The 144179-nt window shown below is 38.8% G+C and overlaps 1 protein-coding gene across 3 annotated transcripts; it reads left to right on the top strand.

The window, feature by feature from the left end:
* Positions 1-23713: 23713 nt before the first annotated feature.
* Positions 23714-128766, top strand: TINAG (tubulointerstitial nephritis antigen). Of its 3 annotated transcripts, none has more exons than XM_061397817.1 (11): positions 23714-23940; positions 36350-36413; positions 37030-37119; positions 46416-46530; positions 61301-61424; positions 65388-65541; positions 68403-68583; positions 70626-70671; positions 74342-74465; positions 110931-110976; positions 128122-128766. In XM_061397817.1, the coding sequence occupies exons 1-11, from the start codon at positions 23811-23813 to the stop codon at positions 128254-128256; spliced, it is 1209 nt and encodes a 402-aa protein (XP_061253801.1). In that variant the 5' UTR covers positions 23714-23810; the 3' UTR covers positions 128257-128766. The 3 variants fall into 3 exon arrangements, with proteins under 3 accessions (XP_061253801.1, XP_061253800.1, XP_061253799.1); XM_061397816.1 differs by having other exon boundaries at positions 23714-24165; positions 65391-65541; XM_061397815.1 differs by having other exon boundaries at positions 23714-24165.
* The last annotated feature ends 15413 nt before the right edge of the window (positions 128767-144179 follow it).

Here is a 144179-nt window from a genome sequence, read left to right as displayed (position 1 = left end):
CGGGCTTGAAGTCTCTGCACTCCTTGGCTTCAAGTGTCCAAGTCTGTGGGCCCGGTGAGGGCAGAAACCGGTCCCCGTCCCTCAACCTGGACGGCCCCGAGCTGACCCCTCCCAACCCCTTATGTACCTGCCTCTCTCTGCTCAGTTAACGCCACCAAGGCCGCCCCAGCCTGTCAGCCCGTCGGTTGCTCAGCCAGTCTCTTACCTGGGTCACAGTCTGTCCGGCCAGACCTCGGAGCCCTCCTACGTGGACTCTGGTCAGCTGATGCAAAAAGTGTTTGTTTTTTTTTCAATATATATATTTATTTTATTTTTTAACTTTACAATATTGTATTGGTTTTGCCATATATCAGCATGAATCCACCACAGGTATAGACATGTTCCCCTTCCTGAACCCTCCTCCCTCCTCCCTCCCCTAGGGGAGACTTTTGATCACAGTTTTGATTTCAGTGCTTGTGACTGGTCTGTAATTAACTTCTATTTCTTCCTGGCTCAGTTTTGGAAGGTTGAACTTTTCTATTAATCTGTCCATTTCTTCTAGGCTGTCCATTTTATTGGCATATACTTGTTCATAGTAGTGTTTTATGACCCTTTATATTTCTGCATTGTCTTTTGTAACCTCTCATTTTTCATTTATAATTTTGTTGATTTGAGTCTTCTCTCTTTTCTCTTGGTGAGTCTGGGTAATGGTTTGTCAATTTTGTTTATCTTCTTAAAGAACAAGCTTTTAGTTTCACTGATCTTTTGCTACTGTTTTCTTCATTTCTTTTTCGCTTATTTCTGCTCAGATCTTTATGATTTCTTTTCTTCTACTAACTTTGGGGATTTCTTTTGTTCATCTATTTCCAGTTGCTTTAGGTGGAAGATTAGCTTGTCAATTCAATAATTTTCTTGCTGTCTTCTTTCTTGAGGTAGGATTGTATTGATATAAACCTCCCTCTTAGAACTGCTTTTGCTATATCCCATTGCCTTACAAATAGCTGTGAAAAGAAGAGAAGCAAAAAAACAAAGAGAAAAGGAAAGATATACCCATTTGAATGCAGAGTTCCAAAGAATAGCAAGGAGAGATAAAAAAACCTTCCTCAGTGATCAGTGCAAGGAAATAGAGGAAAACAATAGAATGGGAAAGACTAGAGATCTCTTCAAGAAAATTAGAGATACCAAGGGAACATTTCATGCAAAGATGTGTTCAATAAAGGATAGAAATGGTATAAACCTAACAGAAGTAGAAGATATTAAGAAGAGGTGGCAAGAATACACTGTACAAAAAAGATCTTCACAGCCCAGATAACTGCGACGGTGTGATCACTCACCTAGACCTAGACATCCTGGAATGAGAAGTCAAGTGGGCCTTAGGAAGCATCCCTACAAACAAAGCTAGTGGAGGTGATGGAATTCCAGTTGAGCTATTTCAAATCCTAAAAGATGATGCTGGGAAAGTGCTGCACTCAATATGTCAGCAAATTTGGAAAACTCAGCAGTAGCCACAGGACTGGAAAAAGTCAGTTTTCATTCCAGTCCCAAAGAAAGGCAATGCCAAACAATGCTCAAACTACCACACAATTGCACTTACCTCACATGCTGGTAAAGTAATGCTCAAAATTCTCCAAGCCAGGCTTCAGCAATACGTGAACTGTGAACTTCCAGATGTTCAAGCTGGTTTTAGAAAAGGCAGAGGAACCAGAGATCAATTGCCAACATCCATTGGATCATTGAAAAAGCCAGAGAGTTCCAGAAAAACATCTGCTTTATTAACTATGCCAAAGCCTTTGACTGTGTGGATCACAACAAACTGTGGAAAATTCTTCAAGAGATGGGAATACCAGACCACCTGATCTGCCTCCTGAGAAATCTGTATGCAGGTCAGGAAGCAACAGTTAGAACTGGACATGGAACAACAGACTGGTTCCAAATAAGAAAAGGAGTATGTCAAGGCTGTATGTTGTCACCCTGCTTATTTAACTTATATGCAGACTACATCATGAGAAACTCTGGGCTGGATGAAGTACAAACTGGAATCAAAATTTCCAGGAGAAATATCAATAACCTCAGATATGCAGATGACACCACCCTTATGGCAGAAAGTGAAGAACTAAAGAGCCTCTTGATGAAAGTGAAAGAGGAGAGTGAAAAAGTTGGCTTATGGCTCAACATTCAGAAAACAAAGATCATGGCATCCAGTCCCATCACTTCATGGCAAAAAGATGGGGGAAACAGTGGAAACAGTGTCAGACTTTATTTTTTTTTGGGGGGGGGGTGCCAAAATCACTGCAGATGGTGACTGCAGCCGTGAAATTAAAAGATGTTTACTCCTTGGAAGAAAAGTTATGACCAACCTAGACAGCATATTAAAAAGCAGAGACAGTACTTTGCCAACAAAGGTCCATCTAGTTAAGGCTATGGTTTTTCCAGTAGTCATGTATGGATGTGAGAGCTGGACTATAAAGAAGGCTGAGCACCGAAGTATTGATGCTTTTGAACTGTGGTATTAGAGAAGACTCTTGAGAGTCCCTTGGACTTCAAGGAGATCCAACAAGTCCATTCTTAAGGAAATCAGTCCTGAATATTCATTGGAAAGACTGATGTTGAAGCTGAAACTTCAATACTTTGGCCACCTGATATGAAGAGCTGACTCATTTGAAAACACCCTGATGATGTGAAAGATTGAAGATGGGAGGAGAAGGGAATGACAGAGGATGATATGGTTGGATGGCATCACTGACTCAATGGGCATGAGTTTGAGTAAACTCTGGCTGTTGGTGATGGACAGGGAGGCCTGGCTTGCTGCGGTCCATGGGGTCTCAGAGTCAGACATGACTGAGTGACTGAACTGAACTGAACTGATAAATTTTGAGTAATCATGTATTCATTGTCATTTGTTTCTAGTTATATTTTGAATGACAAACCTAGAAAGTGTATTAAAAATCAAAGACATCACTTTGCCAACAAAGGTACATGGTCAAGGCCATGGTCTTTCCAGTAGTCATGTATAAGTGTGAGAACTGGACCATAAAGAAGACAGACCACCAAAGAATTGATGCTTTCAAATTGTGCTGGAGAAGACTTTTGAGAGTCCCTTGGACAGCAAGGAGATCAAACCAGTCAATCTTAAAGGAAATCAACCCTGAATACTCATCAGAAGGACTGATGCTGAAGCTGAAGCTCCAATACTTTGGCCACTTTTGTGAAGAGCTAATTCACTGGAAAAGACCCTGATGCAGGGAAAGATGGAAGGCAATAGGCAAAGAGGGCAGTGGAGGGTGAGATGGTTGGAAGGCATCACTGATTCAATGGACGTGAACTTGGGCAAACCCTGGGAGATGGTGAGGATAGGGAGGCCTGGCATCCTACAGTCCATGGGGGCACAAAAAGTCAGACACATTTTGGTGACTGAACAACAACAACAATTTTTTGATTTCCTCTTTGATTTCTTCAGTAATCTATTGGCTATTTAAAAGCATTCTGTTTAGTCTCCATGTATTTGTGTGTTTTTCTTTTTTACGGGTTTTTGTTTCCTGTAATTGATATCTAGCCTCATAGCATTATCAGAAAAGGTGCTTGAAAAATTTCAATTTTATTAAATTTACCAAAGCTTGATTTTTGACCCAAGATGTAATCTATCCTGGAGAATGTTCCTTGTGATCTTGAGAAGAAAGTGTAGTTTTCTGCATTTGAGTGAAGATACTAACTAGGTCCATCTGATCTAATGTGTCATTTAAGGCTTGTGTTTCCTTGTTAATTTTCTGTCCTACTGATCCATCCATTGGTGTAAGTGGGGTGTTAAAGTCCTCTACTATTATTGTGCTATTATTGATTTTCCCTTTCATGTCTGTTAGAGTTTGCCATATGTATTGACATGTTCCCATGTTGCTGCATAAATATTTACAGTTGTTATGCCTTCTTGGGTTGATATCTTGATCATTTTGTAGTGTCCTTCCTTTTCTCTTTAAAATCCTTTATTTTAAGATCTGTCTGATATGAGAATCGCTTCTTCAGGTTTCTTTTGATTTCCATGGGATATCTTTTTCCATCCTTTGACTTTCAATCTGTATGCAGGTCTATGTCTGAAGTGGGTTTCTTATAGGTAGTGTATATAGGTCTTGTTTTTGTATCCTTTTAGCCAGTCTGTTTATTTTGGTTGGAGTACTTAATCCATTTACATTTAAAGTAATTATTAATATATATGTTCCTATTGGCATTTTCGTAATTGTTTTGGGTTTGTTTTGGTAGGTCTTTTTCTTCTCTTGTGTTTCTTACCTATAGAAATCCTTTTAGCATTTGTCATGAAGCTGGTTTGATGGTGATGAATTCTCTTAACTTTTGATTCTCTGTAAAGTTTTTCTTTTTATGTCTCCATTAATTTTGAGTGAGATCCTTGCTGGGTAATCTTGGTGGTAGATTTTTCCCTTTCATTGCTTTAACTATATCTCACTGCTCCCTTCTGGCCTGGAGAGTTTCCACTGAAAGATCAGCTTATAAGGTTTCCCTTGTATTTTGCTTGTTGCTTTTAATATTTTTTATTTGTGTTCAATTTCTGTTAGTTTGATTAATATGTGTCTCAGTGTGTTTCTCCTTGGGTTTAACTCATATGAGACTCTGCACTTCTTGGACTTGATTGACTATTTCTTTTTCTACATTAAGAAATTTTTCAACTATAATCTCTTCAAAATTTTTCTGTACTTTTATTGTGTTCTTCTTTTAGGCCACTATAACTCAAATGTAGGTACATTTACTATTGTCCTAGAGGTCTCTGAGACTATCCTTAATTCTTTTTATTCTTTGTTCTTTATTCAACTCTTCAGCAGTTATTTCCACCATTCTACCTTCCACCTCACTTATTCATTGTTCTGCCTCAGTTATTCTGCTATTGAATCTTTCTACAGTATTTTTAATTTCAGTAATTGTGTTCTTTGTCACTGTTTGCTTTCTCTTTATCTCTTGTAGGTCCTTGTTAAGTGTGTTAAATTAGCCTTGCCTTTTCTCTATTCTATTTTCAAATTTTTGGATCATATTTACTATCTTTACTCTGAATTATTTCTTGGGCAGTTCGCCTCTTTTCTCTTTATTTATTTGGTCTTGTGGGTGTTTACCTTGTTCCTTCATTCACAAAATATTTCTCTATCTTTTCATTCTGTCAAGTTTTTCATGGATCTACATATTCCTTTCCAGTGGTCAGAGATTCCAGCCAGTACTCACCTGGTTCTCAGCAAGATCCTCTGCACCTGAAGATGTATTTTTCATGCATCTGTGGAGAGAGATGTACTCCATGCCCACCTATTCCTTCACCACTTTGACTCCTCTTTAAATGAGAGATATCTGAAAGGACGTGTCCAGTGTACAGTTAAAATGTGGTAAGGGATTTGAGGCAAAATCAAGGCTGGGAATATAGATTTAAAAAGACATCATAGCCAATAAGTGAAGCAATGTGAGAAATGAGATTCCTAAATATTCTGATGTTTATATTAAGAAAAGAACCCTAGACAACACATTAAAAAGCAGAGACATTACTTTTTCCACAAAGGTCCATACAGTCAAAGTTGTGGCTTTTCCAGTGGTCATGTATGGATGTCAAAGTTGGACCATAAAGAAAGTTGAGTGTCAAAGAATTGACACTAAAGTTAAGTAGGTCTTAGGAAGCATCACTATGAACAAAGATAATGGAGGTGATGGAATTCCAGTTGAGCTGTTTCAAATCCTAAAAGATGATGCTGTGAAAGAGCTACACTCAATATGCCAAATTTTGAAAATAGCTTTGAATTTCCAAATTCCAGCAAATTTGGAAAACACAGCAGTGGCCACAGGGCTGGAAAATGTCAGTTTTACTTCCAATCCCAAAGAAAGGCAATGCCAAGGGATGTTCAAACTACTGCACAATTGCATTCATCTTACACACTAGCAAAGTAATGCTCAAAATTCTCCAAGTTAGACTTCAATAGTACTTGAATTGAGAACTTCCAAATGTTCAAGTTGGACGTAGAAAAGGCAGAGGAACTGGAAATCAAATTGCCAATATTTGTTGGATCACAGAAAGAAACAAAAGAATTCCAGAAAAATATTTCTTTCTACTTCAGTTCAGTTCAGTCGCTCAGTCGTGTCCAACTCTTTGCGACCCCATGAATTGCAGCACGCCAGGCCTCCCTGTCCATCACCAACTCCTGGAGTTCACTCAGACTCACGTCCATCGAGTCAGTGATGCTATCCAGCCATAGCCAAAAGGTGGCCAAAGTACTGGAGTTTCAGCTTCAGCATCATTCCCTCCAAAGAAATCCCAGGGCTGATCTCCTTCAGAGTGGACTGGTTGGATCTCCTTGCAGTCCAAGGGACTCTCAAGAGTCTTCTCCAACACCACAGTTCAAAAGCATCAATTCTTCGGCACTCAGCCTTCTTCACAGTCCAACTCTCACATCCATACATGACCACGGGAAAAACCATAGCCTTGACTAGACGGACTATAATAAAGCCTTTGATAGTGTGGATCACAACAAACTGTGGAAAATTCTTAAATAGATGGGAATACCAGACCACCTGATCTGCCTCCTGAGAAATCTGTATGCAGGTCAAGAAGCAACGGTTAGAACTGGACATAAAAGGGACTGGTTCCAAATCAGGAAAGGAATATACCAAGGCTGTATATTGTCACTCTGCTTATTTAACTTATATGCAGGGTATGTCATGCAAACTACCAGACTGATGAAGCACAAGCTGGAATCAAGATTGCCGGGAGAAAGATCAATACCTCAGATATGCAGATGACACCACCCCTATGGCAGAAAACAAATAGGAACTTGAAGAGCCTCTTGATGAAATTGAAAGAGAGAGTGAAAAAGTTGGCTTAAAAATTCAACATTTAAAAAATTAAGATCATGGCATCTGGTCCATCACTTTATGGCAAATAAATGGGGAAACAATGGAAACTGTGACAGACTGTATTTTCTTGCACTCCAAAATCACTGCAGAGGGTGACTGCAGCCATGAAATTAAAAGATGCTTACTCCTTGGAAGAAAAGCTAAGACAAACCTAGACAGCATATTAAAAAGCAGAGACATTACTTTGCTGACAAAGGTCTGTCTAATCAAAGCTATGGTTTTTCCATTAGTCATGTATAGATGTGAGAGTTGGAATCTAAAGAAAGCTGAGTGCCAAAGAATTGATGCTTTTGAACTGTGGTGTTGGAGAAGACTCTTGAGAGTCCCTTGGACTGCAAGGATATCAAACCAGTCAATCCTAGGGGAAATTAGTCCTGAATACTGATTGGAAGGACTGATGCTGAAGCTGAAGCTCCAATACTTTGGCCACCTGATATGAAGAACTGACTCTTGGAAAAGATCCTGATGCTGGGCAAGATTGACAGCAGGAGAAGAAGGGGATGACAGAGGATGGGATGGTTGAATGGAACACCGACTTGATGGATATGAGTTTGAGCAAGCTCTGGGAGTTGCTGAAAGACAGGGAAGTACGCTGTTCTGCAGTCCATGGGATCACAGTGTCAGACACAACTGAATAACTGCACTGATCTGAAATATTCCGATCTAATTGAGCATATCATTTTCCAAAATGGTCTCCTTTTTATTTTTGTCCTTTAGAGAAAGCAATAGAATTCCATAAAACTTTATTCTTTACTTTTAAAATTGCATAAGTCAATCTTAGTATCACCATATAATATAAAGCTTTTCAATATCACCATAGAGTATAAAGCTATTTTCGTTTTTACACTTCTTCAAGATGCTGTAGACATCAGTGTGCCCTGTTTGAATGTTTATTGAAGAACCAACTTCCACCTCAAAGAAGGGCAGGAAAAACAAACAATTGCTATTAGAAATCTGCAACCAGTTTTTACCTAAGTGATGTTCAAACTAGGAGTTATTTTGAAAAATTATGTAAAAGGAACCTTTGTAACAAAAGTACCAATATATTATTGTGGACAGCTATGGAATAATCTGAATATCATTTAGACACAAAGCTAAGAGAGCTATTTTGTAATGCAAATTTTACAAGATTGAAGTACTTTGTAATGCTGAAGATTTTGTTGTTTTCAGGGATAAAATATAAGAAAGAATCTGATATGAATTCATTGGCTATGATACCGTGCAGAACCCTGTGGGGCTCCTGGGCATTGAAACCTTTCTGTGTCCTTAATTTCTTAGTTACAGGAAATATGCTTTATTCAGCCCCTCTGACCTTTCCTGAATTCCAAGGAGCAAGTTCAAATAGTTGCTAATTAGGGAAAAGAGAGGATGCAGAGACAAGGGAGGAGCAATGAAGAAGACAACAGTGCAGCCTTGGAGCAGAATCCTTGTTCCTCCTCAAATGATGCACACAACAGGATCTTTGAGCTGTTTTGCAGACACTGAAAGCCCCGTCAGGTGGAAGAGGTTAACTCTGTGCTGGGCACAAGCATGTAGACCCCAGGCTGGTTGGAACCAGAAGGTTGATGATGCTGACGCCCACTTATCCTCACCACCAATCAATCAAAAGAATGTCCACGTGCTGATCATGCCCTCCTCTTTGAACCCTTACTATAAAACCCCTTATTATCCCCTCTTAGTTGGGACACAGCATTTTGACAGCATATTAGCCTGCTGTGGCCCCCTTTGTCTGGCAAAGCAATAAAACCATTCTTTTCTACTTCACTCAAACTCTGTCTCCAAGATTTCATTCAGTGTTGGGGTGCAGAGGCTGGATATGGTTTCAGATAGTCATTAGACGCCTAGACTGACTCTGAATCAAGCAGCAAAAATGTGTGGACATGAGATTTGCACCATATTGCAGGAGAGGCAGAAATATAGAAGTGGGTTTGACTTGGCTGATGGTCTACACTGTCAGTGTCCTTCACACAGACAGCCTGCTTGGGAGGAAATATGCTGAACTGGTCTACTTATTGTCATTGCACTTTGAAACTGATTTGCAGAAGGATTAAGTTATTTCTAAAAAATGCACCAAAATATGAGGGCTTAATATCAAAACCAAAATTTGGTCCTCCTTCACTCCAGACCCCATACTTTCTCTTCTTGAACACAGTATTTTGAATGAAGTCATTTTAGTTGTACAGATGGGTTATTTATATCCCTCGGTATTGTGTAAGGGTGGGGGGCTTCCCAGGTGGCTCTAGTGGTAAATAGCCTGCCTGCCAATGCAGGAGATGGGTATCGCAACCCACTCCAGTATTCTTGCCTGGAGACTCCCATAGATGGAAGAGCCTGGCAGGCTATAGTCCATAGGGTTGCAAAGAGTCAGAAATGACTGAAGCAACTTAGGATGCACACATTGTGTAAGGATTGCGTTCTTCTATCTTTGTTCCTCCTTAGTGTTTTGAAACATCTCAAATAGTCATTTGTCTCCAATCTCCCTTTTGTTTATAATAATGGAAATGCATTCCTTCTCTCTCCTGGTTTTTACTAGAAAAGCTGTTCAAAATGACTCAGCTTTCCCAATCAGCTGTGGTTCCTGCCTAATGCTGGGGAAGTGAAGGACCCACTGCATACATTCCTTTAAAACACACCAAGAGGTGTCTATTTCTGATGAGAAACAAGGAACCTTGTCCTGTCTGGAACCCTCACCGCCCCCCGCCCCCCCCCCCCCCTGTCAATCTACACACAACCATCTCAGCCAGTGTTTTATCTCATTCGCCTCATTGTGTTCTGATTGAACATCAACATTTTCAAAGGTGTCACACACTGCCTCTGTGAGTAAATGGGAGGTGAATACCCTGGGGATCTTTGCTCATGCATGAAAACTCTCTTTTATTCTACCAGAAGGAGAAACTCAACTAAGGAAGAAACCCTCAAGAGATTAGAATTTAAGGCTAGACAATTTAAGGTCCGCCTAAGGCATTTTTTTACTCTTGCCTGGAAAGTCCCATGGACGCAGGAGCCTGGTAGGCTGTAGTCTATGGGGTCGCTAAGAGTCGGACACGACTGAGAGACTTCACTTTCACTTTTCACTTTCATGCATTGGAGAAGGAAATGGCAACCCACTCCAGTGTTCTTGCCTGGAGAATCCCAGGGACGGGGGAGCCTGGTGGGCTGCAGTCCATGGGGTCGCACAGAGTCAGACATGACTGAAGCAACTTAGCAGCAGCAGCAGCAAAGTATTTTTTTAAATTCAAAGGTGAATGATAGGAAAAGGAGAAGCAGAGAAAGAGCATGATCTAGAGAGGAAACAAATATATATTAAGTGGCTATTATATATATGGTATAGAAGCTTTTTTAAAACTGAAGTATAGTTGATTTACAATGTTGTGTTAATTTCTGCTGTATAGCAAAGTGATTAGTTATACATATGTATATACACATTCTTTCTTCATATTCTTTTCCATTACGGTTTATCATAGGACACTGAATATAGTTCTCTGTGCTGTTCTCCTTTCTACGTGTAATAGTTTGCATCTACTAACCCCGATTCCCAGTCCATCCCTTCCCCATTTCCTTTTCTCTCTCCTTGGCAACTTTGGGTCTGTTTTCTTTATCCTTGAGTCTGTTTCATAGACAGCTTGATTTGTATCATATTTTAGATTCCACGTATAACTGATATTATACGGTATTTGTCTTTCTCTTTCTGACTGACTCCACTTAGTGTGATCATCTCCAGTTGCATCCATGTTGCTGCAAATGGCATTTCACAGAAGCTTTTCCATTCATAAATGTTCAATTCACAGACTCTCATTTTGTGAATGAAATTGTGCTGCAATTAAAAGCACCTACCACCAATAGACACACTTAGATCATTTTCGGTTATTATGTTTTGTGAGTCATAGACAGGAAGTCTGCTGTGCATGGGTTAGTCTCTCATTATCATGAACACCCCCATTCTGGTAGATGAGTGCAAAATAAGTGCGAAAATGAAAAGACATGATGGGATGAAAAGTAGATACAATGTTTATAAATTAAAAGTGATAAAGAAATGGATGAGTATTACAGAAGAGTATGGAGTGACTCATTTTTCAATGAATCCAGAGCACATATTGCAAATCACGAAACACTTGAAGGAAGGCCCTGGGTCTGTACCACTAAAATTAACAGACAAGAGATAAGAAAAAGTGACTGAAGAAATGAAACCGCTTTTGAGTGTGAGATTCCAGCAATTGTTTTTGAGTTTGAACATGTTCATACCATACCAATGAAATAATCATTTCTTGAGACAAGATCTGCAGATTGTTTACTTTTTGTTGTTGTTCAGTAGCTAAGTCGTGTCCAGGTTGGTTAATTTTATGTTTTTATAAATTTGACTTTCCCAGTGACTCTATTCTGCAGCCAGTGTGAACCCCTGGGTTAGGATGTCAGAAGGGAGGCAATGGGTTTGTAAATAAAAAGGCTTTAAAAAATTGGGTGTGCTGGTTTTATACATTTAGGATGATTGTCTCAAGCTGGTGGAGATTCGACAGACTCAAAGCTTTTTCAAAGTTTCCAAATTAAAACTAGTGACGAGGCAGTAAGTGTTACTGCCATATTCTAGGAAATCCACTTTCACTTGTGGAGAGATCATTGAGAAAGTGGCCTTATTCACACATTTCATATTAGTGAAACAATCAGGTTTTGAAAAATATTTCTAAATAAGTGCATATCAGCAAAGAGGATAAGATTATGTTTAGTTTTAAGTCATTTTAAGGAAATGCATTAGGACCACAAGCTAAAAGAATGGGTCCCCTTTGGATTTTAAACACACTGGCTTAAGATCAACCTTTTGTAAACTAATCCTTTGCAAGGAAAAGAGCTTCTGCCTGTTTCTAGTACTTTCCCATAGATTATTTTATTTAATCCTCAAAACAACTCTGTAAGATTGGTATTATGTTTCCAATTTTGATATGTGAGTTAACCAAATCCATAAGAATATAAAACAGCTTGATTCATGTCATGTGGCTGGTAAGGGATTTCAATCGACTCTTGTCTTGAGAAAAAAAAACAAAGCTAAGAATCATTCTGATACACAGTGATGTCTCTCATAAAACATATGCCTGAGGAATATTTGGAATTTTCATATAGTTTGTGAAAAATGATTTTAAAATGTTCGGTATAGCCCATGAGGTTCTAAAATGAATTTCCTTACAAACACATTTAGACTATTCAGTATTCATGCCAATGTCTTGCTCCAGCTCTGGCTGATGATGGGCAAAGCTATTCATATTCATGGTTCTTAGTATATGTTGGTGACTTGCAAATATATACTTAAGCAAAGATGGAAGTTAGTTTCTTATTAGACACCCCTATCTGGATAACACATCAGAAAAATCAAATAATAGGTTCCAAACTGAGCTAATTTTTGCTCAGAGGTCTTCTTCTGTAGCTGATGCTACTCACTAGTTCTAAGTGTGAGAAATCCGGAACTCACCCTGGCAGGCCCCTATTCCTTTGCCTTCACATCCAATAAGACAGTTTATAAGTATTACTTCCTTCATATCGCTCTTATTTAGCTCTGTTTCAGAACCACCTTTCAAGGCCAGGTTCTCATTAGCCTTGCCAAGACTCCTGCAATAGTTTCCTGGTCCCCAACCTCATCTGATCCCTGCTCTGTTCTGCCAGTGTGGTGATCTACAGCGAGTGCCATCCCCACCATTTCCTTGTCTTGTTGTGAATTTGGACTAGCTTCCCATTCCAAGAATCCGCTACAAATGTCAGGTACGGCCATGGTCAACCGAAAGTCTTCCCCAAAGAGGTTTTGGAAGGATCTTGGTATTCACAGAAATTAAGGAAAAGCCGACTGACTGAGGATCGTGGTCCTTCTGGTCAGTTGTGAGGGTGTTAGTATCTGAGTAACTCATGCCAGTGACCCCACTGAATGAGGGGCTCAGTTTGTGTCCCATGAGACCTCTAGGAAGTGGTAGGATGAAGACCTGGGGTGGTCACTTAGACCAGGAGTCCATGGCCTGGAGGAAGAGCAGATACCCAAAGGAAAGTGTGTGATGCTACTTAAAAAATTTTGAGCGTGAGCGAAAATATATAACAACTGACTCACATTCCTTTTCCTTTTTAAAATGAAGTCTATACTTGGTGTGTCCTTGTCGTTTAAGGTACAAAATTATCTGAACCTTATCAGTTTTTCAAATATGTCACCTATTATATTCTGCTTCTCAGTCTAGAATTCCATCTGTTTTACATGGCAAGTATCCTACTTACTCTTTATTATTAAAGTATGATTGATTTAAAATGTGTTAATTTCTGCCCTCGTGGCTCAGAGGTTAAAACATCTGTCCGCAATGCAGGAGACCTGGGTTTGATCCCTGGGTTGGGAAGATCCCCTGGAGAAGGAAACGGCAACCCACTCCAGTACTCTTGCCTGGAGAATCCCATGGAGGGAAGAGCCTGGTAGGCTACAGTGCACAGGGTCGTAAAGAGTCGGCCACGAGTGAGCTACTTCACTTTACTTTTCTTCAACTTCTGCTGTACTGCATAGTGATTCAGTTATACACATATATACATTCTTTTTTATATTTTATTACATTATGGTATATCCCAGAATATAGTTTCCTGTGCTACACAGTAGAACTTTGTTGTTTATCCATTCCATATATAACAGTTTGCATCTACTAACCCCACGTTTCCAATCCATTTTTACAACTCAACTGAAGTGTCATTTCCACAGTAATATTTTTCCTAATTTCAGCAGGACGGTTGGCCACTGTGTGTGCTCACTAGACCCTCTGAATGCCCCTGTAATAACTCTAATCAAGGCTCCTTGTGATGCTTTCTTGACAAGCTGGTTTCTCTGGCTAAACTGGGTTATTCTGTAAGAATTAAGATTAAGTTTTATTAATCTATGCCTCCTCCAAATGTGCCTGGATTATGTTGTTGTTGTTTAGTCACTCAGTCATGTCTGACTGTTTGCAACCCCATGCACTGTAGCCCACCAGGCTCCTCTGTCCGTGGAATTTTCCAGGCAAGAGTACTGGAGTGGGTTGCCATTCCCTTCTCCAGGGGATCACCCAACCCAGAGATCAAACCCAGGTCTCCTGCATTGCAGGTGGAATCTTTAGCCACATATACATAAATGTCTGGCGTATGTATGTATGTATATACGTATGCATACATATATATATTGGAGAAGGCAATGGCACCCCACTCCAGTGCTCTTGCCTGGAAAATCCCATGGACGGAGGAGCCTGGTAGGCTACAGTCCATGGGGTCGCTAAGGGTCGGATATGACTGAGTGACTTCACTTTCACTTTTCACTTTCATGCATTGGAGAAGGAAATGGCAACCCACTCCAGTGTTCTTGCCTGGAGAATCCCAGGGACAGGGAGCCTGGTGGGCTGCCGTCTATGGGGTTGCACAGTCAGACACGACTGAAGTGACTTAGCAGTATATATATATATATGGAGAGAGAGTAGAACGCTCTTATTTTCCTTCCAGGCCCAAATTGGATGCATCCTCTCAGCCCATTAGAGTCTGCTTAGATGATTATTGGTCTAAACCAAATACTCTCTTGAGGCTATCTTCATCTGGAAATGCATGCTACATAAATAGGTGTGGGTACAATTCTATGTTGGAAAAGTTCTAAAAAATGTAATGAGATGTGGAAATTGCCATTTCAAAAAAATTAAAAAACAAAACAAAACAGAGGAAAAGTAAAACCAAAGTACCTATTTAATTATTGTGAGAGGTGAGAAGGTTTTGAGGCAAACTGCTTCTTGATTGGACCTGGGCCCAGCATCCAGTTGGGGAGCTATTATATGATCCTCTTTTCCATTTCATGGATCTACTAAGTTTTGACTTTTTTTTTTCAAGTTTCTTAACCATGTACAATTGCAAGTCTGCACCATAAACTTCCACAGAGGAGTAGCTTTCACTTGAGTGTTTTCACAATTACGTGTGTATGTGTGCTCAGTCACTTCAGTTGTGTCTGACTCTGTGACCCTATCAACTATAGCCAGCCAGGTTCCCAATCCATGGGATTCTGCAGACAAGAATACTGGAGTGGAATCCCATGCCCTCCTCCAGGGGATCTTCCTGAACCAGGGATCAGACCCATGTACATAAACAGACATATATTGGAGTTATAATGTATAAAATCTTGCAGGCCTCCTTAGCAACCTAATCCAAACATAACTACACATTGTAGGCAGAGGTTTTATGTCTCACTGAAAATTTTTATTCTAAAATTTGAGAAAATCCATTGGAGTAGAAATAAGAAGAATGTAGCCTCAAACTATTGCCGATGGCCCAGTGTGTGAAGACGAGCACATCCCTTTTCCTCAAACCAATCCCCACTCTGACATCCTCACTGGTCCATCCCACCACATCATTAGATCATCCTGGACCTCTCATGCAGGTGAGGGGACCAGGTCCCAGGCCCTCAGAGCTGACTTGGTAATTCTTAACTCACCTCACGGAAGAGCACTTGCTCCTGCAGGACATTTTGGCAGCCTCCATAATTTGAAGACAGAAATCTCTAATGGTGGAAATTAAGCCAATAAAATAAACTGTTTTAGGCAAGTCCGCCTTCCTGTTCTCTCTCTTTCTCTCTCTCTCCCCCTATATTTGCATATTTAAATATATCTAAATCTTCCAATTGTAGTACTACTCCCTTATCCACAGGGCATGCATTTGAAAAGCCCCAGTGAATGCCTGAAATCTTGGCTACTACCAACCGTATATGAATAACACTATGTTTTTTTCCTATACATACATGCCTATGGTAAAGTTTCATTTATAAGTTGGGCACAGTAAGAGAATATCTGAATTACCAGCATCACTACTCTAGTGCTTCGGGTCATGAGCATTAAGTAAGATAAGAGTTCCTTGAACATAAGGGCTGGGATGCCCCAACAGTCAATCTGATGACGGAGATGGCCAATAAGTGATGACAGGTGGGTAGCACGCACAGCACGGCACACCAGACAGAGGGCTGATTAGTGTATTGGGTGGGATGAAGCCAGACAGTGTGGGCTTTCATTACTCTGTTCAGAACGGTGTGTGATTTTTAAAAGGAGTGAGATAGTGCCATTTGCGGAGATGAGGATGAACCTAGAGACTGTCAAACAGACAAGTAAGTCAAAAAGAGAAAAACAAATATTGTGTAACACCACTTATAGATGTGGAATCTAGAAAAATGATAGAGATGAACTAACTTGCAAAGCAGAAACAGAAACGCAGAAGAAGAGAACAAAAATACGGATACCAAGGGGGGAAGAGGGAGTTGGATGCACTGGGAGATTGGGACTGACACATATATGTTATTATGTATAAAATACATAACTAAATGAGAACCTACTGGATAGCAGGGAACTCTCTTCAATGTTCTGTGGTGACCTAAATGGGAAGGAAATCCAAAAAAGAGGGGCTGTATATATGTATTTCTGATCCACTTTGCTGCACAGCAAGAAGCTAATAAAGCATTATAAAGCAACTAGACTCCAATAAAAATTAACAACTTAAAAAAATTGCTTACTCATGGAATTTTCCACTTAATTTTTTCAAACAGCACTTGATCATGGGGAACTGAAACCACAGAAGGGGAAACTGAATCAGATGATGATTGGATAAGCGTGGCTAAAATTTCTGGTGTCATCAATCTTCACACATCTAGCTAAGATCTAGTGTTAAGAAACATATTTGATTAACTTAATTCTTTCCAAGAAAACATCTAGAGATTCTGATTCTCTTCATTGTTCTTGTGTAATGATGGTAGGAAAAATCACAAGAAGAGGGAATGCAGTGCTTTTCTTTTCGTCTGAAATGAAGCACGTCCAAGGAGAATGGTCATGTAGAAAGAGAGGGTGGCGCGGCAGGCTCTGATCTTCCTGGTTATGCATATCCTACATCCGATTTATTGAAAAGCTACTCCAATATTTATGTATTACTGTTACTGGTTATTATCTCAAAGAAGTCATTTATTGGAAATTCATCTGATCAACATTCATGTAAACCCAAATTGCAAGTAAACATGATCGTTTCATTTTCTTTTTCTGACTTCTTCTTGGTTGTTTTAAAATGTTTGTAATGTGTCAATCAAGGTTCACAAACAGCATCATTACTGACAATTTTGGCCAGGTAATTCTTTGTTGTGAGCTCTGTCCTGTGCACTCTAGGAAGCCCTGCAGTATCCCTAGCCACCATTCACTAGATCCTTGTGGTCTGGACAAACAAAACAGTCTGTGACCTAAAAAATAAAGTCTCTGGACATGGCTAAATTTCTGTTGGAAGGTAAAGTCATCCCTTGTTGAAAACTGCTAGTCTAAAGGAATTTATTAGTTGTAGAATTTGTGTCCAATATGTCACTTTCAATATGAAGTTTCTTTACAGGAATATTTGAAAGCTTTAGTTAATTTCTAGACCATAAATTGATTGAAGTGAGATAGTATAATTAATAGATACACTTGAACTGCAATATTTAACCATGTGCTGGAAACAAATAAGTTAGGGCACCACTTTCAATCCCTCCCAACCGCAGGGTTCCCACTCCTACCTCAGGGTGAAAGCGATGTGTATGTGGGTATCAGAGATAACCCCTCAAAGAACAAGGAGAGGGACTTATACATACACTCGTTCATGCATTCTTTGAAGACTGCTCCTGGGTTTCAGAGAAGGTGTTTATTCTCAGCTCTCTTGGATTGGGGTGGGGAAGTGCTGGAGAAGGGGAGGATTCTGGTCAGTAAATCATAGTGTTGCAATTTCAGCCAGCTTGTCCTAAGATGGTGAGCTGTGCAGATGGTAATATGTGTAGAGTGCCAGTAGTATCTGCTGCAATCCTACTCATGGACTGAAGTCACTGAAGGAGAAAGGGTTTGAAGATGTATGGGCACTAAAAGATAAGTGAAGGACGAAGAGAAATGGTGGCAGATTTAAGCATCATACGTGGAAGGATTGCTTGGGGACAGGATGACACCTCATCTTCTGAGTCTGAAAAGAAGATGGGAAGGATGGCTACAGATGGACATGGGTTTATGTGTTTGATGACAGGAAGGCATAGGACTGACATTTACCATCTTTGTCTCCTTGGTAACCTCTGAGAGAACATCTTCCCTGGAAAGTGATGATCTCTGAGAAGTTAAGAAATCAATAGCTATGAAGGGAACAAGTTAAAGACATGTGAGCAGCATCTAAAAGCTTAGCTGAGACAAAAATCTGAAAATTTGTGGTGGCACCAAGACTGTGGTGGGTCATCTCCAATAGTACCTAAGAGACATCGTACAAGCATAGAAAATGAAAAGGGTAGGACTCATATATTTTTGAAATAAATGTTTATTGAGTGCCCAATAAGTGTCAAGAACTAAAGGCTGAAGATAAAACAGGCAACAGACAAATTAGACAAAATTCTATGATTTTACAGGGCTTTCTAGAGGAGAAATATAGAAAGCAAATAATTGATGAATACAATTATAGTGTATTAGGGTGAGCTGGGGTTGGAGACGGGGTGTCATTTTAGATAGCAAATGTGGACCAGGACTCTCAGAGAAGGTGTCATTTGAAGAAAGACTTAAAAGAGGTGAGAAATGAAGTCTTGGGGATTCAGGGAAGCATGGTTCAAGGAGAAGAAAGAGCAAGTGCCAGGGTTCTAAGATAGGAGAATGTGCAGCATGGTGAATAAGAGCAAAGTTAGTGTGATGGCCGGACCAATATGAGCCAGGGTAAACTGGTTAAATTGAGGCCAGAGAGATACCAAAACTGGAGGTCTACATTGTATAAGATCTTTGTAGTCTATGGCTTTTAAGTTGGTTTAATGCTAAGAATAAAGAGGAAAGATTATTTGAGAGGACCGGGGAGGAAAAGGATTGAGGATATTATAAAAACATATTTTAAATGACCATAGAAAAGGAGAGGAAGTGAGTCCAAGATGATGTCCAAGAAGAAGATGAATTGGGGGCCTGATGAAAAACGGGATGAGAAGCAGGGGAGAATGAAGTTCAGTTCAGTTCAGTTCAGTCACTCAGTCATGCCCAACTCTTTGTGACCCTATGGACTGCAGCACGCCAGGCTTCCCTGTCCATCACCAAGTCCCGGAGCTTACTCAAACTGATATTCATCGAGTCAGTGCTGCCATCCAACCATCTCATTCTCTGACATCTGCTTCTCAGTGAAAGTGCAGGATTTGAAGGACAAGAGAGTTCTTAGGTGGAGAATATACTTTTGAATGATAATTAACACTTATTTAGCATGAATGCTAATAAGTTGTAAAGAATGTGCATAAGCTGTAAAGAACAATATTGCATAGAAACCTGGAATGTTAGGTCCCTGAATCAATACAAACTGGAAGTAGTCAGACAGGAGATGGCAAGGGTGAACGTCGACATTTTAGGAATCAGTGAACTAAAATGGACTGGAACAGGTGAATTTAACTCAGATGACCATTATATCTACTACTGTGGGCAGGAATCCCTTAGAAGAAATGGAGTAGCCATCAGAGTCAACAAAAGAGTCCAAAATGCAGTACTTGGATGCAATCTCAAAAACGACAGAATGATCTCTGTTTGTTTCCAAGCAAACCATTCAATATCACAGAAATCCAAGTCTATGTCCCAACCACTAATGTCGAAGAAGCTGAAGCTGAATGGTTCTATGAAGACCTAGAAGACCTTATAGAATTAACACCCCAAAAAAGATGTCCTTTTTGTTATAGGGGACTGAAATACAAAAGTAGAAAGTCAAGATACACCTGGAGTAACAGGCAAGTTTGGCCTTGGAGTACAAAATGAAGCAGGGCAAAATGTTATAGAGTTTTGCCAAGAGAACGCACTGGTCATAGAAAAACCCTCTTCCAACAACACAAGAGATGACTCTAACACATGGACATTACCAGAGGGTCAACACTGAAATCAGATTGATTATATTCTTTGCAGCCAAAGATGGAGAAGCTCTATACAGTCAGCAAAAACAAGACTGGAAGCTGACTGTGGCTCAGATCATGAACTCCTTATTGCCAAATTCAGACTTAAATTGAAGAAAGTGGGGGAACCACTAGACCATTCAGGTACCTAAATCAAATCCCTTATGATTATACAATGGAAGTGAGAAATAGATTTAACGGACTAGATCTGATAGACAGAGTACCTGATGAACTATGGACGGAGGTTTGTCACATTGAACAGGAGACAGGGATCAAGACCATCCCAAGAAAAGGGAATGCAAAAGCTTAAATGGTTGTCTGAGGAGGCGTTACAAATAGCTGAGAAGTGAAAGGCAAAGGAGAAAAGGAAAAGATATACCCATCTGAATGCAGAGTTCCAAAGAATAGCAAGGAGAGATAAGAAAGCCCTTCTAAGCGAACAATGCAAAGAAATAGATGAAAACAATAGACTGGGAAAGACTAGGGATCTCTTCAAGAAAATTAGAGATACCAAGGGAACATTTCATGCAAAGATGGGCTCAATAAAGGACAGAAATGGTATGGACCTAACAGAAGTAGAATATATTAAGAAGAGGTGACAAGAATACACAGAAGAATTATACAAAGAATATCTTAATGACCCAGATAACCACGATGGTGTGATCATTCACCTAGAGCCAGACATCCTGGAGTGTGAAGTCAAGTGGGTCTTAGGAAGCATCACTATGAGAAAAGCTAGTGGAGGTGATGAAACTCCAGCTGAGCTATTTCAAGTCCTAAAAGATGATGCTGTGAAAGTACTGCTCACAATATGCCAGCAAATTTGGAAAACTCAGCAGTGCCCAGAGGACTGGAAAGGGTTAGTTTTCATTCCAATCCCAAAGAAAGGCAATGCCAAATAATGTTCAAACTACTGCACAATTGCACTCATTTCACATGCTAGCAAAGTAGTGTGCCAATTTTTCCAAGCAAAGCTTCCATAGTATGTGAACTGAGAACTTCCAGATGTTCAAGCTGGTTTTAGAAAAGGCAGAAGAACCAGAGATCAAATTGCCAACATCCACTGGTTCATCGAAAAAGCAAGAGAGTTCAAGAAAAGCATCTACTTCTGCTTTATTGACTATGCCAAAGCCTTTGGCTGTGTGGATCACAATCAACTGTGGAAAATTCTTCAAGAGATGGGATTACCAGACCATCTGACCTGTCACCTGAATAATCTATATGCAGGTCAAGAAGCAACAGTTAGAACTGTACATGGAACAACAGACTGGTTCCAAATTGGGAAAGGAGTAGGTCAAGGCTGTATATTGTCACCCTGCTTATTTAACTCATATGCAGAGTACATCATGTGAAATGCTGGATTGGATGAAACACAAGCTGAAATCAAGATTTTTGGGAGAAACATCAATAACCTCAGACATGCAGGTGACACCACCTTTATGGCAAAAAAATGAGGAGGAACTGAAAAGCCTCTTGATGCAAGTGAAAGAAGAGGGTGAAAAAGTTGGCTTAAAACTCAACATTCAGAAAACTAAGATCATGGCATCTGGTCCCATCATCACTTCATGGAAAATAGATGGGGAAACAGTGGAAAGAGTGACAGACTTTATTTTCTTGGGCTCCAAAATCACTGCAGATGGTGATTGCAGCCAGGAAATTAAAAGATGCTTACTCCTTGGAAGGCAAGTTATGACCAACCTAGACAGCATATTAAAAAGCAGTGACATTAGTTTGTCAACAAAAATCTGTCTAGTCAAAGCTATGGTTTTTCCAGTGGTCATGTACGGATGTGAGAGTTGGACTATAAAGAAAAGTGAAAGTGAAAGTGAAGTCGCTCAGTCATGTCTGACTCTTTGCGATCCCATGGACTGTAGCCTACCAGGCTCCTTCCTCCACGGGATTCTCCAGGCAAGAGTACTGGAGTGGGTTGCCATTTCCTTCTCCAGGGGATCTTCCCAACCCAGGGATCGAACCCAGGTCTCCCGCATTCCAGGCAGATGCTTTAACCTCTGAGCCACCAGGGAGGCCCCTAATAAAGAAAGCTGAGCACCAAAGAATTGATGCTTTTGAACTGTGGTGTTGGAGAAGACTCTTGAGAATTCCTTTGACAGCAAGGAGATCAAACTAGTCAATTCTAAACGAAATAAGTCCTGAATATGTATTGGGAGAACTGCTGAAGCTGAAACTCCTATACTTTGGCAACCTGTTATGAAGGACTGACTCATTGGAAAAGACCCTGATGCTGGGAAAGATTGAAGGTGGGAGGAGAAGGGGACGACAGAGGGTGAGATGGTTTGATGGCATCACTGACTCTATGGACATGGGTTTGAGCAGTCTTCGACAGTTGGTGATGGACAGCGAAGGCTGGCATGCTGCAGTCCATGGGGTTGCAGAGTCGGACACAACTGAGTGACTGAACTATTGATGTGCTAAGGACCTTTATGTATTATCTCATTTAAATTTTGCAGCCACCTGATATGGGAATAAATTTTATTATCTAAATGTTGCAGCTGATGAAATTGAAGCATAGAGAGACTAATCCTCTTTCTTAAAGATGTGTTGCTAATCATTGGTGAAACTAGAATTTGATTTCCATAAGTCTTTCTGGCTCCTGTTCTTGACAAGTTCACTGTACAGGGCTAAATGCTGTGGAGGATTCAGGTGTGATGATATGGACTCAGGTCAATGAGAATCGAGGTTAGAGACAATTGAATGGGGCTGGAAATGGCACTTTGCAGTACTTCAGTGACTCAGTGGGTGGCAAGGAATCAGAGGCAGCAGAATTAAGATCGCACAGGTAGGATTATGGATATCGACACCAAGATGATACTAAACTAAAATAACAAAAGATAAAGACTTGCACTAGTTTACAGCCTGAAAAAAAGGTGCCAAAGGAAGGGAAACAATGAAGATAAAATTATGAGTTAAATAATTTACAAAGCAAAGTTGGGGAATACGTTTGATATGTTGGAGTTATGAATTAACTTTGGAGAGAAAGACTCTTATTTTATAGGAAAATAACTGAGGACCAGAGAAGCAAATCATGAACCCAAGATCATAAAGCTAATTAAATAGTAGCTCAGGGACAAGGGTCCAGGTTTTCTGATCTTCAGGACAAGTCCTTTCCACGAGGCAACCCAGATGCTCTTTGTGAATCATTGTCTGCTGGTTATTTGTCTCTAATCCAAAGGAAGATATTATAGTTAATCAGTAAATACAGGATGGCAAAACCCACAGCCTTATAGAAACATGAAAGATATCTTGACCTTTGAGTTTCCTTCACATCTCTTCTCTTCCCCCTCCCCAACAGCTCCTTAGCTCAGATCACTGACTCTTCTTGACTATAAACTGCCTTTCAGATATTGCAGACCCCTGCATTGATGTCAAGCAGAAACTCAGGAAGAGAAAACTAAGGTCACCTTCAGGGAATTTCTAGCTAAATTAGGCTCTACTGAGTTTTGAAATCAAAATGCTTCTGGTAGGTGAATGCTGTATGGATGCGCTATCAAGCCCGTGTGTGACTGGGCATTAGTTATTGATATGACAGAGCCGAGCAGGCAATCTCAGGAGAGTCTGGATTTTAGAGGCAGTGCAAGTAGGTGAGATGAATAATTGTGTTTTTGACTTTTGAATTTCCTACACCTTGCCAGTAGTCATTGCAGCCAAAATTTGGGCCATGTGTATTCCAGAGAGGTTTTTGATTTAAGAATCTAGGTTATTTTGAAGGCAAGCAATATTCAATGTATCATCTACACCTAAGATTTTATGTATTTATTTTTATGGCAATGGGTGTTTCTCCTGTAATATGAAATATAAAATTTTAACATTGGAGGAATGACAATGGTCTATTGCTAACATGCACATTATCTTTGGCAAGCACTGAAATTCTTGATTAATGTTTAACTACAAGAAATACACTCAGTTCAACTAAAGGATCAGTTTCAGGATTCACGCTGAGTTGTCTTGATGATTAGAGCTTAGGCTCCAAGGAGAAGCCCCAGGGGCAAGGGGATCGAACATACCAACCAGTGGGAGCCTTGCTGACCTCTGGAGAATGTGCGCCGGATATAAGATCTTAATCCTTGCTTATCTCACCACAGAAATTTGGATGGAGAGACAGTATTTATCACAACGAGAAGTGGACCCAGGAGCTGAGTTCACTAGGAATCACACCATTTCGGAAGGTACTCGATTCAAAAGAGCCGTTTTCGAAGGGCAGTACTGTAGAAGGTTTGGTTGCTGTGCAGACAGAGATGATGGCTGCGTGACTCAGTTCTATGAGGCGGACGCGCTGTGTTACTGTGATAAATTCTGTGAAAGGGAAAATTCTGATTGCTGCCCTGATTACAAGTCATTTTGCCGTGAAGAAAAGGGCTGGCCTCCTCGCACAAAGCCTTGGTCCCCAGAAGGTAGGATTCGGGAATGTGTTCCAGCATTGCCCTAGTTCATAACATGGTCTAACTGTCTTTCTCTTTCCTTCCTTCCTTCCTCCATCTCTCTTCTTCCATCTTTCCTTCCTTCCCTCCCTACCTCTTTCTCTCTCTCCTTTCTTTCCACCCTTCCTTTCTTAAGTTGAAATGAAAAATGAATACTTTGATCACCAGGTTAAATTTCTTTGGATTGTTAACATGCTTTGATTCAGATGCCGGCACGTGCCTCAGCCTAGCACCTTCGGCAAAGTCCTGGTGTGACGGCCACGAAGGCTGATTTCCGTTCTGCTTTGAATAGCCACTCACCTTATAAAAAGTTACTTAAAATTCTTTCTTTGTAAAACATCTTGACAAAAAGCAACCTCTCGTGCTTTTTTGAGTGTAACCTCAGAAAATCACATCAAAGTCACAAGATTGATCCTCTGCAGATGTATGTAACATTTTACTTATTGTCTCATGAGTGGCATTAGAACCTGTGTTACAGCAATGCCATTTAAACCAATGCAGGAGCGTAATAAAGGTGGCCACCCTCCCTGCCTAAGTAATACCAAAGAGATTCTCCCTGTATGTTTTTGTTCATTCTGCCAATCAGGGATTTTAAACCGTGAAAAACAAAACAGTGCTTCATACAGAGTAGTTGTAAAAGTCTAAGACTGAGTGAATAAATATAAATATTGGGTTGGCCAAAAAGTTAATTTGGGTTTTTCTGTTACATTCTATAGAGCAACCTGAATGAATATTTTGGTCAACTCAATAATTCATAAGGAGGATGGTGTTATTTACTCTATTGGTTTAATTATAGTAGAATGACTGTAGGTTCTGAGCAATCAATATATCTAAAGTTTGCAAAAAACGCAAAACAAAACTCTCCTGCTCCACTTTATATGAGGCAAAATTCAGGTTTCCTCAAAACTCTGTCGCATAATTATAAGTAGGTGATGGTGAGTGGAAATTACGATTAGAAGACAGTGCAGGACAAATTAGGATTTGTATCCTTACAGCAAAATCCAGATGCTGACTTTTGCTTTCATTTTCAATAGCGCCATCTTGTTTGTAAAACACACACATGCTACGTTAAAATTTCCACAGCATGGTCATTCCTGCTAGACCTTTGCCTTTCCCAGCAAACAGCAATTAAATAGTCTATCAGAAATGGGAGAGCTTGTCATTCATTGAAAAATATTCATTGACCGCCTCCACCATGCCAGACATTGCACTTTTGCTGGGGCAACCATGGGGAAGCGGCTCAGACGGTAAAGCGTCTGTCTGCAATGCAGGAGACCCGGGTTCGATCCCTGGGTTGGGAAGATCCCCCGGAGAAGGAAATGGGAGCCCACTCCAGTGTTCTTGCCTGGAAAATCCCATGGATCGCAGAGCCTGGTAGGCTACTGTCCATGGGGTCGCAAAGAGTCGGACACGACTGAGCGACTTCACTTTCACTTTCACTTTATCCTTATGGGAGTGATAGTCAAGTTTTGTGTGTGTGTGTGTGGGGGGGGGGGGGGGGGATGCGTGGTGTAAGATATTTAACAAATTCACTGTACAGTTGCAAATTGTGTTAAATTCTCAGAAGGAAACATTTCGGTGCTGTGGGAAAGCCTATCAGAATATAATGTCAACATAGAAAGCAGTATACAGTATTAGCTTGGGGAGTGAGGGGTGTGGTCACCTGAGGAGCTGACAGAACCGAGTCTGGGCGCCAGGAGCTTGGTGTGCACTAGGTGCTGGACGGAGGCCACCGTTTCTGGAGAGTCACGGCTGGCGGAGGGTTGAAGGTAACATAAGAAGGGGTTTGAGAGGAGTAGAGGGCAGATTTCGCTGGGACTTATAGGCTATATCAAGAATTTTAGATTTTATCCTATTATGAGAACTCATTGAAAGGTGTCAGGTATGAGCAGGGTCGGCTTCACGAATGCTGAGGGTGAGTATTATGTATTAGCTGCAGCGCTTTTGATGTGCTAAAGCATACTTGAGCTTTCCTTATTTGAGCCCTGTAGCCCATTTAGATGGAGAAGGCAATGGCACCCCACTCCAGTGCTCTTGCCTGGAAAACCCCATGGATGGCGGAGCCTGGTGGGCAGCAGTCCACAGGGTCGCGAAGTCGGACATGACTGAGCAACTTCACTTTCACTTTTCACTTTCATGCTTTGGAGAAGGAAATGGCAACACACTCCAGTGTTCTTGCCTGGAGAATCCCAGGGACCGGGGAGCCTGGTGGGCTGCTGTCTATGGGGTGGCAAAGAGTCGGACAGGACTGAAGTGACTTAGCAGCAGTAATAGCAGCAGTAGCAGCAGCAGCAGCAACAGCCCATTTAGAAAAGAAACTGCTACTTCATCTGTGTCCGTTTTTGCTTGAAAGCTAAGACTCTGCTAAGACTTTAATTTAGGGTTATGTTTTAGGTAGAACTTATGTTCCCGGTATAGCTTTTATTCCATTCATGATGGAGGGAAGCAATTTATTATTTTATTTAGAGGCAAAAGGTTCACATCATAACTGTACTCATGAGGTAATTATTTTCTTTTGTTTTTTCTTTCTTATGAAAGTAGCTTGTTGAAAGAAAATAACACTACACAATATTGAAAAAGATACAAAATTATATGAAATAAATAGACAATGGCATACTATTTGTAGTAATTTTTTGCATATATGAAGTGACTTTCCTCTGAGATACTAGAGACAAAATCACTGATTTATTAAATGTTTTTCAGTTATTTAACTGCAAGATATGGTCTAATTTTTTATACTGTAATTATTTTCAACCTGGGACTTAAAAATGTATTATCTTAAGGTTTAAAAACAATATGTCAAATAAGTAAATAATGTCCCTTTTAAAAAAAGTTTATTTATTTTAGTTGGAGGCTAATTACTTTACAATACTGTAGTGGTTTTTGCCATACACTGACATGAATTAGCCACGGGTGTACATGTGTTCCCCGTCCTGAACCCCCCTCCCACCTCCCTCCCCCTCCCATCCCTCTGGGTCATCCCAGTGCACCAGCCCTGAGCACCCTGTATCATGCATCGAACCTGGACTGGTGATTCGTTTCACATATGATAATATACATGTTTTAATGCTATTCTCTCAGATCATCCCACCCTTGCCCTCTCCCACAGAGTCCAAAAGACTGTTCTATACATCTGTGTCTCTTGCTGTCTCGCATATAAGGTCATCATTACCATCTTTCTAAATTCCATATATATACATTACTATACTGTATTGGTGTTTTTCTTTCTGGCTTACTTCACTCTGTATAATAGGCTCCAGTTTCATCCACCTCATTAGAACTGATTCAAATGTATTCTTTTTAATGGTTGAGTAATATTCCACTGTGTATATGTACCACAGCTTTCTTTATCCATTCGTCTGCTGATGGACATCTAGGTTGCTTCCATGTCCTAAACCACTTGTAAAAGAATGAAACTAGAACACTTTCTAACACCATACACAAAAATAAACTCAAAATGGATTAAAGATCTAAATGTAAGACCAGAAACTATAAAACTCCTAGACGAAAACATAGGCAAAACACTCTCTGACATAAATCACAGCAGAATCCTCTATGACCCACCTCCCAGAATATTGGAAATAAAAGCAAAAATAAACAAATGTGACCTAATTAAACTTAAAAGCTTTTGTACAATGAAGGAAACTATAAGCAAAGTGAAAAGACAGCCTTCAGAATGGGAGAAAATAATAGCAAATGAAGCAACTGACAAAGAACTAATCTCAAAAATATATAAGCAACTCCCGAAGCTCAATTCCAGAAAAATAAACGACCCAATCAAAGAATGGCCCAAAGAACTAAACAGACATTTCTCCAAAGAAGACATACAGATGGCAAACAAACACATGAAGAGATGCTCAACATCACTCATTATCAGAGAAATGCAAATCAAAACCACAATGAGGTACCATCTCACGCTGGTCAGAATGGCTGTTATCCAAAAGTCTACAAACAGTAATTGCTGGAGAGGGTGTGGAGAAAAGGGTACCCTCTTACACTGTTGGTGGGAATGCAAACTAGTACAGCCACTATGGAGAACAGTGTGGAGATTCCTTAAAAAACTGGAAATAGAACTGCCGTATGACCCAGTAATCCCACTGCTGGGCATACACACCGAGGAAACCAGAAGTGAAAGAGACATGTGTACCTCAATGTTCATTGCAGCACTGTTTATAATGTCCCTTTTGTATAAATTGGAAGTTGGACATATAGTTACTTCCAGTCATTGGGGAATTTCAAAGGTCAGATACAGAAAAAAAGTGATAGAGTTTGAAATGCAACCAGACTGGATTTTCCAGACAAAATCTCTAGTGTGGCAGATCTTAAGGAAGAGTCTAGAGAACCATCTGCTGTGAACAGACATAAGCTAATTTGATTATACACAACTTCTATGTTCACACTGGTTAAAAAAAAAGGGATGTAAATCACTGACATTTGAATTGAATCAGAGTTATTTACCCTTTCACAACCTCCTTAACTACATTACAATGAAGATAAATCACATTCCAAATTCTGCTGTGCATACTGATAATTACAAAAATATACATTGGTACGGAGACCTACACTAGTCTATACACCTGTGTAAGCTTCATGAAATCTCAGGTCCCCATCCTGTTAGATGTTGCCATATTTACCATGCTTGAAAAATTTATTGGCATTTTCCCATATCTGATAATATTACAGATTATCAGGTTATAATAAATCCTCATACCCAGTGGCTGGACAGATGTTTTGGAGATTAATCCTAGGGTATCAGGTTTAAGCATGAAGTCTTTTGATTTTAAAAGATACAAAAAAACTGGGGAGTATGAGTGAGATATGATTTTTAACTATTTAAACTAATCTATATAAATTGAATATTGTTAAGTAATGAGTTGATTGCTTATATCCATTATGCTGATTAACAAGTCACTAATTTTACCAATGAAAGCCCATGTCTGGCACTCATTATGCTATACTCTAGTGTTCATTAAAAGATGGATAGTGGAACCCCTTGTAGGAGCTGCCCTTGAGTCTGGACTTTCAGGATAAATTATATTGACCACCCATGGGATGCAGACTCCTGATTAAAGCAGGCAGTTGCCTTCCCTGAAGTGATGTTGGGACCAACACATAGTAGAACACATTATGATGGAGTATTTTAAAATAAATTATATTATACTGTCATTTTTTCTTTTCTTTCTTTCTTTTTTAACTTTACAATATTGTATTGGTTTTGCCATATATCAAAATGAATCCACCACAGGTATACATGTGTTCCCCATCCTGAACCCTCCTCCCTCCTCCCTCCCCATACCCTCCCTCTGGGTCATCCCAGTGCACCAGGCCCGAGCTTCCTGTATCGTGCATCGAACCTGGGCTGGCGACTCGTTTCATATATGATATTATACATGTTTCAATGCCATTCTCCCAAATCATCCCACCCTCTCCCTCTCCCAGAGTCCAAAAGACTGTTCTATACATCAGTGTCTCTTTTGCTGTCTTGTACACAGGGTTATTGTTACCATCTTTCTAAATTCCATATATATGCGTTAGTATACTGTATTGGTGTTTTTCTTTTTGGCTTACTTCACTCTGTATAATAGGCTCCAGTTTCATCCACCTCATTAGAACTGATTCAAATGTATTCTTTTTAATGGCTGAGTAATACTCCATTGTGTGTATGTACCACAGCTTTCTTTATCCATTCGTCTGCTGATGGACATCTAGGTTGCTTCCATGTCCTGGCTATTATAAACAGTGCTGCAATGAACATTGGGGTACACGTGTCTCTTTCAATTCTGGTTTCCTCAGTGTGTATGCCCAGCAGTGGGATTGCTGGATCATAAGGCATACTGTCATTTTTTCTAAAATCAAGAGACTTATTTAACTTTCCAAAAATCTGATTTACCTAATTCTTTTAATAATGGCTATTAATGTTGCAAAACTCATTTGGTTTCGACAGTCACAGCTATGCATCTATCTACTTATTTATTTATTTATATCAAGGTGTAACCAGTTTGATTACTTCACACTGAAGGCTTTTATATGCTTTTCACTGAGAAAATAAAGACACCAGGAATTCTTTCACCTCTCATCATAATTTTCAACTTACTGCCATCTTGGTTACTGTTTCCATGAAGTAGATTCCTCTTCTTGAGCTCTGAATCCCATCATCTCTTGTCTTTTCTTGTCTTGTAAGATCTCCACCCTTACAATTGTCCCTTCCTCCATCCCTCCCCTCTCCTTTTCTCTTCTTTCCTCTCTCCCTTTTTCTCCCTCTTTCTCTCCTAAACCATCATTTCCCTCCTTCTTTTCTGGATCAATCAATTTACAAAGTTATTGATTTATGAAAGTATTTTTGTAGCTCCCAACTTTTCTTTAACTCCTCAATTTCTACTACCTTTAAATCATCAATCATATTTTCAAATTAACATTTTAAAAGAAATATCTTTTTATTTAAAACTAGTAGAATCCAAAACAGGATACAAACATTGCTTGGGAGATGGCGCTAGACATCAAAGATTAATTTCTAATCCTGACTCTGTTTCCACGACGAAGTGATACCTAGCATGGGACCCATACAGTTTATTCCTTAGAGTGATACAGGATAATTCATCTTTTCACTGCTGGTGAGCGTAAATTGGTGAAATCATTAAAAAAAAAAAAAAAAGATGATATGAATTAAATGCCTTAAAGATGTCCAAATCTCAATTTTGACCCAGAACTTCCACTTCTTGGAACTTTTCCTGAGGAAATAACTAAGAAAGTGAGCAAATGTCATTTACAAGACATTCTCTTGCAGGACGCTGGTGGGTAGTTGTAGCTCCCAACTTTGAAAGAGCCCACCCTCATCTCCATGTCCTTAACCAGTTTTATCTTATTTCCTCCTTTCCTTTAATGGCAAAATATCTGAAAGAAACATTTCACTTCCTTACTTCTAAACCTCTCATTAGCTTATTCCTACAAGACCTTGTTCCCTGCTACTTTACCGAGCTCTATCTTGGCAGGGTTATTGAAGGCTTCCATGTTTTCAAGTGCAGTATTCAGGTGTCCATTCTCTTTCATTTTATTTTTTGGCTGTGCTATTCAGCATGTGGAATCTTAGTTCCCCTACCAGGGATCAAACCTGCCTCCTCTGCATTGGAAGTGCAGAGTCTTAACCACCGGACCACCAGGGAAATCCCAGATCTCCATTCTTTTCTTGACCCCCTCAGCCGTACTCTATGTAGGTGACTGTTTCTGCTTCTGTGGAATATGTCTGTTGCTTTCCAGGACTCCACCATGCCCTGAATTCCCCTCTTCTTCCCAGGTCACTTATTCCCAGTTTGTTTTTCTGAATGTCTGTTGGTTACAGTGTTTGAGCTCAGTCCTAGATGTCTTTCTCTTACCTACAAACACTCTCTCAAGGAGACTGTTATTTATTCTCAAAAACCTAAAGATAAGTACTTTACTGGCTCTGAAATTCATGTTCCAGCCTTGCCTTGACTTTGGACTTCCATTCCTACTCTACTTGATGTTCTCCATTAGGATGTCTAACTTAGATTTGATCATAGTCTAAAATATGTAAGGCAGAAGCTTGATTTCTCACTACAAACCTGTTCCTTATTTCAATAATAGCATCACTGCTTCTCTATCCCTAAAGCAAAAATCTTAGTGAGACTTCTGTGACCCTTGTTTTTCCTGATTCTCCAATAGTTAATCCTATTTGCTTTGGCTCCAAATTAAGTTAATCCAGTTCTTTCCACCCTTATCTGTATCAGGCAAATCCTTCATTCCTCTGGGAATACCACTCCAGGCAGCAGACTTGGAGAGGTGAGAACACAGTTTATGGAAGAGACACTTTGGATAAGGTCTTACAAGTCCCTATAAGAGGTTCAGTTTTAATCTAAATTTAATACAGAAAAACATGAGGCTTTTAAGCAGAGAGTGACATAACACAGATCTTAAGAGAGCTCTCTAAATGCTGTTCAGGGGATGAAGGATACACTGGAGTCAGGCAGGAGCAGAGGAAGGGGGTGAACTGAATTTCTGTATTAGTATAAAAGCTGATGCTTCACTTTGTCAGTACTTTGGCCAGGCTCAGATGAACAAATAATGGTTTTTGTTTAAGAAGCCACCTCTCAAGTGAGATTGTAGCAAACATTGTTTCTGATAGTCAATTCTGACTTGACATTAAGGAAGGAAGACGAAGAAATGGAACTTTTGATAACACTAGACATAGTACTAATGATCTTGGGCAGGCCTGGGGATAGCATTCTCTTGGCTTCAAAATTAGTAGCTGGGGAACAGGTCAGAGAAGGGACAGCCTCCTCCAATTAGAACCTTTGTAACTTCTGGTCCCTTTATCTATAAAACTGGTACATTGGACAAGAAACATTTAAGCTGTATGAATAAAAACCAGCTTTCACATATACATATGTATACGTACATACATACAACATCAGTTCAGTTCAGTAGCTCAGTCATGTCTGACTCTTTGCAACCCTATGGACCGCAGCATGCCAGGCCTCCCTGTCTGTCACTAACTGCCGGAGTTTACTCAAACTCATGTCCCTTGAGTCAGTGATGCCATCCAACCATTTCATCTGCTGTCATCTCCTTCTCTTCCCACCTTTAATCTTTCCCATCATCAGGGGCTTTTCAAATGAGTCAGTTCTCACATCAGGTCACCAAAGTATTGGAGTTTCAGCTTCAACATCAGTCCTTCCAATGAATACCCAGGACTGATCTCCTTTAGGATTGACTGGTTGGATCTCTTTGCAGTCCAGGGGACTCTCAAGAGTCTTCTCCAACACCACAGTTTAAAAGCATCAATTCTTTGGCACTCAGCTTTCTTTATAGTCCAACTCTCACATCCATACATGACCACTGGAAAAACCATAGCTTTGATCAGACAGACCTTTGTTGGCAAAGTAATGTCTCTGCTTTTTAATATGCTGTCTAGGTTGGTCATAACTTTTCTTCCAAGCAGCAAGTGTCTTTTAATTTCATGGCTGCAATCACCATCTGCAGTGATTTTGGAGTCCCCCAAAATAAAGTCTGCCACTGTTTCCATTGCTTACCTATCTATTTGTCATAAAGTAATGGGACCAGATGCCATGATCTTAGTTTTCTGAATGTTTTAAGCCAACTTTTTCACTCTCCTCTTTCATTTTCATCAAGAGGCTCTTTAGTTCTTCTTCACTTTCTGCCATAAGGGTGGTGTCATTTGCATGTCTGAGGTTATGGATATTTCTCTCTGCAATCTTAATTCCAGCTTGTACTTCATCCAGCCCAGCACTCTGCATATATGTTAAATAAGCAGGGTGACAATATACAGCCTTGACGTACTCCTTTCCTGATTTGTTCCATGTCCAGGTCTAACTGTTGCTTCTTGACCTGCATACAGATTTCTGAAGAGGCAGGTCAGTTGGTCTGGTATTCCCATCTCTTCCAGAATTTTCCACAGTTTGTTGTGATCCACACAGTCAAAGGCTTTGACATAGTCAATAAAGCAGAAGTAGATGTTTTTCTGGACGTCTCTTGGTTTTTTGATGGTCCAGTGGATGTTGGCAATTTGATCTCTGGTTCCTCTGCTTTTTCTAAATCCAGCTTTAACATCTGGAAGTTCATGGTTCACGTACTGTTGAAGCCTGGCTTGGAGAATTTTGAACATTACATTGCTAGCGTGTGAGATGAGTAAAATTGTGTGATAGTTTGAGCATTCTTTGGCATAATACATACATACATATATATGTGTGTGTATGTGAGAAAATGTTTGCTTCTGGGATTTTTGGTGCCCACCTCCCTTCTACCCCTCAGGTTTCAAACACTGTGAGATATATATATGCATATAGGGCTTCCCAGGTGGTGCAGTGGTAAAGAATTCACCTGTAATGCAGGAAACACGAGAGACATGGGTTTGATCCCTGGGTTGGGGAGAGTCCCTGGTGTAGGAAATGGCAACCTACTCTAGTATTCTTACCTCAAAGATTCCATGGACAGGGGAGCCTGGCAGGCTACAGTCCATGGGGTCCCAGTCAGACATGACTGAGCCACTGAGCACACACACACACACAGACACACATACACACACACACATGTACATATACATACATATTGAATCATTTGCTGTTTAGCAGAAATTAACATAACACTGTAAATCAACTATACTCCAGTAAAATAAATTTTAAAAATCATCCCCCCCCCCACTTTCATCCACCCTTTAGAACTAGTCAGTGGAGTACTTTCCTTGACTTTGAATGACACTTGAATTGTTGCTTGAATTTTTACTGTTGCTTGCCTAGGTAATGAAAAGTTCTAGGATCTTTCTAAATTGCAAACATAGAAATTTATTTACAAAAAGTGTTTAATCCTGGGTAGTAATTAAAACTCTGAACTTAATTTAAAGTTGAGTCATTTTCCTCCCCTGTGGGCCACTAAAGAAGTGTTTTCCTTCTCTCTTCCTGTGATGGTGGAATACACGGAAAAGAGATGGATAGATGCAAATACAAGGATATTCAAAATTCATTAAGCAAAACGTTGAACTGTGAGAACACGGTGCTTGCTGAAAAAAACAGCTGTAAATGTTCCCTGAGAAACAACTTTTTGAAAAATTGGAAGGTAGCTAACCTGAAATTGGCTTTTGTGACATTATGGCTTGTAGTTAAACCAGGACCCTTGAAATGATTTTTAAATATGTAGATTTACTCCTATTACTATATACGGTAAAAAGTTAGAATTCCTAGAGGGGTGGGATGGGGTGAGAGGTGGGAGGGAGCTTCTAGAGGGAAGGAACATAGGTATACCTCTGGCTGATTCATGTTGATGTATGACATAAACCAACACAATATTGTAAAGCAATTATCCTCCAATTAAAAATAAATATATTTTTTTTAAAAGTTAGAATTCATTTTATTTAACTAGGGGCCATTGATGTGATCTCTCAATGTTACGTTTCCATCAAAAAAGTTTTCATGTGACACAGGAGTGAATTATGTTACTTTTGCTAATTCAGTAATTTGTGTAAGTTATATTTACAAAGAGATTTAGTTTCTAGCTAGTGCACTATTTTACCATATCTTTCTGATTGGTTTTCATGCAATAATAATTCACCATTGATCTCTTTGGAGTAGTTTCTATAATCTGGTAAAACAGCAAAAAGTTTCAGTTAATGTGACTTCACTGGTGGCTCAGACCATAAGAACCTTCCTGCAATGTGGAAGACCCAGGTTCAATCCTTGGACTGGGAAGATCCCCTGAAGAAGGGAATGGCTACCCACTCCAGTATTCTTGCCTGGAGAAATCCACGGACAGAATATCCTGGAGTGCTGCCGTCCATGGGGATGCAAAGAGTTGGACAGAACTGACCAACTAACACTTTCCCTTTTTAGTTAATAGTTGAGGAACGTTTAGATTTAGAACACAAAAGGGCTGCAATCTTATAAACTTTCCTCTGGATTCACATCCTCGAGAAAAAATAGAGTTTCTCTTTGTAAGGTGAATTCGCTGAAACAGCTTCATATTTTGGTCCAAAACCTTGTTCCTTCCTCTAATCATATGCAACTATTTATATCCACATGAGACTTGATTAGATTTTAAGATGAGAAATGCTATTAATTATTTCAAACACTATTTTACTGCTTACCTATTTCTTTAAACACATTAATTATTTTTTGAGTGTGTTTAGTGATTAATACCTCAGTAATCCAGTTTTTAATGCTTTACAAATCCTCTCACTTGGGACAAATACACAGTGCAAGGATAGAAGCTCCTGGAACAAATCCAGAAAAATTGGATAAATCAGATCAGATCAGATCAGTCGCTCAGTTGTGTCCGACTCCTTGCAACCCCATGAATCACAGCACTCCAGGCCTCCCTGTCCATCACCAACTCCCTGAGTTCACTCAGACTCACGTCCATCGAGTCAGTGATGCCATCCAGCCATCTCATCCTCTGTCGTCCCCTTCTCCTCCTGCCCCCAATCCCTCCCAGCATCAGAGTCTTTTCCAATGAGTCAACTCTTTGCATGAGGTGGCCAAACACTGACAAAAACCCCATGTAGATTTCTGTCTGACTGGCACCAAATATTTTTGCATATTTGAGAACACTAAACACAATTTTAGAGTACTTGTTATGTGAATGCATTTTATTAACCAATTTAGAATTTTGATTTGTTTACATGTTGTGTTGACAGGTTGCCACAGAGATGGTCAACATTATGAAGAAGGATCAGTAATTAAAGAAAACTGCAATTCCTGGTAATGAATTTAAGTGGCCCAGAACTGAATTCTGCTGTGTATGTTTTCTTCAAGTAAAAGGAATATCTGTGAAACAAAACATATGTTTAAATACAGATACACAGAATCATAAGATAGCACATATCAGTAGTCTTTATGAACATATTTAATTTTAATAGATGTGCCAAATCTACACATGAATATTTCTTTTAATATTTCCATTAAGCATATCTATTAATTACAAACATTCTGATATACTATAGACAAATCAAATCGTGTTTCCTTGAGCACAGTGACTAAATATATTATAATCAGACTGCCTTAAAATGATTATCCTGCAGAGAATTTCCAATTACATATACTGAATCTGCTGTCTTCATTGTTGTCTATTTTCAAACTTCAATGACTGAGTGGTCATTTCATTCATTAACTGCCTGGAGTAGAAGATATTGCGTTGTAGCGTAATTAATGAATGTGTTGTGATTTGTTTTTGTCAAGAATTAATAGTCATTAATCAAAACATTAACATTAATCAAAAATATATTTTATGCCTTAACAAGGTGCAACTCTGGGTACTAATTTTGTAAATGTACTCCTAAAAGGCCCAGTCACTTTCATAATGCTTGTATTTTTACAGCACATGCTCAGGACAGCAGTGGAAATGTTCCCAGCATGTATGCCTTGTTCAACCAGGATTAATTGAACATGTCAATAAAGGAGACTATGGGTGAGAAAAATTTTGCTTTCTGGGATTTTTGGTGCCCACCTCCCTGTTACCCCTCATGTTTCAAACAATGTAATTCCTATCACTTACCTGCAAAAAAAGATCATTCTTAAAAAAAAAAAAAAAAGAGTGTGAGAGAAATGGAGAGGGAGATAGAAAGACATGTGAAATTGGAATACACAGAGGTAAACTTCAAATAACTAAACATTAAAATGTACAAAGGAGAAATATGGAGCATGGTCTTAAATTATTCGGGAAGGAGCACTGTCATGGTATGAGTGAGGTGTGTAGGAGGAAATTTAGTTTAAATAAGTAGTCAGACAGAATCAGGAAGTAGCAAACTGATTCGTTCATGTTTATTTTCTTTCCTTCCACATTTGCCCTGACCTAGCCAATCACACTTTCACTTTTCACTTTCATGCATTGGAGAAGGAAATGGCAACCCACTCCAGTGTTCTAGCCTGGAGAATCTCAGGGACGGGGGAGCCTGGTGGGCTGCCGTCTATGGGGTCGCACAGAGTTGGACACGACTAAAGCGACTTAGTAGCAGCAGCAGCCAATCACAAGCTCAAGCTATCCTGTGCAGAATCTTACCTTAAGAGAGTATTATTTTACCTTGAGGATTCCCCAAAAGACCAGTCCATCTAGACAGTTTCACTGAGATAACTGATATCTAGCCAATTTCACTCATAGTTGAGTCAAAAGGTCAGGCCATTTTACTTTGCTAATAAACAAAAACTTGGGCTGATTGACACTTAAAATAACTGTTTGATGCTCTGATAGATTAGCAAAGTCACTTTGCCACTTCATAGAAGGAATAAGGAGAAGATGCCAACACTGGCTTTTTTTACAGAACTGAAAGGAAGAGGGATGGTGGGATGGTTTCTGCCTCAGGATTTCTCTACCCTTGATAACATTTTCCACCTTCAGGAAAAGATTTCACTTGAAAAGATCTATTGTCTAGCAACTATAAAAGTGAAGTCATCCTCAAATGAATTTTTAAAAAGTAAAAATATCATTTCTCTCCACACTTAAGCTGTATGTTTCCCAGCACAATGGAGCACTAATTTTCAACGTACCTTGAGTATTTTCTTGGAAGACGTGAAAGCCAGAAGTCACATTTGTTGATGTTAATATTCTCAAACCATTTTAAACTCCTCTGTGTGTGTGTTTCACCAATATTTTAGGTGATAATATGATGACATTTTAAGTATTTCTAGGGAAAATCAATTCTTTTCCGTGGCTAAGTGATATTTAAATTATTAAAAGAACATGAGAATATGTGTCATCATGAGAGATTATCTGAATCAGGTTCCTAAAAGGATTCAAATGCTTGACCTAGCAAGCACACAGTTTCAGGAAGCCAAGATAAGCAACCAACCTTTCTGCTGTCACAGAACCCAAGAGAAACCACCGCTTAAAGCAATGTGGAGAGAAAGTCATGTAAGAGTCTAGATCTGTTGGGAATGCTGTCTCCCTTGGGAGGAAGCATTTTCCCATCATTCATTTACTGTTGAGAGTACTCTAGGACCATATCAGAGGCATGGGCTTTACCTTTTAGTAGCAAACATAGATGACTCAAAAAAAAAAAAAAAAGGCAAAATAAAATTGCAGGAAAAGAAGATACACACAGACAAAAGGGAAAAAAGAGGTGTATCACCAATCGCCCTGCTTGTGGCGCCAATTGTCTCGCTGTATCCCACTGTGCACACTGTTCGTTGAACCTAGGGTAGGCAAGGCACAAGCTAAGAGGCTGGAAAGAGACTCGAGGAGCCCTAGGAACTTCAGACACGTTTATTCTCTCCTGGTGGGCACAGCAGCCATAACACAGCCCCTCTCTTGGCTGGCTCAGCGGATGTACTGCAGTTCTCTCCTCTTGTGACTGACCCAATGGACACAGCCGTGAGGCAGCAGTAACTTCCCCTACTTTATGGGTGGAGTTCACATATATGCATACCACACACGACTCGTGACCAACTGAGTACCTCATGACGCACATGTGCAGTGCTATAAATGATTTCAGCTGTTACACAGTCATTATTTACAAAATGTGGGGCAAGAGAGCCTGGACACGCCATCTTGGCCAATTTGCTCTCTCCCCACACTCCACCCCTTCAGGGTCTCTCGCTCACATTCTGTGTGCCATCCATCTGTGCTATTCCCTTGGCCAGTAACACTGACCCTTGGATTTACATCTTGCAACAGCAGTAGCTACAACAGCAGTTACATCCCCAATACATAGCAAAACCGAACACCAGGTATCACTCGGGACTCCTGTTCCAGTCCTTGCCCTCATGGTGCTAGAAGAGTCACCCACTGCACGTGGAGTGCCTTTATCTTTCATGGCCAAGTCCAGTTCACTGTCTGTCCTTGTGAGATTGTAGGAAAGCCTCCACAGGGGCAACTCCCTTCCTGCAGAATTTTTATTAAGGACACACAAAACCCCCGACAGGCACCAGGCCCACCCCACAAGGAAGGGGTGTTTTGTGGTCCCTGTTCACAGTTCACCCACATGATTACACTTTTCTAAATCTGAGGACACGGCCTTTACAGTACCCTCCCCATAAATTAGCCCACATTTGCATCTGCATAACCCAGTTGGGACCCCTGCTAGCTCGGGCCACCTGTGGGCTCTTGGCACTTTCAAAATGGCGTCCTGCATGCCGTCTCTCTACTTCTCTCAGTGAAGTGAGGTGAAGTCGCTCAGTTGTGTCCGACTCTTTGCAACCCCATGGACTGTAGCCTGTAGGCTCCTCCGTGCTTGGGATTCTCCAGGCAAGTACACTGGAGTGGGGTTGCCATTTCCTTCTCCAGGGCTTCTCTCAGTAAGGACCTGCAAAACCTCTCAGGTGCGGGGCCCACCCCTGTGTTCCAATGTCACAAAAGCCATGCTTCCAAGTGTTTCCTGTGCGTTTGCTGAAACTGCTTACCCAAGTTGACCAACTCCACCTGAGTATATGTCGTGAACTCAGTCACACTGGGGTCCCTTGACGAAGCCCCACTCCTTGGCCTTAGGCTGCTCATGCTTCACTTTCTGCTGCACAACGGGCCTCACTGCCAAGCGGGGACCCACGGGCTCATAACGTTCATCCTCACTGTCACTTACCGCCTCGCTGTCAGAGATGCTGGGTTCTTTAGGGCCACAGGGTTCTCGCTCTAACACCAATATATGCTGCTCTAGTTCTTCCAAGAGTCTCTGCACATTGCACACCGGCATGGCATCACAGAGAGCACTATCAATATTCGCCTTCAGGGCAGTCAGGAAAACCCACCCCACGGTGCCAGGCAGTTCGTGCTGCCTTGTTGGGCAAATGAGAACTCATTGCCTGTAACGCCTTTTCAATACTATCCAGTGAACCATCCGCCACTTCCCAGTCTTCCAACTGGAGCCCATGTCAAGAGAACAGAGGCCACCAGTACCATATGCTATCTGGTGGCCACTGGCTTCCTCCATCTAGTGGAGCCTCAGGCTCCCCTACCTGCTGGATATCCTGCCAACTATGCCAATTGTATTGCTGATCATCCTGTTTGTGGCACCAATTGTCTTGCTGTATCCCACTGTGGACACTGTTCTTTGAACCCAGGGGAGGCAAGCTGTGAGCTAAGAGGCTGGAAGGAGACTTGAGGGGCCACAGGAACTGGAGGCACATTTATTCTCTGCTGGCTGGCACAGCAGCTCTAATACAGCCTCTCTCTTGGCTGGTTCGGAAGCCATAGCAGCATTCTCTCTTGGCTGATGCAGCAGCCATACAATTCTCTCCTCTCGTGACTGATCCAACAGACACAGCCATGACATCACAGTAAAACCCCGACTTTATGGGTGGAGCTCACATATATATGTACTGCACACAACCTGTGACCAAGTGAGTACCTCGTGACATGTGCAGTGCTATAAATGATCTCTGCTGTTACATACTCATTGTTTACAAAACATGGGGAGAGGGAGCCTGAACACACCATCTTGGCCAATTTGCTCTCTGCCCACAAGAGTTAAGTAAAAGAGATGAGTGATGAAGAAAAGGACTAACACTAAAATTATTTACCAGGGAAGAAAAGACAGAGTGTAGAAAGTCCTTGAATTTAAAAAAAAGTTCTAATTCTCAGATATTTACTGTTTCTGATGTTCAAGTTGCTTTCATTGTGTGAAAATGAAATCATTTTATATCATTCAATGTCTATTTTAGGCTCTTGTAAAAATAACCTACATGGAAATACATGCAGCCTTTGCTTTAAAGCATTTATTCCTGTCATCTTGGTAGAATTTAGATCCAAGCCTTTATTCATTCTGCATAATCTACTTTGGTGCTTACGTGTTCCTTGTACTATGTTTTCGTGCAATTAATATTAACAAAACATGTGTTTCCCTTTTGGCACTGCTGAGGATACAAATAAATAATGTCTTGGAGGAATTTACAATCCAGCTGAGGAGCCCACATGCCATAGCTTTGTAGAAGGGTTTCTAATGATAGGGCTGTTATAAATCCTAAATTCGTAGCACAAGTGACCACCAGCAAGGTAGTGGAACGAGGGGAGAAAGAGACAGTCTCAGTTATCTGATGTTATGTAACAAAATCACTTCGGAATTTAGTAGCTTAAAACCACAAGCTTTATTTATTTATTAAAAGTTCTCTTTATTTTGGCTGCACCTTGCAGCAAGTGGGATCTTTTTTTAAAAATTAGTTTATTTTTTATTGAAGGATAATTGCTTTACAGAATTTTACTGTTTTCTGTCAAATCTTAACATGAATCAGCCATAGGTATACATACATCTCCTCCCTTTTGAAACTTCCTCCCATCTCCTTCCCCATCCCACCCCTCTAGGTTGATACGGTAACATGGAAACTTACCTTACATTACTGTATGTAAAATAGATAGCCAATGGGAATTTGCTGTATGGCTCAGGAAACTCAAACAGATGCACAAGCTTTATTTATTTATTTTATTTTTTTATTAAATTAATTAATTTATTTTAATTGGAGGCTCATTACTTTACAATATTGTAGTGGTTTTGCCATACATTGACAGGGAAGCAACCTAGATGTCCATTGGCAGATGAATGGATAAGAAAACTGTGGTTCATATACATAATGGAATATTATTCAGCTATTAAAAAGAATGCATTTGAATCAATTCTAATGAATTGTATGAAGCCTATCATACAGAGTGAAGTAAGTTAGAAAGAAAAACACCACTACAGTATATTATATATACTGTATACACATATATATGGAATTTAGAAATATGGTAACAATGACCCTATATGCTAGATAGCAAAAGAGACACAGATGTAAAGAACAGATTTTTGGACTCTGTGGGAGAAGGCGAGGGTGGGATGATTTGAGAGAATAGCATTGAAACATGTAAACTATCATAAGTGAAATAGATCACCAGTCCAGGTTTGATGCATGAGACAGCGTGCTCAGGGCCAGAGCACTGGGATGACCCTGAGGGATGGGGTAGGGAGGGAGGTGGGAGAGGGGTTCAGGGTGGGGAACACATGTACACCCATGGCTTTATTTTTATGTTCACATCAGCAATACAGGATGGGCTTAGCTGAGGCTCTTTTCCTGATCTTTCCTTGGGTTACTCATGTGTCCACAGACATCTGGAGCCTTAGCCGGGCTGTACTGTCTAGGTGGCCTCACTCCCACGGCTGGTGGTTGGTGCTGGTTGTTGGGGGCCCACATGTCTCCAGGAGGACAGCCTTGGCTTCTTCATATAATGACAGTGTTCAAGCAGGACATGAGTGGAGGCTAGAAATGGCCCCTTCGGAGGCTGAGGCTTGAAATTTTCAAGCAGTTTCACTGCTTTCTACTGAGCAGAGCAAGTCACCAGGCCAGCTCACTTTCAACAGTTGGAGAAATGAACTCCATTTCTTAATGGGAAGAAGTGGAGAAGAATTTGTGCCCATTTTTAATCTATGGTATCCCTAAACCTGATTTTTTATTATGAACTCAATGTCTAGTCTATTGAATAAGTTGGTCCTGATTTCTCAATGATGTGTCAAATCAAAAATACCCCAAACTAAAAAGATTAGCCCTTGACTTATCCTTGGTTACTGGCAGCTCCCTCTACCTTGTCAACTAAGCCAGAATATCCAAAGTTAGTTTCAGGCTTTTCCCCTCTTCACTCTCAGCCACTAGGCTCTTATTTTTCTCACAAAGCTTATTTTAGAAATTCGTTTCCTATATTTCTATGCTATATTCTAGTGCATTTCTTGATCAAGCCTAGTTTGAAGTGATCTGAGTTTTCTTTTGTTTCCAGCCTAATGAAACCTCAAACCAATCCTTTACACTCTCATGGCTATCCTTCTAAAACAAAGCTTTGCTTCTGTCACCCTTGTTCTTGAAAACTCTTCAATGACACTTCATTGATTTAGAATATAATTACGCTCCTCTGCATAAATGACAATTTGGCCCAAATGCTTTACCGCCTCATCATTTACACTCTTTCCAGCCTGTCTTTCTGGTCTCTGTCATAGTTTAAGCATTACATATCTCCTCTTCGCTAAATGTGCTTCCCAATTTCAAATATGCTTTGCTCCAGAGTTGCCTTTGTTTAGAATAAATTCTATCTTCCCCCACATCTGGCTACCTAACTCATTCTCATTCTTCTAGGATGAGCGCTGAAAAGTCACTGTCTGTAAAAAATTGTTCTAACTGCTTCAGGCAGAGTTATGTTTCAATTCTCTACTCTGATCAGGGTTTGACCTACTGCTAATAAATAACACAAACTGAAGTCATTTCTCTCTTTGTCATTTTTTAGGGTATGAGATTTTTGACGGTTGAAAAGTTTATTTATTTCTATGTTCCCAGTATTTATTGGAGAATATGATTGATAAATTAAGAAGATTCAGTAAATGCTAACTTGGAAAGTGATGACAGACATAGAAAACAGATTTGTGATCGCCAAGCAGGAGGCGGGGTAGGGGACAGATAGATTGGGAGTTTGGAGTTAGTAGATGCAAACTGTTACATATAGAATGGATAACAACAAAGTTCTACTGTGTAGCACAGGGAAATATATTCAATATCCTGGAATAAACCATAATAGAAATTTATTTTTTTTTAGAAAATATATGTGTAAAAATATTTTAAATATTTCTTCAATATTTAAATTTCTTTTTAAAGAAAGATATATAATATACAGAGTTCCCTGGAGGTTCAGCGGTAAAGAATCTGCCTGCCAATGCAGGAAATGAGGGTTTGATTCCTGGGTTGGGAAGATAACCTGGAAAAGGAAATGGCCACCCCCTCCAGTACTATTGCTGGGAAATCCCAAGGGCAGAGGAGCCTGGTGGCTACAGTCCATGGGGTCACAAAAGAATCAGACACGACTTAGTGACTAAACAACACACACACACACACACACACACGTGTTTGTGTGCGCCTATACATATACTTAAATGTATAGAAACAGTACCTACTCTCATTCTGTCTGATAAACTCTAATATTTCCTGTTGTTTTCCCCATATTCTATCTTTTAAAATTGATCCCTGTTTACTAAATTGAATGGTTAATTAAAAGACCCACAAATATCTCATTGTCTGAAGACTACTAGTGTAGAGCACCAAAAACATACTTTACTGACATCATGATTTTGCCTAAGGCTGGTCCTGGTAGTCTCTTAAATAAAGCCTGCAGTATCTAATATATTCAGAAATTTCCTTATTGAAATTCCTTGGATGATGGACATTATATTTAAAAATTGTGTCTTAAAGTTACTTAAGGTTTTATGAACTAACAGATCTTATAAAAGAAAAGCAATAACTTGTCAGGCATATTATTGAAGATTAAGTTGTATCTTGAATCATTCCTTAGACCCTTTCCCATTATAAACAATTTTGGTAATAAACACAATAGGATAAAGTTTAGTTTTGACTTAAGTACTGAAAATATATTGTCCTTAAGTTGTAGCTAATTCAAACAACATTGATTAAATTATTTTCATCTTTTTCTGATTAAATTAATCAAAATTGATTAAATTACTTTTCATCTTTTTTCATGTGTCATCTCCTATCATCTCTTAAGGAATTTTCTTCAAATATCAACATAAGATTTTGAAAACAAAGCTTCCTTCTCTATGTAAGGCATGAAATATGTTTCTAGAAAATTATGTGCTTTTTTGTTATCTAATTTTACATCAATTGAATTCATATTATTGTTAATAATGACTAAGATTATTGGGCACTTAACACAAATTAACTCATTTATATGTAATCAGATCAGATCAGATCAGATCAGTCGCTCAGTCGTGTCCGACTCTTTTCGACCCCATGAATTGCAGCACACCAGGCCTCCCTGTCCATCACCAACACCCGGAGTTCACTCAGACTCACGTCCATCGAGTCAGTGATGCCATCCAGCCATCTCATCCTCTGTCATCCCCTTCTCCTCCTTCCCCCAATCCCTCCCAGCATCAGAGTCTTTTCCAATGAGTCAACTCTTAGCATAAGGTGGCCAAAGTACTGGAGTTTCAGCTTTCACGTCATTCCTTCCAAAGAAATCCCAGGGCTGATCTCCTTCAGAATGGACTGGTTGGATCTTCTTGCAGTCCAAGGGACTCTCAAGAGTCTTCTCCAACACCACAGTTCAAAAGCATCAATTATTTGGCGCTCAGCTTTCTTCACAGTCCAACTCTCACATCCATACATGACCACAGGAAAAACCATAGCCTTGACTAGACGGACCTTTGTTGGCAAAGTAATGTCTCTGCTTTTGAATATGCTATCTAGGTTGGTCATAACTTTCCTTCCAAGGAGTAAGCGTCTTTTAATTTCATGGCTGCAATATTTAAATATTTCAATAAAATTAATTAGCATTGCTGTAATCTTTTTAACTGTAACTATTTTGTCTTTAATTTTTCATGGATACTTCTTTTTATACAGTCAACTTCTTTTCACATCTAAATTATAAATAAAACATTACCTTATTTAACCTTTAAACACATTCCTGAACATTCAAGCTTCTTTCTAAAATGCATTTAATGATTTTTAAAAGAAACTACCTATATTGGCCTTTTACTAAAATCACTTCACTGTAAGTAGCGATTCCATATTCTTAAATTTAGTCTGTGTTGATACAACCTTAGTTTCCTCAAATGAGGTATTTAAATCATTGACATAGACCTAATTTAAGAAGAGTGATATGCTTCCATATTAGAGTGATCAATAATGCATCATTAATATAACAAATACCTAGGTTTCAGTAATGGTTCCAATTTTGTCACATGAACCTATATTGATGAAAGTGACATCATATAACCTGTACCTATTTTTTTTCTTTCATTTGTAAGGCAGATGGACAGCCCAGAACTATAGCCAGTTCTGGGGAATGACATTAGAGGAGGGTTTCAAATACCGCCTTGGCACCTTACCACCCAGCCCCTTGCTTCTGAGCATGAATGAAGTGACCGTAAGTATTTGCTCAGTCTGATTCATGTATATGTGTGTTTATATAAGTGTGTTCATAGGTGCATTTAAAGCAATTTTTAAAATTAACTTTTATTGGAGTATAGTTGGCTTACAATATTGTGTTAGTTTCTACTGCTACTGCTACTGCTAAGTCACTTCAGTCGTGTCCGACTCTGTGCGACCCCAGAGACAGCAGCCCACCAGGCTCCCGGGACTCTCAGGCAAGAACACTGGAGTGGGTTGCCATTTCCTTCTCCAATGCATGAAAGTGAAAAGTGAAAGTGAAGTCGCTCAGTCGTGTCCGACTCCTAGTGACCCCGTGGACCACAACCCACCAGGCTCCTCTGTCCATGGGATTTTCCAGGCAAGAGTACTGGAGTGGGTGCCATTGCCTTCTCCGGTGTTAGTTTCTACTATACAGCAAAGTGAATCAGCTGTAATTATACATATGCTCAGGCATTCAGAGGTGTCTGACTTTTTGTGACCCTTTGGACTGTAGCCCACCAGGCTCCACTGTCCATGAGATTTTTCAGGCGAGAGGATTGGAGTTGAGAACATTGAAATGTGTTGCCATTTCCTCTTCCAGGGAAACTTCCTGGCCCAGAGATCAAATCCACGTCTCCTGTGTCTCCTGTGTTGCAGGTGAATTCTTTACCACTGAGACACGGGGGAAGCCCACATTTACATATATCCCCTCTTTTTGGATTTCCTTCCCGTTTAGGTCACACAGAGCATTGAGTGGAGTTCACTCTGCTATACAGTAGGTTCTCATCAGTTCTCTGTCCACACATAGTATCAATAGTGCATACGTCAGTCTCCATCTCCCAATTCCTCCGGTTCAACCCCCTTTCCCCTCTTGGTGTCCATACGTTTGTTTTCTATGTCTCTGTCTCTATTTCTGCTTCGCAAATAAAATCATTTAAAATAACTGAAAGAGTGAGTTTTGAGCATTCTGAGATAATTTTGTCATTAAAAAACAAACACCTTTCTCCAAAATGGTCGTTACTGCCCTCAAAATTTTCATGTGGACTTTGAAAGTTCACTAATATCAATGAGATATAGTCTCTTCAAGAATGGTTGTGTGTCCATTTACACTGCTAATCATTTCAGAGAAATTCATGTTTCTGATAACTGAGTTTCCAGTGACTCAGTGCTTAAGCAAATCATTATTTGTCCTCATTTATCTTTTTTTAAGTAAACTTAGTTATTTTGTGAATTCATCAAAACAGAGTTTTGTTGGCTCCCTTGGACTCTCCATTACGAAATTAAAAAAATAAATGCCAGTAACTGCAGATGAGTATGCTTTGATGATTAATAAAGTTTATCTTCAAAAATCCTCACATTTTTCATTTAAAGAACACCTTCAAACTTTGCCTGACAACCTGGCAAACTCCTTCATGAAATTGCCACGTTTCCTAACACCTTCGTGCTCTGTACTGCTGACTTAGTTTTCCCTTTCGTTACTGAGAGGTGTTATCTTCTGATCGTCGGCGTCTTATATAAAAAGACTTCTGCATCTCTAGTTATCACAGACCTCTAACTTAGAGCTGCAGCTTTACTACCCCACGTGCGGACCTCTCAGTTGAGATGCTGATTATATTCAAGGCCTGTTACAAATGCCCAGGGCATTTGTACTTCTTTTTTAAGATTCCACATATAAGTGATATTATAGGATATTTTTCTTTCTCTGTCTGACTTACTTCAAAAACAAACTTATGCTTACCAAAAGGGAAAGCTGGAAAGGAGGGATAAATTAGGAGTTTGGAATTAGCATATACACATTGTATGCCTGTATGGTCCGATTCTTTGCCACCCATATCTCTTGCGTCTAGCACTATCAGGCTGATTCTTTACCACGGAGCTCCCTGGGAAGCCCTTGTATATAAAATAGATAATCAAAAAAGAGAGCTGTATATCTCGGGGCTTTCCTGGTGGCTCACATAGTAAGGAATCTGTCTGCAATGCAGGAGATTCAGGTACAGTACCTGGGTCAGGAAGATACCCTGAAGAAGGAAATGATAATCCACTCCAGTATTCTTGCCTGGAGCATTTCATGGACAGAGGAGCCTGGAGGGCTGCAGTCCATGAGGTTTCAAAGAGTCAGATATGACTGAGGGACTAACATAACACACCCCCTATATCTCAGGGAACTCTACTCAGTATTCTGTAATAAACTTCATGGAAAAAGGATCTGAAAAAGGATGAATATTTGCATATAGACAAACTGAATCACTTTGCTGTATACCTAAAACAAACACAACATTGAAAATCAATCATGCTCCAATATAAAATAAAAATTAAATTTAAAAAAAGCCCAAAGAACAAATGTCCAGGCTGCTAAAGAACTGGCACTTCACTCTGCAATGAAGATGTCAGTTGCTGGCTGTCTGGAAGCTCTCAGCATTTGAGAGCAAGCAGTGCTGCTGTTTGCTGTTGGATGAGTTGTAAATCCACAAGTTTCTCATTAAATGTTTAATGTGCTTTGCTTTCGAAAGATGTAATCCCCTGAGTTATTATTCCAATTCACATTCCGGTAGCAGACGCTGCTAAATTATAACTAGTATGCGAAAAGACCACAATAGCTGCCATGGACTGAGGAGTTGTGTGCCAAGCACTCTTATTAGCTCTTGCATACATTATCTCATCTCATTCTTGGCTTGATGTAGTGGGTACTGTGATTATCTGTGTTTTAAAAACAAGAACACTGAGAAAGAGAGAGGCTAAGTCACACTGAAGTAGAGAGAAGCCACCTAGAATTATTTAGATGGCAGGGCCAGAACTATACTATTATAATTTTTTTATTCTAGTAGAATTGCTTTACAATGTGTTACCTTCTGCTGTACGACAACATGAATCAGCTATATGTACCCATTTATTCTTTCCCTCTTGAGCCTCCCTCCCCTTCCCATCTCACCCCTCTAGGTCATCACAGCACTGGGCAGAGTTCACTGTGTGTACAAGAAGCAGTGTTCCACTATTTTATACATGTTAGTGTATATATTGGAGAAGGCAATGACACCCCACTCCAGTACTCTTGCCTGGAAAATCCCATGGATGGAGGAGCCTGGTGGGCTGCAGTTCATGGGGTCGCTAGAGTCGGACATGACTGAGCGACTTCCCTTTCACTTTTCACTTTCATGCATTGGAGAAGGAAATGGCAACCCACTCCAGAGTTCTTGCCTGGAGAATCCCAGGGACGGGGGAGCCTGGTGGGCTGCCGTCTGTGGGGTTGCACAGAGTCAGACACGACTGAAGAGAATTAGCAGCAGCAGCAGTGTATATATGTTAATGCTAGTCTCTAAGCTCATCTCAGCCACTCCCCACTCTACTATGTTCACAATTGCATCCTCTATGTATTTATCTCTGTTCTTGCACTGCAGAAGGTTCGGCTGTGGCATTTTTCTAGATTCCATAATGTATACATTAATATGCGATATCTTCCTCTTCCTGATTTACCTCACTCTGTATGACAGACTCTAGTTTCATCCACATCACTATGAATGACCCAATTTTGTTCCTTTTTATATCTGTTAATACTCCGTTGTGTATATACATGTACCATATCTTCTTTATCCATTTATCTGTTGATAGACATCTAAGTTGTTCCATATCATGGGCAGAGCCAGGACTTTAAAAGATCTGTCCCCCAAATGGTACTGAGTGTTCCTGTAGAATCAGCTAACTTTGACCCATTCAGGTTCAAAATAGCAAAATGGCTTTTAATCTTGGAACCAGATATCTTTCTGAAATGATCAGCTTAGATATATTTCTAAGCAGCAAATGTAATTCATTGACTACTCCTACTTCTGGTTCATTGATGGCACTAAAGCCTTTGACTGTGTGGATCACAACGAACTGTGAAAAATTCTTAAAGAGATGGGAATACCAGATCACCTTACCTGCCTCCTGAGAAATCTGTATGCAGGTCAAGAAGCAACAGTTAGTACCAGACATGGAACAAGGGACTGGTTCAATATTGGGAAGGGAGTACATCAAGGCTGTATATTGTCACCCTGCTTATTTAACTTATATGCTGAGTACATGATGCCAAATGCTGGGCTGGATGAAGCACAAACTGGAATCAAGATTTTCCAGAGAAATATCAATAACCTCAGATATGCAGATGATGCCATCCTTATGGCAGAAAATGAAGAGGAACTAAAGAGCCTCTTGATGAAAGTGAAAGAGAAGAGTGAAAAAGCTGTCTTAAAACTTAACATTCAGAAAACTAATATCATGGCATCTGGTCCCATCACTTCATGGCAAATAGATGGGGAAAAAATGGAAACAGTGATAGACTTTATTTTCTTAGGCTCCAAAATCACTGCAGATGTTGACTACAGGCATGAAATTTAAAAGACGCTTGCTCCTTGGAAGAAAAGCTATGGCAAACCTAGACAGTGTGCTGAAAAGCTGAGATATTATTTTATCTACAAGGATCCCTTTAGTTAAAGCTATGGTTTTTCCAATAGTCATGTATGCATGTGAGAGTTGGACCATAAAGAAAGCTGAAAACCAAAGAATTGATTTTTTTTTAACTGTGGCATTGGAGAAGACTCTTGAGAGTCCCTTAGACTTTAAGGAGATCAAGCCAGTCAAGCCTAAAGGAAATCAATCCTGAATATTCTTTGGAAGGACTGATGTTGAAACTCCAATACTTTGGTCACTGATGAGAAGAGCCAACTCATTAGAAAAGATCCTGATGCTAGGAAAGATTGAAGGCAGGAGGAGAAGGGGATGACAGGATGAGACGGTTGGGTGGCATCACTGATTCAATGAATATGAGTTAGAGCAAGCTCCAGGAGATGGTGATGGACAGGGATGCCTGGCATGCTGCAGTTCATGGAATCACAAAGAGTCGGACACAACTGACTGACTGAACAGCTACAATAGATATATTTTTGGATTTTTTTCTACAATCAGTAAATTATAACATCTTTAGAGGTTATCATAACTTTGAGTGACTTAATTATATGATCAGTTGGTAAAGAGATACTTTTTCTTGTTTTTTTTTTTTTCTTTTTCATTTTTGTCCTTATCTGGATAAAAAGAGACAGAATTGTTTGGGAAAATAAGAAATTCATCCCCTTTATAAGGAATATTTTTCCCTTGCTTCTAGTGAGGGCCCACTAAGCCAAGTATTCATTTAGGTGTAATATACATTTTCTCTGAATTCTTTCTAACATATCTTATGAAGCTCTATTTTCTTGCAACTTGGAGTATTTTATATTCTAGGAGAAATGAAGTACATTTCTTTCCCAGGTTGCCACAGTTTATAGCATAGAAAAAGGAAATCTAATTCTAAATCACTTATTGGCTCCTGGGGATTTGTTTGCATAAAAGTCACTAAAGCGATATTTAAATGAAAAACGATTAGTGCTTCGGGAGAATTTAAATTACCTAGCACTATGAATTAATGTAATAAAGTTGCCAAGTAGTTCCAGGAAGGCAATAAGGAAAATTTGGCTGATCTGTAAGAGTTCTGTTGCCCACTTATGATACACAGCAAGGAAATAGCTTCCCATTTCTAAGGTAAAGTAGCTTGAAGGCTGAAGTCTCTTCAAAAAATTTCTGAGTGTTGAAATTGCCTTGGTATCTGGTCAAATAGTAGAACATCAGAAACATAACAAGTACTTCAGTGAATAACATGGGATCAAATGAACTGAGTTAAACTGGTTGCTATAGGAAGAGCTTTAAAAATAGGTTAATTCTTAGCCTGGTGACTACATATAACACAAAATACCCCCAGTTATCAAATGGACTCTGAATATAGTAGAAATGAATTATTTTCTGTGTGTTTGCTTCTGGATAACTGCCCCCCTAACACATTTTTTAAATACAATTTTCAACATAGGATGGTGTTACATACTAACTGTACTAACTGGATAGGCAGTTACCAACAGTTGGGATAGTTTTTCTGAGAACCCTGCATCACCAGCCCAAGACAGGTCCTTTTCCTTGAGCACATTACCTGAATGAGAACTGAGATTTATCATATTCTTTATCTTGAGTGGGAAAGGTGATCTGTGAGTCATTCCTGGTTCGTGGAAAAGCTCTTATCTTCTCTAGCTGGCTTCCTGGCTTCATGGCTTGTTTGAAGCCATTGTTCCCATAATATGTCTTCCTAGCTAAGTTAGTGGCTTATCAACAGGTCTTCTACAAAGAGTTCCATGATCATATAAATACGAAAAAAAAACAAAACAAAACTGGTTAATCTATATGAATTCAGTTCAGTTTAGTTGAGTTCAGTCGCTCAGTCGTGTCTGACTCTTTGTGACCCCATGAATCGCAGCACGCCAGGCCTCCCTGTCTATTGCCAACTCCCGGAGTTCACCCAAATACATGTTCATCGAGTCGGTAATGCTATCCAGTTATTTCATTCTCTGTTGTCCCCTTCTCCTCCTGCCCCCAATCCCTCCCAGCATCAGAGTCTTTTCCAATGAGTCAACTCTTCGCATGAGGTGGCTGAAGTACTGGAGTTTCAGCTTCAGCATCAGTCCTTCCAATGAACACCCAGGACTGATCTGCTTTAGGACTGGTTGGATCTCCTTGCAGTCCAAGGGACTCTCAAGAGTCTTCTCCAACACCACAGCTCAAAAGCATCAATTCTTAGGCACTCAGCTTTCTTCATAGTCCAACTCTCACATCCATACATGACCACTGGAAAAACCATAGCCTTGACTAGACAGACCTTTGTTGGTAAACTAATGTCTCTGCTTTTTAGTATGCTATCTAGGTTGGTCGCAACTTTCCTTCCAAGGAGTAAGCGTTTTTTAATTTCATGGCTGCAATCACCATCTGCAGTGATTTTGGAGCCCCCCAAAATATGAATTAATTCAACCCAAATGAATTTTTGTAGGCTGTGATGTGTAACAATGAGGAATAGAATATACTGATCATGGGAGGTTAGAAAGAGTCTAGCTTAAAGATTTTGGTAGCTCTTCCTGGATGACAGTCCTAAGGGTGAGCAGACAAAAGGAAACAAAAACTGATTGTTTTCCCTGGTACAAGCAGACTGACTGAGAGGAAGTGAGAGAGGGGAAAGAAAGAGGGCAAGAGGGTCCTGACTAGACCATGCGGATCCTTGTTTTGTAGGAAGACTCATTTCCACCCACTTTAGAATTACGTCTAGTGTCAAGTCAAATGACATCGGCTGGTCAACCTTTGCCTAACTTTTTCTTTAAAGGTGCTTTCTTGAGATTGTTCAAAATAATGCCTTGATTGGACAACCCTGTTCCAAATTGTTTTCCTCTAAATTAGATTAACCAACAATTCTCTGTCAGCCCATTGGAACTTCGTGTGCTGTCTTGATAAATTCACAGTGAGACTGATGGGGAGCTGGTCTTTAGAAGACCATAGGTCCCTGAAAATTTAAACTCTACCACTTAAGACTTTTTTCTCTTTATGGTAGAAAAACAAGTTAGAAACTGTTAAAAACACAGTTAAAACAGGTTAGAAAACACAGAAACTTATTTCAATATTTCTCGACATATGTGCCATTAGTCATCAATCCTGCAAGGTTTGGAATAAAAGTGTCCTATATGTGGTCAAATATATTTGTGAAATGGTGTATCTTTCTTCCAAAGAGTCACACTATTCATTAATATCCTGAACTCTTCCTTCATTGACTTTTTTTTTACCCCATGTTTCCTGAACTCATGACATCATAGAACCTTTTCTCCTTTGCTTATAATGATGGTTAATATTCCACAGGATTTATATTCCACAGAACACACTTAATGAAGTGAAGTCGGTCAGTCGTGTCCAACTCTTTGCGACCCCATGGACTGTAGCCTATCAGGCTCCTCCGTCCACGGATTTTCCAGGCAAGAGTACTGGAGTGGCTTGCCATTTCGTTCTCCAGGGGATCTTCCTGACCCAGAAATCTAACCCGGGTCTCCCACATTGCAGGCAGATGCTTTACCATCTGGTAAAGTGTAAAGGCACCAGGGAAGCCCACAGAACACACTTAGGAGATGCTAAAGTATTGAAAGAAAAGTACTGGAGGGAGCAGAAATACATTCAGGGATAAAACAAAGGTTTCTAAGTGTCTCAGAAAGAAAATAATTATTATGATTGTAGGCAAAGTTGGCATGCAACTTTGGGAGTTAGTGATGGACAGGGAAGCCTGGCATGCTTCTGTCCATGGGGTTGCAAAGAGTCAGACAGGACTGAGCGACTGAACTGAAAACTGAGGTCCTTTGAAGCCAACAGAAGCAGCACAATTGAGGTCTGTTGATAGGTACATGTAGGCAGTGCGTTTAGTCACATGGCTGTGTTTCATATGCCCTGATGGACATGAGCTCTGCATGCTGTGTGCTTGGGTCTTATTTAGTCTGGCTTAAATGGTTATAGCAGAAGTACCCAGCTCATAGGCCTGTGAGAAGTCCGTGAAATGATGAATAAGAAGTACTTACCACACAGTTATAATAGATTGAGCATAATCTATTATGCTCATATAATAGTTAGGCATAACAGAAATGTTATTATATAATATATAAATTTGCTCTTTCTTCCTTTCATTGACCTTGGGAGAATAGCAGATTTCTGAAACAGGCAAATTCTGTAAGAGCTAAATAATGAAAGGCTTCATTATTTAGAGCATTTTATTTCATAAATAGAGTGTTGTTCTGGATTTATTGGCCCTGATGGACTTTATGTATTTCTGGTGAACCTGAAAATTCTACTCTGCTCCTAAATCAAATCAAATCAAATCGTGTCAAGTCTAATCTAATCAAATGAACAGCTCTGTACCTGATTGTTTTTCAGTCATCAAGTTCAAGTGCATTGAATTTGAGAGATAACTTTAAGAGGCTTCCCTGAGTTATGTCCTATTATAAATATTGCAAATATTTTGAATAAAAGATACTGTTTTCAAACAGAGATGGGGAAAGTCAGAGTTCATTTCTCTACTTGGCTTAGTTAAAAATATAATTTTAATAGCTTTGTTATTCATTCCCTGGAAGAACAATGAGGTTAACTAATTTATCGCAAATAAGACTCACCTCTTAGTTGGAGCTATTTGGAAATTATTAAAACACTACTAAAGCTGGTATAACATTTAAAACCTGTAGCTAAGGAGTTCATATGCCACAACTCAGACCCGATACAGCCAAATAAATAAACAGTAATAAACATTTAAAGCCTGTAACTTTACTACATTATATGGTATCAGGTTGATGTATATAAACATGTTCTAAATTTGGGGGATAACCTCATTGTTTACTAGTACATCTTTTCTCAGACATTCAATACGCATGATATTAGTGTGTCTAAGTTGGCATCACCAACAAATAAAAAACGGCGTCTTTTTCTTTTGTTTGTTGGAAGTTAAAGTAAAATAACATTTTATATGTTATATAACTTTTAAAACCACTGATCATTGAGGTGAGAAAGAAAAAATTACTTCATTACCTGGATCATCATTATCTAGATAAAACATAGTATTTGATTGAGTAAATCTGTTTCTCTAGGAGGAAGTTGCTTATTATTTTCTGAAATGTATTTTAGTGTGGGTAAATACTGAGCGATGAGGTACCTTTGGGAAATATCAGGGTGACTATTCCCAAGGTCTTTTTTACCTCTCATCATGTTGTTGTTTAGTCACCCAATTGTGTCCAGTTCTTTGTGACCCCATGAACTGCAAACACACCAGACTTCACTGTCCTTCACACTCTCCCAGAGCTTGCTCAAATTCACATTCATTGATTAGGTGACGCCATCCAAACATCTCATCCTCTGTTGCCCCCTTCTCCTCCTGCCCTCAATTTTTCCCAGCATCAGGGTCTTTTCTAGTGAGTCAGCTCTTCACAACAGGGAGCCAAAGTATTGGAGCTTCAGCTTCAGCATCAGTCCTTCTAATGAATATTCAGGGTTGATTTCCTTTAGGATTGACTGGTTGATCTCCTTGTTGTCCAAGGGACTCTCAAGAGTCTTTTCTAGCACCACAGTTTGAAAACATCAATTCTTCGGCACTCAGCCTTCTTTATAGTCCAACTTTCCCATCCTTACTGGAACCACAGCTTTGACTATACAGCCCTTTGTCAGCAGAGTGATGTCTCTGCTTTTTAATAGGCTATCTAGGTTTGTCATAGCATACAGTAGGTGTCAGTGATGTGGCGCCATGACAGGCAGGTGTCATGGTGGACTCTAAGTGCGCACTTCCCTCAGTTCATCCCAGCATCTCCTCCACTCTGTGGGTGAAGAACCAGGGGCAGAATTGGATGTCTCTGCAACAAGCATTTTGAAATTCGAAGAGCATCAAGCATTTCCTTATGTTTCCTCCAGGCTCTCTCTTGTCTTTCTCTCTCTCCTCAAAACAGAATCACAAACCCTTCAGCAAACTTGAGGAAATGCACACTGTCCTCACTCCTCATTCGGCTGAACTTGTGGCAGAACGAATGTGTTATCAGTCTGTTTCTGGGTTTTCGGTTTATTTTCTTTACTAGTCGAAGCCTGACGTGTAGCACTGTGATGTAATTGAATCAACATCGTGGGGCTGAATTGATCACCACAGGACATATCTTTGAGAGAGAAATGTGAAAATTTACTTTTCCCCTTTTCTGGGAACAAAAATTGGTGGCTGTTAAAAAGTAGATTCCTGAGGTGATTCCTGAGGTGTGCTGATATAATAAATACCTGCTCTTTGGCTGTTGCCGAAATATGGCCTCTGTTCACTGGTGCTGAATAGAAACTCAGAGAGAGAGTTTTGTGTGAGACAGAAAAGAATAACTTTATTGCTTTGCCAGGCAAGAGAGCCACAGCGGGCTAGTGCCCTCAAGACTGTGTTTCTGACCTGGAGAGGGTAGTGAGTTTTATAGCAATGGGTCAAAGAGGGCATCATGAGCTTGTGGATGTTCTTCTGACTGGTTGGTGGTGAGGCAAGTGGGAGTCCACATCATTAACCTTCTGGTTGGAAGCGGTCTGGAGTCTAAGTCCTTGAAGGCAGCATATAGTTAACTTCTCCCACCTGGTGGGGGTTTCAGCGTCTGCAAAACAGCTCAAAAGACATGACTTGAATATTTATCTAGAGTCCTTGAGGAATAACTAAAGGAGGCCTTGGACTTTGTTTAATGGCTAAAGTATTATTATTTTGTCTTACTTTACTGTTTTCTTTTCTTTTCGCATTTTCTCATTCCTTTAATTAAACTCATTCTTTAACTAAAGTTTTCTGAAGACATGGAGAAGGAAATGGCAACTCATTCCAGTATTCTTGCCTGGAGAATCCCATGGACAGAGAACCCTGGCGGGCTACAGTCTATGGGGTCACAAGTCGCACACAACTGAGTGACTTTCACTTCACATCTAAAGACAAAAGGCAGGTGGAGGACATGGGTGGGGGTCTGTTTCCAGATGATCTTGTAGGGTCCTTCTGGGTTACATGGACTCCCCAAATTAGAAACTGTCTGTCTATATGATGATTCTTCCTCAAGTGAGTTCCATGAAACTAGTCCTCTGATCTACTTCACAGCAAAAATGATGTGAAATCAAATGAAATAGAGTAGAATATGTTGCATTGGGTCATGCATATTGAGAATCACAAATATTATTTTTGTTTCTTACAGCCTCTCAGCACTTAGGTAGTTTATAAAAAATATTGCAGTGAGGACAAAAAAGACTAATTTTTAAAGCCAGTGTTTCTTAGAACTGTTTGATTAATCAGCTGCTCCTCTTGTAATTATCTATTACAATTTCTCAGAACTAGTGTTCTGAGAAAGTCATCTTAAGAGAGAGCAGTTCATCAATTTCCAGAGGTACGTTTTCTTTATTATCACACCTCTGAAGCTGGGATGCTTCTTACATTTGACAATGTCCTGGGTTCAAGCAAAAAAAAAAGATAAAAGGATAAATGCTGCTGCTGCTGCTAAGTCGCTTCAGTCGTGTTCGACTCTGTGCGACCCCATAGACAGAAGCCCACCAGGCTCCCCCATCCCTGGGATTCTCCAGGCAAGAACACTGGAGTGGGTTGCCATTTCCTTCTCCAATGCATGAAAGTGAAAAGTGAAAGTGAAGTCGCTCAGTCGTGTCTGACTCCTAGCGACCCCATGGACTGCAGCCCACCAGGCTCCTCCGCCCATGGGATTTTCCAGGCAAGAGTACTAGAGTGGGGTGCCACTGTCTTCTCTGAAAAGTATAAATAAAAAGGGGTAAAATTCCATGGGACAGAACTTAGTAATGTGGCCACACCTGGGAGCCAAGGGAGACCAGGAAATATAGTCATTTTTCTGAGCCTGCAGGTACTGAACTAAAATTGCTATCACTCAAACTTATAAATGGAAGGAAAGCCTACTCAGAGCAGGAGCCCTGAGGGACTAGCACCACCTTCTGTGGTGTGGTCACTGATTAATGATATTTACAAGAAACTAGTTCCATATAAAAAACCAAAACTGGCCAAGTAACAAAGCAAAACTCTTTCAGATTTCAAGCATGGAGGCAAATATTATTGAAGATGAAAAATTCACTTTGCCATTATCACCTGGAAGTTAGCCCTTTTGTCTCCAATATTAAGTAGCTTAGAAGAAATTTCTTGGTATGCACGGTCACTGAACTTAGTCAGAAGAGAATAATATTTTCTGTTGACTTCTTCTGATTCTTGGCTCACTCATTATCCACATTTAAGTGGGAATAAGTGCAACTAGGAGATGAAGGGGTGATTCACCGAGCGGATACTGTGCAAACATGGGCTCTTAGTAACACTGTCCAGAAGGTCCAGAATTTGATTAGTTAGTTCTCAATCTGCTCTGTGACTGGGTTTCCATTACTTTTAGAGATTTTGATTCTATTAAATGCAACAATTCTTGTAAAATATTCTCCAGCATTCACCCATGCTTTTAATTCTTACATTTTTTCACAGGATATTTAATCTCTAATCAAAATTGAAATATTAAGGTGGGAGACTGTTCAAGTTTGACTAATCTTAATCTGAAAACAGAATGTGGCTGAAATTTTTCAACATTACAATGAAAGTAAAATGCCATCTGTAATAGTGTAAAACTTTTTAAAATTAAATTTTTGTGTCTTTAGGTCACTGTCATTTTGGAATTTCTGTCTCTGTCAGCTGATCCTCTTGAGTTTTTTGCTTTATTAAGTTATCCTTTGACCAAGGAAAAAAAATCATTTAATGAAGTCAGACTTCATTACCAACTCCTAAAAGCTGTTATTCTGTGGTGTTTACTTTTAATAGCTCTTGAAAACATTCTTACTTTATAGAAGAATGCAATAATCATGGAGTAATGAGATGTAAAATTTTCCCTGTGTTTATTATATCAGATTGTCTGGCATCATAAAGTAAATAAAATTTCAAGGCAATACACGCTTCTTGGGTCTCAAGTCCTAAGGGCTTATTTTAAAGAAAAGCAATATTAAATAATTGGTAAAAAGTCTTGTAAGATCTGACAGGTGAGCTTCATGAATTGATCTGACTTAGTGATAGATACTGTAAATATGTTTTAATAAATATGATATTTTGCCTGTTTATCACCTTTTCTTATGGAGAAGGATTATACATTAATATACTTTTATTTTTAAACAGTAAATCATAAAAAAATAAATAAATGCTATTATTATAACAATGTGCCTGTGGGGAGGAAATGATTTTCTTAAAGTTGTGCAATCTATCAGATAGATGTGTATTTCTTCATTATTATCAGATATTCACTGCATGTCTCCCATGTACAAAGTTCTCTGGCCAACTTTGGAGCTGCTGCTGCTGCTGCTGCTAAGTCGCTCCAGTCGTGTCCGACTCTGTGCGACCCCATAGATGGCAGCCCACCAGGCTCCCCCGTCCCTGGGATTCTCCAGGCAACAACACTGGAGTGGGTTGCTATTTCCTTCTCCAATGCATGAAAGTGAAAAGTGCAAGTGAAGTCGCTTAGTTGTGTCCGACTCTTTGCGACCCCATGGACTGCAGCCCACCAGGCTCCTCCATCCATGGGATTTTCCAGGCAAGGGTACTGCAGTGGGGTGCCATTGCCTTCTCCCAACTTTGGAAAGTGGATGTCAAATTCTGAATAGCTCAACCCTGCAAAAATGTGTTATACCTTTATTACTTCCACAGAGCAGGAGGGAAATAGCCCAGCTCCATTATTAAATTAGAATTCTAAAGTGATAAATTGCAATAACAATGATAATCTAGCTATTTTTCTGGAACATGGGGCAGCTTAGTATTATAAATTCCTAAAAGCACACTGATTAACCAATAATGAAGGTATGAGTAATGTATAAGGTAGGTGTATTTCTGTCCCAGGTAGAAAGACTTTGAGACCGTGTCTATGTCTCTGAAACTATCTACTCAGAGAAGCAAATTTATTCTGCTCCAACTCCAAGATTCTGCAGTGTGGCCAATCTGATGACATAAGAATCTAAAACCACCCAGATTTCTAGGATTTCTATGGCACTGCTCTTCGAGTTTTCATGCAGACACTCTACCACAATCTACTTGAGAATTTGACACTTTTATCCCATCACCTAAATAGCAGCATGTAAGGATAACAAAAAGCAGTGGCCAAAATTATTGCATTATATAGTAACTGAGAAAACACATTCTATGTATTCTTTCAATTTTGTACTATGTTATGATTCCTCACATTGAATTGCTATTTTTAAACATAGAGTGAAAGAGATATGTTACATAAATCATACATTTAAGAAATGTCATTCAGAACAGTTGAATGTACAAAATAAACATTATAACAGGGCATGGGGATTTCTTATAATGGTTATTGGGATAAATTGGAAAAACTCTGACATATTTGCTTCTTTTTCTTCTTTAGGCTTCTTTAACTAAAACTACTGATCTTCCAGAATTCTTTATTGCATCTTACAAATGGCCTGGATGGACCCATGGCCCTTTGGATCAAAAAAATTGTGCTGCATCCTGGGCTTTTTCCACTGCAAGTAATAAAGTCATTTTAATTACTTCCTTACAAATTCTTCCTTTTACTCTAGACACTGGGATAGTAATTAAAAGGGTTTTTAATTTAGAACATTTAAATATTATCACTTGGTCAATAAAATAAAATCTTACTTTGACCAGAGAAAGCAGCCTGAAGATGAAATAAAAACCCATTTTTACTCTGAAATTGGTCTTTATCATCACAGACTAGTTTTAAATAGAGAGTAGATCAAAAGAGCAACAGAGAAAAGTTGCCAAAATTTGTTTGTTCTTTGAGAGTTAAGGCCAGATCATAAGAACAGTATAAGATTCCTCTTTACCCATAGTACTATCTGCAATCCTAATATGTATGCTATACATATATATTGTATGTATAAAATAATTCTTATATTCTTTTCTCTTGATTAGATCTGCAGAAATATATTTAATTATGAAATTAATATATTTGATGTAGAGACTTCAGAACTAAGTGATAATGGATTAAATGGGCTTTATTTCATTTTAGATAAAATCAGTTTTATAGATTCTGACTCTACAGTGAAACAACTGATCTAACAAGAGTAGTTTCCAAATTACTTCAAAAGTGTAAGGAGGGACTTCCCTGGTGGCCCAGTGGTTAAGATTTTGCCTTCCAGCGAAGAGGGTGTGGATTTGATCCTTAGTGGGAAAGCTAAGACCCAACATTTTGTCTTGTGGCCAAAATACCAAAAAGTAAAACAGAAGCAATATTGTAAAAAATTCAGTAAAGACTTAAAAAAAAGTTCACTAAAAGCAGTGTGAGGGATAACACACCTCTATTACAGCAACTTCATACAGTTTCACAAGGCCAGTACATCAGTACTCAGGTTAATCCCAAGATTTGGTCTCCAAAAGTATCCTCAAAATGTGTTGATTGTATTACAACAATTAGACCTCACACAACATTGTCTATTCTCAAAGATCAGTTTCATAAAACTGTGCTCTACGCTTAGAAATAATTCCAAGAGTCCTCAAAAACAGACTAAGTACTGAATGCATCATGAAATAACTTCATAGGCTCTGAAGGGTGGCACTTCTTGGGACAGAGCAGTGCTGATACTTTCTCTAAATACCATCACTTCATAGAATAAGCTAGTTTGTTCTAGAAAAGATGCATTTGGTTGAGCTCACCCTGGAGTGTCTCCATCTGTTACTTCTATGGTAATGCTTATCCCCCCAGGGTAAACATTCTCTGGCATGGGAATCTCTTTGAGCCTTGTTTCAAATGGATGGGACAGATTTAATCAGAAACATCATTTGCCATTTTATGTTTATGTGGCTAATGTATTACACCCCTCCTAAGGGATATATAATAATTTTACTTTAAGTTTAAGCTAGACCAGCATTTCTGAAGATGTCTTAGGAAAGATATTTGCTGTACTGAAAGTGATTTGCTAGGCTGATCTGGGCTGTGTATTTTTGGGGTCCATTGATCACAGTCCCATAGACGGCCTCAGCACAGGGCCAAGTCCATCTGTCCCTCTGCCTAACGGATGTCAGTTTTGTATCCTGCATATTCAATATAGCAGTAGTTACAATGAGAAAAGTTGTCTTTCAAAGAAGCTAAAAATTATAAAATGGGATAAAGAAGACAATTAAAAATATGCACACATATAAAAATATAGTTATATAGCTAAATAAAATTTAAGCAAGATGTCAGAAGCTAAGAGGCGAAGGAGTTCCGAATGGTAGGGATGATGCCTGCTGCAGAGCAAACTTGGACACAGAATAAAATAAGCAGGAAAAATATCAGTGTGAGTCAGAGGTAAAGCCCAGTGAACGTTTTCATATAAAGAGTGGAAAACAATTTGTTGAACTGAGTCATTTTTAAATCTTCTGACCTTTTTTAAGTATTTCAAGAGAATTTGGATTAAACCTTCACTGAGATTCAGGAATGTCTGTAATAAGAGCAACATGTTGAATATCACTAGAATTTAAAGCTCTTATCCTTTGGTTGGAATCTACAGATTCATGGGGCTGGAAGGGAAGGTAGAGGTCCCCATTTTCAAGCCTTTGCTTTTATAAAAGAGGCCCAAACAAAAGAAGTGACCTGCCCAAAGTGAAAGGCAAGAAGTCCCAGAAGTGACCCCAGAGGCAGGTTTCTGACTCCTTCAGTATTGTTTGTGAAAGTCTTTTATGAACCAGAGAATGGTTACGGGAATACTTGATTCTGATCCCTTGTCCCGAAAGTCAAAGCATCAAGGAATTTCTATTTTCTTTTATGAAACAGGGAATTATTTTCTTGAGACTAAGAGAGATGGAGGTATAATGATTTTTGCTTCTATGAAATTTATCCTAGCACAAAATACATGGGAATTGAGAAGCAAGTAGCAGGTTATAGATACAGCACATACTGAGCATCTAAAATATGCCAGCAGTTACACTACAGAATCGTACATGTGCTGTGATTTCATTTTGTAAATACATATACAGAAATACATAAGTAAAGGAATTATTTTTGAAGAATTTATTTCAGTGCTAGTTTAATAATTCTAAACTAGCACTGTGAGGGGTTCCAGTACACAGATAATTTTGATAAGTAAAAACTATAACTTCTGAGAAAAGTGGATAGGTAGAAGAAAGGTTATGAATGTGCTTCCTTTAATCAAAAGTGAGTCAGAGATTAAGAAGAAGACTAATTAGGTCTCTAACAACCACAAAAGTCTGTACCAAAATGTCACTGACTCCAATTTTCTTGTGATCTCCACACACATATTGTCATGGTCGCATGATCAAAATGCTCACATATATAGTTTTCTGCTACTGGTTGATTAGTTTCCCCAGTCTACCATTCTATGAGGTCAGGATGATGACTCTTGATTTTGTTCATTGTTGCAATTTCTACTGCTCAGTCTTGTGCCTGCCACCTAGCAGGTGGTGAACAAATGTGTGCTGGGGAAAGGAACACGCATTAACAGCAACCGTGCTAGGGGATTATTTAAACAAATAGAATGTTCAGTCACAAAGGGTAGACATATACATAAAACAAGGTGAATTCGACGTCCACTGAGATTAGGAACATGATCTTCAAGAAAATTATAAGCACGAAAGTGTGCTATGTAGTTTTTTGATAATTTTTTAAATTGGAGTTTAATTGCTTTACACTGTTTTGTTGGTTTCTGCTGTACTGCAAAATGAATCAGCTGTATGTATACATGTATCGCCTCCCTCTTGAGCCATCCCCCCATCCCAGCCCTCTAGGTCATCACAGAGCAAGGAGCTGAGCTCTCTGCGTTGCACAGCATCTTTCCAGAGTTATCTATTTCACTCATGGTAGTGTACGTACGTTGATCCGACTCTCTCAATTTGTCCCACTCTTTGATTCCCCCGACTGTATCTACAAGTCTGTTTTCTCTGTCTGCGTCTCTATTCCTGCCCTGCAAATAGGTTCATCTGTACTATCTTTCTAGATTCCATACATAAGTATTAATGAGTGATAGTTTATAATGTAGATTCATGCTAGTCTCAATTAGTTTTAAAACCAAAATGTAATTTATTCCACTATATCAGATTAACTTGGATACATTTTCAATGAATATTTCTGTGATTAGCTTTTCTGATTGCCTCAGAAATATTCATTATATATATTCATACACACACACATTTTAAGTACAGGTGATATAAATGTAAGCCAGATATGACTCTTGCTTGTAAGGTGTTTCGCTTGACAGGTTTCTTAATGAAGAATTCAGAAGTATATAGAACATGAAAAGAACAAGAAACTAGAACAGACTTTGAAGATGGTAACATAATGAAGCAATGTCAAAACCGGACATCAACTATGACTGAAATTATGACACGGTTGAGTGTGTTGGAATATGCATCACATTTGGCCTTTAAGTTCCATTAAGTTTCAGAGACTAGTTTAATGATTCAGACAAACAGGGCTATGCAAATTTTGGCAATATTATGTGCCATTTGAAAATTAATTAATATTCTCTTTGAAGCAGGTGTGGCAGCTGACCGCATAGCAATTCAGTCCCAAGGTCGATACACCGCCAACCTATCCCCTCAGAATTTGATCTCTTGCTGTGCCAAGAAGCGCCATGGATGCAACAGCGGAAGTGTTGATAGGGCTTGGTGGTACCTGAGAAAACGTGGGTAAATAGCTCCCCAACATGTATCTCTAGGATTCTTAAGAGTGTTGCTTGGGTTAGAATAAGGGGAAAAAACATTTTGCATTTTCCCCAAACTCTACAAATATATATGCTACATCTATATAAACACAGGAATTTCATTTAAATATAATCTCTGTTTGGTATCTACTGAAGTTATAAGCTATCAGAAACAATTGTTTGAAAAAATGTATACTGTTCTAGCTAAATTAATCGAGACAAGTAAGCATTGTCTTCTTGTGGTTCTGAGCCAAATGGTTGTAGAGTCCCACAAGGCGGGTAGAGTTCATACTTATCTTGAGACTCTTAGTTCCCCAGGCAGATTAATAGATGATGCCAGGGGGAAATTAGCCTAAGACCCAGAGGAATGATATCAAGACATGCTGTATAGTTGCCTCAACTCATCAACATCATTGTCGCCATTAATCCCATCTGATGAGACGATGCAGGTTGCATTTCTTTACTCTCATGTAGTCTGATACCCATGCAGCACCCTGTGTCTACTCTAAGATCTACTTAAAAGCTGAGTTATTTGGCAAAGGAAATAGCAGCTGATAACTAATAGTTGGTGTATGTGCCGCCCACATGTTCTTTCCTCATCCACTGAGTGCTCTGGGTGTGCTATAAGAGACTGGGTGTTATGTATTTGTAAAGTTCTTTAAAATGTGTATCTAATGTTTTGCTAATAAGATGGTGATTAGAATGGGCAACTTGGGCTATTACCTTCCTGATCTAATAGTGCTCGGTCAGCTTTGTTTGTATTATTTTACTATAATAAAAGTTAAAGCCCTTCAGGAGCTTAAAAATATTACTTAACATTGAAAGCCAATTAAATCTCCTTGTATTAATCTGCTCAGGTTAAAATACCAAAATACCATAAACTCTGGCCTAAACCACAGAGCTTTTATTTCTGGAAGCTAAGTTCACGATCAAGGTACTCAAAGTCAAATCACTTTCTGGTGAGACACCTCCTCTTGGCTTTCCTTCTTACTGAGTCCCCACTTGCAGAGAGAGTCGTCTCTGTCTCTCAGGGTACTAATCTCAGCATGAGGGTCCCACCCTCATGACTTAATTTAAAGCTAATTATCTGTCTATACTGATATAACTATATATCTGTATATAGAGATGATATAGATAATCTGTACATAGAAAGATAAATCTATGGTTGAAAAGTAAAGCACACAAATGTTTGAAAAGTAGAGAAAAGTGAATGAATACAGAATAACTAAACTTACATGGAGCAGTTTGTAGGGAGATTTGAAAAGTTAGCATAAGGAAACATTTTATGGAAAGAAAGTGCTAATTCACATATATATGTGAGTTATATGCTTTCTTCTATCTGAAAATTTGTCTATAATCTTACCTTGTTCATGGATGATCTGATAATCATGGTTGGTTTCCAATCTAGTATATTGTTCAAGAATGTGAATATTTTCACTACTGGTTTAAATAAAGTTATATTATCACACACACAAAAAAAGCTAATTATATTTCAAAGTTCCCATCTCTAAATGCCATTGCATTGATGATTAGAGCTTAAATTCATGAAAGTGGGTTGACACACCTCAATCCATAGTACTCATTATCCCCAAGTAATCCACTGGTACATTTTGTGAAAGTGGCTTAGCTTTCATCATGCTCCTTACTCAGATTCTCTTACTTTTTCACACTGTTGAATTTCCTTGAGGCAATCCTAGTAGCATAATTCTATGGCCAGCTGAACATCAACTATCCATAAAATAAATTCACTGTTTTATTTTCCTTATCGTCTGCTTCTATATTCAATGAATTGTGTTAGATTTGGATTCAAATAATTTGTATTTTTCTATGTTCAGTTTCAAAATCAGAAATCAAAATTCTTTTATCATTTGTATAATGTATAACATATACATATATATAATGTATATATCTGATAACTTTCCACCTTATTAACTTCAATACTGTAGGAGTGTATACAATTTCTCTGGAAGGATCATGAATTATAAGCACTTAATAATTGAAGTCCTATGAGAAGGTATTTATAACAATAAAAATGTAAAAATACTTAATTCTAAAACATATAATTTATCAGAATACTCCATCTGAATATGATAAAACCGGTTCTTTTTCATATTAAATTTGGCTTTTTAAACTTATCTATTTTTAATTGAAGGATAACTGCTTTACAGTATTGTGTTGGTTTCTGCCAAACATCAATATGAATCAGCCATAGGTATACATGTGTCCCTCTTGAAACTCCCACCTGCTTTCCTCCCCATCTAGGTTGTTACAAAGCTCCAGTTTGAGTTCCTTGAGTCATACAGCAAATTCCCTTTGGCTATCTATTTGGCTTTTTTATATTATAGTTATAAATGAAGACTTAAGGAGCCCTTCCCCTATTAATATTACCACATATTTTATTAATCATTGCTTTTCATCTTCACAAAATTCTATTTGGTAGATAAATGTCTTTATTAGAATGGATTTGAGCAAGGTTTTAGAACCTAAAAAATTTGATATGAATAAGCTTATTTATAAAACAGAACAGACTCACAGGCTTAGAGAAAAAATTTATGGTTACCAGAGGGCAAGGGTTAGAGGGCGGGATAGATTGGGAGTTTGGGATTGGTATGTACACACTGCTATATTTAAAATAAAATGCCTTACCATGAAAAAAACTATAGCGAAGATATAGGAATGGGGCAGGGAAAGAGTTCATATGATTGAACGACTATGTTCAGTGTCATGAAACTTACATGTAAGTAGCCAGAATGATTTACAGATATGCAAATCAGTAAAATCGTACGGAGATAGGTCATTACTGCATTTCCTAAGTATTACCTTTACTTCTTTGCTTACTCCTCGTAGACTGGTATCCCATGCGTGCTATCCACTTTTCAAGGACCAAAATGCTACCAACAATGGCTGCGCCATGGCAAGTAGGTCTGATGGACGGGGAAAACGGCATGCCACCACGCCATGTCCCAACAGCATCGAGAAATCCAATAGGATCTACCAGTGTTCTCCTCCGTACAGGGTCTCTTCCAATGTAAGTCTGAATTGTAAGACTTCTTAGTGGTTAGCTTTCTCAAAAATATATACTACTGTTAATAAAACTATTTAAAAACAAGAATATTCTAAAATAATACTATGCTTTCAGATATAATTTTTGATATTATTGAAGTGTTTATTAATGACTTCCAATTTGTGTATAATTTTTTATCTTTGTAATATTAGCTGTGCAAATGATTGCCTTAAATTTTAGAATGTCCTTGGGAATAGAGTTTTATAATTATGTTTATTATATAACACATACACGTATATATGTGTATATATAAATGGTGGTTTAGTTGCTAAGTTGTGTCTGGCTCTTTTGCAACCCCATGGACTCTTCTGTGATCCTGCCAGGCTCATCTTTCCATGGGATTCTCCGTGCAAGAATACTGGAGTGGGTTGCCATTTCTTTCTCTAGGGGATTTCCCTGACCCAGGGATTGAATCTGCATTTCCTGCATTTCAGGTGGATTCTTTGCTGACTGAGCCACCAGGGAAGCCTATACACACATACATATATACATACTTGACAGATAAAAGCTAAAGCAAACCTTTTTTCATTGACTTTTCTGTGGTATTAGCTTATTTTATTCATCCTTTGCCTTACTCCACAAAATACTTGAAATGGACATAGTCATGGTGGGAAAAAGATTCCCCTGGATTCCAGTTTGTCATGTTAAAATCCTGGGAGAATTTTACTCCATCTTATCAATGTCACCTAGACATTCTCACTTTCAGACTGTTTGAAGCTTCAGTGATTTCCAATTATCTGTAGAATACAGTTCAACATTCTTATCGTGACATACAGGTCCTTCATGACTTGGTTCTGATCTACTGCTTTTTGGACTCATGTCCAACCAACCTACCCATTCCCCACCTGCCCATAATGTTCCTCATAAACTGACCACTGTCTGCTCCCCACATGCACTGGCCCTCTTTGCTTCTACTTAGCTGGGTGATGATTCCTCTCACACCAGTGGTTATCCCACCAACTTCCATGTCAAGGAAGTAGGTCAAAACTTCATCTTCTCTAAGAAGTTTTATTGACTTCTAGGCAGAATCAATGTCCCTTTCTTGTTTGTATCCATGGTATTTGTGCTTGTCTCTATAATCAAGCTTAGTATATCATGATTAGTTATATTACTTAGCAATTAGTTATGTGATTGTCTGTCTACTCCACCAAAATGGAACTATCTGGAGGACTGGTGCAAGGTTAATATTTGTTTCTGTCCTAGTTTCTGGGATGTACTCTAATCAAAATGCATATGTGAATGAACTTCTTCATTCCTATAAGTTGCATTACACAGTGGATGAAAACAGATAAATATTTGTATGCTAAAACTGAGGAACCTCACAAAATAATCATCTGGGATCACTGTTGTGGTCCAAAGAATGGAGATAACACTACTTTCCACTGATAAAACAGTGTTTTATTTAATTTTTTCTTTTTGACCATAAAAATTATTATATTTTGTCTTCACTTCTGTGGGAGAGGGAGAGGGTGGGATGATTTGGGAGAATGGCATTGAAACATGTATAACATCATATATGAAATGAGTCACCAGTCCAGGTTCGATGCACGATACTGGATGCTTGGGGCTGGTGCACTGGGACGACCCAGAGGGATGGTATGGGGAGGGAGGAGGGAGGAGGGTTCAGGATGGGCAACACATGTATACCTGTGGCGGATTCATGTTGATATATGGCAAAACCAATACAAGATTGTAAAGTTAAATAATATTAAAAAATTCACTCAAAAAATAAATAAATAAAATAACCAACAACAACAAAAACAAAATTATTGCCAGTGTAAGAGTCAATGAAACATGTGTGTGTCTTGTCTTTAGCAACTTCACCAATGTGGAGATTCACATGCAAGTATTTCAAAGTATGATTAAGAGTAAATTGCAAGTTGTCAAGGCACACTGGGTTCCGTAATTCCTAAGCTGATTGTACAGCCCCTAACATTACAGACCAAACAATAGGTGTAGTGTACTCTGACAATGATAAGGGTGTTCACTGATATTTTTCCCTCCAGGAAACTGAGATCATGAGGGAAATCATGCAAAATGGACCAGTTCAAGGTAAGCTTGGGCTTCCCAGGTGGCACTTATGGTAAAGAACCCGCCTGTCAATCAGGAGACATAAGAGATATGGGTTTGATCCCTGGGTTGGGAAGATCCCCTGGAGGAGGGCATGGCAATCCATTCCAGTATTCTTGCCTGGAGAATCCCATGGACAGAGGAGCCTGGAAGGCTACAGTCCATGGCGTTGCAAAGAGTCGGACTTGATTGAAGTGGCTTAGCATGCACACAAGGTAAGCTTGGATGACATATGATTGTGTCTTATTTATTTCTTTAATAAACAACTTTGCATTTAACTCATATAAAGAGCTTAATAAATGATAGACATCTTTTGCTTTAGATAATTCTTAAAGATTCAATGGTTGTAAGACCAATGTAATTATAGGAGATACGCTCACCTAATAGCCTCATTAGCTCCTCTTGTACTTGAAGAAGACAGACTCATTCATAAATTGAATTGTTGGACAAATGTTAATGACACATTGGATGAAAGTCAGCTCAGTCTATACAAAGTGGTCATGGACCCAAAAGACATTCAAACAGGAAATGCTGAGAGCTCGTTTGATTGTTTAGTTATATTTGACTCGTACATAGTGTTAAAAATCTCACTTCGGCTTAAATGGATTAGATAATGGATTGTAGGAAAATGAAGGTTTAGCAATAGAAACAAAGTAGACACTTCCCTTTTCCTATGAGCTCAAAATAAATCAAATAAGCCAGGACGATTTTTGTGATTTATAAAATGCTTTCCATTTTGATCTATTTTGAAAATGTGTTATGGATAGTAAACTAAAATCAATAAGGAAATCATATACTAATTTATAAAATGTCCATTGATTTAATATGAAGATATTATATCTGATACACAGTTCCTCTGCTTATCTATTGGAATTTATTTTGCACCAATGGTATGAATAAAAATAAATGTACAGTGTATATTTCCAGTATTAAATATTGCCTTGAAATGCTTGGGAGAACAAAACCAGTGAGGCCTAAAATAGAAATTCAGGCTGTGAATACTGAAAAGTCCAAAAATATATTAATATTATCAATGCAGTGGAATTGATAAATAAATAAAATAATTAGGCTAAACAAACCAAAATTAAATTGAAAACATTTGATGTATACCCAAAGAACTACTGGTTATATGTATTTGTGTGTTTCTGAATGCCGGCCTAATCAATATTGGTTCAACAGATAACAGGAAATACAGATTTTAAAATTGTGTTGGAAAGACTTTTATTGATCTTTATCATCGCTTAACATTTATTGAGAAACCAAAGCTTTTTCTGAACATGGCCTGAATTCAGTTTTTAAAATCCTGGGGCCATACACAAACCCTGAAATGAATAAAAAGAAATTTTTTTTTCTCCTTTCAGTTGTGTAATCTTTGAAGGCTAGAAAAACAGTAGGGAATTAATGTGTAATTTAAATATATCCTTCATTAACTGGAGTTTGTGTGACAAACTTGAAGGAAGCCAGGCATTTGAAGTCAAGGTTGAATTTGAAATTCCAATTTTGACATTTGCTACTTAAATGACTTTGGTCGAATTATCTAAACCTCTTTGAGTCTTTAAAATCATTATATTACTGTTTAAAGTTTCTCTCTCATTCTTTTAATCAGTTAAAAGAAATCTGCAGCATAATGATTGAAAATTGAGAATAGCTTATGTTTATTTAATGGTCAGATATTTAAGTATTCATGAATTTTACAGACTGAATCAAAAATAAAGAGGTAAAATTTTAAAATAATAAAGTTGAAGTTCAAATTATTCAGCATCATGGAACCAATGTTTGTTGAGAACTTTCCTCCTGCCAGGCCAAAGCAAGAGCAGAAGACAGAGCTCAGTATCCTACCCTTGTGTGTGGGTAAAGTGTAATAAGTTTGTGTGGTTTTCCAGAAGTAAAATTGCATTATGGTAGCTTATGTAGTTAGATCATCAGGTCTGTTTGGTGTCAGAAACTCAAGGAGGAATCCATCTTCAAGTTAATTGTCAAGGCATCTCATTCATGTTTCTTAGGTTGGGGAGGGTAAATTCCTGTGTTGAAGAGTACTTTTTATTCATGGTGCTTTGAATGCTAATGGGGTCAGTAGCTCTATGGAAGAGATTGCCAGTGGCAATATTTTCACAGTTATAAATGCTGGTTGCCTCATCTCGCTGTAGATGCAGCATGGCTGTCTGCGTGTTGTTGCCAGTGCTAAGGTACAACATTTTCCCCCTCTGCCTTACAAAAGAATGTAAAATGTGATAGAATGATGAATACATGGTACTGTGAGCATTCTTCTAAAATCTGTAGAATTAAAAAGAAGTTTAGGTGCGGGAAAGAGGACAAAAGCGAAGAGCTGAATAGAGTTATATAAATTCTTAACATCCTATGGAATAGGATGAATTTATATAATACAGTTATATAAATTCTTAACATCCTATGGAATAGGATGAATTTATATAATACAGTTATATAAATTCTTAACATCCTATGGAATAGGATGAATTTATATAATACAGTTATATAAATTCTTAACATCCTATGGAATAGGATGAATTTATATAATACAGTTATATAAATTCTTAACATCCTATGGAATAGGATGAATTTATATAATACAGTTATATAAATTCTTAACATCCTATGGAATAGGATGAATTTATATAATACAGTTATATAAATTCTTAACATCCTATGGAAAGGTGTGTTCAACTAAATAAAGATTTCATCTCTTTTATGAATATTTGGATACCATCAGAAAAGGCATGAAACATTAAAAAATGAAATAAAAAGTGGAAATCAAAAGTAATACTTGACTTTGGAGGAGAAGCTTCATTTTAGGATCTGTCAAATGTTAGTGGCTTTCTTCCTTATTTTATTTAAAATTCACATCAAACTAAGACAAGCATTGTGCACAGTTGTCAAGGTATATGTAACTAGCCCAAATAAAAATGCTTTCAATTCATGTCTTCTAGAGAAGTTCAAAGTATTCACCATAAATTGCTCAAGCCTTTCAATAAAACAGCCACAATTCAGAAAAGAAAAAGAAATAATCTAGGTGAGGGAAGAAAGAAGAGTTTTATAAAATATAAGCTCTTCCTTTCTGAAGAGTATAAGCTCTTCCTTTCCAAAGAATACACTATTGGCTTAGCTCCCCAGAGTGGGACCGATGCAATCTTCTCAGAGTATTCTTTTGCTAAGGGTTACTTTTTATTCAAACTCACCAAGGAAACTTTTGTATTTACTTCTAAGGAGGAAGGACAATTACTTTAAACCCTTTGTTAGGTTCACCCTTCACTGATAGCTTAATTGGAATTTTAAGGGACTGGTGGAGAAGCCCAAGGTTAATGGAGAATTGGTGATCACCAGTGAGTGTATTGGGTTTCCTGCAAGGATTCAGCTTCTGATAATAGTGCTTCTGTCAATTACAAAAGATCGAGTTCTAAATGTACAATGTGATTTTAAGTAATATGCTAAGTAGCTAAAAGTTACTTTTATAAGAGAACTAGAAAATGTTTCAATCAATTAAGTAGGAAAGAAAATTAAACTGAACCACAAAATTCCTTTTTAGATTCTACCCTTGGTAATTTACTTGTTGACTGTTCTGTAAGAATTTCTGAAGGTTTTTTTTTAAGATAATGATTTAAAATCATGTCATTTATCCTGTTGGGTTTTATTTTAGCTATAATGCAAGTTCATGAGGATTTCTTCAATTATAAGACAGGGATATATAGACACATTACCAGCACAAATGAAGACTCAGAAAAATATCGAAAGTTTCGGACACATGCAGTCAAACTCACTGGGTAAGGTGATTTCTCAAAAGTCTTCATTTAATACCTCCTGAAAATAAGATTGAAAATAGATTATGTAGTGCATTTAGGTGCCAGAATTCCTTTTGGTATGAGAGGTTCTCATAAAAATTAAAAATTATAAAACCTTGACATTATTTAGTCATTATTTTAAAATCCAGTGAAAAATCAACTCATTATTTTAGGAAAGGTACCAAAGCATGTCTCTCACTTCCTTGGGAATCCATCCTAAGAAACTGTTCTAAGGCAAGGAAATAGATTATTGGAATTCTACATATGGGATGATCAAGGAAAGTGTGCAAAACCAGAGTGTGCTAGGATATGGGGAGAAGCTTTTGGATGGAATTACAAATGGTAGAGATTAAGCAGGAAGACAGGGTAAGATCTCCTTTATTCAATGTAAAATTATTTGTTTAAATCTATGTGAGAATTGTGAAAACTTGTCCTGTTTTACTTTGTTTTTCCATTCTTAATTGTTCAGTGACTTTTCAGAAAAGCAAACAGTAAAAAATTCCTTTACGCTGCTACTGGAACTGGGAATTCAGTGCCACTTGAATTCCATTTCCCTTCAGTTTGAAAGTCCTGTTTCTTCTAAATCTCTTTCCTATGTACGTTTCATTATCAATTTTTGTTTCCCCTAGTAATAGTCATGATATCGAAAAATTTTTCCCACACACTGGGTGATTGAAATGATCTTTCTTATTATTCAGAGAACTCTGGGAATGGAACCTTGATGTGGACCCTTTCTTGATTGATTAGAACTGATTCTTTATTATCTCTCTCCTGCCATGCTGATCATGTTTTCTTCATTCTACTCCTTAATTTGTTCATGCTGGGGTTGAACAATATGAATGTGTTTGGATTTAATCACTCTGCACTGTTTGTATATTTTCCATATTGAGTGTGTCAATTGAAATAATGTGTTCACTTTTATAAACTCCTAAAAGATTGAGACACTTAAAAATTTATCTCACATGTGTGACAATTAGCAAGGCTAATTTTTCTAGTGAGCAAATAACTTTTGGAGATTTTGTTTATTTTTCAGAAATGTGTTAGGGCCCTTGGGCATTGTTAAATGACCTGAAGCAGTAGATTTTTATTCATTTCCCTATTAGTAATTCCTGATTTGGTAATTACTGTATGCAGAAAATTAACACATCAGTGAATTAGAGAGTAATCAAATAACCCAAGTAAGTTAATGTTCCTTATCAGAGAACTTAGTGTACTTCTATGAAATACCTTACAAATTTATTGCATCAAATTCTATTTGCTATGAATTTGTCAAACACAAAGCTATCAGATTTAACTCACTTGTACTTAATGAATTTAAACTTCTATCAAATGCCCATCGCTGAGCAATAGAAGGAAGATTAATATATAGTCCTGTTCTTAAGGAGTTTAGGGAATAAAGTAGAGACATTCACAGTGATTACAGTATAAGGTGATAAAAGTTGTGTATTTCCATATGCATGGCATTATATATATATATTACGTATATATATTTACACATATATGCTTATACTATTTTATATATACCACATACATATATATATTACATATGTATTATACATATATATATTATATATTTACAGTAGGTAGATAGATAAACACTTAAATTTCTTTGCTTCTCATCATTTTATTTTATTTTTAACTGGAAGATTATCACTTTACAGTATTGTGATGGTTTCTGTCACACAGCAGCATGAATCAGCCATAGGTGTACATTTGTCCTCTCCCTCTTAAACCTCCCTCCCACCTTCCTCCCCATCCCACCCCTCCAGGCTGTCACAGTTCACCTGCTTTGGGGTCCCTGCATCATATAGCAAATTCCCATATAGCAAATGGCTATCTGTTTTACATATGGTGATGCACATGTTTTAATACTACTCTCTCCAACCCTCTTCCTCCCCCACTGTGACCCTAAATCTGTTCTTTATGTCTGTGTCTCCTTTGCTGCCCTGCAAATAGGATCATCAGTTTCATCTTTCTAGATTCCATATATATGTGCTAATATACAGTATTTGTCTTTCTGTTTCTGACTTACTTCATTCTGTATAATAGGCTCTAGGTTCATCCACCTCATTAGAACCGACTCAAATATGTACCTTTTCATGGCCGAGTAGTTTCCATTGTATATATGTACCACAGCTTTTTTATCCATTCATGTGTTGATGGACATCTAGGTTGCTTCCACATCCTAGCTATTGTAAACAGTGCTGCAATAAATATTGGGTACACATGTCTTTTTCAGTTTTGGTTTCCTCAGGGTATATGTCTAGAAGTGGTATTGCTTGGTCAGATGGTGGTTTCATTCCTAGTTTTTTAAGGAATCTCCGTAGTGGCTGTATCCATTTATATTCCTATCAGCAATGCAAGGGAGTTCCCTAATCTCCGCATCCTCTCCAACAATTCTTGTTTGTAGATTTTTTCATGATATGGCCATTCTGACTGGTGTGAGCTGATAGCTCATTGTAGATTTGATTTGCCTTTCTCTAATAATGAGCAGTGTTGAGCATCTTTTCATGTGTTTAGTAGCCATCTGTACATTTTCTTGGAAAAAATGTATGTTTAGTTTTTCTGCCCTTTTTTTGATTGGGTAGTTTGTTTTTCTAGTATTGAACCACATGAGCAGCTTGTATATTTTACAGTTAATCCTTTGCCAGCTGTTTCATTTGTTATTATTTTCTCCTTTTCTGAGAGTTGTCTTTTCACCTTGATTATAGTTTCCTTCATTGTGCAAAAGTTTTTAAGTGTAATTAGGTCCCATTTGTTTATTTTGCTTTTATTTCCATTATTCTAGGAGGTAGGTCATAGTCGATCTTGCTGTCATTTATGTCAAAGAGTGTTCTGCCTAAATTTTCCTCTAAGAGTTTTATATATTTTAGTCTTTAATCCATTTTGAGTTTGTTTTTGTGTATGGTGTTATGAGGTGTTCTAATTTCATTCTTTCACGTGTAGTTCCTCAACTTTCCCAGTACCAATTATTGAAGATACTGTCTTTTCTCCATTGTATATTCTTGCCTCCTTCATCAAAGATAAGGTCCCCATAGGGCATGGATTTATCTCCAGGACTTCTGTCTTGTTCCATTGGTCTATATTTCTTTTTTTATGACAGTACCATACTGTCTTGATGACTGTCACTTTGTAGTATAGTCTGATGTCAGGCAGATTGATTTCTCCAGCTCCAATCTTCTTTCTTAAGATTGCTTTGGCTATTTGGGGTGTTTTGTGTTTCCATGCAAATTGTAAAATTATTTGTTCTAATTCTGTGAAAAATATCATTGATAGTTTGATAGGAATTGCCTATCAATTCTTTGGCACTCGGTCTTCTTTATGGTCCAACTCTCACATCAGTACATGACTACTGGAAAAACCATATCTTTGACTATACAGACCTTTGTTGGCAACCTGAATGTCTGTGCTTTGTCTCTTTAGGTAGGTTTATTCCTAAGTGTTTTATTCTTTTTGCTGTAATGGTGAATGTGATTGTTTCCTTAATTTCTCCTGATATTTCATTGTTAGTGTATAGGAGTGCAAGCAATTTCTGTGTATTAACTTTACATCCTTTGACTTTGCTATTTTCATTGATTAGTGTTAGTAACTTTCTGGTGACATCTTCAGAGTTTTCTTTGTAAAGAATCATGTCATCTGCAAACAGTGAGAGTTTTACTTCTTTTCCAATCTGGGTTCATTTTATTTCTTTTTGTTCTCTGATTGCTGTGGCTAGGACTGCTAAAACTATGTTGAATAAGAGTGGCAAGAGTGGGCATCCCGGTCTTGTTCTTGATTTTAGAGGAAATGCTTTAAGTTTTTCACCACTGAGAATAATATTTGCTGTGGATTTGTCATATATGGCCTTTATTATGTTGAGGTCGGTTACTTCTGTTCATACTTTCTGGAGACTTTTATCATAGATTGGTACTGAATTTTGTCAAAAGCTTTCTCTGCATCTATTGAGATAATCATAGGGTTTTTATCTTTCAGTTTGTTAACATAGTGTCTCAAATCAATTGATTTGCATATATTAAAGAATCCTTACATCCCTGGGATAAAACCAACTTGGTAATGATTCATGATCTTTTTAATGTGCTGTTGAATTCTGTTTGCTAGAATTTTGTTGAAAATTTTTGCATCTATGTACATCAGTGATATTGGCCTATAATTTTCTTTTCTTGTGGCATATTTGTCTGGTTTTGGCATTAGTGTGCTACTGATCTCATAGAGTGAGTTTGGGAGTTTTCCTCCCTCTGCAATTTTCTGGAAGAGTTTGAGTAGGATAGGTGTTAGCTCTTTAAACTTTTGTTGGAATTCACCTTTGAAGGTCTCTGGGTTTTTGTTTACTGGAAGATTTTTTTTTAATTATTATAGTTTTGATTTCTGTGTCTGTAATTGACCTATTCATAGTTTCTATTTTATCCTGGTTCAGTTTTGGAAGGCTATACTTTTCTAAGATTTTGCCGATTTTTTTCCAGGTTGTCCATATTATTGGGATATAGTTGCTCATAGTAGGATCTTACGATCCTTTGTATTTCTGTGTTGTCTGTTATAACTCCTCCTTTTTCACTTCTAATTTTATTAATTTGACTCTTCTCCCTTTTTTTTTTTGATGAGTCTGGCTAACAATATGTCAATTATGATCATTATGCAGTGTCTTTCTTTTTTTCATAACTGTCTTTATTTTAAAGTCTATTTTATCTGATATGAGTATTGCTACTCATGCTTCCTTTTGATTTCTATTTGCATGGTATAGCTTTTTCCAGCCCCTTACTCTCTGTCTGTATGTCTCCTTAGGTCTCAGGTGGGTCTTTTGTAGTCAGCATACATAGGGGTCTTCTTTTTGTATCCATTCAGCCAATCTGTGTCTTTTGGGTGGAACATTTAGCCCATTTACATTTAAGATAATTATTGATAAGTATCATCCTGTTACCATTTACTTTATTGTTTTGGATTTGTTTTTATAGGCCTTTCTTTTTATGTTTCTTGTCTAGAGAAGTTCCTTTAGCATTTATTGAAGAACTTGTTTGGTGGTGCTGAATTCTCTTAACTTTAGTCTTTAAAACTTTTGATTTCTCCTTCAAATCTAAATGAGGTCCCTGATGAATAAAATAATCTTGGTTGTAGTTTTTTCCCCTTTCATCACTTTACATATATCTTGCCATTCCTTTCTGGCCTGCACAGTTTCTGTTGAAGGTCAGCTGTTGGCCTTATGGGGGTCCTCTTGTATGTTATTTGTTGATTTTCCTTTGCTGCTTTTAATATTTGTTCTTGTGTTCAGTTTTCATTAGTTTGATTCATATGTGTCTTGGTGTTTCTCCTTGGATTTATCCTGTATGGGACTCTGGGCTTCCTGAACTTGGGTGGCTATTTCCTTTCCCATTTCAGGGAAACCTTCAATTATATTCTCTTCAAATACTTTCTCATGCCCTTTCCTTTTGTCTTCTTCTTCTAGGACACCTATGATTTGAATGTTGGGATGCTTAATGTTCTTCCAGAGGTCTCTGAGGCGGTCCTCATTTCTTTTTATTCTATTTTCTACTCTGCTTCAGGTATTTCCACCATTTTATCTTCCAGCTTACTTATCCATTCTTCTGCCTCAGTTACTCTACTGTTGGTTCCCTCCAGGATATTTTCATGCTCAGTTATTTCATTGTTCATTGTTGATTATTTTTTAATTCTTCTAGTCCTTGTTAGACATTTCTTGCTGCTTCTTGAACACACCTCCAGTCTACTTATCTGTGCCTCCATTGTGCTTTCAAGATTTTAAATCATCTTTCTATCATTATTTTAAATTCTCTTTCAGGTGGACTACCTATTTCTGCCTCGCTTGTTTTGTCTTGTAGCTTTGTACCATATTCCTTCATCTGCTGTGTATTTCTCTGTCTTTTCATTTGGTTTAATTTATTGAGTTTGGGGTCTCCTTTCTGCAGGCTGGAAGGCTGTAGTTCCTCTTAACTGTGGAGTCTATTCCCCATGGGTAGGTTGGGACCAGTGTCTTGTGAAGGTTTCCTGGTTGGAGGGACTTGTGCCTGTGTCCTGGTGGATGGAGCTGGATCTTGTCTTTCTGGAGGGCAGTGCTGTGTCCAGTAGTGTGTTTTGGGGTATCTGTGAGTTCACAATGGATTTGGGCAGACTGTCTGTTGATGTGCAGAGTTGTGCTCACATTTTGCTGAAGGATTGGTATGGGGCATCCTGAACTGTAGCTTGCTGGCTCTTGGGTGGTGCTTGGTCTGTGTTGAGCTGGAGGACTTTGGGTGGGCTCTTGTCTATTAATGTTCCATGGTGAGGAGTTCTCTGAAGGTCCAAAGTTTAAGTCTCCTGCCTCTGGGATTCAGACCTGACTTCTTACAATAGCATCAAGACTTCTCAAGCCATATAGCACAAAAGACAAAGCCTCTAGATTCATAGTGAAATGGCTCTCAACAGCCAAGAACACCCAAGAGATTCATGGACTCATTCCAAGGATGTTGGTTTGCCTTTCTGGATGTCTGGGGTCCTCTGCCAGTGTTCAGAAGATGTTTTGTGTTAATTGTTACACCTGAGGTGCTCTGTCTCCTCACAGCCACTGCTCCATTAGGAAGCTTTGTCTGGCTGACAGATTTCATATAAGGACTCTCATTTCAAAAGTACTCTGAAGCATAGTATTAGACATGCTCACAGCCCTCATGGTAATCCTCTTCTGGTTGGTAATTTTTTCCCCTTTTTTTCCTCCTAGATCTTCTTGTCCACTTCACTCCTCACCATTTTAGTTTACTCTTCTTTCTTTCCTTACCATGAAAGGATTTAATTGAATTAAAAATGCCAGATATTTTGAAACATGGCTTATTTTATATGCCAATAATAATAAGAAGAAGAAAGAAATGTTACTAATTAAACTAAGCAACTCCATTGATTATTCGATGGATTTCAACTTAGAGATGTTAAAATGTGGGGTGAAAGTGTATCACACAATGAAGAATATGATAATTAAGACTTTCATTGTGGCCACTGGTCTCTGTGTTACGGTCCTGTATATGAGTGACAGCTCATCCTGTGTCTTTGTCCACCAAAACTTGTGAACTTTCTTTAAACCCTCATTTGGAAGTATAAAGTAGTACCTTAAAGGCATTTACTTTTGCATATGATTCCAGGCTTTACCACTAAAACTCAAATGAAAAAAAAGTAGCAGCTAGATATTTTAGAAAGTTACGGGAAGTTATGTGGATAAGTCATTGTATTCCCTGCTTGTGGGACAGGATTTTACTGAGGAATAATCTCTCTGTTACAAAAGAGAATAATAAAAATTATTTTAGGACATATTTTTGTCATTGTTCAATAATGCTTTATGTGAAAGTTTATTTATTCAGCAAATATTTTATTGAGTACTTCTATGTTCCAGGTGTGTTGTCAAGAAACTAAGGATATATCAGGAAACAAAATAGACACAGGGTCTTCATCAAATTTATATTCTATGAATTGATGTATGGCTGTTAGGCAAATACAATTGTGTTTATGAAAGGCCAGAATTTTTATGCCAAAGTTTGTGTGTTTGTGTGTCTGGGGTCAAAAGTATCAAATTTTTAGCATATAAAAATTGACTCAGAGAGAAAAGGCAAACAATTGAAAGGTGGAGGCGAAAAGGAAAGCAAACATTAAAAAAGTCCAAGAAAAACAGATGAAAGAATAACAAAGATGTTTCAAGTAGATTGTGAATGAGGATTGCAGTTTTTTAAATTAAATTAAACAACCCCAAATACATTAATTTTGGGGGGCTCCAAAATCACTGCAGATGGTTACTGCAGCCATGAGGCAGGAGGAGAAGGGGACGACAGAGGATGAGTTGGCTGGATGGCATCACCGACTCGATGGACATGAGTTTGAGTGAACTCGGGGAGTTGGTGATGCACAGGGAGGCCTGGTGTGCTGTGATTCATGGGGTTGCAAAGAGTCGGACATGACTGAGTGACTGAACTGACTGACTGAAATACATTAAAATGTTGCAAAGTGATAGAAATTGGGCATATTTCCAAAAAATGACTGTGAAGGCATTTGGCTTGAGTAAATTATTGAAAATCCAAGTCAGAGATTTCTGTAAGCTTGATGCAAATCCATAATGTTACTTAAAATTGGACACAGAATGAGTCGTTTCTCTTTTTTACATATTCAACAAACATTAAAAGAAAGCCCATCTTCTTCACCATGTTGTGCTCGGTATCAGATATGAAAAGAAAAATGAAAACAAAAACAAAAACACACAGCCTTTGCCCTCACAGTGCAGCTATATAGTAACCAAAAACACTCAAAAATGGGAAGTTTTGATACATTTAACAAGGCACGGTGGAAAGTGTTAACATTTATTATAATATCTGATCTAGATTTGAAGATCTGAGAAAGACCCTTGAGGAAAAAAAGTAGGAGATAAGATTTATGAGTTGTTTAGTAGCAGGCAAAGGGATTAGCTTGTGTAAAGTCCTTGTGGTCAGAAGGATACAAAGTAGTACATGAACACAAAGAAAGTTGTGTTTGCTGAATCTTGGAAGGCAAGGACTTGTAGGCTAGTGTAGAGAATTTAGTCAAAGATACTAAGTATTCCATTAAGGACCTTAAGAGCAAAGGGAAGTCATTGAAGATTTAAATATGAAAGTGGTATGATCTTTGTATTTTTAAAAAATATTGCATTGTTAAAGCAATAAATATAAAGAATGTGATACAAAAGGCAAATGGTGATAATCACATTAAAAAATATTGGTCTGGACTTAGATGGTGAAAGAGTTGAGAAAATAAGGGTGAGTCAAAAAAGATTTCAAGAGAAAAGCTGGAAGATAGGATATGGATTTAATATTGAAATGGATGATAAAATGGAGACATGGTGTTCCCTACTGGGCATGTCTTTGAGACATAAAAATGCAGATAGATGTCAGAGAAGACAGGTAGATATACGGATCTCGAGGTCATAGTAGAGGCAAGCGTTGAAGATGGATGGTGCTGAACAGAATAAGGAAAGCAAAAAAAGCAAGACAGACTGAGGCTAAGGGATGGGAAAAAGCTAATATTCATAACTGGCTAGAAAATGATGAGTCTGCAAAGAAAGAGTAGAAACCAGTGAGGGTATTTTAAAAAGTGGTTATTGTAAGATCTGGAGAAAACTGGAAAACTGTAAGCTTGGGATCCAGAGTATGTGAAGACATCTGTCTTAGAGAAAGACTGAGTGACGAGTCTATTATATCATCAGAGAAGGAATAAAGGAGGTTAAATGAAACTTCTGACATGAAAAGTAGTGGTAAGTTGAGGAAAATTCCTATCAGATTGCTTTTCTTTTTCTAACCTCCAGGAATTAGGAGGTGAGGTTAACTGTAGAGGGAAGAGGTGGTGGGAGGATGAATGATCAGAAATTTGAGAACAGAGGTGGTTTGCAATGGTCCTCTGGATATTTAGGTGAGGGAGTTGCCCCAGGAACCAATAGGAATTGCCTTACGTTGCTGATGGTACCGTCTGCCCTCATGTATATGATCTCTGCAGCTATAATCAGCACTTTGGTGGATGCAAAGAGAAATGAGTTCATTTAAGACAGACAGTTCTCCATATGGGTGCAGTGAAGCGTCGGAAAAGCAAGGGGTTTAGGATATGAGTAAGATGGCAGAAAACTTGATGAGTCTGATGAAAAGAAAGCATTGATGGATTCAAAGAAAATAGTAAAATCACTGGACTAGAGACCATGATGATTCTAATCTCTGTGATTTTTATGATTCTCTAACTTATTTTTCTTACCTTTTAGAGCTTTAATGTTTTATTTTTATTGTTTATGAGAAAAAAGTAATCATGTAATAATGAGATAATATTTTACAGATTATGAACATCGTGGTAGAATGGACTAAGCCATAATTTTATTTGTTAGCACCTAATTATCTTGGAATACTCAATGTCTTTTAGGTCCTAAACACTTGATTTCTGCCTATCTGTCTTATATATTTATTTATCTATTCATCTATCCATTTAAAGATAATTACTCCAAAGAGACTATGAAAGTAATGCTTCACTTTGTAATAACTTACAATGAAAGAGAATGTAAGAAAAGAATATATATATATACCTCATTTTACTAATACCACATTATTAAATCAACTATATTTCAACTATATTTCATTAAAAAAGTAAAAATAATGCTTCAGAGTTAAGTTTCTAATATAATTTCCTCATATTTTCTAAACATACACACAGAAAGGATTCCAGGAACACAAATCACTATTAAGTGCAACTGCACCATTTTTATGTAGTTTTATTAGGGTCACCCATTGTTTTTCCCCATTCATTTTTTCCCCCTTCTTCCTTTCTAAATAATAACTGAATGGTAAACCTGAAATTTCATGCTATGTTATGTTTAACCCCTGGCAAATTGTTACATTCTGAGCAGATGTTTTAATTAGAGGTTTTTAATGAATGGCGAAGCCTAAGACAGATCCATGAACACTTACTTAGAAAATGAAAATAAATATGTGATAATTAGTATAGGCAACGCAAAAACATTGAGTTTGGGTCTTTGGGCTACTTTAATGGCAAAGTACTTAGTTCTTTCTTTTTGGGAGGGGGGCTAGAGAGTGCACTGCTTTGAATAACAGAAGCTGCTGCAATAAACAGACTCAAAACACTTGATAATTCAAATACATTTATAGAAGCATATTATTCATTTAATAGTTCAAGATCTGAGGTCTTAAATTAGGGGTGGCTTTCCCCTATATGGTTTCAGGGACCCAAGCTTTTTCTACTTCATTGCTCTGCCATTTTTTAGGGTCACGTGTTTTCATTTTATTCTGCATCTGGGAAATAGGGAGAGCATGAGGAGGACTTTTTAAATTCACTTCTTTTAAAGCCTTGACTCAGAAATGACCTTTCTAGTCCATTCATGTCTGTTTGGCTAAAGCTCATTGATACGACTCTACCCAGCTGGAGTCAGCTGAGAAGTATAAAAGTTTTGTCAGTAACATTATAATATCAGAACAAATAAAGGTATATCTTCAAGTAGAATTCCAAATTTGCATAAACTTAAAAAAAGTAAAACACAGAAACACAAATTTCAGTTTGTAGAGAGCTGACTCGATCTGCATCTCCTAGGCCCTCAGTGATTATGTGCTCTGCTTTTAGAGAATCTTATTGGGAAATTCTAATAATTACTGCTCTATAAGATTAAACCAATTAATAAATACATTTGATTAATATAACAACTATATTTATAATTGCTGAAGTAGCACTGACACACAATCCTCCTGTTCAAAAAGGCTTATAAAATGGAATTATCATTCCACTTTATTAGAAATAAGAGTCTGAAAATGTTTTAGAAAACTTTTTACATTTTCCAAAATATCTGTTTTAATAGTACTATCAGTTCAGTTCAGTTCAGCCACTCAGTTGTGTCCAACTTTTTGCAACCACATGAATTGCACCATGCCAGGCCTCCCTGTCCATCACCGACTCGTGGAGGTCACTCAAACTCATGTCCATCGAGTCAGTGATGCCATCCAGCCATCTCATCCTCTGTTGTCCCTTTCTCCTCCTGTCCCAATCCCTCCCAGTATCAGAGTCTTTTCCAATGAGTCAACTCTTCGCATGAGGTGGCCAAAGTAATGGAGTTTCAGCTTTAGCATCATTCCTTCCAAAGAACACCCAGGACTGATCTCCTTTAGGATGGACTGGTTGGATCTCCTTGCAGTCCAAGGGACTCTCAAGAGTCTTCTCCAACACCACAGTTCAAAAGCATCAATTCTTTGGTGCTCAGCTTTCTTCACAGTCCAACTCTCACGTCCATACATGACCACAGGAAAAACCATAGCCTTGACTAGACGGACCTTTGTTGGCAAAGTAATGTCTCTGCTTTTGAATATGCTATCTAGGTTGGTCATAACTTTCCTTCCAAGGAGTAAGCGTCTTTTAATTTCATGGCTGCAGTGACCATCTGCAGTGATTTTGGAGCCCAGAAAAATGAAGTCTGACACTGTTTCCACTGTTTCCCCATCTATTTCCCATGAAGTGATGGGACCAGATGCCATGATCTTCGTTTTCTGAATATTGAGCTTTAAGCCAACTTTTTCACTCTCCACTTTCACTTTCACTTTCATCAAGATGCTTTTTAGTTCCTCTTCACTTTCTGCCATAAGGGTGGTGTCATCTGCATATCTGAGGTTATTGATATTTCTCCCAGCAATCTTGATTCCAGCTTGTGCTTCTTCCAGCCCAGCATTTCTCATGATGTACTCTGCATGTAAGTTAAATAAGCAGGGTGACAATATACAGCCTTGACGTACTCCTTTTCCTATTTGGAACCAGTCTGTTGTTCCATGTCCAGTTCTGACTGTTGCTTCCTGACCTGCATATAGGTTTCTCAAGAGGCAGGTCAGGTGGTCTGGTATTCCCATCTCTTTCAGAATTTTCCACAGTTTATTGTGATCCACACAGTCAAAAGCTTTGGCATAGTCAATAAAGCAGAAATGGATGTTTTTCTGGAACTCTCTTGCTTTTTCCATGATCCAGCGGATGTTTGCAATTTGATCTCTGGTACCTCTGCCTTTTCTAAAAGCAGCTTGAACATCTGGAAGTTCACAGTTCACGTATTGCTGAAGCCTGGCTTGGAGAATTTTGAGCATTACTTTACTAGTGTGTGAGATGAGTGCAATTGTGCTATAGTTTGAGCCTTCTTTGGCATTGCCTTTCTTTGGGATTGGAATGAAACCTGACCTTTTCCAGTCCTGTGGCCACTGCTGAGTTTTCCAGATTTGTTGGCATATTGAGTGCAGCACTTTCACAGCATCATCTTTCAGGATTTGAAAGAGCTCAACTCTTTCAAATGGAGGTATTCCTCCATTTGATGGAGGAATTCCATCACCTCCACTAGCTTTGTTCATAGTGATGCTTTCTAAGGCCCACTTGACTTTGTATTCCAGGATGTCTGGCTCTAGGTGAGTGATCACACCATCATGATTATCTGGATCATGAAGATCTTTTTTGTACAGTTTTTCTGTGTATTTTTTGCCACCTCTTCTTAATATCTTCTGCTTCTGTTAGGTCTATACCATTTCTGTCCATCTTTGCATAAAATGTTCCCTGGGTATCTCTAATTTTCTTGAAGAGATCTCTAGTCTTTCCCATTCGGTTGCTTTCCTCTATTTGCATTGATTTCTGAGGAAGGCTTTCTTATCTCTCCTTGCTATTACTTGGAACTCTGCATTCAGATGCTTATATCTTTCCTTTTCTTCTTTGCTTTTCATTTCTCTTCTTTTCACAGCTATTTGTAAGGCCTCCCCAGACAGCCATTTTGCTTTTTTGTATTTCTTCTCCATGGGGATGGTCTTGATCCCTGTCTCCTGTACAATGTCACGAACCTCAGTCCATAGTTCATCAGGCACTCTATCTATCAGATCTAGTCCCTTAAATCTATTTCTCACTTCCACTGTATAATCATAAGGGATTTGATTTAGGTCATACCTGAATGGCCTAGTGGTTTTCCCTACTTTCTTCAATTTAAGTCTGAATTTGGCAATAAGGAGTTCATGATCTGAGCCACAGTCAGCTCCTGGTCTTGTTTTTGCTGACTCTATAGAGTTGCTCCATCTTTGGCTGCAAAGAATATAGTCAATCTGATATCAGTGTTGACCATCTGGTGATGTCCGCGTGTAGAGTCTTCTCTTTTGTTGTTGGACGAGGGTGTTTGCTATAACCAGTGCGTTCTCTTGGCAAAACTCTATTAGCCTTTGCCCTGCTTCATTCTGTATTCCAAGGCCAACTTTGCCTGTTACCCCAGGTGTTTCTTGACTTCCTGCCTTTGCATTCCAGTCCCCTATAATGAAAAGGACATCTTTTTGGGGTGTTAGTACTAAAAGGTCTTGTAGGTCTTCATAGAACCGTTCAACTTCAGCTGCTTCAGCATTACTGGTTGGGGCATAGACTTGGATTACTGTGATATTGAATGGTTTGCCTTGGAAACAAACAGAGATCATTCTGTCGTTTTTGAGATTGAATCCAAGTACTGTATTTCGGACTCTTTTGTTGACCATGATGGCTACTCCATTTATTCTAAGGGATTCCTGCCCACAGTAGTAGATATAATGGTCATCTGAGTTAAATTCACCCATTCCAGTCCATTTTAGTTCGCTGATTTCTAGAATGTCGACGTTCACTCTTGCCATCTCCTGTTTGACCACTTCTAATTTGCCTTGATTCATGGACCTAACATTCCAGATTCCTATGGACTATTGGTCTTTACAGCATCAGACCTTGCTTCTATCACCAGTCACATCCACAACTGGGTATTGTGTTTGCTTTGGCTCCATCCCTTCATTTTTTCTGGAATTATTTCTCCACTGATCTCCAGTAGCATATTGGGCATATACCAACCTGGGGAGTTCCTCTTTCAGTATCCTATCATTTTTCCTTTTCATGCTGTTCATGGGGTTTGGTTATATATAAATGTTAACTATATTTATCTATATTGTTATTTCCATCTATCTATTATTCATCTATTATCTATCAAAGAAGGTCCAATGTCAAGATTCACTCAGTGTATTTTTACCACATATGTTTTCTCAAGGAACTGTTCTAATTTTTGTTTTACAAAAAATTCCATTAGGGTAAAAATAGATGTATCCCTTTTTCCTATATAAACTTATATTCTCCTTTGCTTTGATCACACACCTTTACTCTATATGTAAAGACTTTTTCCTAATTTTTCAGCAAGAAACTTATTTTGAGTATGTAATATATGTCAAGTACTGTGCTAGGCATTAAGAATACAAACAGCAGAAATATCCTGCTCTGCTCCTGTTTTCAAGCAGGTGGGGAGAGAGAAACAGGAGGTTCAGAGAAGGCAATGGGGAGACAGAGAGGGAGAGGAGCAAGCAGTGCTGACCACACACAATGTCTCCGAGTGTGGAGATGCAAACACAACAGGAATTTAAACTGAGTCGTGAGGGCGTGCATCATATAGGCAGGCACAGGACTCCACTTCTGGGGCCAGAGAAAACTCCAGGGAAGAGGAAACCTGCTGTGGAGGTGAGCAGAGCAGCAAGGAATTACTAGAGCTACATGGAAAGAGAAGATTAAAAGTGAGCAGAAAATGGACAATCTCACAGTAAGAGAGAATATGATCCACTTAAGGCACTGGAAGTATTAAATAGGTAGCGAGTAGAGCAAGGGGGAATCTAGTGACAAATGAGACTAAAAGGCAGCCTAATCCTGGAGCATTCTTCTAGTAATGATAATTTACTTACCTATTCGGGGGCCTCACCTGGTCTGAGTGCTTCGGCACCTTTGGGTTTGCCTCCCTGTCCTCCATCGACTCTGCAGGAAGTTGTATGTCTTTGCAGCAACATTGTTTGGTTTTCAGTGAAAGTTCCAAGTGCCCAGGTGGTTTTTCTCCTCCCCCTGTTCTGTGATGTTCAGTTTAACTCAGTTCAGCCTGTTTCTGGGTCATTGTACTTTGAGATGCAGGTGTATCTGAGAGCAGAAATTGTCACCAAAGAATAGAAATGGGATTTCAATAAACGAGATCCACTGTTCAGTTTCTGCGATAAAGCAAGTAGTGCAAACTGAATAACATTCAAAACGAAAAAGACTCTTTCTTCCCCTGACACACGGTGGCAGGCCTGAGCTCTGGGAAGTCATGTTCATACAGTCGCCTGGTCTTGAACTGTTTCCAGTCCGGTAGTGGAGACAGCCCTGTAAACACATGGTGTGAGAGGAGGTGAGCTCAGGGTATTTCTACTCGGCCGTTTTGGCTGATCTCCAGCAATTAAAACAAACAAAGAACCCGTATAATGTAACTGCATTGAAATGTAAGTGGTTTTGAAATAGATGGAATCAAAGTGCTTGAAAGCCTGGGCGTGGGGGCAATCTTCACCAAAGAGTGCGCAGGTGAGGACTAGAGTAGGAAGTGACCCTAGAATAAAGGTCACTAGCATTCTTGTCCTTTATTCATTTTTCTAGCAGAGACTTCAGTTTTAAAATCTTGATGGGTATGAGCTCATAATATATTGGGAATTTGACTTTTTTATACTATTGACTAAATTCCAGTTTATTTTTGGCTTCATAAATTTACTTTTAATGCCTTTGACCTGGACAATGCTTTAACTTTTATTCTAGAGTTTCAAACTTCTATTTCTAAGGTAATTGAGTCAAAGATCTACCTGGAAGATATTTGGGTGAATGATGTGTGGTGATGATCTAATTTTTTTCTCTAAACTCTGAACTAAAAGCAACAAGGCCACATAATAAATAATCTATTCTTTCTTTACCCTTTGAAGTGCATTTTTATAGCTTATTAAATTATTACATACATTTATTATGGTTTGACTCGGGGTGTTCTGTTCAAAAGACATGCCATTGTTCAGTTTCCTACAGCTTTATTTTACTATCAGGTTGTTTCAAATTGCTATATTGCTCTCATTTTTCAATATTTATCTAGTTATTTTCAAGTTTATTTATCTAATGATATTAAAACAAAAAAAATACCCAGAGCAACTTAAATTGGAACTTGTATGTTTTATTTATAAATAACATAACATAAACTTTCTTACTTTAAAGGCTATTAAGTCCCTTGCATTTATTTTTCTTTAGAGAAATGCTATTTTTTAAAGATTTTGGTTTTATAAAACTTTTTTTCTCTTCACTATACCCTAAGCTTTTTATATCCTTCTTAAACACAATTTTTAAAGATGAGGTTATTTGACTGCTAAATTGTTATTTTATTTTACTTTTATTACTGTATTGAAATATTCCAATTGTAAATAGTATTAAAAATAAAAGAAGTATTAGAATGATAATTTGATTAAATTGATTAGATAATTTGCTACTTTCCAAACTTAAAATATTTTATCCATCTAAGATCTGTAAAGGACCCTGGATTTTATCTTCCCAATAACTTAATATAAAAAAAGAGGGCATAGCAATAGAGTTTTTCCAGAGATTACATGCTGGTTAGTTGCAGACCCAATATTCAGCTGAAACCAGTTCAATACTAATCTTGTTTAGTAAATCATTGGACTGACATTAGAGAATCTATATCAAAGCTATTGCTATAATTTACTTAGATGTTTATTCTTTTGTAAGCTAGGGATAAAAGGATGTTTATGAGGAATAAATGGGATCATGCATACACAGTACTCATATGCTGGCTATACGGGAACATTCAATAAATGTTTACTGTTATTAGTAATAATATCAACAGTGGGGATCGATTGGGCCGTATTTGTAATTAGATATATAATTCAACAACTTTTTTAAGTTTTACAGTTTTTTTTTAATGTAGACCATTTTTATAGTCTGTATTGAATCTGTTATGTTGTTGCTTCTGTTGTTTATGTCTTGGTGCTTTGCTGTGAAGTATGTGGGATCTTAGCTGTCTGGAGTGAAGTGAACTGAAAGTCGCTCAGTCGTGTCGTGTCCTACTCTTTGTGATGCATGGACTATACATTCTCCAGGCTGAATACTGAAGTGGGTAGACGTTCCTTTCTCCAGGGGCCCTTCCTAACCCAGGGATCACACCCAGGTCTCCCACATTGCAGCTAGTTGGTAAAGAATCCGCCTGCAATGTGGGAGACCTAGGTGCGATCCCTGGGTTGGGAAGAGCCCCTGGAGAAGGGAAAGGCTACCCACTCCAGTATCCTGGCCTGGAGAATTCCATGGACTGTACAGTCCATGGGGTCACAAAGAGTCAGACACGAATGAGCAACTTACCTCCCTGATCAGGGATCAAACCCTCACCTCCTGAACTGGAGGGCAAAGTCTTAACCACTGGACTGCCAGGGAAATCCCAAAAACCTTTTAAAATTTGCTGAATTTCCCCCCCCCCCCAATATGCAACATTTTGAAGAGGTTAATAATTGTAAATGACATTCTCAAATTTGAAATGTTATTCAGATTCTTTCCTTGTGAATGAAAGTTGAACTTCTAATCTGAGAAAATGGAACTGATGAAATGGAAAATAAAATCATCCTGGGTGTTTTAATAAGTGACATCATCTAAATAGTTCTAAAAAGTTGGCTTGCTGTTTTTTTCTAATATTTTCAAAGATTTTAAATTTATACATGCTAGGAGCTGAGGGTACTGAGATAAATAACACTGAGAGCCTTAATAAATAAAACAAGACCCACTGTTTTGATACAGCTGGCTAGGGAAAGCTATCGATCATTCAGAAAAGCCACTGAGTGGCTATACAGACAGTTGGGATCTTTTGAGCTGAGTTCATTGACAGAAGAGTGGAGATGAAGAGAGACCCGGGGAGGTGAAACTGATTTTATTTTACTTTGGTGTTCAGAGCTGATGGCATCACATTGCCTTGTCTGTCAATGCTGAATCAAACTGACAGCACAGCCTGTGTTCCCTGTGTTGCTCTTGTTTGACATTGGTCTTTCATTTTTTTGTCATTTGAAACACTGACCAGGACTGTTAACTCTGTAACTGCTGTTATTAACAACAGCAAAAATTATTGCTTTTATAAAACAAAGCAATAGAAAAAAGTACAGCTGTATTTTCATTTAGGGAAAGGCAAGGTACAAGGGTTGGTTTAAAAAGAATTAACACATGCACATACACACACACATATATACGTGTGTATACGAAATTTAGAAAGATGGTAATGATGATCCTATATGCAAGGCAGGCAGAGACACGGATGTAAAGAACGGACTTTTGGTCGATGTGGGAGAAGGCGAGGGTGGGATATTTGAAGGAATAGCATCGAAACATGCATATTCCCGTATGCAAAATAGATGACCAGAGCGAGTTTGATGCATAAAGCAGGGCATCCAAAGCTGGTGCACTGGGACAACCCCGAAAGATGGAATGGGGAGGGAGGTGGAGGGGGCTTAGGAAGGAGGGACACATGCACACCCATGGCTGATTCATGTCAATGGACGCCAAAACCATCACAATATGTAAAGTAATTAGCCTTCGATTAAAATAAATAATTTTCAAAAGAATTCATATAAAATAATGTCATTTGTAGCAATGTGGATGGGCCCAGAGTATATCATACTAAGTGAAGAAAGAAAAACAAATATCATATGATATCAATAATACCTAAAAAAAGATACAAAAAGAACTTATTTACGAAATGGAAACAGACTAACAGATTTCAAAATCAAACTCAGTTCAATTCAGTCACTCAGTCGTGTCCGACTCTTTGAGACCCCATGAATCGCTGCACGCCAGGCCTCCCTGTCCATTACAAATTCCTGGAGTTCACTCAAACTCATGTCCATTGAGTCAGTGATGCCATCCGGCCATCTCATCCTCTGCCGTCCCCTTCTCCTCCTGCCCCCAATCCCTCCCAGCATCAGAGTCTTTTCCAATGAGTCAATTCTTCGCATGAGGTGGCCAAAGTATTGGAGTTTCAGCTTTAGCATCAGGCCTTCCAATGAACACCCAGGACTGATCTCCTTTAGAATGGACTGATTGGATCTCCTTGCAGTCCAAGGGACTCTCAAGAGTCTTCTCCAACACCACAGTTCAAAGGAATCAATACTTTGGAGCTCAGCTTTCTTCACAGTCCAACTCTCACATCTATACATGACCACTGGAAAAACCATAGCCTTGACTAGATGGACCTTTGTTGGCAAAGTAATGTTTCTGCTTTTGAATATGCTATCTAGGTTGGTCATAACTTTCCTTCCAAGGAGTAAGCGTCTTTTAATTTCATGGCTGCAGTCACCACCTGCAGTGATTTTGGAGCCCAGAAAAATGAAGTCTGACACTGTTTCCACTGTTTCCCCATCTATTTCCCATGAAGTGATGGGACCAGATGCCATGATCTTCATTTTCTGAATGTTGAGCTTTAAGCCAACTTTTTCACTCTCCACTTTCACTTTCACTTTCATCAAGATGCTTTTTAGTTCCTCTTCACTTTCTGCCATAAGGGTGGTGTCATCTGCATATCTGAGGTTATTGATATTTCTCCCCGCAATCTTGATTCCAGCTTGTGTTTCTTCCAGCCCAGCGTTTCTCATGATGTACTCTGCATAGAAGTTAAATAAGCAGGGTGACAATATACAGCCTTGACATACTCCTTTTCCTATCTGGAACTAGTCTGTTGTTCCATGTCCAGTTCTAACTGTTGCTTCCTGACCTGCATATAGGTTTCTCAAGAGGCAGATCAGGTGGTCTGGTATTCCCATCTCTTTCAGAATTTTCCACAGTTTATTGTGATCCACACAGTCAAAGGCTTTGGCATAGTCAATAAAGCAGAAATAGATGTTTTTCTGGAACTCTCTTGCTTTTTCGATGATCCAGAGGATGTTGGCAATTTGATCTCTTGTACCTCTGCCTTTTCTAAAACCAGCTTGAACATCTGGAAGTTCACGGTTCACATACTGCTGAAGCCTGGCTTGGAGAATTTTGAGCATTACTTTACTAGCGTGTGAGATGAGTGCAATTGTGTGGTAGTTTGAGCATTCTTTGGCATTGCCTTTCTTTGGGATTGGAATGAAACCTGACCTTTTCCAGTCCTGTGGTCACTGCTGAGTTTTCCAGATTTGCTGGCATATTGAGTGCAGCACTTTCACAGCATCATCTTTCAGGATTTGAAAGAGCTCAACTGGAATTCCATCACCTCCACTAGCTTTGTTCGTAGTGATGCTTTCTAAGACACACTTGACTTCACATTCCAGGATGTCTGGCTCTAGGTCAGTGATCACACCATCGTGATTATCTTGGTCGTGAAGATCTTTTTTGTACAGTTCTTCTGTGTATTCTTGCCACCTCTTCTTAATATCTTCTGCTTCTGTTAGATCCATACCATTTCTGTCCTCTACTGAGCCCATCTTTGCATGAAATGTTCCCTTAGTATCTCTAATTTTCTTGAAGAGATCTCTAAGTCTTTCTCATTTTATTGTTTTCCTCTATTTCTTTGCATTGATCGCTAAGGAAGGCTTTCTTATCTCTCCTTGCTATTCTTTGGAACTCTGCATTCAGATGCTTATATCTTTCCTTTTCTCCTTTGCTTTTCGCTTCTCTTCTTTTCATAGCTATCTTTAAGGCCTCCTCAGACAGCCATTCTGCTTTTTTGCATTTCTTTTTCTTGGGGATGATCTTGATTCCTGTCTTCTGTACAATGTCATGAACCTCCGTCCATAGTTCATCAGGCACTCTATCAGATCAAGTCCCTTAAATCTATTCCTCACTTGCACTGTATAATCATAAGGGATTTGACTTAGGTCATACCTGAATGGTCTAGTTGTTTTCCCTACTTTCTTCAATGTTATTCTGAATTTGGCAATCAGGAGTTCATGATCTGAGCCACAGTCAGCTCCCGGTCTTGTTTTTGCTGACTGTAGAGAGCTTCTCCATCTTTGGTTGCAAAGAATATAATCAATCTATTTTGGTGTAGACCATCTGGTGATGTCCATGTGTACAGTCTTCTCTTTTGTTGTTGGAAGAGGGTGTTTGCTATGACCAGTGCGTTCTCTTGGCAAAACTCTATTAATCTTTGCCCTGGTTCATTCCATATTCCAAGGCCAAATTTGCCTGTTACCCCAGGTGTTTCTTGACTTCCTACTTTTGCATTCCAGTCCCCTGTTGGCTCAGACGGTAAAGGGTCTGCCTGCAGTGCGGGAGACCTGGGTTCAATCCCTGGGTTGGGAAAATCCCCTGGAGAAGGAAATGGCAACCCACTCCAGTACTCTTGCCTGGAAAATCCCATGGACAGAGGAGCCTGGTAGGCTACCCTCCACTGAGTCACAAAGAGTCGGAAATGACTGAGCAACTTCACTTTCACTTTCCCCTATAATGAAAAGGACATGTTTTTTGGGGTTAGTTCTAAAAGGTCTTGTATAGGTCTTCATAGAACCGTTCAACTTCAGCTTCTTCAGAGTTACCAGTTGGTACATAGGCTTGGATTACTGTGATATTGAATGGTTTGCCTTGGAAATGAACAGAGATCATTCTGTCATTTTTGAGATTGCATCCAAGTACTGCATTTCAAACTCTTTTGTTGACCATGATGACTACTCCATTTCTTCTAAGGGATTCTTGCCCACAGTAGTGGATATAATGGTCACCTGAGTTAAATTCACCCATTCCAGTCCATTTTAGTTCGTTGATTCCTAGAATGTCGATGTTCACTCTTGCCATCTCCTGTTTGACCACTTCCAATTTGCCTGGATTCATGGACATAGGAACATTCCAGGTTCCTATGCAATATTGCTCTTTACAGCATCGGATCTTGCTTCTATCACCAGTCACATCCACAGCTGGGTATTGTTTTTGCTTTGGCTCCATCCCTTCATTCTTTCTGGAGTTATTTCTCCACTGATCTCCAGTAGCATATTGGGCACCTATCGACCTGGGGTGTTCCTCTTTCAGTATCCTATCATTTTGCCTATTAATACTGTTCATGGTGTTCTCAAGGCAAGAATACTGAAGTGGTTTGCCATTCCCTTCTCCAGTGGACCACATTCTGTCAGACCTCTCCACCATGACCCTCCTGTCTTGGGTGGCCCACATGGCATGGCTTAGTTTCATTGAGTTAGACAAGGCTGTGGTCCATGTGATCAGATTGACTAGTTTCTGTCTGCCCTCTGATGCCCTCTTGCAACATCTACCGTCTTACTTGGGTTTCTCTTACCTTGGACGTGGGGTATCTCTTCATGGGTGCTCCAGCAAAGTGCACCCACTGCTCCTTACCTTGGACAAGGTATATCTCCTCATGGTCGCCCCTCCTGACCTTGAACGTGGAGTAGCTCCTCTCGGCCCTCCTGTGCCCGCGCAGCTGCTGCTCCTTGGACGTGGGGTTGCTCCTCTCAGCCGCCGCCCCTGACCTTGGATGTGGGGTAGCTTCTCTTGGCTGCTCCTGCACTGTCACAGCCTGGCGCTCTTGGCCGTTGCCCCTGATCTTGGGCAAGGGGTAGCTCCTCTCGGCCATGCTTCTGTGCGGTCTGTCACAGCCAGCATGCTTTTGCGTGGTCCATCGCAGACTATACAGTCCTTGGAATTGTCCAGGCCAGAATACTGGAGTGGGTAGCCTTTTCCCTTCTCCCTGGGATCTTCCAAACCCAGGGGTTGAACCCAGGTCTTCCACATTGCTTTTGGATTCTTTACCAGCTGAGCCACAAGGGAAGCCCAGGAATACTGGAGTGGGTAGCCTATCCCTTCTCCAGGGGAATCTTCCCAACCAGGAATTGAACTGGAATTTCCTGCATTCCAGGTGGATTCTTTACTAACTGAGCTATCAGGGAAGCCCCAAAATCAAACTAGTGGTTACCAAATAGGAAACTTGGTGGCAAGGGAGAGATTATATTACATTAGAGTAAGCATATATACACTACTATATATATTAACGGAGAAGGCAATGGCACCCCACTCCAGTACTCTTGCCTGGAAAATCCCATGGATGGAGGAGCCTGGTGGGCTGCAGTCCATGGGGTCGCTAACAGTCGGACACGACTGAGAGACTTCACTTTCACTTTTCACTTTCATGCATTGGAGCAGGAAATGGCAACCCAGTCCAGTGTGGAGAATCCCAGGGACGGGGGAGCCTGTTGGGCTGCCGTCTATGGGGTCACACAGAGTCAGACACGACTGAAGTGACTTAGCATATATATTAATAAAATAGATAATCAATAAGGACCTACTGTATAACACAAGGAACTTGGCTCAATATTCTGTAATAACCTACATGGAAAACGAATCTGAAAAAGCATAGGTATATGTTTATGTGTAACTGAGTGACCTTGTTGTACACCTGAAATTAACACAACATTGTAAATCAAGTATACTCCAATATAAAATAAAAATTAAATAAAAAATACTAAATAAAAAGAGCTGTTTGAAATCTCTGTTGACATTCATTAAAACACACCTTTAAAGCATATATAAATATATACATAAAACACATATTTATGTGTACATACACATGCATAGGGCTTCCCTGGTGGCTCAGATGGTAAAGAATCTGCCTGCAGTGCTGAAGGCTCAGGTTCGATCCCTTGGTCCATAAGATTCCTTGGAGAAGGGAATTGCTGCCCATTCCAGTATTCTTTCCTAGAGAATTTCATGGACAGAGGAGCCTGGCAGGTTACAGTCCATGGGGTCACAGACAGTAGGACATGATATAGTGACTAATGCACACACACTAACACGCAAAGGTCTCTAAGATTGTTTTTGCTCCAGAACAGTAAAGACTAAGTTTGATTATGGAGGCAACTCTGTAGAGCATTAAGGACACTTAATTTAAAGACAGGCTTAGGTGCAGAAGCTGGTCCTTGCCCTGCTCCCTGGGTGATCTTTGGCAGGTTATTTAATCTCTCTAAATCTCAGTTTTCTCACTAGAGTAATAACAGTTTCCTCCCTGTCCTGTTGTTAGGATTAAGAAGACACTGTGTCTGCTTCCTAGTAGGCTACTCATTTTACATGTTCTTTAATATCTATAAAAAATTGTATTTTCCTGAACTTTTTAATTTATTACCTTAATCTGTTTTAAGAATTAGTTTTTAAAAGTATAATATGAAGCTAATTCTAATTAGGGCATTAGTGAGTACTGATCAAGGACATGATGTACTTTTACCCTTATCATTCCAATTTATTATTCTTTTTAGACAATGATCCAATTATTCCTAGAAGACAAGCAATTGAATAAAAATGAGAAGGGAAAGAGAAATGTGACCATAGGAGGGAAAATTTTATTTCTTTGATAAATGTGATAACATTCTTATGACGTTAGATAGTATGATTCTGTTTGCACCAAGAAAGTCAGACAGGTAGTTGGGAGTTTGGTTTTACATTTACATGGGTTTCACATACATTTTAATTCTATAGGGTTATGTAAAACATGTAGTTTGAAATAATAATTTTCTATTTGGTAAATATCGAGGAAAGACAAGGTACATGAACAAATGTTTCGATTGTGGAAGGTGATTATAGACAATTCCCTAGATTTATGGAGAACTTGGATTACAACAAGGCTGAGAGTGGCTTTCGGGTACCGGGAAAGCGCACTTTACCTTCCTTATGAGATGAGTTTTAATGCCTGTGAATGCTTCAGATTTGGGAGGCCTGTGTGATGGAGCTTTATTATGAGTCCCTGGCACAGTGCTACCTTTCAAATTTAGCTTTTTCCTTTTTGTAGCTTGGTATATTATTATTATGATCCTGTTTTATTTCTGTTTTCTAATCTAATACCTTCTATGGTAGGTATGTCATTACATTCTTAGTTACGTCCGACTCTTTGCGACCCTGTAGACTATAGCTTGCCAGGCTTCTCTGTCCATGGAATTACCCAAGCAAGAATACTGGAATGGGTTGCCATTTCCTTCTCCAGGAATCTTCCTGACCCAGGGATTTAACCTGCATCTCTTATGCCCCCTGCATTGGTAGGTGGGTTCTTTATCACTAGGTTAGGTATTGTCCTCAAAATTTTAAATATGATAGAGTTCACATGAAGGTTAGGTAAAGTGTATGTTTGTGAACTTTCAAGATTGCACCTTGAAAGACAGAGTACTTTCAAAATAATCACTAATCATTTTTAGAAAGTATGTATTAGGTTGGCCAAAGGATTTATTCAGGTTTTCCATAAGATGCTATGGAAAAACCCAAATAAAATTTGTGACCAATAATAGAAGCTTACTGTGTTGTAATCTAGGCTCAGGATTTTATCTTCTGCTCCAGGAGTATAACAATTCTGATGGATGAACGAACTCGGAGGTTTTGTTAAAAGCATGTGTTGCTATGATGATTTACATGTCTCTGAACAAAAACATGTAGGATACGATTGACTCCTTCTATAAGAGAAGGTCAAAGAGAAGGTCCGGCCAAGTCTATGTTTTACTAACAAAGGGAGAGGTGGCAGAAAAAATAAATTTCATAGATGATGAGTGAGTTCAGTTCAGTTCAATCGCTCAGTCATGTCCGACTCTTTGCGACTCCATGAATCGCAGCACGCCAGGCCTCCCTCTCCATCACCAACTCCCGGAGTTCACTGAGACTCACATCCGTCGAGTCAGTGATGCCATCCAGCCATCTCATCCTCTGTCGTCCCCTTCTCCTCCTGCCCTCAATCCCTCCCAGCATCAGAGTCTTTTCCAGTGAGTCAACTCTTCCCATGAGGTGGCCAAAGTACCGGAGTTTCAGCTTTCACATCATTCCTTCCAAAGAAATCCCGGGGCTGATCTCCTTCAGAATGGACTGGTTGGATCTCCTTGCAGTCCAAGGAACTCTCAAGAGTCTTCTCCAACACCACAGTTCAAAAGCATCAATTCTTCGGTGCTCAGCTTTCTTCACAGTCCAACTCTCACATCCATACAGGACCACTGGAAAAACCATAGCTTTGACTAGATGGACCTTTGTTGGCAAAGTAATGTCTCTGCTTTTGAAAATGCTATCTAGGTTGGTCATAATTTTCTTCCAAGGAGTAAGTGTCTTTTAATTTCATGGCTGCAGTCACCATCTGCAGTGATTTTGGAGCCCCAAAAAATGAAGTCTGACACTGTTTCCACATCTATTTCCCATGAAGTGATGGGACCGGATGCCATGTACTACCTGTGAATCTAAATGAAAACTTTAATTCATTTGATCCTCAAAATAAGTGTATCAAATGTTATTTTCATCCCCATGATTCTAATAATTAGGTTAATAATGTTTCTGTGTATACATGAGTTGGCTGGATGTGAGCGAATGCAACCCTGATGGAATGTTGTTATCACAGCCAAGCTGTCCCTCCTGACTCCATCCCCACACTTTTCGTTTTAGCCCATCTTGTTCATCATCACCACTATTATCCTTCTAGGGCTGCCTACAGCCCTTCCCACTCCAAGCCTTTCATGACACCTCCATGAAGTCACAAAGGGTGACCCCTGGCATTATCTCCTTCTCTTCTCTCAGCTGCACCCCCTTTCCCTTGGCATCCGCTACAAATTCTGCAAGTCCCGTCATTCACTCCCTCTTCACAGCTGGAAAGGACTCCACCCATTTCTGCCTCTGGTCCTGCTTTTTGTTGCTTGTGTTCCTTAGACACTAGGGCAATTTGGCCACTTACTACATAATTTTGAACTGTTACTTAACTTCTTTTGGCCTCAGTTGCATTATCTGTGAAGGAAATAAATTGGATTACAGTCAGATTAAATTGTTTGATCTTGACTATTCAACTCTGCCATTTGCTGACACAAATAATATGTAGATGAATGAGCTTGAGTGTCCCATAACTGAGTCACTTTGCTGTACACCTGAAACTAACACAACATTGTAAAGCAACTCCCCCCAATAAAAAAGTAAAATAAAATAACAAACAACCAAACCGGCTGTGGACCGGATTTAGCCTATTAGTCATATACTCAAACCCAAAGTCTCCTTTCAGTGCTAAGGTTTTATAAAAAAAATAGAAAGCCATTTCTATTCCCAACATTAAAGGGCTGAAGTTTTCCCTCACAGTGTAGCTTCATTAGATATTACCCTAGTTCATTGTCACTGATGATGATGGATAGTTTTGGTCCTACAGTCTCTCCCAGCACATTTCTCATGGTGCAGACATCTCCGCACATAATCTGTTAACGTAGTAAATGCAGAGGAATACTTCTCCCAGTTTCTCAGCAGGCCGTTCTGACCAGGGCATGAACTGAGTACAACCTTGTCATCAATTTCCTCCATAATCCTTTCCGTAGGTCAAATTAAATGTGATAGTACACTAAGCAATCCTTTTGCTTCCTGAAATATTACAATAGGGTAGTGTAAGCAACATTCCTGCAACTCAATAAACAGTGTTGTTTGGATGACTAATTAAGGAGCACACAAAATATACAATCTTCTCTGACACTTTCATACAAAAACTGATCTTTCAGAAATCTCCATATGCTATTTCAACCAATGATAAAGTTTATAGCTCCCTGGCAGAATGCATCAACAAAATAGCCAATCTTAGATTCGGTGAACCCTGGCTTGATGGACATTTTGTTTCAGTAGAAAAATGAAGGAGGATGGGGGAGACCATCATTTTATTTTGCTTTCCCATGCAAACTATTCTCATTCATCTCTGATCTAGCATTAATTAGCACTTTGTGATGGCTCTCCGTCCTATTCAAGATGGCCATGCTCGCCAAGCCTGAGTAATTTTTTGAATGAAGTTACTAAGTGTCGCCACTAGAACATTCATAAAACAACAAGTCCCTGTGTATCTTTGCCTCATTATTACTGAAGTTATCTTTCAAATCTTTGTGTTAAAGCCCTAATTATCTGGCTGTAGTCTCACCTTTAAAAGTGTAGTCCTATATCCAGAGTAGTCTTATCATTGTTATGACTTGAAACTCATTTGGTGGTTTCTTTATACTTATATCCTATCTGACTTTCATTTCCTCAATAAGAAGGGTTGGAGTTTCATATCAGGCTCTCTTAATGTATCTGTTCCCTGTTTTCCTCCAAAATTTCCGGTTTTAGTTGTCTGTACTGCATCAAATTTCTTTACATGTCCACTGTTTAGAAACTTTGCTTTTTATCTGTCTGGATCTGTATTCACTAATATGGAACTGGTCTGCCCAGAAAACATGAGTTTGAATTCCTCTTTTCAGTCTATTGGATAAATGCTGGGACCCCAGAAGTGAAAATTATCTGAAACATTGCAACATTTTGATCTAGATATTTGGATCAGAGTGTAATATACTTACCATCAATATAATATTTTTTTCTTCTTGTCATTCCAAATTCTTAGCTGGATTTAAAGAACTTGATTCTTAAGCAAATATGATCTTGACTTGGTAGGTTAGAAAATAATTGTTCTCATCACAGAATTCCTTACTTTGCATGTGTGTGTGTGCTCAGTCATTCACTTGTATCCACCTCTTTGTGACCCCATGGATTGTAGCCCACCAGCCTCCACCAGGCTCCTCTGTCCATGGGATTTTCCTGGCAAACATCCTGGAGGGGGTTGCAATTTCCTCCTCCCAGTTCTCACTCTGCAGAAAGTCACTTTCACCATTATTTTAAGTCATCAGCTTTCCTTCTCTATTTCAGTGTTTTACTTGTCAGAACCCCTGAACAACCATGAATTTAAAAGTTAATAAGGAGAACCACTATCAGTAGAGAGAACTCCCAAGAAGAACAAGCAGTTCTGTAATTACAGCCTTGGTGTTGCTCAGTCAACCCAGTTGTCAGGAACACATCTTTGTATCATGTGACGTGTACATCAAGATTTGCCATATTTGATGAACCCTCCTGCTCATTCAACCTTGAAATCCTGCAGTTAGCCTCAAGTCCTTCTCCCTTTCAGTTGGTATATATTAGCCAGTAAATTCCCTCCCTTTTATCTCCAAAATACTCTCAAACCTATGCCTTCCTGTTCATTCCCAGTACTTGCTCAAAAAAGTGTCTATTGAGGGTTACCTCTGTGATAGTCACTTTTTCAGGAGTTGGAGACACAACTGTTAAAAGAATCAGCATTTGCCTGAGAGAGCTTCCATTCTTACTGGGCATTTCATTATGTCTTGCTTTAACGACAACATTCATCTTAAGCTGTGGGATTAAGATGAATGAATCCTCCCTCTGGAATCTATTCCTATGCTAACACCAAAGTTGTCCCCGGATCATGTGACAACCCAAATTTGGATGACTCTTTATCAGCAGCTTTGTAAATGCCAAGCATTATAGCCTGGAGTGCTCCTTATGGGCTGAGCCACTCCCACCGCTGTTCTCCAGTCCCCCGGCCTAAGTGCTGCTGTGAGAATAGGCTGCAATAGCCTTTTCACTGCTCTCTTGCGACTTTGCACTAAGTGCTTACAATTCTACACTCCATTTCCACCTGAGGAATTTCTGTTCCACTCTGTGAAAGGAGTGGTCTTTGCCCTCACTGTTAATTTCTTCATCTGTAACCTATAGAAAAGTTGTGAAACACTCTTTCAAAAAGGTAGCAATTATAGAGTTCAATTTATTCTTATATTTTTCCATACAATAGCATATTAGTTTTGAATATACAGCATAGAGATTCAATATTTTTATACATTAATAAATGATCACCATAATAAGTCTAGTTACAACCTATCACCATACAAAGTTATGACAATGTTATTGACCATATTCTCTAAGTTGTGTATTTCATGTCCATGACATTTATTTTTTACTATTTTTTAATTTTTATTTTTGAACCAATTCAGTATAATTAAGATTTATACAATTTCACACAACAGTAGGATACAAATTCTATTCAAGTTCCCATAGATTATAAACTAGAAGACACTGGAACATATTCAGGGACATGAACAAGATACAAAAATTCATTTGTTTTTCATTTCCCAACATCACTCCCATTAGATAATCAGCATCTTGAAGGGAGAAGATATATTTTCTTTGTACTAAAAAGTAGTTTGCTGAATAAAGGCATAAATAAATGGATGAAGTACACAAGAGATTCTGTGCTTTACTATTAAAAAATACTTATAGGAATATCAATATTACTTTAAGAAAATTGCACATTCAGTTTTCTCTTATTTACCATGTCAAAGATGACCAACATTGGACAAATGGGTCTTAATGGCAAAAGCAAGTGAAACCAAAGGAGAGAAAAAAAATCATTTAAAATATTATATTGATACAAAGTACTTATTTAGTTCCAATGATTTTACTATCTAGACAGAACTTAAAACAGCATTTTAGGAAGTCTAGTATCATTTAGTACAGTTGTCTGAAAAGAATAACATCCTTTTCAAAGGGAATAACCTTAGCAATACAAAATCTTATATCATTCTTTAATGTTTACTTTGTAGAATTTATGGTCTCTCTAACAAAGACTTAATATTATGCAAAAGAGTAATGTTTCCAGAAGGACCTGAAAGTAAGCATATAAGATAAACCCAGAAGGCAGAGTTTAAGTTATGCATATCCATATATCCACTCTTCTTTAAAGGTTTTTTTCCCACATAGGTCATTACAAAACATTGCATAGAGTTACCTGTGCTATATAATAGATCCTTATTAGTTATATTATTTATAGCAATGGGCTTCCCAGGTGGCGCTAGTGGCAAAGAACTTGCCTGCCAGTTCAGGAGACATAAGACACGTGGGTTTGATCCCGTGGAGAAGAGCATGGGAACCCACTCCATTATTTTTTCTGAGAGAATCCCATGGACAGATGGAGCCTGGCAGGCTACAGTTCATAGGGTCACAAAGAGTCAGACATGACTGAAGACTTAGCATGTATGCACACATACATAGTAGGATGTGTATGTCAGTCCCAATCTCCCAAGTCATCCCTCCCTGAGAAACACTCTTAGGGGCTTCCCTGGTGGTTCAGTAGTTAATTAAGGTGGTCCCCTTCCATTTCAGGGGACGTGGGCTTGATGCCTGATTGAGGAACTGGGATCCCACATGCCCTGTGGGGTAGCGCCCCAAATTGGAATAATTTATATAAAACATCTTTATTTTAAAAAGGAAAGAATCTCAGCAAAGGACAGTTAAGGTACTGGTCCATTTAAACAAATATTTGTGAATACTTCTCAAATTGAACAGGCACAAGGGAAGCAAAGAAGAGTGTAAACAGGTTTTGAGCAAATATTAATGTAAAGAAAATCCTCATGTCCTTAAAGACATTTGTTGTCTGATGAGTAGATATTTGTAAAAATATATACACATTCCTAAAATTTTCAACCTGTTGGTACAGTGGCAAGCAAAATCCAGTACCACAATTCAGGAAAGTATAAATGTGTGTGTGTGTGTGTGTGTATTCACTATATATTATTCATATATATATATATATATATATATATATATGCATTCACTATGATATTAATAGTCTAGGGTCTGATTCTTCCCAGTCATGCAGAGCCTGGGATATTTAGAAAATAACCCACACGTCTACCTTTCTATAACACTTCTTTGTGACTTTATGGGATATTTGGTTACCATCTTAGGAACTGTCCACAGAAGACAGATATAGAATAAGAAAAATTATACAACTACACTTCTTCCTTGTGAGAAAATGCTGTTTCTTAGGGCTGTTAGGATAATGGTTGCCCCTAGAACAACGCTGAGGTTAAGCATGAGCCCCACACGCTTGGAATCCTGAATGTGACTTTACAGGCTGTTCTCAGCACCCAGACTTCAGCATCCATCAACCAACTTCAGACCCTGTGGTATTGTAGTATGTATTTAGTGAGAACAAACTCCAGAGGAAAGAAAAGATAGCTGAAGGTTGTAGTGCAAACGTTAGAGTCTCTGATGGATGAAACTTGCTTTTCATTTGACACAGACGCTGTAACACAGGGAAACTGAACAATAGCTTCTGTGCGGAGGTGTGACATGTTCTTTCTGACTGAATGTTGCATAAAGGTCAACATCCTTTGTTTATAATTTTTTTTCACAAGCATCCAAACCCCTGAAATTATCAGCTTTATCCTACTTATTTCCTTTTCCTCTCTCACTTTTATTGAAGGATTTAATGAACTTTTCTGTCTACCTTGAGAATGTTTATAATAATTTGAACACTGACTTTCTCCCTGGGTTAAAAATGATTGGTGCTCAAAATAATGCCTCTTAAAATGATAATAAATAGCAATACTACTTAAAAGAAATTTAAGGCAACTCCAAAGAGTTGATAGATTTATAAGATAAGAATGCTTGCTATTATATCATTAAAATATGATTTAGATAGTCATAAAAATATTAGGAACATATGAAAAATATGACACTTGAAAAACAGCAAAAGTGAAAGTTTTTACTTCTTAGATATCTACAGAATGGTTTATTTACTTTTTTTCCAGTGATATAGAATAAGAAAAATTATGCAACTACACTTCTTCCTTGTGAGAAAATGCTGTTTCTTAGGGCTGTTAGGATTACGGTTGCCCCTAGAACAACGCTGAGGTTAAGCACGAGCCCCACACGCTTGGAATCCTGAATGTGACTTTACAGGCTGTTCTCAGCACCCATGCTTCAGCATCCATGGATTCAACCAACCTCAGACCCTGTGGTATTGTAGTAGGTATTTAGTGAAAACAAACTCCATACAAGTGGCCCTATGCAATTCAAGCCCATATTATTCAAAGGTCCACTGGAGTTAGTCTTTGATTGTTGGTAATGGAATTATCGTGTAGTCATCATTTTGGTATATCTTAACCCCATATGCAGTTGTGGATCTTCCTGCTCCAAAACAGTCTCAGTATTTCTGAGAGTGCTAGGAATATCTAAAATGGGCTTATGATACATGCAATTCTTACTTCATGGTGTATTTTGCCATTATGTCTTTTCAATTCCTTCTGGTATACTGCTTTGTCTTCCCATGCACCATCCCCAATGCAGTGGAGCCTAGGAAGGTAGAAATCTCTTACAAAGTGGGAAAGAAACTTTTATGCATTTCTACCATTACCCTCTATTTTTGAGTATTACTAAAAGTGTTTTATGGCATACACAGCTTTTAGCAAAATAGCTTTTTCAGATTTTAATAAAAAGTCTGACCTGTTTCTGCCCCAACTCCAAACTTAGCTGAGTTCATTATGGAGCTCTATTTGGACATATCTGAGTGACAGGGAATGGATTATACTCTCAATGGCTCCTCCTCCTTGTTGACAAATGTTTAACTACTGGATTGAGCTCATTGTGTCTAGATACCTCTTTCTCTAATGGAAGTTCTTTCCTGTGAGGCTCTTTAGTGCCTCAAGCATGATGTACCTCAACTTCTTACCACGTTTGATGGATCTCAGATGTGGGGGTCCTCTCCTGACTATATTGTTTTGGAGTCAAGTGGCTCCTTAGATTCTTCTGATTTAGTTGTATATTTTGTATTTCATATAAATAACTAAAGTAATTAGTGGACAGACCGCCTGAAAGAACATTTTCTTGAGTGGTCCAGAATTTGACCTTCCCGAAATTGACATGATAGCCATCATGAGCAGAAAATGAGCAACTCAACCTTTCAAATATGATCTACTGGTAGAAGCATACAATGACTCTTGAATATTTGGGGTCAAATCATTTGACTGGTAAAATTTTCCGTGTCAGTAGCTTATTTAGAAAAGTTACAAGAATGTAGATGTAATTATAAAGTTGAAAAATGATTTTGAAAACTGAATCAGTTTGAAAAGTGAAAGTGTTAGTCACTCAATCATGTCCAACTCTTTTGCGAACCCACAGCCTGTGGTTTGCCAAGCTTCTCGGTCCATGGAATTCTCCAGGCAGGAATACTGGATTGGGTTGCCATTTGCTTCTCCTGGAGATCTTCCTGACCTAGGGATTGAAGTCAGGTACCCTGCATTGCAGGCAGATTCTTTACCATCTGAGCCACAGGGGAAGAAGGAGGAGATAACCTCTTAGTCACAGGATCAAATGATCCATTATTTGATCATTATTATTGCATTATTACTTATTCTCATGAATGCCCCCAATCCTTACAATAAACCTGCCGTCTTTAAACAATACTTCTATGGTACCGCAGTATCATTCTTTTTATACCCTATTAAAAACAGCTTTCTGGGAAATGGACATATTGATAATATTTGAACAACAAATTCATATCTTTTCCAGAATGTTTTTTATACAATGGAAAACCACTCTGATGTTGAGATTTGGGATATTAGGGATTAATTTATGTGAATAGGATTATTTTCCCATAATCCACCAAAGCACATGGAAATGGTGATCAATATGCTTTTTCCACATAAAACTCATGCCATTCATGACACATTGTAGTTGGGGACTGAATGTTTATAAGAGAAGCAACATAACATATTGAGAAGAACATGGGGTTTGGAGTTGTGGTTCAACATCCCCACTCTGGGATCTTGGACAAATCTTGACATTTCATTAGTAAATAGAACATGTTAGTAACATCTATGTCCCTGGCTTTAATCAAGAGAAAAAGAAGAGGTATTTTAAGTCTTGATTTTTTTTTGTTAATGAATTGTTATCTGTTACATTGAGAATGTACCAGTACTGAGAATCATCCTCATCATTCAGTCTTTAAGTCATGTTTGACTCTTTGCAACCCCGTGACTGTAACATGCCAGGCTCCTCTGTCCTTCACTGTCTCCCACAGTCTGCTCAAATTCATGTGCATTGAGTCAGTGAAGGGGCTTCTTTCATAGCTCAGTTGGTAAAGAATCCGCCTGTAATCCAGAAGACCCCAGTTTAATTCCTGGGTTGAGATGATCCACTGGAGAAGGGAAAGGCTAGCCACTCTGGTATTCTTGGGCTTCCCTGGTGGCTCAGCTGGTAAAGAAACCTCCTGAAATGCAGGAGACCTGGGTTCAAGATCTGGGTTGGGAAGATCCCCTGGAGAAGGGATAGGCTACCCACTCCAGTACTCTGGCCTGGAGAATTCCATGGACTGTATAGTCCATGGGGTGGCAAAGAGTCGGACATGACTGAGAAACTTTCACTTTCCACTGAGTCAGTTATGCTATCTAACCGTCTCATACTCTGCCACCCCTTTCTCCTTTTTCCTTCAATCTTTCCCAGCATCAGGGTCTTTTCTAATTTGTCAACTCTTCACATCAGGTGGCCAAAATATTAGAGCTTCAACATCAGTCCTTCCAATGAATATTCAGGAGTGATCTCCTTTAGGATTGACTTGTTTGATCTCCTTGATGTCCAGGGGACCCTCAAGAGTCCAACACAACAGTTCAAAAGCATCAATTCTTCAGTGTTCAGCCTTCTTTACAGTCCAACTCTCACATCTGTACATGACTACTGGAAAAACTATAGCTTTGACTATATGGACCTTTGTCAGCAAAGGTCCTTTGCTTTTTAAAACACTGTCTAGGTTTGTCACAGCTTTCCTTCCAAGGAGCAAGCATCTTTTAATTTCATGGCTGCACTCATCATCCACAGTGAGTTTGGAGCCCAAGAAAATAAAATTTGTCACTGCTTCCACTTTTTCCCCTTCTATTTTCTATGAAGTGATGGGACTGGATGCCATGATCTTAGATTTTTTAATGTTGTGTTTTAAGCCAGCTTTTTCACTTTCCTCCTTCATCCTCATCAATAGGCTCTTTAGTTTCTCTTCATTTTCTGCCACTTTCTCCCCTTCACTTACTGAGAATATAGGATTTGATTTCCATATGTGCATGTATACAGAGAAATTTCACATTAGTCATATAGCCATTTTATAAAATAATATATGCATATGAATATTTTTGCAAAAACACACTTTTACAGCAATTATCTTTATTTACATTGTGGTTTTATCAGTATTCTTGGAGAGTTTTAGTAGTTTCAGAAGATGAGATGTAAAAAGAGGAGATATCTTTCAGTACGTTAAACCCTTGCATCCCAGCTGCCCTGAGGCTTATTTCCTTTCATCAATGAGTTTGATTTCAAGCCATTTGGACTAGTTAAGTGGACTCTTAAAAAGTCAATGATGTTTTGATTAAAAAGAAACAGTACATTCACCTTTATGTAGGCGATGATGATAGTTCCATAATGAAACATGGTGGGACAGAGGGAAATAGAAAAGATATAATTCCCACAATAATTTGTGTTTCATCAAGATGCAGCTCAAGTATTTTTAACCATGCTAATAATTTTTATTATTATTTCTAGATGGGGCACACTAAGAGGAGCACAGGGGCAGAAAGAAAAATTCTGGGTATGTAACACTTTCCAATTGAATTCCTGCTGTGAAGTGAGTATTTTAGAATCATCTGTGTCTCTACTCCCTGTTTTGTATTCTTTAGTCATATCCTAAATCACTGTACTATTGCTTGTAATATTGGTATTTTCCCCAGGACAAAATCCATTGTAATCATTTATGTTATAGTAATAGTTTTCAACTCTTTTTAAAAATATAAATTTATTTATTTTAATTAGAGGCTAATTACTTTACAGTATTGTAGTGGTTTTGCCAAACATTGACATGGATCCACCAGGGGTATACATTTGTTTCCCATCCTGAGCTCCCCTTCCACTTCCCTTCCCCTCCCATCCCTGAGGGTCATCCCAGTGCACCAGCCCCAAGCACCCTGTCTCATGCATCAAACCTGGACTGGCAATTCGTTTCACTTATGATAATATACATGTTTCAATGCCATACTCCAAAATCATCCCACCCTCGCCCTATCCCACAGAGTCCAAAAGACTGTTCTATACATCTGTGTCTCTTTTGCTGTCTCGCATACAGGGTTATTGTTACCATCTTTCTAAATTCCATATATATGCATTAGTATACTGCATTGGTGTTTTTCTTTCTGGCTTACTTCACTCTGTATAATAGGCTCCAGTTTCACCCACCTCATTAAAACTGATTCAAATGTATTCTTTTTAATGGCTGAGTAATATTCCAATGTGTATATGTACCACAGCTTTCTTATCCATTCATCTGCTGATGGACATCTGGGTTGCTTCCATGTCCTGGCTATTATAAACAGTGCTGCGATGAACATTGGGGTACACGTGTCTCTTTCAATTCTGGTTTCCTCAGTGTGTATGCCCAGCAGTGGGATTGCTGGATCATAAGGCAGTTCTATTCCCAGTTTTTTAAGGAATCTCCACACTGTTCTCCATAGTGGCTGTACTAGTTTGCATTCCCACCAACAGTGTAAGAGGGTTCCTTTTTCTCCACACCCTCTCTAGCATTTATTGCTTGTAGACTTTTGGATAGCAGCCATTCTAACTGGTGTGAAATGGTACCTCATTGTGGTTTTGATTCGCATTTCACTGATAATGAGTGACGTTGAGCATCTTTTCATGTGTTTGTTAGCCATCTGTATGTCTCCTTTGGAGAAATGTCTGTTTATTTCTTTGGCCCATTTTTTGATTGGGTTGTTTACTTTTCTAGAATTGAACTTCAGGAGTTGCTTGTATATATTTGAGATTAATTCTTTGTCAGTTGCTTCATTTGCTATTATTTTCTCCCATTCTTAAGGCTGTCTTTTCACCTTGCTTATAGTTTCCTTTTCAACTCTTCTTATTTCAAATTGTAACAGTGAATCAGTATTTTTTCAAAATGAAGTAAAAATAAAATCTTGTCTGTTATCATCTGTATAAACTTAAAAAATTGATCAGTGTTCTCTCATATATGTCAATCAACTTTGTATTCTTACATTATTTTTGTTATGGGTGATGCTTTTGTAATGTTAGTATTGAATATACATGTAGAGTTTTATTTTCTTTTTCACCAACTTATAACACACATGTTTCTTTACTGAGAAAAAACAATCATTAGCCTAAAATTACAGAAAGTTATATGTAAGAAACAGTTTGAAGAAGACTGGAATTATTCCCTGATTGACTACAATAAACTTTGATGAATTATCCTAGGTCCTTATAACATGTACCCTTTGTGTGTATGTGTGCCAAGTTGCTTCAGTCATGTCACACTCTGTGACCCTATGGACTGTAGCCCACCAGGCTCCTTGGTCCATGGGATTCTCCAGGCAAGAATCCTGGAGTGGGTTCCCATGCCCTCCTCCAAAGAATCTCTCTGACCCGGGGATAGAATCCGTGTCTCCTGCAGTTCCTGCGTTGCGCTTGGATTCTTTACTGCTGAGCCACTAGGGAAACTCCATACAGCCTTTATTCTGTCAGAAATAAAGTTTAGGTAATGCTGTTTATCATCAGTTCAGTTCAGTCACTCAGTCGTGTCTGACATTTTGCGACCCCATGGACTACAGTATGGCAGACTTCCCTGTCCATCACCAACTCCCAGAGCTTGCTCAAACCCATGTCCATTGAGTCGGTGATGCCATCCAACCATCTCATCCTCTGTCATCCCCTTTTCCTCCCGCCTTCACTCTTTCCCAGCATCAGGGTCTTTTCCAATGAGTCAGTTCTTTGCATCAGGTGGCTATAGTATTGGAGTTTCAGCTTCAGCATCAGTCCTTCCAATGAATATTCAGGACTGATTTCCTTTGGGATCAACTGGTTGCATCTCCTTGCAGTCCAAGTGACTCTCAAGAGTCTTCTCCAACACGACAGTTCAAAAGCATTAATTCTCTGATGCTCAGCTTTCTTTATAATCCAACTCTTACATCCATACATGACTACTGTATGCTGCTGGTGCTGCTATTGCTGCTGCTAAGTCGCTTCAGTCATGTCCGACTTTATGTGACCCCATAGACGGCAGCCCACCAGGCTCTCCTGTCCCTGGGATTCTCCAGGCAAGAATACTGGAGTGGGTTGCCATTTCCTTCTCCAATGCATGAAAGTGAAAAGTGAAAGTGAAGTCGCTCAGTTGTGTCTGACTCCCAGTGACCCCATGGACTGCAGCCTACCAGGCTCTTCTGTCCATGGGATTTTCCAGGCAAGAGTACTGGAATATGTCTATTTATCATAGAATTTTAATTTGAATATATGCATTAGAAGGCAAATTATAACTTACAAAATACTAAATATTAGGGCTTGTGCTCACTCGAGTGACTCTTGTTAATTAGATTTTTCCAAAAGGCACTCACAAAAAATCAATCACCCAAGTGTGTGGTCACCACCTGTATTTGTCTTGTTGATATATAGAGGTGTTATGCCATTGAGTATGGGCTTCCCAGGTGGCTCAGTGGTAAAGAATCTGCCTGCAATGCAGGAGACATGGATTGGATCCCTGTGTTGGGAAGATCCCCTTGTGGAGTGCATAGCAACCTGCTCTATTATTCTTGGCTGAAGAATCCCATGGACAGAGGTGCCTGGTGGGTCACAAAGAGTCATACATGATTTAGCAACTTAGTAGGCATGCACACATGACCTTGAATAGAATGATGCTTTTTTGTATTTAAACTTAGCTTTCTAAAATATCATTTTCCTTATTAAAATACAGTTGAGGTAGTCAATAATTAACATTAGTGTTCAACAGTTAATATTTATAATATTTGAAAGAGAATATATTATTTGAGCCTCCTGGAATATTTCTGAATGCTGGGATATTATGAGTAGTTAAGGGAAGGGGAAGACAGAGTGTCTACATTGCTGCCAGAAGTGGGGAAGGACAAGCCTGAAGAGAGCCTGAAACATGCACGTGGTAGACATAGCCCTTGAAATATTTGCAACCAGGCACACACACACACACACACACACACACACACACAAAACTAAGTTTAACCAAACTTTCCTGTAGCCCTGACCCTGCTCAGTTCTTGACTAAATTGAGGGGTTCCATTCTTCACCATATCACTCTTAAAGAAGAAAAGATTGACCTTCTTTAGGAAATAATCTCAGTGTCAATATCTATGCAGTTAGCCCTCCATATCTGCCAGTTCTGCATCCACAGATTCAACAAAACGTATTTAAAAAATTCTACAGAGCTTCAAAAAGCAAAACTTGAATTTGCTGTACACTGACAACTATTTATATAGTATTTATATTGTTTTTTCAACTTTTTACATAACATTTACATTGCATTAGGTATTGTAAGTAACCTAGAGATGGTTTAAAGTATATAAGAGTATGTGTGCAGGTTATACACAAATATTATGCCATTTTATATAAAAGACTTGTCCAAAAAGCCCCACAATGTGAGAGGTGTGAGTTAAGTTTTATTTCGGGCAAAATAAGGACCATAGCCCAGGAGATAGCCTCTCAGATAGCTCTGAGAAACTGCTTGTAAGAGATGAGGAGGAGGTCTATATACATATGGTTTGGGTGAAGGGAGAGTACATGCAATCAAATACACGTTTTTGCAGAAGGTTGCTGCTAGTTTTGTGGAGGTAACAGCTAGTCATGAGGAGCAGATGTCTCCATTAAAGATTTTAGTGCTTTTCTAGATATGAGAAGATGCAAAAATTTAAGCTCATAAAATCTCCTGAAAATATTTAATTATCTAAAGGTCTGTTCTGCCAGTTTTCCAGAACACAGGGTACCTCGTTCCTGATCTCATCCCTGAACTCTTTTCAGGTGTGTTGAATCTCAGAGACTGCAGCGGCTAGTGACTTCATCCTTTTAGAGGCAGATGTGCTAGGCGTAGTTGCTCAGTCATGCCTGACTCTTTGTGACCCCATGGCCTGTAGCCCACCAGGCTCCTCTGTCCATGATATTCTCCAGGCAAGAATACTGGAGTGGGTTGCCATGTTGGAAAGTGTCAATTTTTAGTTGGCAGACTTGAGCAACTATGGATTTTGGTGCAGAGGAGAGGGGTCCCGTGGAACCAGTCCCCTACAGACATCAAGGGATAACTCTGATTATTATGGGCAAGTATATAGCATCGGAGAAGGAAATGGCAACCCACTCCAGTGTTCTTGCCTGGAGAATCCCAGGGACGGGAGAGCCTGGTGGGCTGCCGTCTATGGGGTCGCACAGAGTCGGACAGGACTGAAGCGACTTAGCAGGAGCAGGAGCATATAGCATACATTTAAACATTTTGAGACACATGAAGCAGAAAACATGACAATAACCAAGGGAAAAGGCTATCAATAGAAGCAACAGATGTAATAACCATTGTAAAAAAATATTTAAAAATATAAATGAAAAGATGGAGAATTTCATTGAATGGTTTCAGTATACAAAATAAAAGAGTTTTTGTACATATGAATGCAATGTCTGAAATTAAGAACTCAATGTATGGGTTAAATAGCATGCAAAATTAGATATCTTTAAAAAATGCAATAAAATATATCCAAGTTGCAGTACACAGAGGAAAATATAATGGAAAATCCAAAACACTAGTAAGAGATGGGTGGGACACATTCAGACTTTTGTTTGTTTGTTTTCATTGGAGTATAGTTGCTTTACAATGTTGGGTTAGTTTCTGCTATACAATGAAGTAAATCATACATATATCATACATATGTTCCCACCCTCTTAGACCTCCTTCTCACTGCCCCATCCCACCCCTCTAGGTCATCACAGAGCACAGACCTGAGCTCCCTGTGCTGTGCAGCAGCTCCCCACCATTTTACACGTGGTAGAGTGCGTATGGAAATCCAGTCTCCCAGTTTATCCCATCCCACTTCCTTGCCCCGCCTCATGTCCACCTGTCTGCTCTATGCATCTGCATGTCTATCTCACCCTGCAAATAGGTTCCTCTGCACCAGTTTCCTAGATTCCACATATATGTGTTAATATATGATATTTGTTTTTCTCTTCCTGACTTAATTCACTATATATATAACTATATTCTCAGAAGGATAAGAGAGAGAGGATGAGGCAGTATCAAAATCTGAAGAACTGATGGTCAAAAGTTTTCCAAAACTGAGAGACATCAACCTAAGTTCAGGAAGCTCAATAAACTCCAAGTAAGCAAAACTAGAATTTTATTGTATATCCATTGACAACTTTCTTCAAAGAAGGCAAATAGGAAACACTTTCATTCAAACAAAAGCTAAAATAACACAGCATAAAATATATAAATAAAAGTCATAGAAAAAAGAGAAAAACAAACCTACAATTTGGTTGCCTATTCCAGGATGTCTTACTTATAATTTTATACAGAAAACAGTTAAAATATAGGTAAAGATATAGAAGATTTTTTTTAAAAGCTATTAGCTAGCTTAAAATTCATACAACACTAGACACAAATATTAATGGACAGTTTCTTGTGCATATGGAATGTTTCCCAAAGTTGACCATATGCTGGTTATAGGGCAAGTTCAACAAATTGAAAGCATTAAATTTTACAGAGTGTGATATGGAAAAACTTGTGTTAGTTAGCTAAAGCAGTACTGAATTTAATAGGAAATGCATGTATTTGAAAAATAAAAGGTTAAAATCAGTACATATATTAAAACAGGAAAAGCTGAAAATAGCAATTTAATAATCTAGATAAAGAACTCAAACCTCAAAAACAAACAAACAAACAAAAAATAGAAGGAAGGGAATTAAAAGGAAAAGGGCAGAAATCAATGAAAAAAGTGGACATACAATAGAGAATATCAAGAGAGCGAAGATTTGATTCTTTGATAAGATTAAATTCCTAGGAAAGCTTGCAAAGAAACCAAGAGAGAGAAAAAAAATCACCACAGAAATAAAAAAGGAAGGCTGTCTTCAGTTCAATAGATATTGTTGTTGTTGTTATTCAGTCATTAACCCATGTCTAACTCTTTGCAACCCCATAGACTGCAGCATGCCAGGCCTCCCTGTTCCTCACTATCTCCCAGAGTTTGCTCAAGTTCATGTCCACTGGGTCAGTGATATTATCCAACCATCTCATCCTCTGCTGCCCTCCTCTTCTTTTCTCTTCAATCTTTCCCAGCATTAGGGTCTTTTCCAATGAGTCAGCTCTTCACATCAGGTTGCCAAAGTACTGGGGCTTCAGCTTCAGCATCAGTCCTTCCAAGGAATATTCAGGATTGATTTCTTTTAGGATTGACTGATTTGATCTCCTTACAGTCCAAGGGACTTTCAAAGGCCTTCTCCAGCACCACAATTTGAAAGCATCATTCTTTGGCACTCAGCCTTCTTTATGGTCTAATTCTCACAACTGTACATGACTACTGGAAAGACCGTAGCTTTGACTATATGGACCTTTGTCGGCAAAGTGATGCCTTTGCTTTTTAATACACTGTCTAGGTTTGTCATAGCTTTCCTTCCAGGAAGCAAGCATCTTTTAATTTCATGGCTGCAGTCACCATCCACAGTGATTTTGGAGCCCAAGAAGAATCTGTCACTGCTTCCACTTTTTCCCTTTCTGTTTGCCATTAAGTGATGGGACTGGACACCATGATCTTAATTTTTTGGATGTTGAATTTTAAGCAAGCTTTTTCACTCTCCTCTTTCATGATTATTGAGGCTCTAAGATGCTATGCAAACATCATACTACTATATTTGAAAATATAGATGATATGGATAAATTCATTGGAAAACAAAGCATCAAAACTCATACAAAGTGAGAATAGGAAATCTAGCTATAATACAGTTTGAAAAGCTGACTGTATTAAAAAGAAACTCTTACCAAAAGCACCAGTCTCTAATCACTTCACTGGTAAATTCTTCCAAACATTTAAAGAACAAATAAAATCAATTTTATACCAGTATACCTTAGGAAAATAGAGAGCAGTTCCTGACTCATTTTACAAATCAGCATAACACCAATACCAAAACTTGACAGAGACAACTCAAGAAAGGAAAACTACAGGTCAATATCTCTTATGAATACAAAATTCTAAACAAAATATCACAGCTGTAAAATGTAAAAAGGGCAAATATTATAATCAAATGAGGTTTATAGCAGGAGTGTGAAGTTGGTTTTAAATGTAAAATCAATAAATACAGTTCATCACATTGCCAGACTAAAGATGGAAAAAAAATGCTTATCTTAATTGGTGTGTGTGTGTGTGTGTGTGTGTTTGTGTGTGTGTGTGTGAGTTACTCAGTCATGTCCAACTCTTTGCAACCCTATGGACTGTAGCCTGTCAGGCTCCTCTGTCCATGGAGTTTTCCCCCAGGCAAGAATACTGGACTGGGTTGCCATTTCCTTCTCCAGGGGATCTTTGCAACCTAGGGACTGAACCCAGATCTCCTGCACTGCAGGCAGATTCTTTACTGTTTGGGCCACCAGGGAAGCCTCATCTTATTAGGTGCCGAAATGTAATAATAACTGCTTTTTGCCACCTGCCCTCTCATAGATACTCTCATACATCCTCTCCAAACATAGCTGCAAGATCATTAGAGCAACAGTTTCCAATTTCTAGATTCTCTTTCAAAGGGCTCACATGATTAGCTTAGGCAGAATAATCTCCCTTTTAATTAATTCACAGCCAATTGATTGGGGATTTGATCACATCTTCAAAACTTATTCAACTTTGTGAGACAACATGATCTAATAACAGGTGTGACATCCCATTATATCCCCAGGTCCTTTCCACAATCAAGTGAGAGGATTATATGGGGCAACCACACCAGGGAGCAGGAGTGTAGCTGTCACTGTAGAATTCTGCCGACCTCAGATGTCATTTATGATTTAAAAACCTCAGCAAATTAAGAAAAGAACCTACCTTCCCTAGACTTATAAAGTCTACTCTCAAAAACCCAGTAGCTAACATCATAATTAATGGTCAAATGCTGAACATTTCCCCCTTATCACTGAAAAGTAAAACATTTATTGTCATTTTTGTTAACATTTTATTGAAGGTTCCATCTAGTATAGTAAAACAAACAAACAAACAAGCAAGCAAAAAATAAACAAAAAATAAAGGCAGAGTGTGGAAAGAAATACAACTGAAGTTATTTGCAAATGACATGGTTATGTGTATAGAAAATTTAAAAATACGTGTAGAAATAAATTGTTAGAAACAGCATATTTGGCAAGCTTTCTTGATATTCAGTTCAGTTCAGTTGCTCAGTCATGTCTGACAAAGGATTAATCTTCAAAATATACAAGTAGCTCATACAACTCAATACCAGAAAAACAAACAATCCAGTCAAAAAGTGGGAAAAAGACCTAAAGAGGCATTCTCCTAAGAAGACATACAGATAGGTAGTAAGCACAGGAAAAGATGCTCAACATCACTCATTATTCAGTTCAGTTCAGTTCAGTCGCTCAGTTGTGTCTGAGTCTTCGCGACTCCATGGACCACAGCGTGCCAGGCCTCCCTGTCCATCACCAACTCCTGGAGTTTACTCAAACTCATCTCCATTGAGTCGGTGATGCCATCCAACCATCTCATCCTCTGTTGTCCCCTTCTGCTCCTGCCTTCAATCTTTCCATCCATCAGGGTCTTTTCAAATGAGTCAGCTCTTTGCATCAGGTGGCCAAAGTATTGGAATGTCAGCTTCAACATCAGTTGCATTAGGTCAATGTAAAATACAAATTGTAGTTCTATATAGTAGTGAGAAGCAATGGGAAATTAAAAATAAACATAACCTAAAATGATGTAATTATTTAAAAACTGAGGGAATGTTTCAATGAAAAAATGTGCAAGATTTTTAGTGTTGGGAGAAATGAAAGAAGACCTAGCTAAAAGGAGAATTATAGTGTATTAATGACCCCAAACCTCTAGATTAGCATTTCCAACTTGATTTATTAATTTACTAACATTCTAATCTAAGAATTAGAGATTTATTTATTTATGCTTTTGGAAGACAGAGGATCATATTGAAATAATGATTCTAAATTTTAAATGGTGATATAAAAAGCCTACAGTCCCAAGATAGCCACAGTAAAGAAGAACAAAGCTGGAGGATGTACGCTACCAGGTGTCAAGAATTCATATACATCTACAGCAATTAAGACATTTTATTACTGGCAAATTGAATACAGAAGCACATTAAAAAAATCATTCTCAATGATCATGATTTATACCTGGTATGCAAGGATATTTTAAAATATACAAGCTAATCAATATGAAATATCCATTAATAGAATGACATATATATTATCAGTGAGGTACATTTTTTCTACAGTTAATTTGTTTAGTTTACATCATGAACAAATACAGAATTTGTCAAATGTTTTTTTCTGAATCTATTAAGATTACTATATATAGTAATATTAATGATATATACTGTTGTTCAGTTGCTAAGTCATGTCTGACTCTCTGCTACCCCATGAACTCCAGCCTGCCAGGCTTCCCTGTCCTTCACTATCTCCCTGAATGTGTTCAAACTCATGTCCATTGAGTCAGTGATGCCAGCCAACCATCTCATCCTCTGTTGCTCCTTTCTCCTCTGTTCAAACTCATGTCCATCCAGTTGGTGATGCCATCTCATCCTACGTTGTCCCTTTCTCTTTCTTCCTTCAATCTTTCCCAGAATCAGGGTCTTTTCAAATAAGTAAGTTTTTTTTTTTTTTCTTCGCATCAGGTGGCCAAAGTATTGGAGTTTCAGTTTCAGCATTAGTCCTTCCAATAAATATTCAGGACTGATTTTCTTTAGGATTGACTGGTTTCATCTTGCAGTCCAAGGGGCTCTCAAGCGTCTTCTCCAACAAACAACACAGTTCAAAAGCATCAATTCTTCAGCACTCAGCTGACTTTATGGTCCAAATCTCATATCCATACGTGACTACTGGAAAAAACAGGGCTTTGACTAGACAGACCTTTGTTAGCAAAGTGATGTCTCTGCTTTTTAGTATCTGTCTAGGTTGGTCAGAGATTTTCTTCCAAAAGCAAACGTCTTTTAATTTCATGGCTGCAGTCACCATCTGCAGTGAATTTGGAGCTCCAGAAAATAAAGTCTGCCACTCCGTCCATTGTTTCCCCATCTATTTGCCATGAAGTTATGGGACCTGATGCCATGATCTTCTTTTTTTGAATGTTCAGTTTTAAGCTAGCTTTTTCACTCTCCTCTTTCACTTTCATGAAGAGGTTCTTCAATTCCTCTTCACTTTCTGCCATAAGGATGGTGACATCTGCATATATGAAGTTATTGATATTTATCCTGGCAATCATGATTCCAGCTTGTGCTTCATCCAGTCCAGCATTTCGCATGATGTACTCTGCATATAAGTTAAATAAGCAGGGTGACATACTCCTTTCCCAATTTGGAACCAAATCGTTGTTATATGCCTGGTTCTAACTGTTACTTCTTGACCTGTGTACAGATTTCTCAGGAGGCAGGTAAGGTGGTCTGGTAGTCCCATCTCTTTAAGAATTTCCAGTTTGTTGTGATCTACACAGTAAAAGGCTTTGGTGTAGTCAATAAAGCAGGAGCAGATGTTTTTCTGGAATGCTCTCACTTTTTTGATGATCCAAAAGATGTTGGCAATTTGATCTCTGGTTCCTCTGCCTTTTTGACATCCAGCTTGAACATCTGGAAGTTCTCAGTTCACATTTTGTTGAAGCCTGGCTTGGAGAATTTTGAGCATTCCTTTGCTAGCGTGTGAGATGAGTGCAATTATGCATTTGTTTGAACATTTTTTTGGCATTTCCTTTCTTTGGGATTGGAATGAAAAGTGACATTTTTCAGTCCTGTGGGCACTGCTGAGTTTTCCAAATGTGTTGGCATATTTAGTGCAACACTTTCACAGTGTCATCTTTTAAGAGTTGAAAATAGCTCAACTGGAATTCCTTCACCTCCACTAGTTTTGTTTGTAGTGATAATCCCTAAGGCCCTCTTGATTTCAGACTCCAGGATGTCTGGCTCTAGGTGAGTGAGCACACCATCATTATTATCTGGGTCATGAAGATCTTTTTTTGTATACTTCTTCTGTGTATTCTTGCCGCCTCTTCTTAATATCTTGTACTTCTGTTAGGTCCATACCATTTCTGTCTTTTATTGTGCCCATCTTTGCATGAAATGTTCCCTTGGTATGTCTGATTTTCTTGAAGAGATCTCTAGTCTTTCCCATTTTATGGTTTTCCTCTATTTCTTTGCATTGATCGCTGAGTAAGGCTTACTTATCTCTCCTTGCTATTCTTTGGGACTCTGCATTCAGATGGGCATATCTTTCCTTTTCTCCTTTGCCTTTAGCCTCTCTTCTTTTCTCAGCTATTTGTAAGGCCTCCTCAGGCAACCATTTAGCTTTTTACATTCCTTTTTCTTGGGGATGGTCTTGATCACTGCCTCCTGTACAATGTCACAAACCTCCATCCATAGTTTTTCAGGCACTTTGTCTATCAGGGCTGCTAGTTAGGGCCTGACAAACATGGTCCACTGGAGAAGGAAATGGCAAACCACTTCAGCATTCTTGCCTTGATAACCCCATGAACAGTCAGTCAGCCAGTCAGTTCAGTCATTCAGTCGTGTCCGATTCTTTGTGACCCCATGAACTGCAGCATGCCAGGCCTCCCTGTTCATCACCAACTCCCGGAGTCCACCCAAACTCATGTCCATCGAATCAGTGATGCCATCCAACCATCTCATCCTCTGTCGTCCCCTTCTCCTCCTGCTCCCAATCCCTCCCAGCATCAGTGTCTTTTCTAATGAGTCAGCTCTTCACATCAGGTGGCCAAAGTATTGGAATTTCAGCTTCAACATCAGTCCTTCCAATGAACACCCAGGACTGATCTCCTTTAGGATGGACTGGTTGGATCTCCTTGCAGTCCAAGGGACTCTCAAGAGTCTTCTCCAACACCACAGTTCAAAAGCATCAATTTTTCGGGGCTCAGCTTTCTTTACAGTCCAACTCTCACATCCATACATGACCACTGGAAAAACCATAGCCTTGACTAGATAGACCTTTGTTGGCAAAGTAATGTCTCTGCTTTTGAATATGCTTTCTAGGTTGGTCATAACTTTCCTCCCAAGGGGTAAGCGTCTTTTAATTTCATGGCTGCAATCACCATCTGCAGTGATTTTGGAACCCAGAAAAATAAAGTCAGCCACTGTTTTCACTGTTTCCCCATCTATTTGCCATGAAGTGATGGGACCAGGTGCCATGGTCTTAGTTTTCTGAATGTTGAGCTTTAAGTGAAAATTTTCACTCTCCTCTTTCACTTTCATCAAGAGGCTCTTTAGTTCTTCTTCACTTTCTGCCATAAGGGTGGTGTCATCTGCATATCTGAGGTTGTTGATATTTCAGCCCAGCATTTCTAATGAACAGTACTTTTGTACAAAAAGATGTGACACTGAAAGATAAACCCCTAGGTTGGTAGGTGTCCAATATGCTACTGGGAGTTTTCCCTCATGGCTCAGATGGTAAAGAATCTGCCTGCAATGCTGGAGACCCAGGTTCAATCTCTGGATTGGGAAGATTCCCTGGAGAAGGGAATGGCAACCCACTCCAGTACCCTTGCCTGGAGAATTCCAAAGACAGAGGAGCCTGGTGGGCTACAGTCCATGGGGTCGCAAATTGCTGGACATGATTGAGTGACTAAGACAGACATACACATGCTACAGGGGAAGAGCAGAGAAATAACCCAAGAAAGAATGAAGAGGTTGAGCCAAAGGAGAAACGGCCTCTAATTGTGGTTGTATTTGGTGGTGAAAGTAAATTCCGATGCTGTAAAGAAAAATATATGCTATATATTACATACAAGATATATATGTATCAGTATATGTATATATATTGTATGTACTGATAATATACAGCCTTAATGCACTCCTTTCCCAATTTGGAAGCAAATATATATGTCACATATATGTTATTAAGTATAATGTTATCAGTATATGTATTAATTATGCTATATATTATACACATTAATTATGCTATAATATATAATATAGCATAATATATATTACATATGTATGTATATATATACATGTATGTTATTATTTACTGCTAATATTTCATATATATATACACACACATATATAGACATGTGTATATTATATATAGCAACCTAGATGTCCAACGTCAGATGAATGGATAAGGAAGCTGTGCTATATGTACTGAGCCACAAGGGAAGCCCAAGAATACTAGAGCGGCCTTTCCTTCTCCAGCAGATCTTCGCAACCCAGGAATCGAACTGGGGTGCCCCGCATTGCAGGCAGATTCTTCACCAACTGAGCTATAAGGGAAGCCCTCATATACACAATGAAATATTACTCAGGTATAAAAAGGAACACACATATATATATGAAATATTATCAGTAAATATATATGTCACATATATGTTATTAAGTATAATGTTATCAGTATATATATTAATTATGCTATATATTATATACAGGATATATATATATATATTATAGAATCCTTCAACTTCAGCTTCTTCAGCATTATTGGTTGTGTCATAGACTTGGATTACTATGATACTGAATGGTTTGCCTTGGAAATGAACCAAGATCAATCTTTCATTTTTGAGATTGTAAGCAAGGACTCTTTTGTTGACTATGAGGGCTACTCCATTCCTTCCAAGGGATTCTTGCCCACAATAGTAGACATAATGGTCATCTGAATTAAATTTACTGATTCCCGTCCATTTTAGTTTACGGATTCATAAAATGTCAGTGTTCACTCCTCTTGCAATTTCCTGTTTGACCACATCCAATTTATCTTGATTCATGGACCTAACTTTCCATGTTTCTGTGCATATATATTTACTGATAATATTTCATATATATATATATACACACATATATAGACATGTATATACATATTTCCACTGGACATGGAACAATGGATTGCTTCCATGTCCAGTGGAAATATGTATATATATATATACATACACACACACTTAATGGTTTCAGGTTGAAATCTTTTCCTCTAAGTTGAGAAACAAGACAATGGTGCTCCTTCTCACCACACCTATTCAGCATAGGCCTAGATGTCTGTTGTTTGAATCTGTGTCTCCTTTTCTGCCCTTCATGTAGAATGGTCCTTACCATCTTTCTAAATTCCATATATATATCCATAATATACAGTATTTGTCTTTCTCTTTCTGACTTACTTCATTCTATATAACAGGCTCCAGGTTCATCCACCTCATTAGAACTGACTCAGATGTGTTCCTTTTTACACACAATATTGTAAATAATTATCCTCTAGTTAAAATAAATAAATTCATTTAAAAGAAACAAGCATAGTACTGGAAGTCCTTTCCAGGGCCATCTGGCAAAAAAAAAGAAATAAAAGTCATCAGAGTTGGAAAGAAAGAAGTAAAATTACCTTTTTTGTAGATACGTGATTTTATATACAGGCATGCTGTGTTTCACTGCACTTCACTTTATGGACTTTTCAACTTTTTTCTTTTTTTAACCAATGGAAGATTTATGGCAGTAGGATGTATTGAACAGCCTGTAGGCACCATTTTTCCAGCAGCATTTCCTCACTCTATGCTACATTTTGGTAATGCTTGCAATATTTTAAACCATCTACCAGCAAAAATATTTCAACTTGCAAAATAATCACATGATGGTTAGCATTTTTTAGCAATAAAGTATTCTTGAAGTATGCACATTATTTTTTGACATAATGCTACTTACACTTACTAGACTACAGTATAGTATAAATATAACTTTATATGCACTGGGAAACCAAAAATTTCATGTGACTCACTTTATTGCAATATTCATTTTATACCAGTGAACTGGAACTGAATCTGCAAAATCTCCAAGGTATACATGTTTGGACAATCCTGAAGACTTCATCCCGAAGTTGTCAGATCAAATCAATTAATTTAGTAAAATTATAGGATAGCAAAACATACAAAAATCAGTAGCCTTTTTATAAACTAGCAACATATTATCAGAAAAAATAAAGAAAATAAGCAATCCCATGTACAATAGCATCAAAAAAAAAAAAAAGGAGGCGAAAAACCTTTACTCTGAAAACTGTAAGACATTGATGAAAGGTGTTTGTTTTACTTTTTAGTCACAAATAAGTGGAATTTTTATTAATTCTTCTCTTCTTGAATGAGAAGAATTAGTATTATTAAAAATTTAATACTGCCAAGAAAACTATAGATTCAAAGTAATCCCTATCAAGATTCCAATGGCATTTTTATAGATATAGAAAAACCATCCTAAAATTTATATGGAAACAAAAAAGAGGAGACAAAACAATCCTTCGAAAGAACAAAGCAATAAATATCATCTTACCTGATTTCAAACTATACTATAAATTAATAGTAATCAAAACAATATGATTCTGGCATTAAAAACAGACAGATTAATGGAACAGAATTGAGAGCTCGGAAATAAAGGTGAAAAGGAAGTTTCTTTTAATCAGAAAGCCAGTAACTTGGGGAGAAGTGGACTTACACCCCCCAAAAAATAAGTCTGAAGATTCTACTCCACAAAAATTTTAAAGGGAAAAGGGGAATGATCTCATTTAATCACTGGGGTGGGGGTCAGAGTCCTCACTGTCCCCCATGCCTTCAGCCTTCTCAACTTCTTGTGGTCTCTCTTTAGTAGCTATCTTGTTCACACAGTTCGTTCCTGAGATTACTGAAGAGGAAGCTAGGGAAGAGGTCTGGTCACCTGCTGGTTACTTAATCTTCATTTCTACTTCTTTGATTTATGGGAAGAACCAACAAGTTGGACACAGTAGTGTGGGATCAAAAGATTTGAAAAGTGTGCTTAGGTTGAGATGAGCAGAGCATGAGGAGGCCCTAATTTAAGTTTAATTAAAATATACCTTTGCTAACATGGCAAAAGAAGGGGTTTCCTGTTGAGGACAGTTTTCTGCAAAGGGCTGCTTACTTCCCTGCATTTTTTTCCAGCCTTTTTAAACTTACCCATCTCAGTTCATAGAGAATAATGTAATCAAAATGTAAATTTGTCCATCTGTTTTCCTGCTGGAAGTAACAACGGCTTGTATCATTTTCACCATTGTTTTCTCTGCATGAGTTTCCTTTCCTTCTCTTCTAGCCTCATATGCTACCAACCTGCTTTTGTTTTATGATCAGTGACAACTTTCTTGCTTTATTTCAATGCTTCATGCTTTTATATTTATGTTTTTTACTGTTTCCCTTTACCTGAATCTCTCTTCCTCCTTTTTTTTTCTGGTCAATTGACTCCCAGGCTTTAATAAGCATTTTGGGTGGTACTTCCTCCATGACAACCTCCCTGAACCATTCAGATGAATGAGATGCTTCTCTATGCACATATTCCTACCTTAGTACTTGCCTTATGTTGATCATCTCTCCTTAGACTGTAAGCTCCCTGAACACGGGATATTTTTTTATCGTGGACCAATCACATAGCAGACCCTCTGTAACTGGAGTTTTATGTCATCTAATGTGGCACTTCAAACCCTCATGCATATGTTACCATTGTACTCTGGGGGATTCACCAGTTCTGCTTATTGAACATGAGGATACATGCCTATGAATGTAATTAATGGCTAACATGATTGTTTTGTTCTTATTTAGAAAATACGCAGGTTCTTAATAATCGCAGTCTATAATAAGTCAAAGATAAGTCAAAGGCATAAAAAGTGACACAGGAATCCCTTGTAACATTACAGACTGGATTAAAAATATCCAAACACGGTACTCAGTATTTCTCTCTCTCTCTCTTTTTTTTTTTTTTTTTTTTGGTTTTTCTACAGATTGCTGCAAATTCCTGGGGAAAGTCCTGGGGAGAGAATGGCTATTTTAGGATTCTTCGTGGAGTAAATGAGTCTGACATTGAAAAGTTGATTATCGCAGCTTGGGGCCAGCTGACAAGTGCAGATGAACCATAGCATATCATTAAATTTCCATCAGGCCAAGCATTCAAGTCACCCTTTAAATTGGAATTAAGCCATGTGAGGCTCTCTGTGACAGTGCAATCTTTGCCTTGTCACCTTGTTATCACAACCTTCTTGTTTTCTTGTTTCACCCCAGGCCCTAAGCTCCCATTTCCTTTATGTCACCAAATATGTAAAACCACTAACAGAGGACTGCAGAGGGACTAAACGCCTTTTAAATTCCCTGGTAGTCTTCATTTCCCTTGCATGACAATGTTCCTTTTGACTTTGATCATTTGCAAACAGTGTGATGGCATTTGTTTTAAAAGTTCATAGCATTTGTTTGTGGAAATGATCTGGTCTCTGTCTTTGAACAATGAGGATGTCAGACAACAAAAAGCACTGAAAACACCAGTTTGCCATCATTTGCAATTTTTTTCCACCCAATAATGCTTTCTTAATTCCGACATTGCTTATGATTTGCTAAAAAGCAGTGGAAATATATTGTTTCTCTCAGTAAGCTGACATTTTGGTTCTTTTCATTCTTCTAAACTGAACCTGCAATCTAACTCAAAGGGAGAGTCACTATCATAGGAAAGAACTACTCTTTACCCTACAATGTAATTGCTTATGATGCAGGGAAGATGGTAAGTAACAAAAACACTTAGATGCTGGCAATGGAAGTACTGTCTTAATGTGTATGTAGGACACACACTCCTATTTTTGGAAACCAGTGCACTTGGTATAAAGTCTATTAAAATGAGCTGCAAAACGGTATTGGGCGAGATCACATATTTACCCCCCAAAACAGCTCAGATGTCACAAATTTGCATCTGCTTTCAGTTCTCAATAGTCAGGGAAACAAAAATAGCCTCCTCATCCTTGTTGGGAAAGGAGGCAATCTTCTAATAATTCACTGACATCTTAAATGACAAATTAATAAATGAAGAAGCGAAGCTGATCTGTCAGTGAGCCTGGCAGATTATAATGACGATGGTGGGACACCCATGCCCTTCACTTCTGGGCCCTCTGTTGTCTGGATTTCCAGTGTAGAGCTCTTTTATGTGGTCGCACCCAACAATACCCTGGCTAAATGAGCCAGATGTGTGGAAAATGTGAGAAAACAGAGTATGAAAATGTGAGGTGCTGCTGCAATGGTTGTTTTCTCCATTAATCTCTGCTGTGTTATCAGAAGAAGCATCTATTCACTTAGTTCTCCCCTAGAAACCATACAGGAGTCTCATTCACCTTGTTGTGGTTGGTTGATACATATATGTGTATGTACATATGTGTAGGCACACACACATATATGTGTGTATGTACAAATGCTGTGCTGCTGCTAAGTTGCTTCAGTCGTGTCTGACTCTGTGCGACCCCATAGACGGCAGCTCACCAGGCTCCCCCGTCCCTGGGATTCTCCAGGCAAGAACACTGGAGTGGGTTGCCATTTTCTTCTCCAATGCATGAAAGTGAAAAGTGAAAGTGAAGTCACTCAGTCGTGTCCAACTCCTAGCGACCCCATGGACTGCAGCCCACTAGGCTCCTCTGTCCATGGGGTTTTCCAGGCAAGAGTACTGGAGTGGGGTGCCATTGCCTTCTCCATGTACAAATATATATACACATATATATATATAATGTAATATATAATATTACTCAGCCAAAAAAAGAAATAATGCCAATTGCAGTAACAGATGTATTTAGAGATTATCATGTTAAGTGAAATAAATCAAATGCAGAAAGACAAATGTCATATGATATCATTTCTGTGTCAAAGCTAAATAAATTATTTAAATGAACTTATTTACAAAACAGAAACAGACATAGAGATATAGAAGACAAATTTATGGTTACCAAAGCACAAAGTTGAGGAAGGGATAACTTAGGAGGTCGGGATTAACAGATACATACTGCTGTATATAAAACAGGTAAATAACAAGGACCTAATATATAGCACACAGAAGTATATTCAATATCTTGTAATAAACCATAATAATCAAAAATTTCTCATTCTTTTAACTTTAAAGAGCATATTTGGTTCTATTTATTATCTGAAGTCCCTGAGTTGGCCTTCAGAAAATAGTGATTGGCATCTTCCTTTGCCCACTAAGCAGTAAGTAGCTGTTTGTGAAATAGATTTGACTGCTGGCTAGACAGTGTCCTCCTATGCTGTGATTTTTCTTGGCCTGTTGGTGTGCCCTTCTCACCTTGGCCTGGACTGAGCAATGAGAAGGACCACACATTTGGTCCATGTGACTTCAGCATTCTTATTTTGTGTTTAGAGCATAGGAGCGAAGAATCATCCTATGATCACATAACACTAAGTCTCAGATTGGGTGACACTGAGAGTACTCAGACCTGGTTTTCTTCCTGTTCAATCCAAGGTATGTGCCACTTATGTGCTGTTCATGGGTTTCAGTTGAAATCCAGAACTTTGTCTAGTTTTTCCTGGAAAAAACAGGAAATAGTCCCAAGATAGCACATTGAATTACAGCCTGGCTGCTCCATCCTATTGAATCATGCTTCTTTCTTCGAGTGTTGTTAGGAAACATACATAAGAAAGAAATAGAGAAGATCTGGAAGATAAGACACATGTCCTTTCAGGGTTCACCATGTTTGAGTCCCACCTCTTTGTCTTCTAAACAAGAAAATGGTTTCTCCAGGTTTTTAAAATTCATATTCATGAATTCTCTCTAAATCCCCAAATGGAATTGTTAGTTGATAATCTACCAGAAAAAGAGGAAATGTCTCTAAGTGTTTGCAATAAGAGGAATAAAGTGAAAAGACTTGGTTGTGTAGGTGATGGAGGAGCAGAGAGGGGAGTAAAGTATGCTGAGTCAGTCCAGGGACAAGCCGCAGGAGGAGGCTATCAGAACCCCTAGATGGAGGGCTCAAGGTGAAGGAGGGGGTGACTGGGATCTGGGGACAGGTGTTTCCCTGCTGGTAGATGGGAGCAGGACTGAACTGTTTGGTGAAAGCTGGAGCTTTGAAAAGACAAAGTGTTGCCAAATGTGCCACCTAAAGCAGAAAGGTAGACAAATACTAAAGTTTCTACCTTGCTCAAACCTTCCAGACTCTCATCAGTGCCTCTCATTGGCTGATCCTGCTGAAAGACAATTGATACAGGAGGTGATGAAATCAAGCTGTCATGGTTAAATTCCACCCTTTACCAGATACAAAGAATAGGATGAGGATAGGGGATAAATAATAGAAGAAACAGAAAATACGTTTTTGTTTCATTCCGTATAGATACTGCAAATTAAGAGTTCATGAAGGAACAATTTCTCACTGATTGATTACATTGGATCCCACCAAAAATGATACCCCACATCCAAAGGCAAAGGAGAAGCCCCAACAAGACAGTAGGAAGGGTGAAATCGCATTTAGAATCAAATCCCATACCCGCCAGAGACGCTCAGAGGGCTCAAACAAAACCTTGTATGCACCAGGACCCAGAGACCCCACAGAGACTAAGCCAGACCTGCCTTTGAGTGTCTCCTGAAGAGGCACGGGGGAGCAGTGGCCTGCTGCAGGGACAGGGGCTCTGGCTGCAGCAGATCTGAGACACGTGGTGTGTGGCATAAGCCCGCTTAGAAGAGATCGCCATTGGCCCCACCATAGAGCTGCTGGGCAGACGACCCACAAACTGCAGAACGATTATACCAAAGAAATTCTCACACTGTTAAGGAAGTGCTAGGACCCACAATGGATTTCCCAACCTGGGGATCCGGCAAGGGGACTAAGAACCCCCAGGGAATTTGACTTTGGAGGCCAGTGGAATTTACTTACAGAGCTTCCACAGGACTCAGGAAACAGATTTTTGGAGGGCACAGACAAAGCCTTGTGTACACCAGGACCCAGGAGAAAGGAGCAGGGACCCCACAAAACACTGAGCCAGACTTGCCTGTGAGTGCCCAGGAGTCTCCTGCGGAGGCGTGGGAAGACAGTAGCCTGCTGCGTGCTGAATACAATGGTGGGGGCATAAGCCCTTTTGAAGGAGGGCGCCATTACTGCCATTACCCCTACCATAGCTTTTACCCCTACCATAGTTTGGCCTTAGGCCAAGCAACAGGAAGGGAACACAGCTCCACCCAACGAAAATTAGATTAAAGATTTACTGAGCATGGTCTTGCCCGTCAGAAGAAGACCCATTTTCCCCCACAGTCAGACTGTCACATCAGGAAGCTTCCATAGGCCTCTAATCCATCAGAGGGCAGACAGAATGAAAAGGACAAGCATAGAAAACTAACCAAGCTGATCACACGGATCACAGCCTTATCTAACCCAGTGAAGCTAAGAACCATGCCATGTAGGGCCACTCAAGACAGACGGGTCATGGTGGAGAGTTCCGACAAAACGTGGTCCACTGGAGAAGGGAACGGCAAACCACTTCAGTATTCTTCCCTTAAGAACCCCATGAACAGTATGAAAAGGCAAAAAGATATGACACTGAAAGATGAACTCCCCAGCTCAGTAGGTACCCAATATGCTACTGGAGAAGAATAGAGAAATAGCTCCAGAAAGAAGAGATGGAGTCAAAGCAAAAACAATGCCCAGTTGTGGATGTGACTGATGATGGAGGTAAAGTCTGATGCTATAAAGAACAATACTTGCATATGAACCTGGAATGTTAGGAACATGAATCAAGGTAAATTGGAAGTGGTCAAAAAGGGGATGACAAGAGTGAATATCAGCATTTTAGGAATCAGTGAACTAAAATGGACTGGAATGGTTGAATTTAGTTCAGATGACCATTATGTTTACTACTGTGGGTAAGAATCCTTTAGAAAAAATGGAGTAGCCCTCATAGTTAACAAAAGAGTCCAAAGTGCAATACTTGGGTGCAATCTCAAAAATGGCGGAATGGTATCTGTTCGTTTTCAAGGCAAATCATACAATACCACAGTAATACAAGTCTATGCCTCAAGCTCTAATCCCAAAGAAGCTGAAGTTTCATGGTTCTGTGATGGCCTACACCACCTGCTAGGACTAATTAAAAAAAAAATATGTCTTTTTCGTCATAGGGGACTGGAATGCAAAAGTCAAGAGATACCTGGAGTAACAGGCAAGTTTGGTTTTGGAGTACAAAATGAAGCAGGGCAAAGACTAACCGAGTTTTGCCAAGAGAATGTACTGGTCCTCATAAACCCACTCTCCAACAACACAAGAGGCAACTCTACACATGGACATCATCAGATGTTCAATACTGAAATCAAACTGATTGTATTATTTGCAGCTCAAGATGGGGAAGCTCTATATAGTCAGCAAAAACAAGACTGGGAGCTGACTCTGGCTGACATGAGAGCTGACTCTCATGAACTTCCTATTGCAAAATTCAGACTTAAATTGGAGAAAGTAGGGAAAACCACTAGACCATTCAAACTGAAAGTGAGACTTGCTCAGTTGTGTCTGACTCTTTGCAACCCATTGGACTATACAATCCATGGAACTTTCCAGGCCAGAATACTGGAGTGGGTAGCTGTTCCTTTCTCCAGGGGATCTTCATAACCCAACAATCAAACCCATGTCTCCTGCATTGCAGGTGGATTCTTTATGAGCTGAGCCACCACAGAAGCCCAAGAATACTGGAGTGGGTAGCCTATCCCTTCTTTGGGGGATCTTTCTGACCCAGGAGTCAAACCAGGGTCTCCTGTATTGGAGGCAAATTCTTCATCAACTGAGCTACCAGGGAAGTCAGACATTTCAGGTATGACCTAAATCAAATCCCTTATGACTATACAGTGGAAATGACAAATAGATTAAAGGGATTAGATCTGATAGACAGAGTGCCTGAAGAACTGTGGATGGAGGTTCATGACATTATACAGGACGTGGTGATCAAAACCATCTTCAAGGGAAAAAAAATGCAAAAAGGCAAAATAGTTGTCTGAGGAGTCTTTACAAATAGCTGAGAAAAGAAGAGAACTGAAAGACAAAGGAGAAATGGGAAGAGTTCCAAAGAAGAGCAAGGAGAGATAAGAAAGCTTTCCTCAGTGATCAATGCAAAGAAAAAGGAAAACAATAGAATGGGAAATCCTAGAGAACTCTTCAAGAAAATTAGAGATACCAAGGGAACATTTCATGCAAAGATGGGCACAATAAAGGACAGAAACTGTCCTAACAGAAGCAGAAGATGTTAAGAGGTGGCAAGAATACACAGAAGAACCATACAAAAAAGAACTTAATGACCCAGATAACCACGATGGTATGATCACTCACTTAGGGCCAGAAATTCTGGAGTGAGAAGTCAAGTGGGCCTTAGGAAGCATCACTGTGAACTAAGCTAGTGGAGGTGATGGAATTCCAGTTGAGCTATTTCAAATCCTGAAAGATGATGCTGTGAAAGTGCTGCACTCAGTATACCATCAAATTTGGAAAACTCAGCAGTGGCCACAGGACTGGAAAAGGTCAGTTTTCATTCCAATCCCAAAGGAGGGCAATGCCAAAGAATGCTCAAACTACCACACAATTGCACTCATCTTATACGCTAGCAGTGTAATGCTCAAAATTCTCCAAGCAAGGCTTCAACAGTACGCAAACTGTGAACTTCTAGATGTTAAAGATGGATTTGGAAAAGGCAGAGGAATCAGAGATCAAATTGCTAATAGCCACTGGATCATAGGAAAAGCAAAATAATTCCAGAAAAACATCTGCTTCTGCTTTATTGACTATGCCAAATCCTTTGACTGTGTGGATCACAAGAAACTGTGGAAAATTCTTAAAGAGATGGGAGCAACAGACCACCTTACCTGCTTCCTGAGAAATCTGTGTGCGGGTCGGGAAACAACAGTTAGAACTCGACATGAAACAATGGACTCGTTACAAATTGGGAAAGGAGTACATCAAGGCTGTATATTGTCACCCTGCTTATTTAACTGATATGCAGAGTACATCATGAAACTGCTGGGCTGGATGAAGCACAAGCTGGAACTAAAGAGCCTCTTGATGAAAGTGAAAGAGGAAAGTGAAAAAGCTGGCTTAAAACTCAACATTCAAAAAATGAAGATCATGACATCCACTCCCATCACTTCATGGTAAATAGATGGGGAAATAAGGCCCACTTGACTTCTCACTCCAGGATGTCTGGCCCTAAGTGAGCAATCACACCATCACGGTTATCTGGATCATTAAGTTCTTTTTTGTATGGTTCTTCTGTGTATTCTTGCCACCTCTTAATGTCGTCTGCTTCTGTTAGGACTGTTTCTGTCCTTTATTGAGCCCATCTTTGAATGAAATGTTCCCTTGGTATCTCTAATTTTCTTGAAGAGATCTCTAAAGAAAGCAACAGACTTTCTTTTCTTGGGCTCCAAAATCACTGCAGATGGTGATTGCAGCCATGAAATTAAAAGACACTTGCTCCTGGGAAGAAAAGCTGTGACAAACCTTGATAGCATATTAAAAAGCAGAGAGATTGCTTTGCCAACAAAGTCCATATAGTCAAAGCTATGGTTTTTCCAGTTGTCGTATGGATGTGAGAATTGGACCATAAAGAAAGCTTGTGAAAGTCACTCAGTCCTGTCCTACTCTTTGTGACCTCATGGACTATATAGTCCATGGAATTCTTCAGGCCAGAATACTGGAGTGGGTAGCTGTTCCTCTTCCAGAGGATTTTTCCAGCCCAGCGATCAAACCCAGGTCTCCTGCATTACAAGCGGATTCTTGACCAGCTGAGCCACCAGGAATGCTTAGCCACAAAGAATTGATGCTTTTGAACTGTGGTGCTGGAGAAGACTCTTGAGGGTTCCTTGGACTGCATGAGATCCAACCAGTCCATCCTAAAGGAAATTAGTCCTGAATATTCATTGGAAGGACTGATGTTGAAGCTGAAACTCCAATACTTTGGTGACTTGATGCAAAGAACTGGCTCATTGGAAAAGACCCTGATGCTGGGAAAGATTGAAAGCAGGTGGAGAAGGGGATGACAGAGGGTGGTTGGATGGCATCACTCACTCAATGGACAGGAGTTTGAGTAAACTCTGGTGATGGACAGGGAGGCCTGGCGTACTGCAGTCCATGGGGTTGCAAAGAGTTGGGCACAACTGAGTGACTGAACTGAAAGGGCGTACAGACATTTCTCTCCTCAGAGGTTTCTATGAAGGTGGGAAAATCAGGACAGCACTGTCAGAAATGGTGTGACTGAATGAAGGGGAAAGCTTTTCCACCTTCAGTAGTGAGCACTAATATACATCATTTTGTTTAGATATCTAAAGTGAATGTTTGGTTGGCAAGTAACCCCTATAATGTGAGGTTTCTCCCAAGAATCACTAGTCACAACCTCATTGATTAGAATTAGTACAGCTGGAAATAACTTTTCCCTCTGTCATTCATTCCTGGGCCCCCTGTTTGTAACCTCCACCCCCTCCACCCCCTATACAATGAGCTAAGTCTGTTTCTTCTGAGATATAAAATATTCAGTTATATAGAATATAAAATATATTTATAGAATATAAATATATATATAGTTTATAGAATATAAAATATCTATATTTATATAGATATAAAATATTAAGTTATATAGAATATAGGATTTATCTTGGGTTATACCCACCATTTAAAATGCTCCCAGGTTACAGTTAGGCCACTGGGAAGTTCTGCAGTAGCAGGGACACCTGGCCAAGCTCTGCCTGGCTCTGGGCTCACTCCCCTGGCCAGGTGTCATTGTGGGGACCGGTATGCATTGTTGTATACAATCTACAATTGTGTACCATGGCTCATGGTATGCAACATACACATCGAGCAAACATGTATCATTTTATACAAGGATCATCACAGTGACCAAAAATTATTAAGTCCATCTAAGAAAGAAGTGGAAAATTTTATTTTTAAGCAATTTTGTAGATTATAACCCAGAAATCTCAGAAAACTCTGAGAGCACGTCCACCTGTTAGACGTCAAGGCACAGTTGTATAAATATTTTTGAGGCAGAAGCCTGTACATCAAATGATGTGTTACTGACAGCTACATAATCAGATCTAGCATCATCATGGTGTGTCCTGTGACCCCGATCAGGAAGGAATGGATCTTTTCAAGAGTTTTGTCATTGATGTTAAAACAGTGTTGCTCTTCATGGTTGAGCGAGTCTTCCTGCCTGTGGGGGAGGTCTGGTTGATGAATAAAGCAGATATACAATGTGCAGTATGGGGTGAGGAGGTCAAAGGGCAAAGTTTTTTTTTTGTTTGTTTAAATTTCTCTGGTCTTGCCGTAAAAATGTGACTTATTTCATACTTGTATAATACATGTACATGATATGTACCATTCATTGTATATAATGGTTCATTGTATAAACATACACAACATTGTACACAGCATGTAGAGTTGTGTACAATGGTTCCATGCATGTCCACAGCCCTTTTCTCTTAAAAATCCTCATTAAATAAAACACATTATCAATTCTATATTTATTACACTTGTCCCTCAGTATACATGGGGAATTGGTTTCAGGAGCTCCTACAGATACCCAAATCTGCAGACACTCAAGTCCCTATTATGCATAAAACAGCATGGTTCAGTGTTGACCATTGGCCCTCCTTATCCATGGGTTTCACATCTGCAGATTCAACTATATATATTATTTCACAAACTACTGTTTTATAAAATAGTGCATATAGTCATTTTGTGTTTTATATACACATATATTAAATATTATATAATTATATAAATTATATGATATATATATAAAAGACAAAATGACCCAAGAAGAAATAAATAGGCAGAGAAAGCATTAACCAAGAAATAAATAGGTTTGCTAAATTTCACCACATGAAAGTTATAACATTATTCCACAAAAGACACAATTCAAACAATAAGGAAAATGAAGAGATGAAGTAAATGAGGAGAAAATATTTGTGGCATACTAAGCAATAGAAATATATATTTTCCTATTTCATATGCTTTCATATTACTAAAAATATTAGTTTATATTATTTATAGTATTACTATCTATCATTCTTTTAATTTTTCTGGATATGTATTTATTTCTCACTTTTCCTCCTTAATATCCTTTATCCTTTACATATTTTTTCTCTTTTCTTAAACTCGTCAGGGATTTGTCTATTTCATTTTCCTTTTCAAAGAAACAATTGTGGTTTTTCATATTTTCTTCTGCATCATTGTTTTCTGTATAGTTATAGTTAATAACTGTTTCCATAATTGTTATCTTCTTCCTAATTTCTTTGCAATTATTCTGAATATTTTTTCTAACTTCTTAAAGTAAACCCTTAACTCATTAATTTTGAGCTTTTCTGGTGTTCTAATTTAAGTATTCATGTACGATGTTCTCTAAATGATGCTTCTCAGTATAATCATGGCTTCCTTTCACTCTTTATAATTCTAATTACTTGTTTTTTTAAAGACACACATTTTCTATTAAGTGGAACCTTGAGAAAAGTTGCATCAATTGTAGTTATATTTTACTTCTCATGTACTCTCTCAGCTCATCTCTATTCAGTGAGTTTACAAATGCCATGTAGAACTAAATAGCATAGCTATGTCAACTCTATGGTTTAGTAACTAGTTGTATTGATGTACTTTGCATTGCGAGAAACACGTTTCAATATGTAGGCCTCTAATACATATTTGAAGCTGGAACATTCACAGCAGGCTAGTTCTCAGATGTATGAAAGTCATATTTCTGGGGAGAACTTCTCTCTGTGGCCAGGCCATTAAGTGTTAGTTCTTTCATTTCAAGTGATAAGAGTCTCTTTTTCAAGAGCCACTCACTATGAGATCCCTCCTTTCTTAGCCTACAGTTTCCTACAGACAAAGAAAAGAAAGTAGCAGAAAAGCCAAGCAAGCTATAAATGATTTTGTATTCAAACATTCATTTCTGATTTTGTAGTATGTTGTGTTCCTCTAAAATATTTTGGCATTTGGTACGTTGAATTCACACGTACATTCCCAGTAAAGAGATATTTGTGCTCAGGAAGAAAGGTTTATTCTTACCATTGCAATTACCAGTGATAATTGCCATTTGAAATCTCTTTAGCATTTACCCAACTCTGTCTAATTTATACTTTTGATTCATGAATTAATACAGCACAAGATATCTTTCCTTGGAAATGTATTAATTTCAAACAGAAATAACTCCATTGTAGAAAAAAAAAAACCCTTTTGACTATTTGTCAGATATTTAACATATGTATATGACATGCATATGAACAGTGCTTTAAAGAATTATAGAATAAGATGATAATGCAATGAAGTGATAAAAATAGCATTTTTCTATTTTAATGTAGTTTGGAGGAGTGCTTGTGAAATATAGTTGACCTCTGAAAATGTAGGGGTTAAGAGCTCTGACTCTCTGGAAAGTGAAAATTCTATGTATAACTTTACAGTTGACCTTCATTTCCAGTGTTCTGGTTCTACATCCATGGATTCAGCCAATTGTGGATCAGGTAGTAAGCATTGAAGAAAATCCCTGTATAAGTGGACCTATGCAGTTCAAAACCATATTGTTCAAGGGGCAACTGCACAGTAAAACTTAGTCTCAACTCTCTATGTGAATATCAAATTATCAAGTAAAGCAGCTTTGAGACCTCTGAGAAATTACTAAATGTCTATTGCTTCATGGGGGTCATGTTCAACTAAGTAAACATATTAATTGTATTAACATTCATTGAGCCTTTGCTAGGTACTGAGTGATAATGACAAGTGCTGTTCAGAGTCTCCACTTCACTTAACAGGTGGTTCATGCAGCTCCAGGAGATGTAATTTAAACAGGACACAGGCTCTTTTAATGACAGGACAACATTCTCCTTATCTTAAGGTGGCAACAGGTGAAGGCAAAAGGGGAGGGGGGGGGGGACACAGATGATCCAAACAAGTTTCTGAAGCTTTTTCCCACTCCTGACTCCCAATCCTGCAGCTGACTAAGGGTGGGCAGCTTGCCTCAGAGTTGTTCTGTGTAAGGCCAGTGTCCATATTTTCTGATCCAACCATTAGGATGCCTAGTCAGATATCTACAAGTGTGCTTAGGGAGATCATGAGATCTTCTATTTGACATCATGATGGCTATGGAGAATCTACTACTCAAGGATGCTATGTGAATAAATGTTTCTAAATAGAACAGACACTCCTCTAGTTTTCAAGTTATCCTTCAAGGACTACCTGGGACAAGGGAAGAAAAGAGAAGGTTTCCAAGTTCCAGATAGAAACTGGAGGTAAACACACATCATCTCACTTTGGGAGATGGAAATGTAAATCTGTGTCTTCCAGGATCGTCTAGACTTCTTGCAGTGGGAGGAGAATTTCAACATTCATTTGCTGCCAATGGTTTTAATAATCTGACATTGTCTATGGTGGTAATGTACACACATGTAGCCACAGACACAATTGGTCTTTTTGGAACTTTGGAGATAGGAGTCTCTTTCACATTCAAGTTTAAGTAGAAATTTATTGAGAGTCTGCTCTGTATTAGACTCTGTGTCAGGCACCAGGGATATTTGGGGCAAAAAAGTCAGACCTGGGCTCTCCTTTAGGAAATGTGCTTTTTAGTCTGGCATGAAAAAATATCCAGGGACTTCTCTGGTGGTCCAGTGGTTAAGAATTTACCTTGCAATGCAGGGGACATGGGTTTGATTTCTGTTCCAGTTCAGTTCAGTTCAGTCGCTCAGTTGCGTACGACTCTTTGCTACCCCAGGGATTGCAGAATGCCAGGCTTCCTTGTCCACCACCAACTCCTGTAGCTTGCTCAAACTCATGTCCATTGAGTTGGTGATGCCATCCAACCGTCTCATCCTCTTCTGTCCCCTTCTTCTCCCACCTTCAATCTTTCCCAGCATCAGGGTCTTATCAAATGAATCAGTTCTTCGCATCAGGTGGCCAAAGTATTGGAGTTTCAGTTTCAGCATCAGTCCTTCCAATGAACACCCAGGACTGATCTCCTTTAGGACTGGTTGGATCTCCTTGCAGTCCAAGGGACTCTCAAGAGTCTTCTCCAACACCACAGCTCAAAAGCATCAATTCTTTGGTGCTCAGATTTCTTTATAGTCCAACTCTCACATCCATACACAACCACTGGAAAAACCATAGCCTTGACTAGATGAACTTTTGTTGGCAAAGTAATGTCTCTGCTTTTTAATACGCTGTCTAGGTTGGTCATAGCTTTTCTTCCAAGGAGTAAGCATCTTTTAATTTCATGGCTGCAAGGAACTAAGATATCACATGTCCCTGAGCTACTAAGCCCACATGCCACAAATAAAGTCTCTACACAGAAACAAAAAATTCCTCATGATGCAAGGAAGATCTGCATGCTGCAACTATAATGTGGCTAAATGAAATAAGTATTAAAAATAGATATTCAGTGCATAATTACAATAATTTATGAGGAATATTATGAAGGGAATTTCTGCATGACTAGAAGCTATAACAGGAGAAATTGGTCTAGTTAAGGGTGTTGGCAGGTAAACGGATTTTCAGGAGGAATATTTAGGTTAGTCCCCAAAGGAAAGGTAGGAGTAAATAGACTAGAGAGATTCACACTTGGGTGGCAAATGAGAAACACTGGGCTGGATGAAGCACAAGCTGGCATCAAGATTGCTGGGAGAAATTTCAATAACCTCAGATATGCAGATAACATCACCCTTATGGCAGAAAGTGAAGAAGAACTAAAGAACGTCTTGATGAAAGTGAAAGAGGAGAGTGAAAAAGTTGGCTTAAAACTCAACATTCAGAAAACTAAGATCATGGCATCTGGTCACATCACTTCATGGTAAATAGATGGGGAAACAATGGAAACAGTGAGAAACTTTATTTTGGGGGGCTCCAAAATCACTTCTGATGGTGACTGCAGCCATGAAATTAAAAGACGCTTACTCCTTGGAAGAAAAGCTATGACCAACTTAGACAGCATATTAAAAAGCAGAGACATTACTTTGCCAACAAAAGTTCATCTAGTCAAGGCTATGGTTTTTCCAGTGGTTATGTATGGATGTGAGAGTTGGACTATAAAGAAATCTGAGCGCCGAAGAATTGATGCTTTTGAACTGTGGTGTTGGAGAAGACTCTTGAGAGTCCCTTGGACTGCAAGGAGATCCAACTAGTGCTAAAGGAGATCAGTCCTGGGTGTTCATTGGAAGGACTGATGCTGAAGCTGAAACTCCAATACTTTGGCCACCTGATGCGAAGAACTGACTCATTTGATAAGACCCTGATGCTGGGAAAGATTGAAGGTGAGAAAAGAAGGGGATGGAAGAGGATGAGATGGTCGGATGGCATCATCAACTCAATGGACATGAGTTTGTGTAAGCTCTGGGCTTTGGTGATGGTTAGGGAGGCCTGACATGCTGCAGTCCATGGGGTTTCAAAGAGTGGGACACGACTGAGTGACTGAACTGAACTGAAGAAAGGCCTGGGGGGACAAGTAATCTCAGAGGAGTTAATAGAGGCTCTTTTGCAAGTGAGTGAGTGAGATAAGGAGGGAGGGTGGTAGGGAGGTAGGTGACAAGTAAATTGTATAAGACAGTAGGAATGATGTTAGAGATCTTTGCCTTTATCCCCAAAGCAATGATGAGGGGAGAGTATTAAACATTTTTGAAATGTCCTGCTGGCTGGAGCAGAGAAGGCAATGGCAACCCACTCCAGTACTCTTGCCTGGAAAATCCCATAGGTGGAGGAGCCTGGTGGGCTGCAGTCCATGGGGTTGCGAAGAGTCGCACACAACTGAGCGACTTCACTTTCACTTTTCACTTTCATGCATTGGAGAAGGAAATGGCAACCCACTCCAGTGTTCTTGCCTGGAGAATCCCAGGGACAGGGGAGCCTGGTGGGCTGCCGTCTATGGGGTCGCACAGAGTTGGACATGACTGAAGTGACTTAGCAGCAGCAGCAGCAGCGGCAGCTGGCTGGAGAGTTGATGTGAGGAGGGCAAGACCAGAGACAAGGCTCCCACTAATCAAGTGGTTGATTAAGAAGCTTGGGGCTAGATGTAGTGGTGATTTAGACCAGGAAATGGAGAAGAGAAATGTCCGGTTTGGCAAAGTGTTTAGATTATAAGATTATTAGGACTTGATTTAAGGCCCATGATGAGGAGCAAGAGAGAGGATTCCAGAAAGATTCCAAAGATTTGGGTTATTAAACCAAGTTAAAGCTCAGGGATTTTTAGAGGGATACTTGCTGTTACTAACCTCCATCCATAGTTCTTCATGGACTCTGTCTACCAGATCTAATGCCTCAAATCTATTCATCACCTGCACTGTATCATCATAAGGGATTTGATTTAGATCATACCTGAATAGCTTAGTGTTTTTCCCTAGTTTCTTCAATATAAGCCTGAATTTTACAATATGGAGGTCATAATCTGAGCCACAATCAGCTCCAGGTTTTGTTTTTACTGACTGTAGAGAGATTCTCCATCTTCAGCTGCAAAGAACTTAATCTGATTTGGTATTGACTGTCTGGTGATGTCCATGTGTAGAATCATCTTTTGGGTTGTTGGAAAAGGGTGTTTTCTATGACCAATGTGTTCTCTTGACAAAACTCTGTTAGCTGAGGAAAGAAGAGAAGTGAAAGTTAAGGGATAAAGGAAAAGATATGTCCAACTGAAGGCAGAGTGCCAGAGAATAAAAGGAGAGATAAGAAGGCCTTCTTAAATGAACAATGCAAAGAAATAGAATAAAATAATAGAATAGGAAAGAAAATTGGAAATACCATGGGAACATTTCATGCTAGGATGGGCATGATAGAGGAGAGAAATGGTGAGGACCTAACAGAAGCAGAAGAGATCAGGAAGAGGTGGCAAGAACACACAGAAGACAAGGCTGTATATTTATTATCACTCTGCTTATTTAACTTATATGCAGAGTATGTCAAGCAAAATGTGAGACTGAAAGAATCAAAAGCTGGAATCAAGGTTGTGGGAGAAATATCAGTAACCTCAGATGTGCAGGTGATACCACTCTAATGGTAGAAAGTGAAGAGGAGCTAAAGAGCCTCTTGATAGGGTA

The sequence above is a fragment of the Bos javanicus genome, chromosome 23 (genome assembly GCF_032452875.1).
Source record: "Bos javanicus breed banteng chromosome 23, ARS-OSU_banteng_1.0, whole genome shotgun sequence".
NCBI lineage: Eukaryota > Metazoa > Chordata > Mammalia > Artiodactyla > Bovidae > Bos > Bos javanicus.
Note: the sequence above shows the minus strand (reverse complement) of the source record. Positions and strands in the feature narration are given on the sequence as shown.

What these genes read in the sequence shown, in the direction of transcription:
- TINAG (XM_061397815.1), top strand. Translation starts at nt 23,811, where the DNA reads ATGTGCGCCGGATATAAGATCTTAATCCTTGCTTATCTCACCACAGAA. An exon ending in TGGTACCTGAGAAAACGTGG is followed by an intron (nt 65,542 to 68,402) that starts GTAAATAGCTCC and finishes TACTCCTCGTAG; the next exon opens with ACTGGTATCCCATGCGTGCT. An exon ending in CGTACAGGGTCTCTTCCAAT is followed by an intron (nt 68,584 to 70,625) that starts GTAAGTCTGAAT and finishes TTTTCCCTCCAG; the next exon opens with GAAACTGAGATCATGAGGGA.